This window comes from Carcharodon carcharias, chromosome 20 (genome assembly GCF_017639515.1).
Source record: "Carcharodon carcharias isolate sCarCar2 chromosome 20, sCarCar2.pri, whole genome shotgun sequence".
In the NCBI taxonomy this organism is placed as follows: domain Eukaryota; kingdom Metazoa; phylum Chordata; class Chondrichthyes; order Lamniformes; family Lamnidae; genus Carcharodon; species Carcharodon carcharias.
The window spans coordinates 36,951,802-37,095,980 of NC_054486.1; the positions used below are offsets into that span (position 1 = coordinate 36,951,802).

The 144,179-nt window shown below is 43.5% G+C and overlaps 1 protein-coding gene across 2 annotated transcripts; it reads left to right on the forward strand.

The window, feature by feature from the left end:
• The first annotated feature begins 991 nt into the window (after positions 1 to 991).
• Positions 992 to 110,007, forward strand: zfyve1 (zinc finger, FYVE domain containing 1). 2 transcript variants are annotated; one of them, XM_041215022.1, is made up of 11 exons: positions 994 to 1,747; positions 11,075 to 11,579; positions 31,605 to 31,819; positions 36,724 to 36,830; positions 44,877 to 44,985; positions 49,867 to 49,964; positions 58,869 to 58,986; positions 66,646 to 66,816; positions 74,368 to 74,548; positions 105,377 to 105,487; positions 109,012 to 110,007. In XM_041215022.1, exons 1-11 carry the CDS (start codon positions 1,241 to 1,243, stop codon positions 109,242 to 109,244), a joined length of 2,355 nt encoding a protein of 784 aa, XP_041070956.1. In that variant the 5' UTR covers positions 994 to 1,240; the 3' UTR covers positions 109,245 to 110,007. The 2 variants fall into 2 exon arrangements, with proteins under 2 accessions (XP_041070957.1, XP_041070956.1); XM_041215023.1 differs by lacking the exons at positions 105,377 to 105,487; positions 109,012 to 110,007 and adding an exon at positions 103,851 to 104,637 and having other exon boundaries at positions 992 to 1,747.
• Positions 110,008 to 144,179: the final 34,172 nt, after the last annotated feature.

A 144,179-nucleotide genomic window follows, 5' to 3' on the forward strand; every position in this document is an offset into this window, starting at 1 on the left:
CAGGTAGCAATCCCAAGATTATTACCTTGGAGGTTCTGCTTTTTAATTTAGCTCCTAACTATTCAAATTCTTTCAGGAGAACCTTCTTTCTTTTCTTAGCAATGTCGTTGGTATCAACATGGACGACGACAACTGGATCCCTCCCCTCCCACTCCAAGTTCCTCTCCAGCCCTGAGATGTCCTTAACCCTGGCACTGGGCAGGCAAAACAGCCTTTGGGACTCATGCTCATGGCTGCAGAGAACAATATCTATCCCCTAATTATATTATCCCCTACCACTGTTACATTCCTATTTCCTTGCCCCATTTGAATGGCTCCCTGTACCACGATGCTGTGGTCAGTTCACTCATCCTCCCTGCTGTCCCCTCTCTCATCCACACAGTTTGCAGAAACCTTATAACTGTTGGGCAGTTGCAGGTACCGAGGCTCCTTGAACACTATTCCCTGGGTCTCCATACTTGCTTTACCTGCAGTCACCCTTCTGTCCCTGATCACGGACCAAATTTGAATTACCTAACCTGATGAGTGTGACCGTCTCCTGGAACAAGGTAACTTTCCCCCTCCCCGATGTGGCATAATATCTGTAGCTCAGACTCCAACTCCTTAACTCGGACTCGAGGTCCTACTTGGAGCAGAACCTTTTGGGTGCAGATCAGCCTTAGCCTATATACCTACTGGAACCCTATCAAACAGCCCAGGTGACGAACATTCTCATTTTTCGCCTCCGAGGCGCACAAATTGGAGCTGACAACTCCGGGAACAAGGTAATTTTGCTCATGCGCTCAGCGAATGAGCTGCCAGACGCATCAACGCCGAGTTTACAGAGCCCAGGCGATCAGCCGCGAGTAGCCGAACCCGAGCCCCAGCGATCAGCCGAGAGGAGCCGAACCCGAACACCAGCGATCAGCCGAGAGGAGCCGAACCCGAACACCAGCGATCAGCCGAGAGGAGCCGAACCCGAACACCAGCGATCAGCCGAGAGGAGCCGAACCCGAACCCGAACCCCAGCGATCAGCCGAGAGGAGCCGAACCCGAACTCTTGTCCCACCGATCAGCCCTGAGGAGCCGAACCCGAACTCGAGTCCCAGCGATCAGCCCTGAGGAGCTGAACCCGAACTCGAGTCCCAGCGATCAGCTGAGAGGAGCTGAACCCGAACTCTAATTTTTCGGTGAAGTATCGGTTGGTGTCCTCGGTGAGAAGCGGCAGGCCTGGGACTGAGTGTTCGACTGCTAACAGAGGATGAGCTGCCAGAACTGGGCTGAGAGCCCTGCTGGAGGTTCTGCAGCTGTCTTGGGCTCCACTGCTGAGGGAGGTGGAGTGCTGAGATGTCAGGAGAGTTATGCGTGTAGCGGCTCGGAGGCGGCCTTCGAGTGTGATGAGTGTGGGAGCCTACAGTGTGTCCTCTGTGAGAGGGAACTGCATACACAGCCTCGGCTCCGGGACCATGAGCGGAGCCGCCTGCAGCCCGGACACATCCCATACTGTGACCAGTGCAGCAGCAACCCGAACCCGGGGCCTGGGCCTTCCGTCCGGCACAGGGCCGCCTCCCGCTGCCTGAGCTGTAAGGTTAACTTGTGCACCGAGTGCCAGCGCCGGAACCACTCCAGTAGGCGCAAACACCCTCTGATTAGCTACCCACAGCCCGGGCGCGGAGAGCAGGGAGAGGCCCAAACCCAGCAGCTGGACAATAGGCTGAGCCAAAGTGTCAGGAGCTTCTTGCTGGTGGATGAGAAGGAGCAGATCCAGGTAAGGAAAAGGTTTATAGCGGGTAGAGAAACGAGGCTGTGTCCTGGAGCAAATTCAGATACCCGCGGTCCTTATTGGACAAACAACATCGTGAGAAGGATAAAACGGGGATAACCTGGAATTTACAGACTCAGCAGTCGAGTGTCACTGTTGGGGAAATGTTTAGAGCCATTAACTCGTGACAAAATTTAATTGACGCTTGGAAAAATACAAGTTTAAAGATTAGTTGCAGGCAGATTGCGTTTGGCTAACTTGGTCGAGCTCTTTGAAGTAACAGAGAAAGTTCATGAGGGTAACGCGGTTAATGTGTATATGGACTTTAAGAAGTCATTTTTAAAATTCATTCACGGGATGTGGGTTTCGCTGCTGGGCCAGCATTTATTGCCCATCCCTAGTTGCCCTTAAGAAATTGATGGGGAGCTGCCTTCTTCAACCGCCGCAGATACACCCACAGTGCTGTTAGGGAGTTCCAGGATTTTGACCTAGCCACAGTGAAGGAACGGCGATATGTTTCCAAGTCAGGATGATGAGTGACTTGGAGGGGAACTTCCAGTTGGTGGTGTTCCCATCCATCGGCTGCTCTTGTCCTTCTAGATGGTTGTGGTCGTGGGTTTGGAAGGTGCTGCCTAAGGAGGCTTGGTGTGTCCCTGCAGTGCATTTTGTAGATGGTACACACTGCTGCCACTGTGTGTTGGTGGTGGATGGAGTGAATGTTTGTGGATATGCTGCCAATCAAACGGGCTGCTTTGTCCTGGATAGTGTCAAGCTTCTTGTGTTGTTGGAGTTGCACTCATCCAGACAAGTGGAGAGTATTCCATCACACTCTTGATGTTACTCATCGCAGAATTCCTAGCCTCTGATCTGCTTTTCTAGCTCCAGTATTTATATGGCTAGTCCAGTTCAGTTTTTGGTCAATGGTAACCCCTGGGAGTTTGGTAGTGGGGGATTCAGTGATGGTAATGCCATTGAACGTCAAGGGGCGATGGTTAGATTCTGCTTGTTGGCAATGGTCATTGCCTGGCACTTGTGTGGTGTGAATGTTACTAGCCATTTGTCAGCCCAAGCCTGGATATTGTCCAAGCCTTGCTGCATTTTGACATGGACTGCTTCAGTATCTGATGAGTTGCGAATGGTGCTGAACATTGTGCAATTATCAACAAACACCCCAACTTCTGACCTTATGATGGAAGGAAGGTTATTGATGAAGCAGCTGAAGATGGATGGGCCAAGGACACTACCCTGAGGAACTTCTGCAGTGATGTCCTGGAGCTGAGATGACTGACCTCGACAACCACATCATCTTCCTTGGTATGACTTCATTTTTCCCCCAGATTCCCATTGACTCCAGCGCTGCTAGGGCTCCTTGATGCCACACTCGATCAAATGAGGCCTTGATGTCAAGGGCAATCACTCTCACTTTAACTCTGGAGTTCAGCTCTTTTGTCCATGTTTGAACCAAGGCTTTAATGAGGTCACAAGCTGAGTGACCCTGACGGAACCCAAACTGGGCATCAGTGAACAGGTTATTGTTAAGCAATTGCAACTTGATAGCACTGTTGATGACCCCTTCCATTACTTTACTGATGATCGAGAGTCCACTGATGGGACGGTAATAGGCCAGGTTGGATTTGTCCTGCTTTTTGTGTACAGAACATACCTGGGCAATTTTCCACATAGCCATAAGGATCCTAGTGTTGTAGCTGCACTAGAACAGCTTGGACAGGGGCGCGGCAGGTTCTGGAGCACAGGTCTTCAGTACTATTGCTGGGATATTGTCAGGGCCTGTAGCCTTTGCAGGCCATCCAATGTCTTCAGCCATTTCTTGATAGCACGTGGAGTGAATCGAATTGACTGAAGACTGGCATCTGTGATGCTGGGGATCTCCGGAGGAGGCGGATCATCCACTCGGCATGTCTGGCTGAAGATTGTTACAAATGCTTCAGCATTATCTTTTGCACTGATATGCTGGGCTCCTCTGTCATTAAGGATGGGATATTTGTGGAGCCTCATCCTCCAGTGAGTTGTTTAATTGTCCACCACCATTCACGCCTGGATGCTGCAGGACTGCAAAGCTTAGATCTGATCCTTTGGCTGTGGGATCGCTTAGCCCAGTCTGTCACTTGCTGGTTATGCTGTTTGTAAAAGAACACACAATAGACTTCTTAGCAAAACCCAAACCCATGGGATGAAAGGGAGTATTAGCAGCCTGTGTACAAAATGGACTAAAGGATAGAAAAAAGGCAATGTTGAAACATTATTTTTCAAACTGGCGGGAAGTAAACAATGGTCTTCCCACATATTGGTGTTTGGTACCTCTACTCACTTTGATCTGTATTAATGATCTGGAATAAAAACAGAAAATGCTGGTAAATCTTGGCGGGTCTGGCATCATCTGTGGAGAGAGAAACAGAGTTAACGTTTCAAGTCGTTATGACTCTTCTTCAGAGCTAAACACCTGATTTAAATTAATGATCTGGACTTTGATGTAGGTGGCATAATTTCAAAGTTTGTAGATGGTACAAAACTCAGATGTAGTAAACAATGAGGAGGATGGCAACAGACATTACGAGAATGTAACTCTTTTGAGTCAAACTAAATAAACTAAATTAACAAATCAGGGGTCAAATTAAAAGGCAGCCCCTTAAAGGGAAACTGCAAAAACAAAAGACAAAGCTGAAAGGAAACTTGCAACCATTAATCCAAAATATGATCAAAGGGGTCAATAAACCGTACCCGCGGTGCCTACTGAACACGGAAGGCCTTGACAGTGCCAGTGTGCTCCCTCTCTAAGAATACCTGGCCGTGAGCATAGCCGTGGAAGAGTGGCTGACAGTCGGGCCGCACGACCCCCTCAATCGCCCACTGCCTGGACCTGTTAATGGCAAACTTGGCCAGGCCCAGGAGCAGGTTCATGAAGAGGTGCTCCTCCCTCCCTGCCCCCTCCGCACTGGGTGCCCTTAGATCAGGAGTGTGGAACTGAAGTGCAAACAAAATAACAGTAAAACGTTCTTCAAGTAACTAAAAAGGGGGTGCAGCCTACAACAACCTACATAAACGTGCTCCACGGACTCCACAAGGCTACATAATTAGGAGGATGTAGATGCACTGAAATAGACAGACACCTTCCAAACCCACGACCACTAGCATCTAGAAGGACAAGGGCAGCAGATACATGGGAACACCACCACCTGGAAGTCCCTCACTCACCATCCTGACTTGGAAATATATTGCTGTTCCTTCACTGTCGCTGGGTCAAAATCCTGGAGCTGCATCCCTAACAGCACTGTGGGTGCACTTGCACCATATGGACTGCAGCGGTTCAAGAAGGCAGCTCACCATCACCTTCTCAAGGGCAAATAGGGATGGGCAATAAATGCTGGCCCACAGAAAAAATAAAAATAAAAGCGAAGCCCACAGACCATGAATCAATTAAAGAAAACATGGCAGATGAATTTTAAGAGAGAGAGGTGTGAAGTGATTCACTTTGGTGTAAAGAATGAGGAGAGGCAATATAAACTAAATGTTACAATTTTAAAGGGTCTGCAGGAACAGAGAGACGTGGGGGTATATGCACAAAAATCTTTGAATGTGACCATTCAACTGTCTTTCGTAGGCAGAGTTTCAGGCTGTTACATCTTGCTGTGGGGGGAGAAAATTACTTCCTCAAACCCCATCTCCCCACCTCTTGCCAAAAACTTTAAATCTTTGTCCCTTAGTCCTTGTACCATCAGCTAATGAAAACAGCTTTCCTAAAGCTGTCATAATCTGTGCACCTCCATTAAACCTCTCTTCAATCTCATTTGCTCCAAGAAGAATTTCTTATAAGCTAAAGTCTTCATCCCTGAAGCTATTCTGGCAAAGGCCCTCCGCACACTCTCAAGACCTTCACACCTGGTGGCCAGAACTGGTTGCAGTACTCTGATTTTCTCCTGTGGGTAGTTTTCTACCAAATTGCTTTAAATTATTTTTAAAAAGTTTGCCCACTTCTCCACTCTTTGAAGCCCAAGATCCCACGTGGTTTGCAAATTAATTCTCTCTAGTTATTTCACAAAATAAGAGCTCATGGTGTTGGGAGTAATATATTATAACATGGATAGGGGATTGGCTAATTATAAGGAAACAGTTGAGATAAATAGGTCATTTTCAGGTTGACAAATTTTAGCTAGCGTAATGCCAGAGGTATCAATGCTGAGGCCTCAGCTTTTTACAATCTATATAAAATAATTTGGATTAAGGGACCAAGTGTATTGTAGCCATGTTTGCCGATTATACAAAGATAGGTAGGAAGGCAAGTTGCGAGGAGAATACAAAGAGTCTGCACAGTGATATAGGTTAGACGCATGAGCAAAAGATTTGGCAGATGGCGTACAACATGGGAAAATGTGAGGTTGTCAAACTTGGTAGCAGAATGTTCATTCTGCAGTCTTTCTCCATTTAAATGATAAAGCACAAAGAAAAATACAGCACAGGAACAGGCCCTCCAAGCCTTCGCCGATCATATTGCCTGTCAAACTAAAACACTTTGCACTTCCGGGGTCCGTATCCCTCTATTCCATCCTATTCATGTGTTTGTCAAGCTGCCTCTTAAACACCACTATTGCACCTGCTTCCACCACCTCCTCTGGCAGCGAATTCCAGACACTTACTACCCTCTGCGTAAAAAAACTTGCCCCGCACATCTCTAAAGTTTTCTCCTCTCACTACAATACAGATGAATCTGGGTGTCTTTGTACATGAATCACAAAAAGTTAACATGTAATACAGCAAGTAATTGGGAAAATGAATGGAATGATTGCCTTTATTGAAAGGGGGATGTGGTATAAAAGCTCTTGCTACAACTGTACAGGGCATTGGTGAGACCACACCTAGAGTCTGTCATAAGTTTTGGTCTCAATTAAGGAGGCATTGGAGGCAATTCAGAGACGGTTCACTAGGTTGACATCTACGATGAAGGGGTTATCTTGTGAGGAAACATTGAGCAGCCTGGGCCCATACTCAATTGATTATAGAAAAAATGAGAGGTGATCTTACTGATAAACCTGAGGGGGCTTTGACAGGTTATATGATGAGACCATCTTCTAAATCTAGCACAAAGGAAGATGGTCGTGGTTGTGGAGGTCAAACATCTCAGTCCCAGGATATCACTGCAGGAGTTCTTCAGGGTAGTATCCTGGGCGCAATCATCTTCAGCTGATTGCACAATGTGCAACACCATTTGCGACTTCTCATACTGAAGCAGTCTAAGCCCATATGTAGCAAGACCTGGCCTTGGGCTGATAAATGGCAAGTAACATTCGTGCCATGTAAGTGCCAGGCAATGAGCGTCGCCAATAAGAGAGAATCTAACCATCTCCCCATGACATTCACTGACGTTACCATCACTGAATTCCCCACTCTCAGCACCCTGGGAGTTACCATTGACCAGAAACTGAACTGGACCAGCCATGTTAATACTGTGGCTACAAGAGAGCAGGTCAGAGGCTGGGAATTCTGCAGAGTAACTTGTCTCCTGACTCCCCAAAGCCTGTCCACCATCTACAAGGCACAGGTCAGGAGTATTCCCTCCATTTGCTTGGATGCGTGCAGCTCCAACAATACTCGAAGCTCAACACCATCCAGGACAAAGTAGCCCACTTGATTGGCACCCCACCTACTACCTTCAACATTCACTCCCTCTACCACCGATGCACAGTGGGGGGTAGCTGTATGTACTTTCTACAAGATACACTGCAGCAACTCACCAACTCCTTTGGCAGCACTTTCCAAACCCGTGACCTCTACAACCCGGCAGGACAAGGGCAGCAGATGAATGGGAAGATCAGCACCTGCAAATCCCCCTCCCAGCTACACACCATCCTGACTTGGAGCTGCTACATTGCACTGTCACTGGGTGAAAATCCTGGAATTCTCCCCCCCCCCACCCACCACTCACACCACAAACATTGTAGCGGTTCAATAAGGCACCACACCATCATGTTCTCAAGGGCAATTAGGGATGGGCAATAAATGTGGGCCTAGCTATTGACGCCCACATCCTCTCAAAGACTGAAAAAAAAATGTTTCTTCTCTTGGGCGACTCTATAACTAGGAGGTCTAATTTCAAAATAAAGGGTCTCCCATTTAAGAATGGTAGAGGTTGCATCATTGAATTTATTCAAGGCCTAGTGAGACAGATTTTTAATCAACAAGGGGGTCGAGGGTTATTGGGGCCAGGCAGGAAAGTGGAATTAAGGCCTCAGCCAGATCAGCCATGACCTTTTGAATGGTGGAGCAGGGTTCAAAGGTCCAAATAGCTTACTCCTGCTCCTATTTCTGTGTGCAGGAGTTCGCCACCACAATGACATGGTAGTTTCAGAAGCTCCAAAGCAGATGACAACCCTGCAAACAAGGTGTCAGCAGAGTTCATCCTGCACCATTGGCAAGGGACAGCTTTGTGTGTGGCACTTGTGCCAGACTTTGCTTTTCCAGAATCTTTTCCATCAAAAGAAGTGCAGCAGATGATGTCATTTGACTTCACCAAAGTTCTTTGAGACTGAATTCCCATCATTTCTCTCAGATGGAAGGATACCAACTCACATATGTAATATATCCTTCCACTTTCAAAGATCTATGCACGTGAACTCCCAGATCCCCCTGTACCTGCACACTTTAAAATTGTACCAATAAGTGTATATTGCTTTTCCCTACCTTCTTTGCAAGAGATGCATCACCTCACACTTCTTACTGAATTCCATTGTCCACCCATTCTACTAGCCTAACTGTGTCCTGTTGCTGTTGATTTGTATCATCCTCAGTATCTACCACACCTCAAATTGTCGACAAGACATTTGGACTATTGGCAAGCATATTCTCGAGTGCTGCCCAAGTGATCTCCAAATCAGTGTCTCCAAGACAAAGGTGTTTCAGCTGGCAACAGCTACATGCTATGAAGCCCGTTACCATTGATGGCGCCAGTCTCAAGACACGTGCCTTAGTAGTGTGATCTTTGGGGGTGCCATTATTGGTGAAAATATCCATGCACACTTCCAGAAAACAAGTTCTGCCCATGGCTGACTCCGTGTTTTTGTCTGAAAGCAGCATGGTATTAAGATGAAGACTAACATTAAACTCTGCCAGGTCTTTGTCCTTAGCACCCTATTTTATGGCATAAAACCCTGGGTCTGCTCCCGGTGCCACATCAGAACTCTGGAACGCTTCTACCAAAGACACGTGAGAGTGAGAGCATGGGGGAGATAGTGAGGGGGGGCGGTTGCTGGTGAGTGACAGAGTTGGGGGAGGGAGCGAGAGAGTGCTGGGGGAGTGTGTGAGTGGGGGTGGGGGAGTGAGGGAGTGTGAGTGAGCATGGGGGGAAGGAGTGTGAATCTGCCTTGCGACCAGATTCAGGTTTCTCACTCATGACTGTATACCAACATTTTCACATGCACTTACTCACAGTGGGTGAGGGTGAATGAATGAACACCCTGAGAAAGGAAGTGAGCCAGACACATGCACTCTGACCCTCTCAAACTTTGGTCATTTTTATGAATTACTCTTTTTTAAAATTAACAATTTATTGCTATGACATTGCTGTTCATTAGCTCAGCAATTGTTTCTTTCCCTAAAACCTTAACTTTTTCTTTCAAATTCAGTTTATTGTTGTTACCTTTCTGATATTTGCCCATCAGCCATTTGAGTGAGAAAAATATGTACATGTGGCCCCCCAAGCGAAAAGGTTGGACAAATTTGATATAGACAATATCCACTGCAATCCCTATGTCATACTTCTCTGTAACTTCATCAAAAAAATTCATTTAGATTAGTCAAATACAGTCTACCTTTTACACATCTGTGCTGGCTTCTCCTTAATTAACTCAAACCTCTCCAAGTATCTGTGGATTTTTCCCCCGATTATTGTTTCTAAAATCTTACCACCACTAATTTATTTTAGCTGTGTGGCCTGCAGTTACGAGGAATATTCTAACACTCTTTTTTGAATGAGTTTGTACATTTGCCAATCCCCTTGGACTTCCCATTTATCTGGGGAAACTTGGAATATTATGGCAAGCCCATCTGCTATCCCCATTCCCACTTCTTTAGCAATCTGGGATGCAAGTCATCCAAGCGACATATCCTCTCTCAGCATAGCTTTTCCTATATATTCATTTTTCACTCCATTCATTGTCTCTACTATCTCCACTTCTATTGATAATTTGTCAGCATTCTCTTCCTTAGTAAACATAGACGGAAATAATGATCAAGAATTCTAGCCTTGCTTTGTATTTCTGAACTCAAATCACCCTCTTTGCTCCTAATAGGCCCCACCCTGCCTCTTCCTACCCGCTTACTATTTATATGCCGGTAGAAGATTTTTGAGCTCCTTTTTAGCTGCCATTTTATTCTCATTGTCTCTCTTTGCTAGTCTTATTTTCATCTTCACTTCCCCCCTTGACCAAAATATTTCTCGAGTTTTTGTGAAGGTCTGGAACTCTCTCCCTGAAAGAGCAACAGAGTCAAAAAACCCTCATCACATTTATAAAAAAAGACTTAGATATACCCTTGAGGGCTATGGACCAAGAGCTGGCAAGTGAAATTATGCTGGATAGCTCTTATTTGGTATACACAGACACAATAGACTGAATGTGCTGTAAACTTTCTAGGTTTCTCTTCAATAAGGCTATTTAAAAAAAAACAAAGCACAAGTAAATTTCTAAAGGAATAGAATCCAAGAGCAGAGAAGTTCTGCTTAGTTAGATCACACTTTGGAGTGCTGTACACAGATCTGCTTTCACTGTACTAGGTTTACTTGTGCTTGACAGCAAAATCAGCAGTTACATTTATCTCGAAGGTTAGTATTTGAGTATCTCATATACATCCAGAGTAAAAAGAAAATGAAAGTTCAAATAAATGAAGGATCTGTTTCTGTTGGGATTTGGTCTGATGTTATAAAGTGGGGTTGTCGTTTGATGTTCTTCTCACCATCGCCCTTACCCCACCTTCCCAATGTACCAGTAAATTTTTGCTCTCAGCTCTGTTACTGTTGGAGAGGAAGGCTCGGTGGTGACCAAGTGCTTGCTGCTGTTGTGCTCCTTGGAACTTGTTCTTAGTAGCATCAATGGAGGATTGGTATTGGGTTGATTGATGCCATGTGGCCGGTGTAAATGTGGATGAAAGATGGCTGAGGGGGTAATTTGTTATTTTCCGAAAAAAAGGTACTGTTTTGTTCCAGACATTAAGCTGCTCAGTCTGAAATGCATTTTTTGTATTATTTTCTCATTCATATAAGAAATCTTGTGATTTTAGTTGAATTTTTCCTGGTAATTGCAGTTTGTCAAATGTTTTATTTATTAGGTGACTGATGAAGAAGAATTTATTCAGAAACTTGATTGCAAAGCAGATGAAAACCTCAAGGTTATATCGATCTTTGGCAACACAGGTGACGGTAAATCTCATACCCTTAACCATACTTTCTTCAATGGGCGTGAAGTTTTCAAGACCTCTCCAGCTCAGGAGTCATGCACTGTTGGAGTGTGGGCAGCCTATGATCCTGTTCATCATATTGTTGTCATAGATACTGAAGGTTTGCTGGGAGCGACTGTCAACCTAAGTCAAAGAACAAGATTGCTACTTAAAGTACTTGCTATATCTGATATAGTTATTTACAGAACTCATGCAGACAGATTACACAATGACCTCTTTAAGTTTCTCGGCGATGCATCTGAAGCCTACCTTAAACACTTCACAAAAGAGCTGAAAGCTACCACTGCAAGATGTGGATTGGATGTTCCGTTATCCACTCTGGGACCATCAGTCATAATCTTCCATGAGACTGTGCATACTAAATTATTGGGATCTGGTAAGCTGTACACAATTTTTTTTGTTATTTAAATCTGGATATTCAAGTGCATCACTTAACTAGATTTCATTTTTCTCCCCCTGAAATGAAGTTGGTAGGTATTTGAAACTTGTCAAATAGTTTGGCTCAGATAGTATTTAAGCAACGATGCATAGGTAGCAGAGTGTTTCGACCATAAATTCTTCCTGTCCAACCCCTGGTATTTTTGTATTATCCTGTGCTTTGTGCACTTTCTATCCTAAAAAAGAAATTGATCAAATGAGACTCTGTGATTAATGCTAAATGTTGGGCAATTTTTAACTTCAATGAAGACGTTTAATGGAAGAGAAGTTCAAATTTGAAGTTTTATGATCATAGATTTTCTCTTCCCAATTTCCTGGTCACCATTCCTGTGCTAAAGAAAAATTGACTAGTCAATTTCACAATTATCAATAGCCCCTTACTGTGCTCTATTGTTTGCATTTGAATCTAGATGATGAACATTGGTTAACCACAGGGGGTGCCTTACGACTGGGTCAAAGTCTTTGTCTTCTTGCAGCTTCAATTTCTTCTGGTTTACTAATTCCATGCTACACTGGTCTGACTCTCCATTTTCTTTTCTCTGTAAATCTGTATTCTAATAAAAATGCAATGTGGAAAATAGGGTGCAAGTCCCAGAGATGACTACCTGAGTTTGATCAAGAGCAGTATCTCAGTGATTAACAAGAAGGACATGATCAAGTTGTGATGTTCACCCCAAGAGGACCCATCAATAAGATCTGCAATCTAGATGGCTTTTGCCAGTAACCATCAAGGAGTGTAGTATACCCATTTGACTGAAAACAAATGTGTCAAGTAGTGACAAAATATTTTATTCAGGAGGACTAAAACTTCAATAATAACAGGACATTGCTACTGGAGTTGGTGGGAGGAGTGTTCTCAACCCAACCACCTTGAGCTGATTCTTCAATGGCCTTTTCTTGAGTGTAAGGTCTGGTGTGTTTAGTTCCAATAGTGGAACAAACCATATTGGCTTACAAGAGGAGATGACAGATAGTCAGAATATTTACATCAGTTAAGTGCCAGGAAATTATCGCCTCCAATGGAAAAGGGTTCAGTCATCTCCACATAAGTTTCCATGGTACCACACTAAGTTTACAGATTGGAAGTTACCAGTAGCTTAACTGGATCAGCCATATCAATCCATGTTGCTACAAGATAGGTACAGAGGTTGCGCACTCTAATATTAGAGTGTATGACTTCCTAATGCTGCAGACACCCTCACCACCATCGACAGATAGTCACGTGTGTGATGGAACACATTCACCTGAGTGGGTTTTTAAAATTCATTCATGGGATGTGAACATCGCTGGCAAGACCAGCATTTGTTGCTCGTCCCGAATTGCCCTAGAGAAGGTGGTGGTGAACCACTGCAGTTATCTGGTGTAGGCACATCTACAGTGCTGTTAGGAGGGGAGATCCAGGATTTTGGCTCAGTGACAGTGAAGTAATTGATATAGGGTTCCTTGATGCCATACTTGGTCAGATGCTACCTTGATGTCAAGGGCAATCACTCTCCCCTCATAGCTGCAACTGCAAAAATTCTCAAGATAAACTCAACAGTATCTAGGATAGAGCAGTCCACTTGTTCCAGTGGTCCTGCCACTGCACCCCTCCGTCAGTGTGTAGTCCCTATAGTATGTACTACCCACAAGATGTACTTCTACTGCATGACTTCTACCACTGAGGACATAAGATCATAAAAACACCATCACTTTCAAGTTTCAGTCCAACACCACTCTGAAATGGACACTAAGTACCATTCCTTTGTACTCACTCAGTCAAAATGCTACAATGTCCAATCTAGTAGTGTTGTGGGAGTATCGTTAGCACATGCAGTGGTTCACAAATCATATTGGTCAATCACCTTTCCGTGCTACTCCCAAAAATACTTGTTACTTATCTGGAGGCAAAGAAGATTGGAAAGATGGATCCTGGAAGAGCATAGTTTTCTTATTCGGTCCCAATTTATAATAGTTTTTTGGAAGCTATTGACAAAATCTCAATGCTCATCTGAAGCCCATGCACCAAGTGTTCTGTTGGTATATTGAAGCAGTGCTTCAGGTCATGGGGTGCAGGTCATGGGGTACATGAAGATACATAGATGTTTGTTTCTACTGGTGCTATCAATTCACCTATCTTGTTATGAATTCTGCATGCATTCAGGTAAAGAACTTTTAATTCTGTGTTTTTATCATTTTCCATTACTCTGGCCTTATCTGCTAGTGCAATCTTCTGTTTGTACGCTCTGTTCCTTCCTGTCACACTCATTACCTCTGTTACTCCCCTGTATTATTGCCTTGTCCTTTCTCTTGAACTTTCCCAAATCTCCCCTTACGTGAACACTTCCACCCCCCCCCCCCCCGACACCCCTGAACTATTTGGTTTAAAGTCCACTCTTAAACGTCAAGCTCTACGATTCACCAGGAGGTTCAGATGAAGACCGTCCCAACAGTACAGTTCCCTCTTTCCCCAGTACCCCATGAATTGAAACCCATTTTTCCCAAAGCAGCTTTTCAGCCACATATTCAAATCCCTGATCTTAACTGATGCTGCTGCCTGTAGCTACTCCTGCCAGGAGATAGGCTGTCATGGTATGCCATGCTGGCCTGTCCTGCGCCATCCTCACTCATCCTCTGTAGCTTGTTTGCAACCACTCTGTGACATCCATCAACCAACTATGCCAAGGTCAACTAACTCCTCTTCCTGCTGCCCTTCACTTTGCCCTCAAGAAGTGATCTCTGTGGCTTTTCAGCTCTGATCAAATGTCCGAAATACTGATAGTTTATTTTCTGAATGTCACTTTTTTGAGTTCTTTTTGCTCTTGCAATTTCATGCGCCTTTTCTTGAGGTCTGTATATGGAATTTTAAGCAGATGCCTCAGCATCCACATTGCAAAGGCCTCTGTTTTCTTCCACAGATCTTTACTGTATTCCAGAGAATTAACGTTTGTGGTTCTGCTCTCCCATTTGGCCTCTAGCTGCTTGTACTCGCTCAGCGGGCTCGAGGGGCCGATCCAACACTATCAAAAAATATGTTTAACTGGCCATTTATCTTGTCTCTGTGTACATACATAAAGTCCTTTTGAGAAGTTTCTGAAAATTATGCTAAGGGTTTATACAAATGAAACTTTTTTAGTTGGACTGTGCACTGAGAATTATGTATGTGATTCAGGCATGTGTGTGGTTACAGCCTCCTCCTGCACCAGATGCTTTTGGACATAATAGCCTAAAGTTTACTTCTGTGGGAGCAACCTGGAATTTAGACACAAAAATGCACTGAAACACATTCCTCATTTTGCTGTTACCAAGTTATATCCAAGGAACCTCCTAATCTTGTTAGAATACACCAAATGTAAAATAGGCATAAATCAGCGTAAACAATTGGATTCCAAACCCATGTTATTTATTTCTTATGAGAATTTAACTTTCAACTCATTCAATTATGATTCAGGCACAACAATTCATTCAAAGAAACAGAAAATCCAAGCAGGTCTCTGAGGTGATTTTTTAAAAAACACTCAAAACAGCAAGAAAACTTCTGAATTACCTTCTTTCCTGCTGTGCCTAAAAATCTATGGCAATGTGAAGAAATCCTCTGAATAAGTATAGCTGGAGGATACTCTTATTCAAGAGTTCTGGGTGTGGAAAGAGATTTGTTTAGGTGGGGAGGTTAATGGTAAATTTTAAAAGAACACATGGATATATTCTAGTTACGCATGTAATTCATGCCAAAATTGCACAATATTTTTAAGTCACTTACTTGGTTTGCTGTCAGAATACATGTGTCTCTGGGTATAAATGTCGAGAAAAGCATGACTTATAAAGTGCATGCCTGATTTCTCTGTCTCAGCAATATGACTTGTTGTACCATACCTTTGCCCCCCTTCTCTGGCATCGCCACCCCACCCCCCCCAAACCTTCCCTCTGGCTCGCTCTTGCTCACTCGCTCTCTGCCTATCTCGCTGTCATGAAAGTATAATCATTCTCATAATATTACTGTAATCTATTGTAAAAGTAGGCTAATAGTGGGTTTTGGATAGTTTGTGTGTGAGTGGGATTTAATTGAAATGGAGGTAGCTAATCTGGAGGCTTTTGATTCATCAGAAGAAGCTAGGTTTGAAATGATAAATATGTAAACATGGCTGAAATTTTAGAAGGTGAAGTAAGGAGAATTTGCATTTTTAGGTAAATCAAGGTGGCTTGAATTTCTAAGAAATGGTAGGATGTTACACCTAGCCAGAGAAGCTAGGCCAAGCAGTGTGTTTATTTTTCCCAAAGGTTACTGATCATATGAGCATCATGAAAAGATTTGTATCATGAGAAATGTAAAGTCCCAAAGACATATGGGAACAGTGGAACTTGCATTAAAAGAGAGAAACATGTATAAAGGAGAAGGGAGTATGTGTTAGGGAAGAAGACAATGTAAGATCTACCAGAGGTGTGAAAAGCCTCCAGTAGTTGTGCATTAAGCTGCTGAAGACAGAAACCGAAGCTGGGAAAAGCCACTTTGAATTCTACTGTTAGGGTATTGTGGTGATTTGTCCGGATCTGTTTGCTTTTTTACTGTTGCTTTAACAGGGTTGTAACAGGAAGCCAGATTAATTAGAGGTTTTGGGAGTTATTATGGTAGCAATTTGTACACCGATGTATGTACTACCTTACCTGGGTCGAGTTCTGGTCATAAACCAGCTGATTACTGCCGTGCCACCGGCTGTCACTTTGACCCCTCCCCCGGACTTTGTCACAAAAATCCAGAGAATGCTCATCGACGACTTCTTGGACAAAAGACTGCACTGGGTCACGGCTGAGGTTCTGAGTTAGGGACCGCTTAGGGAGGGCGGTCAGGCGCTGGTGTGCCTGTGCATCCAGGTGGCGACTTTCCACCTTCTGGTCCTGCAGTGATACCTTTATGTTGAGCTCCCTCCGAGATGGTGTGCCCTGGCGACGTATTTCTTCCGCTAGGTGCACAGCCTGAATTATGATGTGCAGCTCCTGTTCATACACCTAAGGGGCCTTCGTGGCTCCTTGCAGTCATTGCCCGTCTTTTACCAGCACCTGATCAAAGTCTGGAACATGGTTGCCTCGCAATGCAGCTCTCCGCCATCAGGAGTAGCCGCTATTGCCAGAGAGCCGCTGTTCAGGAATCCGCCCCTCTGTCCACTTCAGTGGCTGGTGGAGAGGAGGGCTGTGGCTGCCAGGGTGACCAGGATTGGGGACATGCTGGGTGGTGGAGGAGTGGGCTGGATGCTTCTGCAGGAGTTGATGTATTGCGCTTCCGTGGCTGTCTGGCTCGCGGCTGATGCCATTCAAGACCTGAGGACAGTTGTGCTCGGCCCCGACGTCATACTGGGCCTTGAGGTGGCGCAGGTGCGCGGTGGTCTTGCATCTGAGTGTACCCCTGTTCGGACACAATTCCACATTGGCCCCAAGCTCCGAACCCTCCCTCGGGAGCCGGTGCCCTGCAACCTGAGTCGCCTCACAGAAATGCCCTCTATGTCCTTTAGCATGGCGCGGAGGGGTTTCCTGTATGCTGCTGCCGCACACCCTTCACTTCCTTGCTCTCGCCCGCTGCCCGGACACACCCTGGCGTGCCTTGTTGCCATCCAGTGATGGAGGTCCTCGTTGGGGGGCCCTCTATGGAGCTGTCCTCCTGCTTTCCATCGGGGGCCTGGGGTGGAGGGTGTTGCACATTGCAGTGCTGTACAACTGCAAGATATGCCAGCTCACGGACTCCCAAGATACCTGTGACTTTGCGGTCTTGTGGAGTCCGTGGTGCACGTATACATAGGGTGTTGTAGGTTGCACTCCCATTTCACTTATTTAAAGAACCTTTTAATGACGTTTTGTTTGCACTTCAGCCCCACGCTCCTGATCTACGGATACCCGGTGCGGAGGAGGACCAGGGGGAGGAAGACCTCCTCGTGAACCTGGCCAAGTTAGCCATTAACATGTCCAAGCAGCGGATGATTGTGGGAGTCGGCCGACCTGACTGTCTGCCTCTCTTCCGCGGCTACATTTGTGGCTGGGTTTCCCTGGGGAGGGAGCATGCAATGTCTGCTGGCACCGTCGAGGCCTTCCGTGCCCGGTGGGCACCGCGGGGACTTGGTTGTTTTATTGACCCCTTTAATCACATTTTGATTTGATGTTTGTAAGTTTCCTTTAAATTTTGTCTTTGGTTTTGCAGTTCCTAATTTAGGGGCTCTGTTTATCTTGTCCTTCATTTTGTTAATTTAGTTTAATTGGTTGACTCTGAAAGAGTTATGTATGTGCTTTAAAACTTCTCTTTTGTTAATAAATGTTTAATTTAGTTTTGCAAACAATCTCTAGAGTCTTGGTGGCCTTATCACTACTGGATTTAGGGTACGCATCTCGAAATAAAATGCAAATTGCAAAATGGTCATGACCGCATGTTAAGTTTCCCTCGTGGATTTAATCCACCTGGCACACATCATCTGCTGCGTCATAATGCTCGCTCTCAGCCTGCCTGCTTGCCAGGCTCGCTCTCGGCCTGCCTGCCTGCTTGCCAGGCTTGCTCTCGGCCGGCCTGCCTGTCATGCTCTCCGATGCGCAGGCGCTTTCTCTCTATCTCTACCTCTCTCATTTTCTATTTGTCTCTGCGTCTCTCTCTCTCTGCGTCTCGCTCTCTCTCTCTCTGCGTCTCGCTCTCTCTCTCTCTGCGTCTCTCTCTCTCTCTCTCTCTGCGTCTCTCCCTCTCTCTCTCTCTCTGCATCTCTCTCTCTCTCCCTCTGCGTCGCTCTCTCTCTCTCTCTCTCTGCGTCTCTCTCTCTGCGTCTCTCTCTCTCTCTGCGTCTCTCTCTCTCTCTGCGTCTCTCTCTCTCTCTGTCTCTGCGTTTCTCTTTCTGCATCTCTCTTCTGCATCTCTTTCTCTCTGCGTCTCTCTTTCTGCATCTCTCTCTTTCTGTGTCTCTCTCTCTCTATGTCTCTCTTTCTGCGTCTCTCTCTCTCTCTGCATCTCTCTCTCTCAGCGTCTCTCTCTCTCTCTCTGCGTTTCTCTCTGCGTTTCTCTCTGCGTTTCTCTCTCTGCGTTTCTCTCTGCGTTTCTCTCTGCGTTTCTCTCTGCGTTTCTCTCTCTGCGTTTCTCTCTCTGCGTTTCTCTCTCTGCGTTTCTCTCTCTGCGTTTCTCTCTCTGCGTTTCTCTCTCTGCGTTTCTCTCTCTGCGTTTCTCTCTCTGCGTTTCTCTCTCTGCGTTTCTCTCTCTCTGCGTTTCTCTCTCTCTGCGTTTCTCTCTCTCTGCGTCTCTCTCTCTCTGCGTCTCTCTCTCTCTGCGTCTCTCTCTCTCTGCGTCTCTCTCTCTCTGCGTCTCTCTCTCTCTGCGTCTCTCTCTCTCTGCGTCTCTCTCTCTCTGCGTCTCTCTCTCTCTGCGTTTCTCTCTCTCTGCGTTTCTCTTTCTCTGCGTTTCTCTCTCTCTGCGTTTCTCTCTCTCTGCGTTTCTCTCTGCGTTTCTCTCTCTCTGCGTCTCTCTCTCTCTGCGTCTCTCTCTCTCTGCGTCTCTGTGTGTCTCTCTCTCTCTCTCTCTGTGTCTCTCTCTCTCTGTGTCTCTCTCTCTCTCTGCGTCTCTCTCTGCGTCTCTCTGTATCTCTCTCTCTCTGCATCTCTCTCTCTCCCTCTCTGCGTCTCTCCCTCTCTGCGTCTCTCCCTCTCTGCGTCTCTCTCCCTCTCTGCGTCTCTCTCCCTCTCTGCGTCTCTCTCCCTCTCTGCGTCTCCCTCCCTCTCTGCGTCTCCCTCCCTCTCTGCGTCTCCCTCCCTCTCTGCGTCTCTCTCTCTCTCTCTGCATCTCTCTCTCTCTCTCTCTCTGCGTCACTCTCCCTCTGCGCCTCTCTCTCTTCCTGCGCCTCTCTCTCTTCCTGCGCCTCTCTCTCTTCCTGCGCCTCTCTCTCTTCCTGCGCCTCTCTCTCTTCCTGCGCCTCTCTCTCTTCCTGCGCCTCTCTCTCTTCCTGCGCCTCTCTCTCTCTGCGTCTCTCTCTCTCTGCGTCTCTCTCTCGCTGCGTCTCTCTCTGCGTCTCTCTCTCTCTGCGTCTCTCTCTCTCTGCGTCTCTCTCTCTCTGCGTCTCTCTCTCTCTGCGTCTCTCTCTCTCTGCGTCTCTCTCTCTGCGTCTTTCTCTCTCTCTGCGTCTTTCTCTCTCTCTGCGTCTTTCTCTCTCTCTGCGTCTTTCTCTCTCTGCATCTTTCTCTCTCTCTGTGTCTTTATCTCTCTCTGCTTCTCTCTCTCTCTGCGTCTCTCTCTCTGCGTCTTTCTCTCTCTCTGCGTCTTTCTCTCTCTCTGCGTCTTTCTCTCTCTGCATCTTTCTCTCTCTCTGCGTCTTTATCTCTCTCTGCTTCTCTCTCTCTCTGCGGCTCTCTCTCTCTGCGTCTCTCTCTCTGCGTCTCTCTCTCTGCGTCTCTCTCTCTGCGTCTCTCTCTCTGCGTCTCTCTCTCTGCGTCTCTTTCTCTCTCTCTCTATCTGCGTCTCTCTCTCTCTGCGTCTCTCTCTCTCTGCGTCTCTCTCTCTCTGCGTCTCTCTCTCTCTGCGTCTCTCTCTCTCTGCGTCTCTCTCTCTGCGTCCCTCTCTCTCTCTGCGTCTCTCTCTCTCTCTGCGTCTCTCTCTCTCTCTGCGTCTTTCTCTCTCTCTGCGTCTTTCTCTCTCTCTGCGTCTTTTTCTCTCTCTGCTTCTCTCTCTCTCTGTGGCTCTCTCTCTCTGCGTTCGTCTCTTTCTCTCTCTCTGCGTTCGTCTCTTTCTCTCTCTCTGCGTTCGTCTCTTTCTCTCTCTCTGCGTCTCTCTCTCTCTCTGCGTCTCTCTCTGCGTCTCTCTCTCTCTCTGCGTCTCTCTCTCTCTCTGCGTCTCTCTCTCTCTGCGTCTCTCTCTCTCTCTCTCTCTCTGCGTCTCTCTCTCTCTGCGTCTCTCTCTCTCGCTGCATCTCTCTCTCTGCGTCTCTCTCTCTCTCTACATCTCTCTCTCTCTGTGTCTCTCTCTGCGTCTCTCTCTCTCTCTGCGTCTCTCTCTCTCTCTGCGTCTCTCTCTCTGTGCGTCTCTCTCTCTGTGCGTCTCTCTCTCTGTGCGTCTCTCTCTCTGTGCGTCTCTCTCTCTGTGCGTCTCTCTCTCTGTGCGTCTCTCTCTCTGTGCGTCTCCCTCTCTGTGCGTCTCCCTCTCTGTGCGTCTCCCTCTCTGTGCGTCTCCCTCTCTGTGCGTCTCCCTCTCTGTGCGTCTCCCTCTCTGTGCGTCTCCCTCTCTGTGCGTCTCCCTCTCTGTGCGTCTCCCTCTCTGTGCGTCTCCCTCTCTGTGCGTCTCCCTCTCTGTGCGTCTCCCTCTCTGTGCGTCTCCCTCTCTGTGCGTCTCCTCTCTGTGCGTCTCCCTCTCTGTGCGTCTCCCTCTCTGTGCGTCTCCCTCTCTGTGCGTCTCCCTCTCTGTGCGTCTCCCTCTCTGTGCGTCTCCCTCTCTGTGCGTCTCCCTCTCTGTGCGTCTCCCTCTCTGTGCGTCTCCCTCTCTGTGCGTCTCCCTCTCTGTGCGTCTCCCTCTCTGTGCGTCTCCCTCTCTGTGCGTCTCCCTCTCTGTGCGTCTCCCTCTCTGTGCGTCTCCCTCTCTGTGCGTCTCCCTCTCTGTGCGTCTCCCTCTCTGTGCGTCTCCCTCTCTGTGCGTCTCCCTCTCTGTGCGTCTCCCTCTCTGTGCGTCTCCCTCTCTGTGCGTCTCCCTCTCTGTGCGTCTCCCTCTCTGTGCGTCTCCCTCTCTGTGCGTCTCCCTCTCTGTGCGTCTCCCTCTCTGTGCGTCTCCCTCTCTGTGCGTCTCCCTCTCTGTGCGTCTCCCTCTCTGTGCGTCTCCCTCTCTGTGCGTCTCCCTCTCTGTGCGTCTCCCTCTCTGTGCGTCTCCCTCTCTGTGCGTCTCCCTCTCTGTGCGTCTCCCTCTCTGTGCGTCTCCCTCTCTGTGCGTCTCCCTCTCTGTGCGTCTCCCTCTCTGTGCGTCTCCCTCTCTGTGCGTCTCCCTCTCTGTGCGTCTCCCTCTCTGTGCGTCTCCCTCTCTGTGCGTCTCCCTCTCTGTGCGTCTCCCTCTCTGTGCGTCTCCCTCTCTGTGCGTCTCCCTCTCTGTGCGTCTCCCTCTCTGTGCGTCTCCCTCTCTGTGCGTCTCCCTCTCTGTGCGTCTCCCTCTCTGTGCGTCTCCCTCTCTGTGCGTCTCCCTCTCTGTGCGTCTCCCTCTCTGTGCGTCTCCCTCTCTGTGCGTCTCCCTCTCTGTGCGTCTCCCTCTCTGTGCGTCTCCCTCTCTGTGCGTCTCCCTCTCTGTGCGTCTCCCTCTCTGTGCGTCTCCCTCTCTGTGCGTCTCCCTCTCTGTGCGTCTCCCTCTCTGTGCGTCTCCCTCCCTGTGCGTCTCCCTCCCTGTGCGTCTCCCTCCCTGTGCGTCTCCCTCCCTGTGCGTCTCCCTCCCTGTGCGTCTCCCTCTCTGTGCGTCTCCCTCTCTGTGCGTCTCCCTCTCTGTGCGTCTCCCTCTCTGTGCGTCTCCCTCTCTGTGCGTCTCCCTCTCTGTGCGTCTCCCTCTCTGTGCGTCTCCCTCTCTGTGCGTCTCCCTCTCTGTGCGTCTCCCTCTCTGTGCGTCTCCCTCTCTGTGCGTCTCCCTCTCTGTGCGTCTCCCTCTCTGTGCGTCTCCCTCTCTGTGCGTCTCCCTCTCTGTGCGTCTCCCTCTCTGTGCGTCTCCCTCTCTGTGCGTCTCCCTCTCTGTGCGTCTCCCTCTCTGTGCGTCTCCCTCTCTGTGCGTCTCCCTCTCTGTGCGTCTCCCTCTCTGTGCGTCTCCCTCTCTGTGCGTCTCCCTCTCTGTGCGTCTCCCTCTCTGTGCGTCTCCCTCTCTGTGCGTCTCCCTCTCTGTGCGTCTCCCTCTCTGCGCGTCTCCCTCTCTGCGCGTCTCCCTCTCTGCGCGTCTCCCTCTCTGCGCGTCTCCCTCTCTGCGCGTCTCCCTCTCTGCGCGTCTCCCTCTCTGCGCGTCTCCCTCTCTGCGCGTCTCCCTCTCTGCGCGTCTCCCTCTCTGCGCGTCTCCCTCTCTGCGCGTCTCCCTCTCTGCGCGTCTCCCTCTCTGCGCGTCTCCCTCTCTGCGCGTCTCCCTCTCTGCGCGTCTCCCTCTCTGCGCGTCTCCCTCTCTGCGCGTCTCCCTCTCTGCGCGTCTCCCTCTCTGCGCGTCTCCCTCTCTGCGCGTCTCCCTCTCTGCGCGTCTCCCTCTCTGCGCGTCTCCCTCTCTGCGCGTCTCCCTCTCTGCGCGTCTCCCTCTCTGCGCGTCTCCCTCTCTGCGCGTCTCCCTCTCTGCGCGTCTCCCTCTCTGCGCGTCTCCCTCTCTGCGCGTCTCCCTCTCTGCGCGTCTCCCTCTCTGCGCGTCTCCCTGTCTGCGCGTCTCCCTCTCTGCGCGTCTCCCTCTCTGCGCGTCTCCCTCTCTGCGCGTCTCCCTCTCTGCGCGTCTCCCTCTCTGCGCGTCTCCCTCTCTGCGCGTCTCCCTCTCTGCGCGTCTCTCTCTCTGCGCGTCTCTCTCTCTGCGCGTCTCTCTCTCTGCGCGTCTCTCTCTCTGCGCGTCTCTCTCTCTGCGCGTCTCCCTCTCTGCGCGTCTCTCTCTCTGCGCGTCTCCCTCTCTGCGCGTCTCTCTCTCTGCGCGTCTCTCTCTCTCTGCGCGTCTCTCTCTCTCTGCGTCTCTCTCTCTCTCTGCGTCTCTCTCTCTCTCTGCGTCTCTCTCTCTCTCTCTCTCTGCGTCTCTCTCTCTCTCTGCGTCTCTCTCTCTCTCTGCGTCTCTCTCTCTCTCTGCGTCTCTCTCTCTCTCTCTCTCTGCATCTCTCCCTCCCTGCATCCCCCTTCCCTCTCGCCCTGACCCGCGATACAAAAATAGGTGCATTGGCATGATGTGATGAGGACATAAGGAATTTGCAAGGGGACATAGACGGGTTGAGTGTGTGGGCAAAAACTTGGCAAATGGAGTTTAATGTAGAGAAGTATGAGGTCAGGCAGTTTGGTAGGAAAAATCAATAGGCAGCCTATTATTTAAGTGGAGAGAGACTCCAAAAAGGTGCAGCACAGAGGGATTAGGGTGTTCTTGTGCATGAAACACAAATTGCATGCAGGTGCAGCAAGTAACTAAGAAGGCAAATGGAATTTTGGCCTGTTATTGCTAGGGTGTTGTTGCTTAAAAATAGGGAAGCCTTGTTACAATTGTGCAGGTGAGGCCCCATCTGGAGAACTGTATACAGTTTTGGTCCCCGTATTTAAGAAAGGATATACTGCCATTGGAGGCAGTTCAAAAGAGTTTCACTAGGCTGATGCCTGGGATGAAGGGGTTGACTAATCAGGTTAGGCCTTTTTCATTAGAGTTTAGAAGAATGAGCCATGTTCGTATTGAAACGTAGAAGATTCTGAGGGGACTTGACTGCGTAGATGTTGAGAAGATGTTTCCACTAGTGGGAGAATCTCAAACTGGGGCACATAGTCACAGAATAAGGGGACACTCATTTAAAACTGAGATGGAAAGGAATTTCTTCTCTGAGGATAGTGAATACCTGGAATTCTCTACCTCTAGCCAGTTGTGGTGGCTAGATCACTGAAAATATTTAAAGAGGAGGTAGATAGATTTTTAAAGTATCAGTGAGTTGAGGGCTATGAGGAGCTGCACTAAAGAGGAGTTGAAGGCAGATCAGCCATGATCTTATTGAATAGTGTGGCAGGCTTGAGGGGCCGAATGGCCTACTCCTGCTGCTATTTCTTATGTTCTCTGTATCTCATTCTCTCTCCTATCTCTGTCTCCCTTTCTCTCTCTCTCTTGCTGTGATGTGGCAGGTGATGTGTGCCAGGCCAACCAAATCCACAAGGATAACTTGGCCACACTATCGCAAGGTTTTGCAATTTGTATTTATTACGAGAAGATGTGTGCACTGAATTCAGAAGTAATGAGTCCACTAAGACCTTTTGAGACTTTCAAGAATTAAATTAAAATGCTTATTAACAAACAAAAATATATTTCAAGCACATACCTAAAACTACAATTACTTCATACTATAGCAAATCCTAAAATTCCTAATTAACCTGACTCTAAAATACACACCCTTTTGAGGCAACAGTCCAAAATAGATTTTAAATTTAAACAAAATGCCGGCAAGTTAACACAATATCCACTTAACAGTGGAATTCCAAAAGGCTTTCTCCAACTTTAGTTACTGGACACAGCAAACTTATGCACAAATGGCTGGAGGCTTCCTGAAGGCTGTTTCAGATACACGTGTTAGATCTTACACGCCTTCCACTCCCCAACATAGCCTTTCATTCTCCTTTATATTTGTTTCTCTCTTTTTAATATGTAAATTCCAATGTTCCATATGTCTTTGGAACTTTACCTTTCCCATAATATAAAAAGCTTTCATGTTGCCAATATTGTAAGTAACCTTTGGGAAGAATAAACACACTGCTTAGCCTTGCTTAACTGGCTAATTGTAAACATCGTAACACCCAATTGAAATCTAAAAACCCCTTCACTTCTCCAAAAATGCAAATTCCGTTCACACCTTACATGCTAAGACCCCATCCATGTTTACTCATTAGCATTTCAAGTACATGTCGCCACCTAACCTCTTTTGATAATTTCACGCTTGCAATCTATCTGACTCCAAATGTAATTAAGTCACATAGAACCATTTACACTCAACCATAACCTACTTCACAATAATATTCTGAAAATAATTCCACTTCCGTAACACTGTCCTTCCCCCTCCCTCCCCACCGCTTCCACCCCCCACCTCCCCACCCCCTGCGATAATGAAAACAATTGTGGCGAAGAGGGGATCTGTTCAGGTTGGACGGGCTGCTGCTGAAAAGAGGGGACATGAATTAGAACCATAGAAAAGCTACGTAGCCAGAAGAGGCCATTCAGCCGATTGTATCTGTGCTGGCCAAAAAGAGAAAAAAATTAGGCTGTCATTTTAATCCCACTTCCCAGCACCTGCTCCATAGCTTTGCAAGCACAGTACTTCAGATGCAGATCCAGGGTACCTTTTAAGTGAGTTGAGTGTTTCAGCCTCAACCACCAACTTAGGCAGTGAATTTGCAGACGCCCACCACCCTCTGGGTGAAAAAGCTTTTCCTCATGTCCGTCTAATCCTTCTACCAATCACCTTAAACTTATACCCCGGTAATTAACCTTCAGCTAAAGGAAACAAATCTTTCCTGTCTACCCTACCTAGGCACCTCATAATTTTGTACACCTAAATTAGGTCACCTCTTAGCCCCCTTTGTTCTAAGGAAAACAACCCTAGTCTATCCAAATTTTCCTCATAGCTGCAATTTTCAACCCTGGCTTGTAAATCCCCTCTGCACTCTCTCCAGAGCAATTATGTCATTCCTGTAATATGGTGACCAGAACTTACACAAAATTTGAGCTGTGGCCTAACCAGCATTTTATACAATTCCATCATTACATCCCTGCTTTTGTATTCAATACCTCGCCCAGTAAAGGAAAGCATTCCATATGCTTTCTTAATCACCTTATCCTACCACCTTCAAGGACCTGTGGATAGGCATTCCAATGTCTCTCACTTCCTCAATCCCCCTCAATAACTTCCTGTTTATTGAGTATTCCCTTGCCTTTTTTTCTGTCCCCAAATGCATTACCTCACACTTTTCTGGATTGAATTCCATTTGCCACTTAGCCACCCACTCAACCAAACCATTGATATCATTTCTGGAGTTGACAGCTATCCTCATCACAATCAACTACATGGCCAGTTTTTGTGTCATCTGCAAATTTCCCAATCATGCCCCCCACATTTAAGCCTAAATCATTAATATATACAACAAACAGCAAACCTCAGGAAACTGTTTTCCATTCACAGAAAACATCCATCGACCATGACCCTTGTCACTGAGCCAATTTTGGATCCAACTTGCCACCTTCCTCTGTATTCCATGGGGATCTCACTTTTTGACCAGTCTGTCATGTGGGAACTTGTCAAATGCCTGACTGAAATCCATGTAGACAACATCCACTGCACTACCCTCATCAACCCTCCTTGTTACTTCCTCAAAAAGTTCTATTAAGTTAGTAAGACCCAATCTTCCCCTAACAAAACCATACTGACAATCCCTAATCAATACGTGCCTTTCTAAGTGACAGTTTATCCTGTGTCTCAGATTTGATTCCTAAATTTGTCCACAACTGAAGTCAGACTGACTGGCCTATAATTTTTTGGTCTATCCCTCACACCCTTATTAAATAATGGTACAAAATTGGCAGACCTCCAATCCTCTGGGACCGCGCCTGTATCTAGTGAGGATTAGAAAATGATCCTCAGAATGTCTGTTATTTCCTCACTGGCTCCCTTCAACAACCTGGGGTACAATCCATCTGACCCTGGTGATTTATCCACACTCAAGGATGCCAGTCCCTCTAGTACTCCCTCTCTCACTATGATTATTGTATCTAATATTTCACACTCCTCTTCTTTAACTAGAACGTCTGCATCATTCCTCTCCTTAGTGAAGACAGAGACATAGTACTCATTCCCCCTTTAATCTTTCTACCAATCACCTTAAATCTACGCCCCCTGGTAATTGACCTTCAGCTAGGGGAAACAAGTCTTTCCTGTCTACCCCATCTAAGTCCCTCATAATTTTGTACTCCTCAGTTAGGTCTCCCTTCCTTCAGTCTCCTCTATTCAAAGGAAAACAATTCTAGCCAATCTAATCTTTCCTCATAGCTGCATTTTCAAGCCCTGGAAACATTCTTGTAAATTTCTTCTGTACTGTCTCCTGAGCAATTATGTTCTTCCTGTAATGTGGTAACCAGAATTGTACACAAAACTCCAGCTGTGACCTAACCAGCGTTTTATACAGTTCCATCATTACATCCCTGCTTTTGTATTCAATACATCCAATAAAGGAAAGCATTCCATATGTTTTCTTTACCACATTATCCACCTGCCCTATCAACTTCAGGGACCTGTGGACATGCACTCTAAGGTGTCTCATTTCCTCAACTCCTCTCAATATCCTCTTGTTTATTGATTCTTGCTTTGTTTCCCCTCTCTAAATGCGTTACCTCGCACTTCTCTGGATTGAATTCCGTCTGCCACTTTTCCACCCACTCAACCAAACTGTTGATATAATTCTGGAGATGACAACTATCCTCTTCACTATCTACTACACAGCCAATTTTTGTGTCATCTGCAAATTTCCCAATCATGTCTCTCACATTTAAGTACAAATCATTAATATCTACAACAGTCAGCAAGGGCCTCAACACTGAACCCTGTGGAATGCAACTGGAAACCACTTTCCATTCGCAAAAATATCCATCAACAATTACCCCTTGTTTCCTTTCACTGAGGCAATTTTAGATCCAACTCATCATCTTCCCCTGTATCCCATGGGACCTCACTTTTCTGACCAGTCTACCACGTGGGACCTTGTCATATGCCTTATTGAAATCTATGTAGACAACAACCACTGCACTACTCTCATCAATCATCCTTGTTACTTTCTCAAAAAATTCATTTAAGTTAACAAGATGCAATCTTCCCCTAACAAAACCATGCTGACTATTCCTGACCAATCTGTGCCTTTCTAAATGATAGTTTATCCTGTGTCTCAGAGTTGATTCCAATAATATGCCCAACACTGAAGTCAGACGGGCCCGCCTACAATTTTCTGGCCTATCCCTCACACCCTTTTTAAATAATGGCACAATGTTCGCAAACCTCTTACCTTCTGGTACCTTGCCTGTTTCTAGTGAGGATTGGAAAATGATCCTCAAAGCATCTACTATTTCCTCCCTGGCATCCTTTAACAGCCTGGGTTGTAATCCATCTGACCCTTCAAGGATGCCAGTCCCTTCAATACTTCCTCTCTCGTTATGCTTATTGTATCTAATATTTCACGCTTATCCTCTTTCAATGGAATATCTGCATCATCCCTCTCCTTAGTGAAGACAGAGGCAAAGTACTCATTGAGCACCCTGCTCACATCTTCTGAATCAAACCACAAGTGACCATGCATATCCCTGATAGGCCCTGTCCTTTCTTAGTCATTCTGTTGCTCTTAATGTACTGGTAAAACATCTTTGGATTTTCTTTGATTTTACTTGCCAAAATTTTTTGTATCTTCTCTTTGTTTCCTAATTTCCTTTTTTACCTCACCTCTGTACTTCTTGTACTCTAGGCTTTCTGCAGTCTTAAGTTTTTAGTGACTGCCATAAGCTTTCTTCTTCTGCTTTATCCTACCCTGTATACTTCTGAATAACCAGGGGGCTCTAGATTTGGCAGTACCACCCTTTTTCTTTGTGCGCACACGTCTACTGTACCCGTAGAATCTCACTTTTGAATGCCTTCCACTGATTTGACACTCTTTTTCCTTCTAGTAGCTGTGTCCAGTCCACTTTCACCACTTCACCTCTCAGATTTGTAAAATGTGTCTTTCCCCATTTTAGAACTTTTACTCCTGTGCTATCTTTGTCCTTTTCCATAATGATGCTAAACCTAACTATTATGGTAACTATCTCCAAAATGGACCCCACCCCCCGCTCTCTGCTACTTCATCCAGCTTCATTTCTTGAGACTAAATATAGAATTGTGCTCCTTCTTGTTGGGCTTGTTACATGCTGGCCAAATAAGTTCTCTTGAATGCAGTTCAAAAATTTTCTGCCCTCTGTGACCTTCACACTGTTTGTATCCCAGTTGACATTAGCTAAGTCTCCAACTATTACTGCCCTATTGTTTTTGCAGTCAGAAATTTATGTACATATTTGCTCTTCTAACTCTCTCCCACTGTTTGGGTGTCTATAGCACACTCCTGGCAGTGTGGCTGCCCCTTTTTAAAAATTTTTGAGTTTAGCTCGTATGGCTTCATTTGATGCTTTATTCAGTATTTCATCCTCCTCACAGCTATAATTGATTCTTCAACCTATAATGCTACCAACCCCACCTTTTTTATCCCCTTCTCTATCCTGCCTGAAAACTATATAACAAGGGCTGTTGCACTGCCACTTTTGCCTCTTTTTAAGCCAAGTTTTTGTTATAGCGATGATATCATGCTACCATGTGTCTGTGCTGTGCACTTTTTAACCTGTGCTGCTTCTGTCTTTCAGAGTCACACTGACATCTCCTGTTTCCTGTTCTGAATTTGCCCTCAGGTTCCCATCCCCTTGCCAATCTATTTTAACCCCACCCCCTAACAGCACTAGCAAATCTCCCTGCGAGGATAGCTGTCCTAGTCAAGCTCAGGTGTATACTGTCTGGCTTTTACAGATCCCCAGAACTGGTTCCAGTGCCTCAGAAATTCAATGCCCTCCCTCGTACACCAGCTTTCCAGCCTCGTGTTTAACCGTTCAATTCTCCTATTTCTTTACTCACTTGCACGTGGGACTAGATGTAGCCCTGAGATTATTGCTTTAGAGATCCTGCTTTTCAATCTCCTTCCTAGCTCCCTGAAATCTGCTTGCAGTACCTCATTCCCTCTCCTATCTAAGTCATTGGTACCAACATGGAGCACTACCTCTGGCTGATCACCCTCCCCAGAAAAATGTCTTGCAGGCATTCAGTTTCACCCTTGACCCTAGGGAGGCAACATACCATCCTGGAATCATGTTTACAGCCACAGAAATGCCTGTCTGTTCCCCTAACTAAGAAATCCCCTGTTACTACTGCTTTTCCTTTCTTCTTCCTCCCCTCCTGTACAGCAGAGCTGCTTGTGGTACCACAAACTTTGCTCTGCTTGCAACCCTCCAAGGAACCAACGCCCACATCAGTATCCAAAGCGGAAAACTGATTGGCGAGCGAGACCCTAGAGGACTCCTGCACTTCCTGCCTCGTTCTCTTGGACTGCCTGGCGGTTACCCCTTTCTGCTTCTAGACTCCTAAGCTGCTGTGTGACCCTCTCTGAACATGCTATCCACATAGCTCTCAGCCCCGGGGATGTGCCACAGTAATTCCAGCCGCCGCTTGAGCTCTGAAAACTGGAGCTCAAGTTTCTGCAGCTGGTGACACTTCTTGCACATGAGGTCATGTAGGACGCCAGTAGCATCCACATACTACAGGACACGCATTTCACATGACTGAACTGCCCTGCCATGGCTTCAATTTACTTCCCTTATGTTAACTTTACTTTGGTTTACTTATACAACTTTATTTTACTAGGTCTTGACTTAGATTCACTTGCCTATTGTTGTGTTTCTTACTTAAATCTCAGTAGCCCCTTCTTTTGAAGCAGGTATGTTTTCCTAATTTTCAGCTACTTGAAAATCTTCCCTAACAGCAGTTTCTCACTGACCAGTGAACTTGTCTTTTTCCTGTGATGTCACTGTTGGATGTTTTTAAACTCAGCACCCTTATGCAGCTTTTCAACTCCTGATCTCCTGGAGGCTGAGAAAAAGAAAGAAAAGAGCAAGAAAGAAAAAGCACCTCCCCCCCTCCTCACCAAATTCCCTTATTCATCAAACTGGCACTGAATTCCCTTACTTGCCAAACTCTCAGTAATTCTACTATGTACTAGCTTCAGTCTGACCTAGACCTCGGCCACCTACCAGTAGAGCAGCAGTAACTGTGTGAAAAGTTAGTGGAAATTTAGAACCTGTTCTCCCAAATTCTCTGGGTGCTGGGTCAGTTTCTGTTTTCTGTTTGTCATATTACAAATAGGAGTGTTGGAAGTCCATAAAGTTGCACTTTGTGGAATTGCAGTGCGTAACACCACATTTGAACCTCGGATTTATTTCTTTGGAAAGCATTCTCAGTGCAATATCTCGTCATTGTTTCTTGTTAAGGTTTAGGGACTGATTCTGATAACCTAATGTTTAGGAGTAAAATAAAGGTATTGTGAACTCTCTCTGATCTAAACTTCAGCTACTCACAATTAGTGCAATGTGATTGCACTTTTGGTATCATCTCCTGACTTATTGTACTGTTTGTTAATCTGTAAGGAGGTTAAATGCATGGTGACAACCCACAAATGTATTAAAAGCATTAAAGTAGTTTATTCTCTCTCAACGTTACTGCAGATAGACCTTCAGAGATACCAGAAAAACTGTTACAGGAGAGATTTCGTAAGCTAGGCCGGTTTCCAGAGGCCTTCTGTTCCATTCAATACAAAGGGACCAGAACATATAATCCTCCAACGGACTTTTCCGGACTGTTGCGGACCATCGAACAACAGTTGAACAATAACACAACTCGATCACCCAGACCTCCAGCAATCATTTTCAAGGCTCTGAAAGTAAGACATTTAAAATCCTATTTAATTTGGGAGGCTCAGCAGCACCTGCTATCAAAACTAGTGCAAGATTTCAGTCAAATTGGTCACTTTAGATTAGCTGTTCTCATTTGGGAGTTCATTTTACTTGTAGAAATGGAATGTCTATCTGCATTTCTAAGCCTGCCAATCTTTTTATTAATGGGTTGGAATGGAGCATGGGATATGCTGGGATGGGGCCAAAGGGAGTTGCAAGATGCAGAATAAAAACAGCCCATCACATCACAATTACATTAGTAGTCCAGTATTATAACTGCTATGCTACTGTACCTGGTTTACATAAATTGTTTGGACAGTGCCACGAAAAGAATGTTAATTTAATTTGCTGCTAACTGGTGGAAACTTGGCTCAGATGATCAGCCATGATCTCATTGAATGGCGGCCAGACTCAATGGGCCGAATGGCCTACTTCTGTTCCTATGTCTCATGTTCTTATGGTCTCATGACAGCTCCCTTGCCTTTGAGTGAGTGGGTTGAAGTCCCACTATGGAGTTGAGTACCTAACATTTCAGCACAGTCTGTCCCTGTGTCAAGCTGCCCTTTTGAGCAGTCAAGCATGACATCCACAGGACATCGCTGGGGTCTTTCCTTACATAGGCAAATCGAGTCCAGTTATTCACAATATATATTAATGATTTAGATGAGGGAATTAAATGTAATATCTCCAAATTTGCAGATGACACAAAGCTGGTGGGAGGGTGAGCTGTGAGGAGGATGTAGAGGTGCTTCAGTGTGATTTGGACAAGCTGAGTGAGTGGGCAAATGCATGGCAGATGCAGTATAATGTGGATAAATGTGGGGTTATCCATTTTGGTAGCAAAAACAGGAAGGCAGATTATTATCTGAATGGCTACAAATTGAGAGAGGGGAATGTGCAACGAGATCTGGGTGTCCTTGTACACCAATCGCTGAAGGTAAGCATGCAGGTGCAGCAGGCGGTAAAGAAGGTAAATAGTATGTTGGCCTTCATAGCCAGAGGATTTGAGTACAGGAACAGAGGTGTCTTGCTGCAATTGTACAGGGCCTTGGTGAGACCACACCTTGAATATTGTGTGCAGTTTTGGTCTCCTTATCTGAGGAAGGATGTACTTGTTTTAGAGGGATTGCAGTGAAGGTTTACCAGACTGATTCCTGGGATGGCGAGACTGACAGATGAGGAGAGATTGAGTCGATTAGGATTATATTCGCTGGAGTTCAGAAGAATGAGGGGGGATCTCATAGAAACCTATAAAATTCTAACAGGACTAGACAGGATAGATGCAGGAAGGATGTTCTGGATGGTGGGGGAGTCCAGAACCAGGGGTCACAGTCTGAGGATATAGGGTAGACCATTTAGGACTGAGATGAGGAGAAATTTCTTCACCCAGAGAATTGTGAGCCTGTGGAATTCGTTACCACAGAAAGTAGTTGAGACCAAAACATTGTATGTTTTCAAGAATGAGTTGGATATAGCTCTTGGGGCGAAAGGGATCAAAGGGTATGGGGAGAAAGCGGGAACAGGCTATTGAGTTGGATGATCAGCTATGATCATAATGAATGGCGGAGCAGGCTCGAAGGGCCGAATGGCCTACTCCTGCTCCTAGTTTCTATGTTTCTATGAGTCTCATGATGTCATTAAGCTCTAATTTGCAATTTTAGCTGAAGGCCTGGGAGGGGAATGATGTCTTCATTTTCAGGGAAACCTGTTATGATTCAGATCATGGGCCAGAAGAAGCTCTTCCCAAACTACCCTCAGCTTTGATAAAATAATATAACTACAAAAATTCTATGTCCGTATTATAGACTTATTCAAAAAGGAAAGGATAGTCACAGTTACACCTGTACACCTTTCAACAAAGCACATGTTTACAAAATCTGCACAAAACCAAAATGGCCTAATAAACTGCGGACCTGTACTGCCCTTGGGCTTGTGCTGTGTTGAGAAAGTAGTTACAACAAATAGAACATTCAAGTTTCATTCACTGCTTTGTTGGTGTTGAATAATTGCCAGAAAATGTGGTTGGTGATGATACTTTAATGTCTTGATAGAAAGGAAAAGCTCCCTATCCCGGATTGCCTCCTGACCACCCCCACTCCCCAAAACTAACTACTGCTCCCCACAGGTTTCCGTCTGAGGCCTCCTGACACTCACTGGCCTGTTATTGAATTAGCTGCATATTGTTGGGCTTTGGGAAGAGTTATTTAAACAGTGCCTTGCCATTATGGTTGGCAGGGCCTCCATGTCCCTGGCTTGTCATAAGAACATAAGAAATAGGAGCAGGAGTAGGAGTAGCTTGCTGTGCCACTTTTAAAATAATGGCTGATCTGATTGTGGCCTTAACGTCCTTACCTGCCCCCCATAGCCCTTAACTCCCTTTTTATTTATTCTTTCATGGGGTGTGGGCGGCACTGGCTAAGCTAGCATTTATTGCTTATCCCCAATTGTCCTTGAGAAGATGGTCGTGATCTCCCTTCTTGTACTGCTGCAGGCCATGTGGTGTATGTACATCCACAGTGGTGTAAGGAAAAGAGTTCCAGGATTTTGACCCAACAACAGTATCAAGCTGCCTTTGTCAATCATAAATCTGTCTAACCTAGTCTTGAATATATTCAATAACCCAACCTCCACTGCACTTAATGGAAAAGAATGCCAAAAACTTTGAGAGAAGGAATTCTTCATCTCCGTGCTCTGTAGTTCTAGATTCCCCCACTAGAAGGGGGAATTCTGCCCCTTCAGAATCTTATGTTTCAATAAGATCATCTCTCATTCTTCTAAACTCCAATGAGCATAGGCCCACCTGCTCAACCTTTCCTTGTAAAACAACTCCTTCATCCTAGGAATCAGCCTAGTGAACATTTTCTGAACTGCTTCCAATGCAAGTATGCTCCTTAAGTAAGGAGACCAAAACTGTACAGAGTACTCCAGGTGTGTCTCACCAATGCACTGAACAGTTGCAGCAAAACTTCCCTATTTTAATATTCCACCCTCCCCCCTGCAGTAAAGGCCAGCATTCCATTTGCCTTCCTAATTACTTGCTGCACCTGCATGCTTACTTTTTGTGATTAATGTACAAGGGTATACAGATTTCTCTGTAATGTAGCATTCTGTAGTCTCTCTGTAATGTAATAATCATCTTTTCTTTTCTTCCTGTCCAAGTGGGTAACTTTACATTTTTCCACATTATACCCCGTTCGCCAAATTTTTGCCCACTCACTTAACCTATTTATTTCCCTTTGCAGAATCTCTCTATCCTCCTCACAGCCCCTACCTATCTTTGTATCATATGCAAATTTGGATACAATACAGGTTGGTGCCTTTATCCAAGTCATTAATGTAGATTGTGAATAGCCAAGTCCCCAACACTGATCTCTGTGGCATTCCATTAGCTAGCTACCTAACCTGAAAATAACCCACTTATCGCGATTCTTTGTTTCCTGTTAGTTAGTCAGTCCACTATACTTGCTGGTGTATCACCTACAACGCTACCAGCTTTTAGCTTGTGTAATAACTTTCTGTGGGGGGGGGGGACCTTATTCAAATACACCATATTTACTGGTTTCCCTTTATCCATCCTGCTCATTACATCCTCAAAGAACTCTAATAAATTTGTCAAACATGATTTACCTGTCATAAAACCATTTTGACTTTGCCTGATTGTATTGTAATTTTCTATATGTTCTACTACTACCTCTTTTATAATAGGTTCTAGCATTTTCCCAATGACAGATGTTAGGCTAGCTGGCCTATAGGTTTCTGGTTTCTGTCTCCCTCCTGTCTTTAATAGTGCTGTTGCGGTTTTCCAACTTTCCAGAATTCAGGGAATTTTGGAAGGTTACAATTACTGCATCCACTGTCTCTGTAGCCACTTTCTTTAAGACCTTGGGTGCAGGCCAACAGATCCAGGTGTACCTTTTGCCACTGAGCTTGCACACACTTTGTGACCAAAATAATGTCCTGGTCAACAAAAATGGTTTGATTATTTAAGAGCAAAATACTGTGGATGCTGGAAATATGAAGCAAAAACAAAAATTGCTGGAAAAATTCAGCAGGTCTGACAGAAGCAGAGTCATACAGACTCGAAAGGTTAACTCTGTCTTTCTCTCCACAGATGCTGTCAGACCTGAGTTTTTCCAGCAATTTTTGTTTTTGGTTTTGGTTTGGTTATTTATTTGTTTATTTGTGGGACTTTGTGTGCTAAATTGTTTCACATTCCCTGACGTAACTACAGTAAAACTTTTGAAAGTGTATCAAAAATGAATTTGTTGTCAATTAGAATCAATCAAGGATATAGGTTAATGGAGCAGGTGAAATAATGGCAAACACAGTTTAGTATAGAGAAATGTGAAATAACACATTTTGTGAACAAGAACAGTGGAAAAATATTTTCCTTTTCAGCTGGAAGAACATATAATCAATGCATTGATCGATAATAGGTTTTCAGGATTTTATACATCAGGACATTGAATGTGAAAGCAATGAAATGCTGCTGAATCCAGTGTCCGTTTGTTTGTGAAGTGCTTTGTAACGCTTTGAGGAAGTGAACAGCATTGTCTAAGGCATTTGCAATTCAGGCGAACCCAATTAAATAAAGGATGTGAGAGAGCAATGGCAAAGGATACATTCAGATCCTATGGATTACCATCAGGAATGGGAGTTTACTGTTTTAAATAAAAATTCAAAAACTGGGGCTGTTTTTCAGTAGATCCAAAAAGTTTAAAACAAAATGGTCTGATAAAGGTTTACAAAATTACGGAAGGTTTCAATAGGGTAAATAATGGAAATTACTTCCACTGGTTCATGAATAGTAACAAAGGTCAGTATTTTTATACATCTTTCTTAGAGGGAAGAAAACCCTGCTGGAATGTTATGTTTACAAAATCTTTTTTAGGCTTTGAGTGAACGTTTTAGTGGAGAAATTGCAGATGACCAAATGGCTCACAGTTGCTTCTTCCCTGATGAATATTTCACTTGCTCCTGCACATGTCTCAGCTGTGGGTAAGCGATTATGAATATTTTTAATAATGTGGTGGTAAATTTAGCGAAATGTGGTGGTAATTGAGGTTCAGTAGGAGAGGAAGAACTGGTTTTTGGCAATGCACTTATGGGCCAGGACTTCGCCCTCTCCGGGCAGGCTGGGTGGGGACGGTCGGGAAGCCGTCTGCCACCTGCAATTGGGGCCGGACCGTGATTTCATGCTGGCGGGCCAGTTAAGGCCTGCCCAGTGTGAAACACGTGCGGCAGTGCTCACGCTGCTTGTGTGGTGGGGTGGGGGAGGGCAAGAGCGCAAGTTCACGCGTGATTGCTGGAAAAGCTCCCTGAGGCACAGAGCTGCCTCAGGGAGATAAAAACATGAAAAATTAAAAATAAAGATTTTTAAAATGTTATAAAACATGTCCTCTCATATGATTCTGTCACATAAGCAGGGACATGTTATTAATAAAATGTTAAAATTTTAATTTGTTTTTATTTACTGTTGTAAACCTCATCCTGCCTGTGGATGAGGTTTCCTAAAAAATGCTAAGGTCGCTTGGCCTTTTTGCCTGCCCGCCGACCATAAGGTTGGATGGGCAGCGAAAAATTTCTTTCAATTATAACTTTAATGGCCTTAACAGGCCTTTTAATTGTTGGCGAGTGCGGTGCCGGTTCCAGCGCGCGCCCGCCGACCGAAATATTATGCTCGCCCAACATCATCGTGCATCATTTTGCGCTCGGTCGGATCGGGCACGTGCCCAACTGCAAGCGTTATATTCTGGCCATGGTGAACCTAGAATTGTGGCCATGAACAGCAATGGAAGCTTAGTCTAATTAACCTTTAATTATAATGGGTGAATTGGTTGGAGGGGTAAGTTATCATGTTAGCATCCTATTGATTACTAACCCTAATCACTCTGATTTAATAAAAGGTTAACTCATTATTTAAATCTACAAATTCCCTTTAACATGTTAGAATGGTCATATATTAAATTTATTGTGACTGGGCTGAGGATTAAACCAGCACAAGCTTCAACAGTGGCAAGTGTAAAAGTATAACTGAGTTTTTAAAAAATCCACTATTGCAGGAACTCCCTTTCTCAGTTGGTGTGGCAGCATCTGTGGAGAAAGAAACAGAGATAATGTTTCAAATCTTTTGATGACTTTTCATCCTTTTTTTGAACTTGGATGCAGCTCTTCAGTGAGCATAGCAAACCAAAAGACAGAAATAAAAGCAGAAAATGCTGGGAAACTTTCAGCAGGTTTGGCAGCACCTGTGAAGGAAGAAACAGGGTTAACATTTCAGATTGATGACTCTTTTTCAGAACTGGAGAAAATTTAAGATGTAATAGTTTTTAAGAAAGGCAGGGAAAGAATGTTAGGGGAGAGAATAACATAACAGAAGGTCTGGAGTATGGTTGAGGGAAGGAGAGAATAAATGGAAAAAGGGATGCTGGTGCAAGGCAATGGGGTGGTAATGGGACAAATAAGAAACAAAAGATTTGTCTAGAGGAGATGAAAATGGGAAAACCAATCGTCACCAACTGTTGCCATCCAAAAGAAAAGAAATTAAAAGAAAAAATGAGCCCAGGGATTGTAAAATGTCGAGGTGAAAGACGAGGTACTGTTCTTTGAGCTTATGTCCAGTTCACTGGGGAAGTGGTCGACCAATGTCAGAGTGGTAGTATTAAAAAAAATTAGTGGAGAATTAAAATGATGAGTGACTGAAAACTCAGCGTCCCTCAGATGTTTTGCAAAGAGGTCACCCAGTTTGCATTTGGTTTCCCCAGAATAGAGGAGACTGCATTGAGCAATGAATACAGTCTGTGAAATTGGAAGAAGCAAAGTAAATTGCTGTTTCACTTGGAAAGAATGTTTGACACCTTGGACAGTGAAAAGGGATGAGGTAAAAGGACAGATGTTGCATTGCCTGTGTATGCCTGGAAGGGGGACAAGGTGTTGGGAGTGACTGAGAAGTGGACCAGGGTGTTGAAGTGGGGAAAAGGGGAAGGGAGGGAGCATGTGTTTGGAGGTGGCATCACACTGGAACTGGCAGAAATGGCTGAGAATGATTTGATGAATGAGGAGGCTGTTGGGATGGAAGGTGAGGACAGGGGGAGTCCTATTGTGTTTCTAAGGGTATGGGGAATGGAGTGAAAGCATAACTGCAGGAAATGGAACAAACATGGTTGAGGGCCCATCAACCAAGCCGGAGGTAGATCAGTTGAGGGAAAAGGAAGACATATCAGAAATGCTGGTATGGAAAGTTGCATCCTCAGAACGATGTGACGGTATTATGAATGCGAAGTTTATAAGATTATTAAGGATGTGATAACAGGACAGTTAGAAAATATCAAAGGGATTAGAAAAAGTCAACATGGATTTATGAAAGGGAAATCATGTTTGACAAACCTGGAGTCCTTTGAATACGTAATTATCAGAATAGATAAGGGAGAACTAGTGGACGTGGTGTATTTGGATTTTCAGAAGGCTTTTGATAAAGTCCCATATAAGAAGATTGTGGTACTGATGCTTGCGGTACCCCACTAGTCACAGCTTGCCAACCTGAGAATGATCCTGTGGGGTACTGTATCGAAAGCCTTCTAAAAATCCAAATACACCACATCCAATGGTTCTCCCTTACCTATTCTGCTAGTGACATCCTCAAAAAATCCAACAGGATTGCAAAACATGGCTCCCCTTTCATAAATCCATGTTGACTCTGCCCAGTCTCACCATCATTTTCTAAGTGCCCAATTATCACACCCTTTATAATAGATTCTAGTACTGATGTCAGGCTAACAGGTGTAAGAGGTTATCTTATCTTAAGAGGAAAGATTGAGCAGGTTAGGCCTATACCCATTGGAATTTAGAAGAATGAGAGGTGATCTTATTGAAACATATAAGCTCCTGAGGGGACTTGACAGGGTGGATGCTGAGAGGATGTTTCCACTTGTGGGGGAGTCTAGAACCAGGGGATTAAAGCTAAATATGGCAGATGCTGGAAATCTGAAACAAAAACAGAAAATGCTGGAAAAACTCAGCAAGTTTAACAGCATCCATGGAGAGAGAAACAGAGTTAGTGTATGACTCGTCAGAGCTACCTGAAAAAGAGTGACATGGACTTGAAATGTTAACCCCGTTTTTCTCTTAGAACCAAGGGATGCAGTTTAAAAATTAGGGGGCTCCCATTTAAGACTGAGATAAGGAGAAATTTTTCTGAAGCTCATGAATCTGTGAAATTCTCTTTGCCAGAATGCAGTGGAGACTAGATATCTGAATATGTTCAAGGCTGAGTTGGATAGATTTTTGATCAGCAAGGGAGTTTAGGGTTAAAGGGAGGCAGACAGGAAAGTGAGGTTGAAGCCGCAATCAAATCACCCATGTTTGTATCAAATGGCAGAGTGGGCTTGAGGGGATCCAATTGCCTACTCCTAATTCTCATGTTCGGCTTCTTTTGAAACTGTCCCCTGGTTCTAGATTCCGCCACAAGGGGAAACATCCTCTCAACATTGACCCTGTCAAGCCCCCTCAGAATCTTCAATAAGATCACGTCATTGTTCTGAATTCCATTTTAGTAGAGGCCCAACCTACTCAACCTTACACCCTAAGACAACCCCTTCATTCCAGGAATAAGCTGAGTGAATCTTCTCAACTGCCTCCAATGCAAGTAAGGGGACCAAAACTTTACACGGTACTCTTTGTGTGGTCACCAAAACCCCATACAGTTATAGCAAGACTTCCCTACATTTATACTCAACCCCCTTGTTATAAGACCAACATTCCATTTGTATTAATTACTTGCTGTAGCTGCATGCTAACTTATTGTGACTCATGTACAAGGACACCCAGATCCATCTGTACCGCAGCCTTTAACAGTCACTCTCCATTTAAATAATAATATGTTTTTCTAATCTTCCCACCAAAGGGCCAACCTCACATTTTCACACATACTCCATCTGCCAATTTTTTGCCTGCACACTTGACCTATATATATCTCTTTGTATACTCTGTGTCCCCCTCAAAACTTGCTTTCCTATTTTGTATCATCAGAATATTTGGCTACAATACAGTGAATTCCATCATCCAAGTCATTAATATAGATTGCAAATAATTGAGGCCCCAGCACTGATCCCTGTGGAAATTTGACCCCCACAGCATCAGACATCTTCCTTCCCTTCCACCCCCAGCACAGCAACTCATGTCTCCCCATGCTGCATCTGGGGATTGCAGCCAAAGCCAGGTCCATAGCACCACAGCAGCTGTACAGGGTTGTACAAGGAGGACTGGAAGAGCAACAGGGGTAGGTGATTTAATAGGGAAATAGATGGTTTTTGTTGAACATACTTTTAGAGCTGTATATCTATATTGTTCCACTCCTGAGCTCTGCTGAATAAACGTGAAGACGTGAGTCCAGGAGATGAATGCATGGCTGGAAAGATGGTGGGGATCTTTAGATTCTTGGGACATTGGGACCACCTCTGGGGGTGATGAGACCTGTCCAGGCCGATGGGTTGCACCTAAACAAACCTGGGACTGCATTCCTTGTGGGGTATTTGGGAAGGTTTAAACTAACTTGGCAGGGGTGTGGGAACCAGGAGATAATATCAAAGAGGAATAATAAGGTGCACAGAAATTGGGAGAGGTGATGGCATAGTTTTAAGTTAATAGATGGGGGTCAGACTAAGGGAGAAAGTCATTAAGTTGAAATCAGAGTTAATGTCTGTGAATGCATGTAGTGTGGTAAATAAGATTATTGAGTTAAGTGTGCAGATTGTCAGGTGGGAATATGATGTTGCGTCTATAACAGAGACTAGGCTCAATGAGGGCAGTGCTGGGTGTTAAATATCCCTGAATAAAAGGTGCTCAGGAAAGATAGGAAAGGAAGAAAAGGGGGAGGTGGAAGTATCGATTAAGGAGAGCATTGCAGTGCTGGAGAAAGAAGATGCCCCAGAAGGGTCAAGGACACAATAGATTTGGCTAGAGCTAAGGAACAAAAAATGTGCAGTTACATTTCTCAGTGTAGCCTATAGGCCATCAACTTGTGGGCAGGATGTGGAAGAACAAATTTGCAAGGACATTACAGAGGTACAGAAATTATAGATTTGTTATAATGGGGGCATTTAATTATCCGAATATAGACTGGGATAGTAGTGGTGTAAAGGGCAGAGAGAGCCTGAATTCCTAGAGTGTGTTCGGGAAAATTTTCCACAGGAGCATGTTTCCAGTCCAATGAGAAAGGCAGCACTGCTAGACCTGGTTGTTGGGAATGGATGAGCCACATGGATCAGATGTCATTAGGAGAACATTTAGGGGACTGTGATCATTATATCATAAAATTTAGGCTGACTATGGAAAAAGGCAAAGCACAGTCCATAGGAAGAATAATTAACTGGAGGAAAGCCGACTTCAATCAGGTAAGAACAGATCTGGGTTGAATTAGTTGGAGTCAAAGATTGGCAGGAAAAATGGTAGGTGAACAAGGGGCTACCTTCAAAGACGAGAGAGCTTGGGCATAGGCAAGGTCTATTCCTTGGAACGGGAAGTTCAAAGGGTAGGACAAAGAAATCCAGAGCTCCCTGGATGAAAAAGAGATAGAGATTAATATTAAGAAGAAAAGGTGTGCTTATGACAGATGTCAGGTAGAAAATGCAATTAAGAACCAGGCTGAATGTGGAAAGATCAGAGGGGAAATGAGAAAACAAATAAGAGAGGAAAGGAGAGGGTATGAAAAGAGACTGGCAGCTAACGTAAAAGGGAATCCCAAGTCTTCAATAAGAATATAAATATTAAAAGGGTGGTAAAAGGAGTGGAGCCGATGAGGGACCAAAAAGGGGATTTACATATGGAGACAGAAGGCATAGCTGAAGTATTAAATGAATACAATGCATCTGTCTTCAAGGAAAAAGATGCTACCCTTGCTGTGGTGAAAGAGGAGGCCTTTGAGACACTAGTAGGGTTTAAAATTTACATGGATGAGGTATTGGATAGGCTGTCTGCACTTAAAGTTGATAAGGCAGCAGGACCAGATGAGATTCATCCAAAGGTACTGAGGGAAATGAGTGTGGAAATTGTGGAGGCACTAGCCATAATTTTTTGGTCTTCCTTGGACACAGTGCGGTGCCAGAAGACTGGAGAATTGCAAACATTACCCCCTTGTTCACAAAAGGATGTAAAGATAAACGCAACAACTACTGGCCAGTCTATTTAACCTGGGTGGTGGGGAAACTTTTAGAAACAATAATCTGGACAAAATCAATAGTAACATGGACAGATGCAGGTTAATTAAGTAAAGCCAGCATTGTTTTCTTAAGGAAAAATTATGTTTAACTAACTTGCTGGAGTTTTTTGAACAGGTAACAGAAAGGGTTGATGAGGGAAATGCTGTTTATGTGGTGTAGACGGACTTCCAAAAGGCATTTGGTACAGTGCCACACAACAGACTGGTGAGCAAAGGTCATAGAATAAAAGGGACGGTAACAACATAGATATGAAATTGGATGAGTGACAGGAAACAGAGGAGTATTAATGGCTGGAGGAAGGTTTATAGTGGTGTTCCCCAGGAGTGAGTGTTTGGACCCTTGCTTTTCCTGGTATGTGATAATGACCTAGACCTTGGTTTCCAGGGCACAATTTCAAAGTCTGCAGATGATATGAAACTTGGGAGCATTGTGAACTGAAGAGGATAGCGCAGAGCTTCAAAAGGATGTAGACAAATTGGTGAAATGGGCAGACAAGTGGCAGATGAAGTTCAGTGCGGGAGAAATGTGAAGCGATTCATTTTGTTAGGAAGAACATGAAGAAACAATATAAAATGAAGGGTTAAAACTCTAAATGTGGTGCAGGAGCAAAGGGACCTGAGTGTATATGTGCATAGTCAGGACAAGTTGACAAAGTGGTTAAAAAAGCATACAGTCTCCTAGGCTTTATTAATAGGGGCATAGAGTACAAGAGCAAGGACGTTATGTTGACTTTGTATAAGACACAAATTTGATCTCAGCTGCAATATTGCGTCCAACTCTGGGTGTCACACTTGAGGAAGGATGTGATGGCATTGGAGAAAGATTCAAGAGAATGGTTCCAGGGATGAAGAACTTCAGTTATGAACATAGATCAGAGAAGTTAGCATTGTTTTCCTTGGAGAAAAGAAAGCTGAGAGGAGATTTGATGGAAGTATTCAAAAGCATGAGGAGCCTGGACAGAGTAGTTTGGGAGAAACACTTCTCACTCGTCAGAGGATCGCGAACAAGAGGACACTGATTCAAGGTAATTGACAAAAGAAGCAAAAGTGATATCGGAGAAAACGTTTTCACGCAGTGGGTTGTTAAGGCCTGGAATGCAGCGCCTGCTATGGAAGCAGGATTGATCAAAGCATTCAAAAGGGAATTGCACAGTTATCTGAAAAGGCAGAATGTGCAGGGCTATGGGGAGAAGGCAGGAAAATGGCATGAAGGAAATTGCTCATTCAGAGAGCCAGTTCAGACAGGAAGGGTTGAATGGCCTCCTTCTATGCTGTAACAATTCTGTGATACTGTGATTCTGAGAACAGGGAGAGGCAATATAAATTGTGGTAGAATTCTAAAGGGGGAGCAGGAGCAAAGAGCTCGTGCACAAATTTTTGGCAGGGCAGTTGAAAAAGTGGATGAGAAAGCATATGGGATCCTAGGCTTTATTAATAGGGATTCAAAGTACAAAAGCAAAGAAGTTATAAACCACTTTTATAAAACACTGGTTTAACCTCAAATGCAGTGATGTGTCCAATTCGGGGCATTGCACTGGAGGAAGTATGTGAAGGCTTTAGTAAGAGTTTGGAAAAAATTTATGAGAATGGCTTCAGGGATGAGGGACTTCAGCTATGTGGATGGATTGGAGGAGGTGTTGTTTTACTTGGAGAAGAGAAGGTGGGGAGGAATTTGATAGAGATTTGAAATAAATTAGAAATTGTAACAAAATAGCACTTGCTGTTTCAGAAATAGTACCCCTTTCATTCATTTATCCTGTCAATTTTGGAGCCATTTTAGTGTCTAGATTTGCTGATGTGTTCAGTGTTGTAATGTTGCTGTGATTTAGGATTGGCTGCAAGAACAGTATGAACCATGCAAAGGATGGCGTTCCTCACGAGTCTGAAAGCCGTTGCAGTTACTCACATCAGTATGATAACAGAGTATATACCTGTAAGGTGAGTGCATTTCATATATTGACATCAATTTCAGCTACAGTGATTCTCCTGTAGTTCAAATCTAGCTGACACACTACTGAAGAGTAAAGAGAGTATGTATAGACAGAGCAAGCATTCCACAGTAACAAAACTCTGCATGATCAGCATATTTCATCTATTCTGCTGGAAAATAGATTTGAGTCTTAACAACATACATTTATATAGCACATTAATGCAACAGACCATCTTAACTTTGATGGCAGACCTGAGTAATTTCAGAGAGGCGGCTGAAGGTGTGAGCAAGGTGATAGGCTTTAAGGATATCTATTGGAGGGCCTTTAGGTTTAAGAGAGAGAATTCCAGAGAATGGGGAAAGGTGACTTAAAGCTCTCTTTTCATTGTACAGTAAAGTTTTTGTCTGTAAATTGATTTGCCTCTTTCAGCATGGGTTTTCTGTTAATTCCTTTTCTGAATTATTACAGAACCTATATTTTCAGAGACCCTCAGGTAATGTCAGGTAAAGAGTGGCCGCATTGGCTCATTTATCTTCCTCGTTCTTGATTAGTTAAGAGTTGATAGAAACTTTGGAACTTGAATTTTGTAATCCCTGGCCCTGGAGGCCTGTAAAGTCCATCATTACCTGAGTCAGTGGTGGACTTAGACTGAGCTGCTCTCAGGTGATTTCCTAGCTTGAAATGATCATGTCTTCATTAAAAGCCTGATTATATCTTTGTATAATGTTTCATGGTGTATAAATTTATCGCTAACTTCCACTAATATTCCCCTTCCAACATAACACATTTAGCTAGTGAATGAATATTTAAGAACTCCACTGATTACATGAATATGCAAAGTCATAAATGAAAATCTTGAATTTGGAAGCATTACACTTTTTTGAAGGCCCTTACAAGTTGATAAAAATGAATAACATTTGGTAAGTGTGTATTCTAATTTTGAAAATTAGATTTTACATCTTGCATTAAATTTCAATATACGTAAACAAGTTTTAGAATTAAAAAGCACCAAATCAAATCTTATTTTCTGTATTAATAATCTGTTATTATGATTTGAAGCTTAGGAATGGAATACTCCTTTGTCCCTCCATGTCTGTCTTCAAAGTTTTAAAAGCCTTCTGAAAACCCACCTTTACGACCAAGCTTTCAGTATGCAATCATACCGTCATAGTTATATACAACATAGATAGTCCTCCCTAACACAGTCCCATGGCTTGGCATTCATTCTTTGTTCTGTTTTGTTTATTTATTTTTCTTCCCCACCCCCTCTGTATCAAACTTTGGACATTTTCCAGATTAAAAGCATCATATAATAGTAAGCTTGAATGAGTGCAAGGCTTGTCTATAAAGTAAAAATTTCCTGTACTTTATAATTAAACTGCTCTATGGCTTCTAACCATGTATTCAATTAATGATGTGCAAGCAAATGCTTCAGTCTCTTAGACTGATATGAACAGCATGGAGCCTGGACATAAGCTCATCCCATCAGCTTTAAGAATAATGTGATCCATTTTTGGCACAGATCTGTAACATTTTGCTACGAGCATACTAATCATAGCTGTAGAAAATTAATAGGTTTAGAATGAGGAATTGATGGTGAACTAATTTTAAAGGCACTATTTGTGATTTTGTTTTTCTCCTTGTATTCATTTTTGATGGCTTATGATATTTATTAAATTGTTAGCTTAATAGGTTAGGTAAATGTGATTTCCACCCCTTCCTACCTCTGTAATATTCTCCATATAATATAATACCAATATTTTATAGTTCATATTGCAAGGCTTAAAGCAAAAAGATTTTTATCCTCATGGTTCAAATGGACAGGCTTAGTTTTCGTTGCCATTTAATCTCAAATAAAAGGGAAAAAAAGAAGCTTTTTGCCTTAGTCTACTGCATTCGTTGCTCCCAATGCGGTCTCCTCTACATTGGAGAGACCAAACGTAAACTGGGCGACCCCTTTGCAGAACACCTGCGGTCTGTCCGCAAGAAAGACCCAAATCTCCCTGTCGCTTGCCATTTTAACACTCCACCCTGCTCTCTTGCCCAAATGTCTGTCCTTGGCTTGCTGCATTGTTCCAGTGAAGCCCAACGCAAACTGGAGGAACAGCACCTCATCTTCCGACTAGGCATTTCCGGACTGAATATTGAATTCAACAACTTTAGATCTTGAACTCCCTCCTCCATCCCCACCCCTTTCCGTTTCTTCCCCCTTCCTTTTGTTTTTTCCAATAATTTATATAGATTTTTCTTTTCCCACCTATTTCCATTATTTTTAAATATTTTATGCCCTGCTAGTCTTTCCACCCCACCAGAGCTGTACCTTGAGTGCCCTACCATTCATTCTTAATTAGCACATTCGTTTAGATAATATCACCACCTTCAACACCTCTTTGTTCTTTTGTCTGTGACATCTTTTGATTATCTGCTCCTATCACTGCTTGCTTGTCCCTACAACCACACCACCCGCCCCACTTCTCTCCCCCCCCAACCTTAAACCAGCTTATATTTCATCCCTCTCCTAATATTCACTCAGTTCTGTTGAAGGGTCATGAGGACTCGAAACGTCAACTCTTCTCCGCCGATGCTCCAGACCTGCTGAGTTTTTCCAGGTAATTCTGTTTTTGTTTTGGGTTTCCAGCATCTGCAGTTTTTTGTTTTTAAGCTTTTTTACCTTTGTTGGGCTACAATTCCAAAGGGTGGAGCAACCTACCGCTATCTATCTTTGTTGGTGAGAACAGGTAGTGAGTACCAGCCAGCAATTCCTTGACCATAGAGTTCATGAAATCCAAACCTAATCCTATTTTCATCAATGTTCCAGAAGTATTTTGGTGGTGATTTCTAATTTTTCCCCCTCCAATCTGGAACTGCTGAAGCTATTTGCGGTATAACGGCAAAGATCTGGTTGAGATCAGTTAATGCAGTGCAGAATGAGGATTGAACTTTGCACCATTCTAGGATGATCCTGGAATCCAAAGATAGCCCTGGCTTCTTTTCTGTGCATAAACTTATCATCTTAAACCCTGCCCCCTGTCTTCTCCACCCTCATCTCCAACAGTAGGTGTGAGGAGCTCAGGGACTTATCACTGTAAGTAATGGGAAAAAGCAATGGGACTTGAGGCTGACCAGTGCCCTGGATGGCTTGCATCCTAGAGTCCTAAAAGAAGTGGCTGCTGAGATATTATTATTAATAATATTATTCCATATTCTACTGACCAGCTGCCTCAACCATTTCCCCCTTTTTCCCCTTACCTCACTAGACCAAACTTCCTCTAAAGTTCTCCCCTACCCTCACCTTGAACTTGCATTATTCTTTAGTTTGTCTCCTGTTTCCCCATATGTCTTCTCCAAATGCAATTGTCCATGAAACCAACATTCTGCTCCCTCAGTCCAATTCCCACTAAATTGCTAACCACCCAACTTCCTCTCCAGGTTCCCATGTTAGCTGATATTATTAATGGTTCTCTCTCCTTAAATGACAGCTGTCATCACCTTTCCCCTTAAATAACATCCCTTTACCCCACCAGCCTTGCAAACTAATGCCCTGTCTCCAAACTCATTTTTATTTCTAAAATTGTTTGAATGTTTGTTGCCTTCCAAATCTGCACCTACCTTTTTCCTGAAATCCACATTGGAATTCCTGTAATCAAGTTTTTGTCCTTGTTGCAATACCAAAACCGATCTTAACAAAGTCACAAATGACATCCTATGTGACTGTGGCAAATGTAAATTATCCATCCTTATCCTTCTTGATCTGTCTGCAGCCTTTGACACGTTAGCCACACCATCCTCTTCCAATGTCTCTCCACAGTCATCCAGTTGGGTGGGACTGTTCTCATCTGGTCCCAAATCTTTGCCTCTGATGTCCCCCAAGGATCTATCCTTGGTATTCTCCTATTTCTCATCTACCTGATGCCCTTCAGCGACATTGTTTGAAAATAGAGGTTTTGTTTTCACATGTGCGCTGATGATACCCAACACTACCTCACCACTACTTCTCTCAGCTCTTCCATTGTTGCTAAATTATCAGACTGCTTGCCCAACATTCAGCACTGGATGAACAGACATATCCTCCAATTGAATATTGGGAAGACCACGCTACTGCCTCCATCCCTCTTCCTGCCAGCTGTCTGAGGCATAACCAGATAGTTTTGCAACCTTGATGTCATATTTACACCTCTGTAAATTCACCCTGTCTTAGCACATTTGTTCCTGAAACCCTTCTTCATGTCTTTGTCACCATAAGGCCTGAATATCCCAAAGTGCGCCTGGCCGGCCCCCTATGTTCTACCCTCGTTTTGTAAACCTGAGGCCATTCATATTGTTGCTTGTGTCCTTACTTGCAGCAGGTCCAGTTTACCCATTATCCTTGCGCTCACTGACCTATATTCCCTCTTTCCTGTCTCTGTAATATGCTCCAGTCCTACAACCCCAAGAGATATCTGCGCTCATCTAATTATGATCTCTTGAGCATCCTGATTTCAATTTTAATTGTTCCACCGCTGGTGACTGTGCCTTCAGCTGCCTTGGTCCCAAGCTCTAGAATGTCCTCCCTCATCACCTCCACCTCTCTAATTCTCTCTTTAAGACGTTCCGTAACCTTAAAGCTTATGTGGCTTAGTGTCAAATTTTGCTTCATAGTGCTTCTGAAAAGCACCTTGGAATATTTTACTTTGTTAAAGGCATTATACAAGTTGTTGCTCACTGTTGGTGTCACTGTCAAATTTGACCAAATTTTTCCATTCAGCCATTGGAGCAGCCGAAGTGAAACTGCTGCTTACACTTTTTATTTAACAGTAAAGGATAGTTATGTCAGGTCTAATATCCTTGGCTGGGGAATAGGAGTTGTTTGAAATGGCACAAGCATGTTTAAATTCTGATTTTATTTCAGTCCTGTTATGAGCATGGAAAAGAAGTGATTGTAGTGCCCAAAACGTCTGCTTCCACAGACTCTCCTTGGTTGGGTCTCGCCATATACGCCTGGTCAGGGTGAGTGTCCAACGCCTTAATTACTTAACCACCAAATCGTATGTGCACTGAGACAGGATTAATTAAGAACCTCAAAGTAACTCTAGGAAAGAGTAATCATAACATGGCAGAATTTCATATTCAGTTTGAGAATGAGAAATGTGGGTCGATAACTTTAACCAACTCAGTCTTCATACCCTTGTGAATTTAAGTCGACTAAGAAAATAGGATAACAGGTGAGACAGTGGAGGTGCAGTGGCAGACATTTAAGGAGATACTTAATAACTCTCATCAAAGAGATATTCCATTGAGGAAGAAAGACCCCCCCCTAGAAAGATGCACCATCTATGGCTAACTAAGGAAGTGAAGGGTGATATCAAATTGAAAGAAAAGGTGCGCAATGTTGTGAAGATTAGTGGTAGGGCAGAAGATTGGGAAAGTTTTATAAACCAGTAAAACATGAGAACATGGGAATGTGGTGGCATGGTGGTATTATCACTGTAGTATTCCAGTAACCCAGGGTAATGCCCTGGGGGACCTGGGTTCGAATCCAATGAAATTTGAATTCAATAAAAATCTAGAATTAAAAGTCTGATGATGACCATGAAACCATTGCCAATTGTCATAAAAACCCACCTAGTTCCCTAATATCCTTTCAGGAAGGAAATCTGCTGCCTTCATGTGACTTCAGACCCAGACTCTTAAATGCCCTCTGAACAAGGGCAATTAGGGATGAGCAATAAATGCTGGCCTAGCCAGTGACGCCCACATCCCATGAATGATTAAAAAAAAACTTTTAAAAAAGACAGAAATTCAAGTGCGAAAGAAAAGGAAAAGAGTAGCTAAAGTGAGCATTAGCCCCTTATAGGGTGAGCCAGGGGAATTATTAAAGGGAAATGAGGAAATGGCAGAAGCTTTGTACATCAGAGTATTTTGTACATTGTCACAACAGAAGACACAAAATACCCCCCAAAAATAGTTAAAAATTGAGTGAAAATGGAGGGAGGAACTTAGAACTATCAAGAGAAAAAGTAATGGGACTTGAGGCTGAGAAGTGCCCTGGACCTGATGGCTTGCATCCTAGAGCCCTAAAAGAAGTGGCTGCTGAGATAATGGATGCATTGGTTGCAATCTTCCAAAATTCCTTAGATTCTGATAAGACCCCAGCTGATTGGAAACAGCAAATGTAACACTTCTATGCAAGAAAGGAAAAAGACAGAATGCAGGAAACTATAGGCCAGTTAGCCTAACATTGTCATTGGGAAAATGCTAGAAGCCAGTATGAGAGGTAGTAGCAAAACATTTCAAAAATCATAATACAATCAGAAAGAGTCGATGTGGTTTTGTGAGGGATAAATTGTGTTTGACAATTGTTATGATCCCAGCTGATGTTAACACTGGACAAATCAGATCCCAGAGTGAAACCTGGCTTGGTTTAACTTAGCAAACACATGAGTTCCCTAAACTCAATTCCCCAGCAGGCTTGTAAGATTTCTTCTTAGAGAGATTAGGCCTACTGTCTGCACTCTCTGGCATACATGTATTAACTGACCTCTCTTCAGTGTTTCCCTGTCTCTGTCCCTGGACCCCTGTTGCTAGGCAACGGTACAGTTTTTTTCTGACTTTTTTTTAACTTCACTAAACTACCAACTTCTTGGTAACCCATCTCTTCACATCAAGAATTGTCAAACCTCATTAAAAATGCATGTATACAAACAAGGCCCTAGATTTCCTGGTAGCCACTCACAGAAACCTCTAAATGAACTAAAACTAGACGACTGGCTAATTAACAGGAAACAGGGTAGAATTTTCCATGCCCGCTGGCATTGGGCATTCGGCACCTTGAACGGACAATATGGTGAGAAGGCCAGCAATCGGTTTCATGGTGTTGTTTGCAATCGTCTGCTCAGCCCATTGATGGTGGACCACATTTCCTGCCATGGGACATTGAGAACCTCATTGTATTACACCTGTGTCTCACTATAAGGCCAGCCCGTCGGAATCATTCCACCCTCCCACCCCGGTTTGTCCGCCCACGCCAGTGGGGAAACACATCGGTGCAGAACACATCTTGACGAGTGTGATGTGCAGAGGTGGGACTTACCGCCAGAGCCTTGCTCACATCGCAGACATCCGAGGAGCAGAAGATGCTGGAGCCAATAGCAATGGCACACTGGAGGAATATCCATGGCATGCTGGGTGGATTCTCATGTGTCATGGCTATGTCGCAGTGCAGCCCACAGAATTTGGAAAGTCACCATTAAGAGTCTGCCCATAACGGATGATGGTTGAGAGGGTGGAGAGGAAGGTCCAGCTGTGTTTGGGACAGGAAGATGTATTGGGCGGTGGGAAGTGAAAGTCCAGGATCGTTGGAAGTCAGGAAGCAAAGGTGTTAGGCTGAGGTTGGGGGGGTGAACAAAGGTGTCGGGGGAGGAGGGGGGAAGGGGGGAGAAGATGGAAACTGGAGAGGTAGGTATAAGGGGGAGTGAAAGACGTAAGGAAAGGAGTTCAGAGGAGGGGAAGGAGTCCAGGGGAGGAAGGAGTGCTGAAGTGTTTTGTCATTTACTAACAATTTAGAAAACAAGCACCCACACACCCCTATCTGCTCCCTGTGTAAAACCGGAAGGGGCCCTTATTCTTTTTCTACACCAGAGGGCAATACATACAGGACTTGGCACACTCTAATGGCAGGTTTTTTATATAGCACTTATTTTTAACTAAAATGTCCTTTTACAAAAAAGCATAAACAAAAACATCACAAGTGTGGAGAGGAGAGGGAGTGCAGGGGAAGGATAGGGGTGTGGAGAGTGGAGGAAGGAATGTGGAGAGGGGAAGGAGCCAGGCTGGAGGAAGGAGTCAGTTTGGAGGAAGGGCCAAGGGTGGCGGAAGGAGTCGGGAGGGGGAAGGACTAGGAGGTGGGGGGTGAGTCTGGGGTCGGGGGGGCAAAGGATTTCAATGGCAGGAGTCAATGCTTTTGTGAGACAGTGCTTGCACAAGACTCTGAAAGGTCCTGCCACACAGACACTTCTCCCTCTAGATTCACTCGTTAGCCAGCTGCTCCTTCTGCGGTGACAGAGGACGAGGTTGAGGGGCTCACAAACAAAGGGGACTCGGAGAGCAAGGGCAACCTCTGAGATTACTGAGTGGATGATCCAGGGATGTCCAGCTGCTGCTCCCCCTCCCTTCAGGTTCCCAGGGACCCCGGCCTGACTCCTTGAGGGGAAGGAGCACCAGGAGGGCAGGTCGAGGTGCCCTGTTTCCCTCTTGCGTTGCCACTGCAAGAGCTCAGCTATGGCTCCCGCAATCAAGTGCAGGCCCACACACATCTCTGTGTTCTGCTGGACCAGGGTCTCCACGACGCCTGCCATCCTCCCCATGGAGACCTCCATATATGCACATGTGGGCACCACTTTATCAGAGAGCAGGCTGACGCACTCTTCCGACTCGCAGGCCACTCTGTTAAGAGCTTTCAGCACCTCTGCGTGATGTTCTCACGCCTTCTGTCGACTCTCCAAGATGAGTTGGAAGGTCTAATCCGGAGGTTCATCATCTGACTCGGACCTCACAAATGTCTGTTCTCCAGCAGTCATCCAAGTTGGGGAGTGTGGTAAATGGTGTAAAATTTCAAACTTTTGGAGGATTGGCAAACAGTGAGCATACGAATTAGGAGCAGGAATAGGCCATCGGCCCCTCGATACAAATTGTTTTCAACGAGTCCTAGATAGTCTAGCAGAGTGAGCAAACAAGTGACAGATGGAATTTAATATGGAGAAGTGTGAGGTGATGCATTTTGGCGGAAGGGATAAAGAGAGGCAATATAGACTTAATGGCACAGTTCTAAAGAGTGCACAGGAACAGAGGGATCTGAGGTTGCATGTGCACCAATCTTTGAAGGTGGCAGGACATGATTGGGAGCATGGATAGCAAAGTATACGGGATCTTGGCCTTCATAAATAGAGGCATTGAGTACAAAAGCAGGGAAGTTTTGATGATCCCATATAAAGCTCCGGTTCTGGTCACCACACTTTAGAAAAGATGCCTGAGAGCATGTAGAGGAGATTTACCAGAATGGTTTTTGGGATAGGATGATTTAGTTACAAGGCTAGGTTGGAAAGGCTGGGGTTGATCTTCTTGGAACAAAGGAGATTAAGGGACATTTGATAGAGGTGTACAAGATTATGACAGGCTTAGATAAGTTAAACAAGAACAAACTCTTCCCATTAGCTGATGGTACAAGAACTAGGAGACACAGATTTAAGATTTTGCAGGGGGAGTATGAGGAAGAATTTTTTACACAGTGAGTGTAATCACCTGGAATTGCTGCACATGAGAATGGCGGAAGCAGAAAGAACCAATTATTTCAAAATGAAATTGGATGGCCACTTGAAGGCAATAAACTTGCAGGGCTATGGGAATTGCGCAGGGTAATGAGACTAATTGGATTGCTCTGTGGGGAGCTGGCATGGACCACCTTTTGTGCTGTTCAATGAAAGCAGAAATACAATTCAATGTACAATGCAAGACACCAACAAAATATTGTTGAAGAACAATATTTGATTGACTGTAAACAGAAATGCACTACAGACATTCCCAAACTGCAGTACAAGCACCCTGGGGGTACATGAGACATCTCTGGAGGGTGTGTGACGGAACTGTGCAAAGATGGATTCCCTTGAACATCCTCTCCACTTGTGCTTTCACTCTCTCATGCTTTTCTAGATTTCAAACTACATCATGGCGTGTTCCAAAATATTTTTCCCTTTAAGTCCTTGAATTGAATGAAAAGTCTCATTTAAATCACCTCATTCTAATTGCAACACAAATTCAGTGATTTATTCTTTCCTGTGTTGTTTGATGTAGTAGAACTGCATTTATCTGGTAAAGCATGCTTCCTGAAGGAAGTGAGACATTTTGCTTTCATCCCTTTACCTTAAAATAATAAAGGAATAGTGTAGATAACAATAGGAATGTGTCTGATGTGATCAAATGATCAGGCCACCATGTGAGTTGCAGCTTTTAAATGAAATTATGGCAGTTATAAAAGCCAACAATAATTATAGGGCAGTTTCTGCAAGCTCGTACCACCAAAATATAGGTAGTTTCATTAAAAGTAAAGTTAGTTTGCCGTCTTTATTGACCTTTGTTCATAAATTAACAAGCAGGCTTATCTTGAAGAGAAAATGTTTTATTATGCATGCACGGCACTTCAGGGATGAAGTGACTTTAGATAGGTTGGAATTTGCCGAAACAGCTGTGAAAATCTTGCACCACAGGATCAATGTTATGACAAAACAGCTTGCTTCCTGAAGAGTGCCCTCTATAATATTCACCACAGTTACTGTGTGGAATTTTATTTTTTTGGAGTTGGGTGGGGTGGTGGTGGAGTGGGGGAATGATGTGGTTACGCAGTGTTGACTTGTGAAGTCTCAATCAAAATAACATTGTTTGATGCAGTAGAACTTCACATATTAGAGCTAGGCCAGGGCATGTTCTGACCATTGGTTTTGGTTAATCAAAATACAGATCAACAAAGAAAACACGCACAACCAATCCTGCTATTGTATTTTTTTTACGTGATGCTGACATCTCTTACGAGATAAGGCAGGGGAGTAGGACTAGGAAGCATGCTCTTTCAGAGAGTCAGTGCAGACTTGATAGGCCAAATAGCCTCCTCCTGCACTGTAAAGATTCTGTGACTTCTTTGACTAGATTCTATCTCCCACATTCCATCATGGTGCATTCTTGGGCTTCCACGGCTTTTTGTCCATTTGAAGATCTTGAATTGAACGAATTTAAGTCTCATTTAATAAAATAAGGAATTTCAGTTTGATTAATTATAACTCAATGTATGGAAATGTGTTCCTTTGACCAGTAACCACTATATTAAGTGTTGGCATTCCATATTTCAAAGCATTTTGATTGCCAATCCATGTTTGAATAAAGTAAAGAATTGGTACTATTTAACATCAAAGAACAGGATAGATTGATTCAGCCAATAATCCAAAAAAAAAACCAGCACCTGCAGACTGTCTGCTGAAACCTTTGGGGACTAAAGTGGTTCCCATCAGCAGCGCATCCACTGTCAAAGAGAATAATGAGAAAATCTTATTCTTTATTTCATCAGGAATGTTGTAATTTTTTGCAGATTAGCATTACAGATGGGATTCCATTTTCCAAAATATCAATTTTATAAATACAACAATTGAGCAAACACTGAAGTCTGTGCGAGGTAGAAATTGTCAAATTACAGTAATGAAGTATAAAGAATGAGTTCAGTGCTTTTTCAGCGTTTTTGAGAAAGCTTGGTTCAAAACAAGTTCAATTTAAAAACACACAATTTGCTGCTGTGCCCAGCACAATTGATAATCCTGGTTGATTTTCCCCTCCTTTGCCTGGAGCACTATGGACACTACAACAGCCTGAAATCAACTGATCCAGCAGAAAATCTTGCGAGAACTCTCTGAAGATCCTGATGTACAAAAAACTCAGTTAAGGTTGGTGTAACATCATCATCATTCTCTGGGGCTGCAATTGAAGTAACTCAGTTGTCATGGAAGCTTTGAAGAGACTCGGTGAACGTTCACTCTCTCACGTGGGCCTTGTCTGTAGCTCCAGACAGAGAGAACTAGTGAGTCATTAAAGCCTGCAACCCGTAGCAGGTCCTGATGGGGACTGGGGATAATTAGGAGACTGGGGTCGCAGTTGATGCCTGGGGAAATTGATGTCTTGTTGGTTTTGCAGATAATTAGTTTTTATTGTAGGGCTAGGGACTTTATTTTGTGTTATATCTACTCAGATGTAACTGAAAAGTGGACAGATGGCAAAAAGCAAGCAGTGTTAAAAAGAACGCACTAATTGTTAGTGATGAAAAACAAACAACATTTACCATGTTAATACTAGTTCACTTGCTGAAATCGCTGGTGAGAATACAACTACTGACCAAGCATGAGTCTGAGCCAGTGAAGTGAAACCTTGACATCATTTACAAGACAGGACCTATATTAAAGAGATGTAAATATGAGAAAATGTACATTGAAATGGGATTCACTTGGACTGGAGCCACGGAATACCCTCAGCCACGATGCGTGTTATGTGGTGAAGCCCTTTGTAATAATGAGCTGAAACAATCTCTTCTACACAGACACTTGGAAACAAACCTTAACACAAGGACAAACGATCAAACTTTTTCAAGTGGACTCGGACATTGGGAAATGGACATAATGAGCAAGAGAGTTTTGCCGTTCTGTTTCTGATGACAATTTTAAGGCCCTTGAAGCCTCATGGTTAGTTACAGAGTTGTGAAGTCAGAATAAACTCACCATAGGGGACCTAATGCTACCTGTGGCTGCGGACCTGGTAAGCACTACGCTTCGATAAAAGACCTTTTAAAAATAAACTCAGTTTGTGCAATTATCAAGCAGCATAATGTTACATCGAATTAATGACATGGCCAATGATCTCCCAACTCAGCTAGTGAACCACGTCATTAGGAGCGAATAGTTTATTTTGCAGCTGGACGAATCCTAGACAAAGCAGACTCGACTCACCTTTTGGTACATATGCGGTATAGTATGAAGGTGCAATACATGAGCATGTTTTATTTTGTCAGACACTGCATGCCATATTAACAGCTAAGGTTTTCCATCTAACAGCTTTATAAATAAACATGATACCATCTAGTCATCTGCACCAATGGAACAAAGTCAATAACTGGTGGGACACAGTGGAGTAGTAACACATATTGGAGCAATCATTCGCAATTGTAGTGCAGAAGCACCTGTTTCCAAAAATATGCTTGCTAACTTGGAGGAGATCCTTACAATGCTGCGAAGGCAGTAAACGTCATAGAAGTTCCACTTTTGAGCAGAAAATATTTTGGAATTCAGTGCGTTGAGTTGTGAAGAGAGTACATCACTCCATTGCTCCACATGGAGGTTCAATGGCTGTCACGTGACAAGGTTGTAGTACATTTCTTTGAATTCCATTCTGAGGTCAATTTATCTTTACAGACCACTAATACCCACTCTTTCACTGCCTGCATAACATGGCCTGGCTCTCACGGCTGGGCTACTAGTTAGATATATTCTCTCACCTGAATGAGCTACACCTAGGACTTCAAGGGCTAAGGGCAACCATCTTCAATACCCAGGTCAAAATTGAGCAAATGATGGTCATGCTGGCATTCTGAGCTTGCTTTGTGGAGGAATACAACATTGAAATTATCCCAAATGCAAATGAATTCCTGACAATTAATTAATTACAGTTGCTGGACAATGTTAAAGGTGACATCAAGCAACATCTCACTGAACTGGTGAGACAATTAGGTTTTGTGCATTTCCCTTTGAGGGAAAATAACCCATAGAGTCTGTGAACATTTCTCAATTTTTTTCTGCAGTATCTATGCTGTAAGGGAGCAAGAGAATTTCCTGGATGTCTCAACTGATAGATTCAAGATTGAGTTACAGCAAAAACAGTTGGCAGGGATTGCCAAACTGTCAGACAGGGCCATTGCGGTTTAGATGCTGTTTGCTGTAACTTAACTGTGTACCTTTTCCTCATTCTATGGAATGAAATCAAAGTATCATTTGTGACTGTGTAGACAAAATCTTATGACTTAAACTACCATACCAAACATTATGTGCCTATGCTGGAACAAACAACCTCATCTGTCACAAAAAAGGCAAGCGGTATTTTTAAGCCATTGTTTTAAATTGTACATGTGTATTATTGCATAATGCTTTGGTATTAAATGAGTTAAAATATCAAACCTGATATTGCTGGTGTAAGCAGGCAGCTAGTAGACCTGGAAGTGGGTGCAATCAGTGTAATTTGGGAACTAATGATCTGCAGGAAGAATAGAAAAGTACACACGTTATTTAATGCTGAATGTATTGATTTGGTTGAAAAACTTGTTACATCTTGCAGGTATGTGATTGAGTGTCCAAATTGTGGGATCATTTATCGTAGTCGGCAATATTGGTTTGGAAACCAGGATCCGGTGGACACTGTGGTGAGAACAGAAATTGAACACGTTTGGCCTGGAGTGAGTAATGCAAATTCCATTTCTCATATAGATATTATGTGATTACCCAACCCTTTGTTATCCAGACATTATTAGCAGAACAAGAGTAGTAAAATGTGAGCAGTTTTCAACACGGAATCACACAGTGCAGAAGAGGCCCTTCAGCCCATCGAGTCTGCACCGACACATGAGGATCTGTATGGGTAGAGCTGAGAAACACTAACGGGCAAAAAACGTTAGTGGGCGTTGGATATCGACCCCCAAGCTGTAGTGGTGATGTTGGGAATGGCATTAAACAGGAAATTAGAGACGCATGTAATAAAGGAACATCTGTAATTATGGGTGACTTTAATATGCATATAGATTGGGCAAATCAAATTAGTAACAATGACGTAGAGGAGAAATTCCTGGAGTGTATACGGAATGTTTTTCTGGACCAATACATTGAGGAACCGACAAGAGAATAGGCCATCCTCGACTGGGTGTTGTGTAACGAGAAAGGAATAATTGGCAATCTAGTTTTGCAAGGCCCCTTGCAGATGAGCGACCATAATATGATAGAATTCTTCATCAAGATGGAGAGTGAAGTAGTTGATTCTAAGACTTGAGTCTTGAATCTTAATAAAGGAAACTATGATGGTATGAGGTGCGAGTTAGCTATGATGGATTGGGAAACATTACTTAAAGGGATGACGGTGTATAGGCAATGGCAAACATTCAAAGAGCGCATGGGTGAACTGCAACAATTGTTTATTCCTGTCTGGTGCAAAAGTAAAACAGGTAAGGTGTCCAAACCATGGCTTACAATGGAAATTAGAGATAGTTTTAGATGCAAGGAAGAGGCATCCAAATTGGCCAGAAAAAACAACAGACCTGAGGATTGGGAGCAGTTTAGAATTCAGCAAAGGATGACCAAGGGATTGATTAAGAAGGGGAAAATAGAGTCCGAGAGTAAGCTTGCGGGGAACATAAAAACTGACTGTAAAAGTTATCATAGGTAGGTAGAAAAAGATTGGTGAAAACAAATGTAGGTCCCTTACAGTCTGAAACAGGGGAATTTATAATGGGGAACAAAAAAATGGCTGACCAACTAAATACATACTTTGGTTCTGTCTTCACAAAGGAGGACACTAATAATATACCAGAAATGTTGGGGAACACAGGGTTTAGTGAGATGGAGGAACTGAAAGAAATCAGTATTAGTAGGGAAATGGTGTTGGAGAAATTGATGGGATTGAAGGCCGATAAATCCCTGGGGCCAGATAATTTACATCCCAGAGTACTTAAGGAAGTGGCCCTAGAAATAGTGGATGCATTGGTGGTCATCTTCCGAGATTCTATAGACTCTGGAACAGTTCCTACAGATTGGAGGGTAGCTAATGTAACCCCACTATTTAAAAAGAGAGGCAGAGAGAAAATGGAATTGTAGACCAGTCAGCCTGACATCAGTAGTGGGGAAAATTCTTGAGTCCATTATAAAAGATTTAATAGTTGAGCACGTGGAAAACAGTGGCAGAATCGGACGGAGTCAACATGGATATACGAAAGGGAAATCATGCTTGACAAATCTACTGGAATTTTTCGAGGATGTAACTAGTAGGGTTGATGAGGGGGAGCCAGTGGATGTGGTTTATTTGGACTTTCAGAAAGCTTTCGACAAAGTCCCACATGAGAGATTGGCGTGTAAAATTAAAGCGCATGGGATTGGGGGTAGTGTATTGAGGTGCTTAGAAAACTGGTTGGCAGACAAGAAACAAAGAGTAGGAATAAACGGGTCTTTTTCTGAATTGCAGGCAGTGACTAGTGGGATACCATAGGAATCGGTGCTGGGACCCCAGTTAGTCACAATATATATTAATGTTAGGAGAGGGAATTAAATGTAATTTCTCCAAATTTGCAGATGACACAAAGCTGGGTGGGAGGGTGAGCTATGAGGAGGATGCAGAGAAGCTTCAGTGTGCTTTGGACAAGCTGAGTGAGTGGGCAAATGCATGGCATATAATGTGGATAAATATGAGGTTATCCATTTTGGTAGCAAAAACAGGAAGGCAGATTATTATCAGAATGGCTATAAATTGAGAGAGGGGAATGTGCAACGAGACCTGGGTGTCCTTGTACAGCAGTCACTGAAGGTAAGCATGCAGGTGCAACAGGCAGTAAAGAACGCAAATGGTATGTTGGCCTTCATAGCCAGAGGATTCAAGTACAGGAACAGAGATGTCTTGCTGCAATTGTACAGGGCTTTGGTGAGACGACACCTGGAATATTGTGTGCAGTTTTGGTCTCCTTATCTGAGGAAGGATGTACTTGCTATAGAGGGAGTGCAATGAAGGTTTACCTGACTGATTCCTGGGATGGCGGGACTGACATATGAGGAAAGATTGAGTCGGTTAGGATTATATTCGCTGGAGTTCAGAAGAATGAGGGGATCTCATAGAAACCTATAAAATTCTAACTGGACTAGACAGAGTAGATGCAGGAAGGATGTTCCCGATGGTGGGGGAGTCCAGAACCAGGGGTCACAGTCTGAGGATGTGGGGGACCATTTAGGACTGAGATGAGGAGAAATTTCTTCACCCAGAGAGTGGTGAGCCTGTGGAATTCGTTACCACAGAAAGTAGTTGAGACCAAAACATTGTATGCTTTCAAGAATGAGTTAGATATAGTTCTTGGGGCGAAAGGGATCAAGGGGTATGGGGAGAAAGCGGGAGCAGGCTATTGAGTTGGATGATCAGCCGTGATCATAATGAATGGCGAAGCAAGCTCGAAGGGCCGAATGGCCTACTCTTGCTCCTTGCTTCTATGTTAAACACCTGACCTACCCACCTAATCCCATTTACCAGCACATGGCCCATAGCCTTGAATGTTATGATGTGCCTATTGCTCATCCAGGTACTTTTTAAAGGATGTGAGGCAACCGCCTCCACCACCCTCCCAGGCAGTGCATTCCAGACCATCACCACCCTCTGGGTAAAAAAGTTTTTCCTCACATCCACCCTAAACCTCCTGCCCCTCACCTTGAACTTATGTCCCCTCGTGACTGACCCTTCAACAAAGGGGAACAGCTGCTTCCTATCTACCCTGTCCATGCCTCTCATAGTCTTGTACACCTCGATCAGGTCGCCCCTCAGTCTTCTCTGCTCCAACTTGGGTTGTTTATCCAAGTCTATCCAACCTCTCTTCATAACTTAAATGTTTCATCCCAGGCGACATCCTGGTGAATCTCCTCTGCACCCCCTCCAGTGCTATCACATCCTTCCTATAACTGGTGATCAGAACTGCACACAGTATTCCAGCTGTGGCCTCACCAATGTTCTATACGACTCCAAGATGATCTCCCTACTTTTGTAATCTATGCCTCAATTGATAAAGGCAAGTATCTCATTTGCCTTTTTCACCACCCCTCCGCCTTCAGAGATCTATGGACACACACGCCGAGGCCCTTTTGTTCTTCAGAACCTCCTAGCGTCATGCCATTCATTGAATACTTGCTTGTCAAATTACTCCTTCCGCACTTTTCAAGGTTAAATTCCATCTGCCACTTATCTGCTCTTTGGTCCATCCCGTCTATATCTTCCTGTAGCCCAAGACACTCAACCTCACTGTTAACCACCCGGCCAATCTTTGTGTCATCCACAAACTTACTAATCCTACCCCCCAGATAGTCATCTAAGTCATTTATATAAATGATGAATAATAGGGGAACCAGCACAGATCCCTGTGGTACGCCACTGGACACTGGCTTCTAGTCACTAAAGCATCCTTCTGTCATCACCCTCTGTCTCCCACAACTAAGCCAATTTTGAATCCACCTTATCAAATTACTCTGTATCCCATGTGCCTTTGTCTTCTTTATAAGTCTCCCATGTGGGACCTTGTCAAAGGCTTTGCTGAAATCCATATAAACTACATCAACTGCACTACCATATTCTATATACCTGGTCACCTCTTCAAAAAATTCAATCAAATTTGTTAGGCATGACCTCCCTCTGACAAAGCCATGCTGACTATCCCTGATCAAACCTTGCCTCTCCAAGTGGAGATAGATTCTCTCCTTCAGAATTTTCTCCAATAGTTTCCCTACCACTGACGTGAGACTCACTGGCCTGCAGTTCCCTGGCTTATCTCTACAACTCTTTTTAACTAGCAGAACCACATTAGCTGTTATCCAGTCCTCTGGTACCTCCCCCGTGGCCAGAGAGGAATTAAAAATTTGGGTCAGAGCCCCTGCAATCCCCTCCCTTGCCTCCCTCAGCAGCCTGGGACACAAACCATCTGGACCTGGAGAGTTGTCCACTTTTAAGCCTGCCAATACCTCCAATACATTGTCACTCCCTATATCAATTTGCTCAAGAAGTCTTGCAGTCTCTCTCCCCGAGTTCGATACTTTCATCCTCATTTTCTTGGGTGAAGACAAATGTGAAGTTTTTGTTCAACACTCTACCGATGTCTTCTGGCTCCACCCATAGATCCCTTGGTCCCTAATGGGCTCTACTCTTTCCCTGGTTATCCTCTTCCCATTGATATACTTATAGAATATCTTGGGATTTTCCCTACTTTTACGAGCCAGAGCTTTCTCATATCCCCTATTTGCTCTCCTTATTGCTTTTTTAAGCTCCACCCTGCCCTTTCTGCACTCCACTAATGCCTCCGCTGATGTGCTCCCCTTGTACCTGCTAAAAGCCTCTCTTTTCCTTCTCATTGTATCCTGAATATCTTCGGTCATCCATGGTTCTCTGGGCTTGTTACTCCTTCCTATCACCCTAGAGGGAACATGTTGAGCCTGTATAAAAGCAAAAAACTGCGGATGCTGGAAATCCAAAACAAAAACAAAAATACCTGGAAAAACTCAGCAGGTCTGGCAGCATCTGTGGAGAGGAACACAGTTGAGCCTGTACCCTCCCCATTTCCTTTTTGAACAACCCCCACTGCTCTTCTGTAGATTTCTCCACAAGTAGCTGTTCCCAGTTGACCTTGGCCAGATCCTGTCTTATTTTACTAAAATCCGCTCTCCCCCAATCCAAGACATTTTTTTGCAACTTGCCTATACAGTGAACTCTATTATAGAGCTGGAGCATCGAGGGGAAGCCTTTTTTCAACCATTTTACGGCACTAGCTGCCATCTGGACTAAAGAGCTGAAATTGGTTATGTGAGAGTGGCTGCCCTTGACATTGAGGCAGCATTTCACCGAGTGTAGCATAAATGAGCCTTAGCAAAACTGGAGTCAATGGAAATCAGGGCAAACTGTTCACTGGTTGGTGTCGCACCTGGCACAGAAGAAGATGGTTGTGGTTGTTAGAGGTCAATCTTAGAGGTTGTTAGAGGTCACTCAATCTCTCCTCACTAATCTTTGCCACATTGTACGTTTTCTCTTTCAATTTGACACTGTCCTTAACTTCCTAGGTTGACCATGGTTGGTTTATCCCCTTCCTTGAATCCTTCTCCCTCACTGGGATATATCTTTGTTGAGAGTCATAAACTGTTTTCTTAAAAGTCTGCCATTGTTCAACAACCGTCTTTCCTGCTAAACTGCTTCCCCAGTCCACTTCAGCCAACTTTGCCCTCATTCCATTATAATAGGCCTTATTTAAGTGTATCACTCTCAAACTGAATGCTAAATTCTACTATATTATAGTCACTGTTTCCTAGGGGATCTTTTACTCTGAGATCATTTATTAAACCTGCCTCATTACACATTACCAGATCCAAAATAGCCTGATCCCTGGTTGGATTCACACAACATATTATCCTAAGAAACTGTCTGAATACACTCTATGAATTCTTGCTCGTGTCAACCTCTGCCAATTTAATTTTCCCAATCTACATGAAGATTAAAGTCACCCATGATTAATGTACTGGCTTTTTTACATGCCATCATTATCTCCTGATTTATTCTCTATACTGTCAGGGAGGCCTATAGACTACTGCCACCAGTGTCTTCTTCCCTTGTTATTTTTTAACCTCCACCCATATGGATTCTGCATCTTCCAATCCAAGATCCTTTCTTCCTATCGTACGTATTCCATCTCAAACTAACAAAGCTACCCCACCACCCTTTCCTTCCTGTTTGTCCTTTCGAGAAGTCACATAGCCCTGAATATTTAGTTGCCAGCTTTGATCTCCTTGTAACCATGTCTCTGTAATGGCTATAAGATCATACCCATTAACTCTATTTGTGCCATTAATTATTTTGTTCCAAATACTATGTGCATTTAAGTAAAGGGCCATTAATTTTGCCTTTTTAAAAATTTTTCCCCCTTTGACCCTATTTGCTGCTGGGTTTTTTTATGTTCGCACACTCTTTCCCTTCCTGTCACACTCTGTATATCATTATCTAAATAGCTGCCCTGCAACCCTGCCAAACCTTTTTGCTTTGTAAGTCTACCTATCCTCTTCCCAGAACCGCCCCCCCCACTCCCGCTCTATTTAGTTTAAAGCCCTCTCTACAGCCCTAGTTATCCAGTTATCCAGTTTTCCTTAACTCAGACCCGTAGTTCCTCGAGCTACAAACACTTGGTACAGATGTGTTTGTTCTGGATTACCTTGGTGTCCAGCAGCTCCCACATGCTGCAGCGTCCTGCCATCGCTATTGTATTTTATTCATTTTTAAAAATTAATTACTCTAGTATCTTCACTCATTACACTTTATTGTAATTTTTTTTTATCCATACCTGTATCGATGTTATACTTAACAAGCTAGCTTTAAGAAAAAGAGAAAAAAAAGGTGAGATCTAAACACAAACTAAAGATCTTACTTTTACTTTAAAGACTAGAAATACTCACCAATCCTACTCAGCAATCAGCTGCCCTCTGCACTCTTTTCTTTCTCGCACTCTTTAATGGTCTCACACTCCTGTCGCACTCGCTCCCTGTAAGTGATCACGCTGCTTCTCTCTCATTCTCCCGCTGTAAATGGCCCCGCTGTTTCACTCTCTCTTTCTCGCTGTAAACGACCCCACTGTTTCTCTCACACTCTAAGAAACCAGTATGTTACACCAAGTGTTTCTCCTCTCTGCATTTTTCTGTTTTTAAGCCATGCCCATAATGCCATCACAATCTCTGACAGAATCCTGTTTGGTTATCTCACAGATTGTTTGAAACGTAGGTCTCTCATAACTTGCAGTGCTGGAACTAAAGAATCCTTTTATTTGTTCCCTTTACTCTTAAAGTGTGTGATGTGAAAGGTATTTAAAATTAGGAATTCCAGAAACAGATCTAGTTGCAGTCAAGAGCACAGCACCTAGAGCTAAAAAGAATGCCAATGTTGCTGTGGTATTGAGTGATTAAAGCACAGATGTTTATTTGCTTTAATGCTGAAACAAATCTTCAGTCTGGGGTGGTTTGAAATGATAAAAGGCATAATCTTTTCTTGGATTTCTCTGTAATACACCAAATTCTGAAACTGACTGTGTTCTGTTGGTGATACGGATGATTCTGCTTCTAAGTCTGGTCACAAAATGAATTGCTGAGGAGCAAGAGAGTAAAAGCAGTAGGCTGATTGACTCCAACTTTACTCCTTTCTTTGGAGTTGAGAGGGGAAACTGACTGCTGCTGGCATCATCTTGAAATACCACAGCTTATTCTGGGAAGTGATGGAGGATTGCAAGCATAAACCTGCCCTGTAATTTTATTAATATTTCACAAATAATGCTCAGTAAAATGACACCTCTCTTTTTCAGAGTGATGGATTTCTAAAGGACAATAATAATGCTGCGCAACGATTGCTGGATGGCATGAATTTGATGGCACAGTCAGTTTCAGAATTTGGTGCAAAACCAACCAAAGCCGTGACAGACTGGCTAACAGACCGGATTGCACCAGCCTATTGGAGACCAAACTCTCAGATTATCGTAAGTGTCAAGTCATCTCTCTTAGGATTTTCTACTGTAGCTCTACCCTTCCCTTCTATTGCACAACATTCCTGACATCTGAACAGGTGACTGTACTGTAGCTCTACCTTTCTATTCTCGAGTCATATGGGTTATTTATGGCACCGAAGTAGGCTATTTGACTCACTGAGTTTACATCCACTCTCCATTAGGATGGAAAGTGAAGTAGTCCAATCTGAAACTAGGGTCCTAAACTTAACAAAGGAAACTACGAAAATATGAGGTGTAAGTTGGCTAAGATAAATTGGGGATAAACCAAGGCTAATATTTAAGGAACAAATATATGCAGTGCAACAGTTATACATTCCTTTCTGGTGCAAGAACACAACAGGAAAAGTAGCCATCCTTGGCTAACAAAAGAAATTAAGGATAGTATTAGATCCAAAGAGTCATATAAAATTGCTGGAAAAAATAGCAAGCCTGAGGATTGGAGCAGTTTAGAATTCAGCAAAGGAGGACCAAGAGACTGATTATGAGGGGAAAAATAAAGTATGAGAATAAATTTGCAAGGAACATAAAAGCAGCCTGTAAAAGCTTCCATGAGTATGTAAAAAGAAAAAGATTAGTGAAGACAAATGTTGGTCCCTTACAGTCTAAAATGGGAGAATTTATAATAGAAAGCAAGATAATTGAACATTAAACAACTACTTTAGTTCTATCTTCATGGAGGAACACACAAATAACTTCCCAGAAATATTAGGGAACCAAGGTTCTAGTAAGAAAGAGGAATTGAAGGAAATTAGTATTACTAAAGCAATAATGCTGGAGAAATTAATGGAACTGAAAGGCGACAAATCCCTAGGGCCTGATAATCTTCATCCCAGGGTACTAAAGGAGCTGGCCATGGAAATAGTGATTGCGTTGGTTGTCATCTTCCAAAATTCTGTAGATTCTGGAACAGTCCCGACGTATTGGAGGGTGGCAAATGTAACCCCAATATTTCAAAAAGGAGAGAGAGAGGGAGTGAAAAAGAAATTACAGAGCAGTTAGCCTAACCTCAGTAATAGGGAAAGTGCTAGAGTCTATTTTATAAAGGATGTGATAACAGGACACCTAGAAAATATCAGCGGGATTGGACAAAGTCAATATGGATTTATGAAAGGGAAATCATGTTTGACAAATCTACTGGAGTTCTTTGAGGACGTAACTAGCAGAATAGATAACGGACAATTAGTAGACTTGATGTATTTTCAGAAAGTTTTTGATTAAGTCCCACAAAAAATGCTAGTGTGTAAAATTAAAGCACTTGGTATTAGGGGTAATATATTGGCATGGATTATGAATTGGTTAGCAGACAAGAAATAAATGGGTCTTCTTTGGAATGGCAGGCGGGGTGACTGCAGGGATCAGTGTTGGGCCCTAGCTATTCACAATATATATCAATGATTTCGATAAGGGAACCAAATGGAATATTTCTAAGGTTGCTGACGACACAAAACTTGGTGGGAATGCAAGCAATGAGGAGGGTGTTAAAAGGCTTCAAGGCAATTTAGACAGGTTGAGTGAGTGGGAAAATTCATGGCAGATGCATATAACATGGATAAGTGTGAATTTATCCACTTCGGTAGGAAAAACAGAATGACAGTATTATTTAAATGGTGATAGATCTGGAAATGTTGATATATAAATTGACCTGGGTGTCCTTGTACACCAATCACTGAAAGCAAGCATGGAGGTGCAGCAGGCAGTTAAGAAGACAAATGGTATGTTGGCCTTCATTGCGAGAGGACTTGGGTACAGGAGCATCGATGTCCTACTGCAGCAGACCACACCTGGAGCATTGTGTACAATTTTGGTCTCCTTACCTAGGAAAGGATATCGTTGCCATACAGGGAGTACAACAAAGGTTCACCGGAGTGATTCCTGGATGCAGGATTGTTGTATGAGGAAAGATTGGGCCGACTAGGTCTGTATTCACTGGAGTTTAGAAGAATGAGAGGAGATCTAGTTGAACCATAGAAAATTCTGACAGGGATGGACAGACTGGAGGCAGGGATGATATTTCCTCTGGCTGGGGAGTCTAGAACAAGGGGTCACAGTCTCAGGATACAGGGTAGGCCATTTAGGACTGAGATGAGGAGAAACGTCTTCACTCTGAGGGTGGTGAACCTATGGAATTCTCTACCACAGAAGGCTGTGGAGGCCTTTAAGAAGGAAATAGTTTTCTGGACTCTAAGGGCATCAAGGGGTATGGGGAGAACGCAGGAGTATGGCGTTGAGATAGAGGATCAGCCATGGTCATATTGAATGGTGGATCAAAGAGCCGAATGACCTACTCCTACTCCTAGTTTCTAAGTTTCTCCGTGGAGATATCCAGTCAGTCCTATTGCCCTGCAACTATCACCAGAGCCCTGCAAGTTTTTTTCCTTCAAGTGGCCATTCAATGTTCTTTTGAAATCCTTGATTATCTCTGCTTCCAACATCCTCATGGGCAGTGAGTTCCACATGCTGCGTAAAGAAGTTCTTCCTCATATTACCCCTGTATTTCTTAGCCAAAACCTTACATCTATGTCCTCTATTCCTTGTATCATCAAGGGACAATCTTGGATTTGCATGGCATCTCCCCAGAGGTCTGCTTCGTATCGGAAACTCCATCTGAGGAATGGGAGGCCAATTTGACCATCTCGTGACAGGGGAAATGCTTCAATAATTTGACGAGTATGGGGAGAGGTCAGTGTATGAACTGGTGCCTCATGTTCTTCTGTTCCTACTCTTTCACGCCAGCCATGTTTCACTCCAGCAAAGCCATGGATGAGTGCTGCTCTTATACCATTATACCCTGTTTATGATATCCCTGGAGGATGGATTGAAGGTATTTTGTGATAGGGAACGAGGGTAAATCAAGATTTCCCATTTTTCTTTCAGTGCTAACAGTGGATGGGAGCACCAATCAAGGTTATCATCTTGTTTAAGAAGAATTTTGGTACAGGAACGTTTTCACAGAATCACAGTGCAGAAGAGGCCCTTCGGCCCATCGAATCTGCACCGACACATGAGAAACACCTGACCTACCTACCTAATCCCATTTACCAGCACATGGCCCATATCCTTGAATGTTATGATGTGCCAAGTGCTCATCCAGGTACTTTTTAAAGGATGTGAGGCAACCTGCCTTTACCACCCTCCCTGGCACTGCATTCCAGACCGTCACCACCCTCTGGATAAGAAAGTTTTTCCTCACATCCCCCCTAAACCTCCTGCCCCTCACCTTGAACTTATGCCCTCTTGTGACTGACCCTTCAACTAAGGGGAACAGTTGCTCCCTATCCACCCTGACAATGCCCCTCATAATCTTGTACACCTCGATCAGGTTGCCCCTCAGTCTTCTCTGCTCCAATAAAAACAACCCAAGTCTATCCAACCTCTCTTCATAAATTAAATGTTTCATCCCAAGCAACATCCTGGTGAATCTCCTCTGCACCCCCTCCAGTGTAATCACATTCTTCCTATATGGAATTAGGTTTGGTAATTGGAACACTATTGGTTGGGTTAGGAATCCTGCTCCTGCTCAGTAACAAGCAACCACTTCTGCATGAATGTTGAGATGAGAATGGGATTGGCTGCTGCACCCTATGGGTCAGTCGAATATTTATATATGTAAAGACAGATGGGAAGTTCTGTTATTGTGAGTTTATCTTGGGATTCGTTGGCTTCTTATTCGAGAGATCATCTTGCTGGAGGCAATGGTCATTTATTCAAAAACATTTATTTCCATGTTAACTATTTACAAAGGTTAAATAAGAGCAAGGCATAGCTGGAGCCACTCTGAGATGCTTCAAAATCATCTCCTCTCAGTGAGTGGTGTCACTGTGACGTAATTACTGAGCATGTGTGTAAGGAGCTATCATTAGAGTTAGCCCTCTACTTTACATTCTCCTCCCACCTGCCCCCGACCCCACTGAGTAATTATCCCCAAACTTAAGAAGGCATATGGGACACTTGCCTTTATTAGTCGAGGCAAAAAAAAAGAAGAGCAAGGAGGCTATACTGGAACTGTATAAAATGCTAGTTAGGCCACAGCTAGAGTATTGTGTGCAGTTCTGGGATCCGCATTATAGGAGGGATGTGATTGCACTAGAGAGAGTGCAGAGGAGATTTACCAGGGTGTTTCCTGGGCTGGAGAGTTTTAGTTATGAGGAGAGATTGGATAGACTGGGGTTATTTTCCCTGGAGCAGAGGAGATTGAGGGAAGACATGATTGAGGTGTATAAAATTATGAGGGTCATAGATAGGGTAGACAGGAAGGAACTTTTCCCCTTGGTGGAGGAATTAATAGCCAGGAGCATAGATTTAAAGTAAGGGGCAGGAGGTTTAGAGGGGATGTGAGGAAGAATTTTTTCACCCAGAGGGTGGTGGGAATCTGGAACTCACTGCCTGAAAGGGTGGTAGAGGCAGAAACCCTCATAACATTTAAGAAGTATTTGGATGTGCATTTGCAATGCCATGGCATCAAGGCTATGGGCCTAGTGCTGAAAATGGGATTAGAATAGTTAGGTACTTGTTTGACCGGCGCAGACTCAATGGGCCTCTGTGCTGTAGACCTCTATGACTATAAACTATTATACATACCCTCAAAGTCTCTTACGCCGGTGGTCTCAGTCTCTGACTGTATTCTCGGCTCTCTTTGAGCACATATAGGATGTATTTTCTCCAGAATCTTACCGACCTCTTCAGACAGAGATTTCTGCTTCTGGTCTGCAAAGTAAAGGCAATTAACAGAGATTTTCCTTTTCTTTTTTCTTACCCTTCTTGGTTCTTTGGGGAAATGTTGGACTGCTGGCTGCTCTTGAATAGTGAAGCTCATTCAGCTCTTGTGAAGATTTGTACAGCTGTAGAGGGTCTGCGAACTACTATTGCTGCAACAAAGTATTCTGTAATGCCTCATTCATTAATGAACCAGATGGATGGAGAGAGGGATGATGAATATTCCAAAGAAAAAATGATGATTCTCCTACTAATAATGTGGGAATTTCCTTTTCTGTAGGTAGTGGTTCAGATGCACACACTCTTCACTGTTCCTCAGCAGACCTGAACATCTTTGGAACCTCGAAGAGAAACAAAAGATCTACATTGTCCTCCTCAGTCTATGAAGGCCTGATTCACAGCATTCTGAGTCAATTTGAGTTTTTTGAATGGAGGTTCCTTTAACAGATCTCTCCTTCTGTCTTGTAAACACAGATTTCTTGTAATGGCAGACTGCTTTAAAATTGCCTAATTTTAACTAATTCAAATAATCTTTCCACATGTAGAACATGTAGCACCTTCCTTAGTTTACATACTTTAATCAAGTCTTCTTGTGTTGAGGTGAGGGGAGGAAATTGGAGGCAGGTGGAAAATAGCACAGATTTTCCAAATAGAAATTGATGCACCTAGAAGCAGAATGAGAGTGAAAGCTGCTGTGAGATGAAGGCAAGCCATAAGCTATGGTTACAGAAGAGTAATGTAATCACTGGCTTTCCATCCTGAGGTGCCTGATACTTTATTATGTGGGTAAGCAGAAATCTCAGCCCCAGTTTAAAAATTCATCACATTTGGGAATGCTTAAAGCCAATTTAAAGCACAGGAAAATTATGTTTGCTGATTTAAATGAAGCTGAGAATGTAGAGAGGATAAATCATTGGTACAGTTGTAATTGATAAGTTTATTGGTAATTGATTCATTTTTAAAAGTTGTAAAACATATTTTACACCAGTCAAATGCTTGTATGATATTGAAGTGTTGTTATGGGCCTGCTTTTTTGTAAACAACTTCCAGGACCTCGAGTGTAATTAATGACTACTCTTGTAGCTTATAACAGTTGATGGAACCGGGTTTCCCTTTAGATAAAGCCAGGTTGCTGATGACATTTGTGGAACTTGTCAGATGACCTGTGCTAGACGGATCAAATCCACAAGGGAAACTTGATCACGCGGTCACAACTGTTTTGCAATTTGTATTTTATTTCAAGATGCATGCCCTGAATTCAGAAGTAGTAAGACTGCCACAACTTCAGAAGTTTTTAGAAAACTAAATTAAATATTTATTAACAAAAGAAAAGATTTCAAGCACATACATGGGTCTATAACTTACAACTATAATAACTCTTAAAACCCCTAATTAATCTGGCTTCCAGTTACACCCCTGTTAAGACAACGGTAAAAACAAATAGATTTAAACTGACACAATACCCTGGGCAGTGGAATTCAAAGTGAGTTTCCTCAGCTTTGGTTCCTGTGAACAACAGCTTGATGCGCAGAGGGCTAGATGCCTTTCACACTTGTGTTAAATCTTAAAATGCCTTCCCCCTCTGATACATAGCCTCACCTCCTTTAGACATGTTTCTCCCTTTTTAATGCAAATTCCATTGTCCAGTTATGTCTTTGGAACTTTACACCTCTCATAGTACAAGTATTTTCATAGTACTAATTTTATCAGTAACCTTTGGGAAAAATGAACACTGTTTGGCTTGGCTTCTTATGGCTAGGTGTAACATCTTACCATCTTTTTGAAATTCAAACGAACCTCATTTATTTAAAAGTGCAAATGTACCTCACGTATCACATTCTAAAACTTCAGCCATGTTTATGTATTTAGCATTTCAAACTTAGCTTCTTTTTGATGACTCAAAACCACCAGACCTGCTGTGGTCCAATTCAATTAAATCCTACACACACATACTCACAGAGAAATTACTATTAACCTACCTTTGCAATAAATCTCAATAATATTACTAGAATTATTATATTTTCATGACAAACTAACAGCTTTTAATGATTTCAGCATTGGTTGTATGCTATAATAAAAAGGCATACTTCACTTTGCCTGCATTTTGGAATCTACCTTTAGATGGGCGGAATATTGTTGGTGAACAAGCTGGAATGGAGCTAGCTATGCGCACCTGCCTCAACACCTTCAAATTAACCTTTGATGTTAGAACCAGTAGCTGGTGTGTTCTGCTCTGCATCTGCTGGTTGTTGATATCCTAGGGCAGGCCTCGGTTTATTCTGAGAATTGAAGATGTTAGGGTTCACTGTCCGGAGCAGCTCCTTAATCCTTCCCTGTCATTTTTCCCTTGATCTTTTGGTCTGCTGACAGCAATTGAGTGAAGTGCACTTCCTGTGTAGAACAAGAATAAGGTTTGAGATTGAATTGGTATTGCATGATTTAACATGTGTCGTTTGCAACGTTATACCTGTTGGTAGGCTGGACTTATCTTCAATGTAGGTGAAGGATGTTTTCCTTTCGAAACATGACAATTGTCCTAATTGGTCCTCTGCTTCTCATCATACTTTTACCTGTCCATTCAATGAATATTTTATTTATTTCAAATACTAAATATGACAAAGTACAAACCTCCAAATTCTGCATGGCTGTCTTTAATGAAGGAAAGATATAAAGCTACTCCAGTCTCCCAGGTACTGATGTTAGAAAGCTGTAATGTTGTAAAATAAGCTACACTGTGCAATAAAAGACAAATGCCACCCTGTCTAGTAGTGGAAAAAGGTTTTAATGGGTATTATATTTATTTCACAGAACTGTCATAAGTGCAATAAACCCTTTGAAGACCAGGAAACAAAGCACCACTGTAGAGCCTGTGGTGAAGGCTTCTGTGATCGTTGCTCATCAAAATCCAAGCCTGTTCCAGAACGTGGTTGGGGTTCAGTTCCTGTCCGAGTGTGTGATGAGTGCTACGAAGATGCAGAAATCAGAGCAGGTAAAACTATTCTATGCACCATCCTCCTCCTCTCTACAATGCTGCCAGCACTACCACCCAGCTCCATCTCATTCTGACCCACAGTTTTATTTGGTAAAGCTCCTGTGAAGCACTGTGAGACACTTTACTATGTTAAGGGTGCGATATCAATCTAAGTTGTGTTGTCCTTATTTAAAATCTCTGCTGGTTTCAGGCAAAGTCAAGACTTCTAGCAAATTCTATAAGCTATTTGTGCCTGGTTACGGCCAGGTAATCTTGGCAATGAGATTTTGAGTGCAAATGACTATATATAATTAAGAGAGACAGTTACTAGATGGAGATAGGCCTGTTTTACAAAATAATTATGTTGCTTATTTTGATTTTAATATCTACTATCTATCACAGAATGTTTACAGTGCAGATGAAGACCATTCATCCCATTGTGTCTGCACTGGTTCTCTGAATGAGCAATTTACTTAGTGCCATTCTCCACCTTCTCCCCATAACCCTTTTCAAATAACAATGTAATTCCCGTTCGAATGCTTCAATCGAACCAGCCTCCACCGCACTCATGGGAAGTGCATTTCAGACTTTAACCACTCACTGTGTGAAAAAGCTTTTTCTCTTATTGCATTTGCTTCTTGTGCAAATTACCGTGAATCTGTGTCCTTTCATTCTTGATCCTTTCACGTGTGCAAACAGTTTCTCCCCATCTACTCTGTCCAGACCCCTCATGATTTTGAATACTTCTATCAACTCCCCTCTCAGCCCTAACTTCTCTAATTATCTTCATAACTCAAGTCTCTCATCCCTGGAAATATTCTTGTGAATCTTTTCTGCACTATCTCCAATGCTTTCACATCTTTCCTAAAGTGCGGCACCTAGAACTGGACCCAATACTCCAGCTGAGGCCAAACTACTAGCGTCTTACACAAGACCAATATAACCTCCTTTATCTTGTACTCTCTGCCCCTATTAATAAAGCCTAGGATACTGTATGCTTTTTTTAACTACTCTCTCAACCTGTCCTGCCACCTTCAATGATTTATGAACATAGGTCCCTCTGCTTCTGCACCCCCTTTAGACTTGTACCCTTTATTTTATATCGTCTCTATATGTTCTTCCTACCAAAATGAATCACTTCACATTTGTCTGCATTGAACTTCATCTGCTACTTGTCTGCCCATTCCACCAACTTGTCTATGTCCTTTTGGATACAATCCTCCTCACAGTTAACAATCCTTCCAAGTTTCAAACTATCTGCAAGCTTTGAAATTGTGCCCTGTACACCAAGGTCGAGGTCATTAATGTATAATCAGGATAAACAAGGGTCCCAACACTGATGCCTGGGGAACTCCACTACAAAATCTTCCTCCAGCTCAAAAAACATCCAATAACCACTACTGTTTCCTGTCACTCAGCCAATTTAATATCCATGTTGCTACTTACCCTTTTATTTCATGAGCTATAACTTTGCTCACAAGTCCATCATGCAGTTCTGTACTAAATGCCTTTTGGAAGTCCATGTATACCAGATCAACAGCCATCAACCCTTGCTGTCACCTCTTCAAAAATATTCCAACAAGTTAGTTAAACTCAATTTTCCCTTTAGAATTCCATGCTGGTGTTCCTTAACTAACCCGCACTTGTCCACGTGACAGTTAATTTTCTCCTGAATTATTGTTTCTAGAAATTTCCCCACCACCGGAGTTAAAGTGACTGGCAGTAGCTGCTGGGCTTATCTTGATACCTTTTTTTGAACAGGGGTGTAGCGTTTGCAATTCTCCAGTCTGCTTCGGGCAAATATTGTTAACATCAATGCACCTTTCATAAGTGGTGTAACATGGGAACAGGAGTAGGTGAGGCAGTGACGTAATGGTATTGTCACTAGAATAGTACTCCAGAGACCCAAGGTAATGTTCTGGTGACTTGTGTTCAAATCCCACCATGGCAGATGGTGGAATTCAATAAAAATAAAACAAATTCAATAAAAAACCTCATTCTGATTACACCTTAGCTGATGAATCAGTACTCCTCCATGTTGAACACTACTTTGAGGAAGCACTGAGGGTGGCAAAGGCACGGAATGTACTCTGGGGGAACCTTGAATTAAAAGTCTAATGATGACCATGAAACCATGTTGATTGTCGTAAAAACCTATTTGCTTCACTAATGTGGTTGGCTCTTAACTGCCATCTGAAATGGCCTAGCAAGCCACTCAGTTGTATCAAACCGCTAAAAACAAGTCAACAAAGAATGAAACTGGATGGACCACTGACAGGACAGACACAGCAGAGGTGGCAGTTGGGAGGGAATTACCCTGGGAGTCCTCAGCATCAACTCTGGACGCCATTAAGTCTCGTGGCATCAAGTCAAACATGGGGCAGGTAACCTTCTGCTGATTACCCCTCAGCTGATGAATCAGTACTCCTCCATGCTGAACACCAACTTGGAGGAAACATTGAGGGTGGCAAAGGTGCAGAATGTACTCTGGGAGGACCTCAATCACCAAGAGTGTCTCAATAGCACCATTACTTACTGAGCTGGTCGAATCCTAAAGGATGACAATATCATTAGGAGTGACCAGGAGATGAAACCCCGTCTTCATACTGATGATGCCCTGCATTGTGTTGTGTGGCACTCCCACCTTGCTAAATGGGATAGATTTCGAATGGATCTAGCAACTCAACACTGAGCAACCATGAGGCACTGTGGGCAATCAGCAGCAGTACTCAACCAAAACCTGTAACCTCATTGCCTGGCATATCCCCCACCCTACCATTACCAGCAAGCCAGGGGATCAACCCTGGCACAATGAAGAGTGCAGGAGGGCATGCCAGGAGCAGCACCAGGCATACCTAAAAATACCTGGCGAAGCTACAACACTACTTGTGTATCAAACAGCGTACGCAGCAAGCGATAGACAAAGCTAAGTGATTCCACAGCCAACACATCAGATCTAAGCTCTTCAGTCCTGCCACATCCAGCCATGAATGGTGGTGGACAATTAAACAGCTCACTGGAGGAGGAGGGTCCACAAATATCCTCATCCTTACTGATGGGGGAGCCCAGCAAATCAGTGTAAAAGATAAAGCTAAAGCATTTGCTACAATCTTCAGCCAAAAATGCTGAACGGATAATCCATTTTGGCTCCTCCAGAGGTCCCCAGCATCACAAGATGCCAGTCTTCAGCCAATTCCATTCAGTCCAGGTGATATCAAAAAATCAGCTATAGGCACTGGATACTACAAAGGCTGTGGGCCCTGACAATATTCCGGCAATAGTACTGAAGACTTGTGCTCCAGAACATGCCGCACCCCAAGCCAAGCTGTTCCAGCACAGCTACAACACTGGCATCTACCCGGCTATGTGGAAAGTTGCCCAGGTATGTCCTGTACACAAAAAGCAGGACAAATCCAACCAGCCAATTACTGCCCCATCAGTCTACTCTCAGTCATCAGTAAATTAATGGAAGGAGTCATCAACAGTGGTATTAAGTGGCACTTGCTTAGTGATAATCTGCTCACTGATGTTCAGTTTGGGTTCTGGCTGAGTCACACAACTCCTGACCTCATTATAGCCATGGTTCAAACATGGACAAAAGAGCTGAACTCCAGAGATGAGGTGAGAGTGACTGCCTTTGGCATCAAGGCAGCATTTGACCAAGTGTGGCATCAGGGAGCCTTAGCAAAACTGGAGCCAATGATAATCTGGGGGAAAAGTCTCCATTAGTTGGAGTCATAACTAGTACAAAGGAAGATGGTTGTGGCTGTTGGAGGTCAATCATCTCAGTTCCAGGACATAACTGCAGGAGTTCCTCAGGGTAGTGTCCTAGGCACAACCATCTTCAGCTGCTTCATCAATGACCTTCCTTCCATCATAAGGTCAGAAGTGGGGATGTTTGCTGATGTTTGCACAATGTTCAGCACCATTCGTGACTCCTCAGATACTGAAGCAGTCCATGTCCAAATGCAGCAAGACCTGGACAATATCCAGGCTTTGGGGTGACGAGTAACATTCGCACCATACAGGTGCCAAGCAATGACCATCTCCAGCAAGAGAGAATCTAACCAACGCCCCTTGGCATTCAATGGCATTACCATAACTGAATACTCACTATCAACATCCTGGGGGTTATCTTTGACCAGAAACTAAACTGGACTAGCCATTTAAATACTGTGGCTACAAGAGCAGGTCAGAGACTAGGAATCCTGCAATGAGTAACTCACTTCCTGACTCCCCAAAGCCTGTCCACCCTCTCCAATGTACAGGTCAAGAGTGTGATGGAATACTCTCCACTTACCTGGATGAGTGCAGCTCCAGCAACATTCCAGAAGCTTGACACCATCCAGGACAAAGAAGCCTGCTTGATTGGCACCCTATCCACAAACATTCACTCCCTCCACCACCAATGCACAGTGGCAGCAGTGTGTACCATCGACAAGATTCACTGCAGGAACTCACTAAGGCTGCTATCATTTGGAAGGACAAGGGCAGCAGACACATGGGAGCCCACCTGGAAGTTCCCCTCCAAGTCCCTCACCATCCTGACTTGGAAAAATATCACCATTCCTTCACTGTCGCGGTGTAAAATCCTGGAACACTCTCTCTAACGGCACTGTTGGTGTACCTACATCACATGGACTGCAGCGGTTCAAAAATGCATTTCACCACCATCTTCTCAAGGGCAGTTAGGGATGGACAATAAATACTGGCCTAGCCAGTGACATCCACATCCCATGAATGAATTTTTAAAACGGCCGTTTAGTCGTCGAGCCTATTCTGCCATTTGGTACGATCAACCTAACAACTTTGCCTTGTATTCCTTAAATTTTTGATATCTTAAGTTGTTATCAATCTCCAGATTTAGGATTAACAATTGATCCAGCATCAATTGTGCCTAGGAAAGAGAGTTTGAAATGTCTACCAACCTTTATGGAAACAAATGTTTCCTAATTTCACTCCTTAAAGGTCTGTCTTTAATTTTTACACCATGACCCCACCCCCACCCCTCCAGTCTTAAGACACTCCAACTAGTGGAAATCTGTACTCCACCTGTTCCCTTTAATATCTTGAAACTTCAATCAAATCAGCCCTTTACCTTCTACATTCCAGGGAATGCAACCCTCATTTGTGTAATCTCTCCTTGGAGAGTAATTTAAGAGCAATTTAACTCTTGCAATCTTGGTATCATTCTGGTAAGTCTACGTTACACTTCCTCCAAGGCCAATATACCCTTCCATAAGGGTAAGCTCAGAGCTGCTCACAGTACTCCAGATGTGATCTAACTAGGGCTTTGTATAACTGTAGCATAACTTCTACCCTTTTGTATTCTGATCCTCTAGGTATAAAGGCCAGCATTCCATTAACCTTTTTAATTATTTCTGTGCCTGTTCATGAGATTTTTTTCATGTTCATCGTGTATCTGGAGCCTCAAGTCTCTTTGAGCCTCCACTGTTGCTAGTTTTTTTTAAAGTTAGTGAGTATCATGTGCCATCCTTTTTTGTTTCAAATTGGATGAACTTATATATGCATACATTGAAACCAGTTTGCCACAGTTCTGCCATTCACTTAATCTATCAATATCTCTATTATAATTTTATGCTTCCATTTGTACTGTTTAGAATGCCGCCTATTTTTGTGTCCTCAGCAAATTTGGATATGTGGCTTTCTATTCCATCATCTAAGTCATTAATAAATACTGAGAGTAATTGAGACCCCAACACAGATCTTCGCAGGGTACCACTTACTAGTTAGTTTGCATCTTACTAGTTAGAGTCCAGGTCCCCATTATCTCTAGTTTGTTTACTATCACTCAGCAAATTTCCTAACCAGGTCAATAAGTTGTCTTCAATTTCATGAACTTCTACCCTTTACAAATCCATGCTGGCTGAAAATGTTTAAAGTCACTTTATCTTCAATAAAGGCTTCAGTAATTTCTTGGCAACAGACATTAGGATAACTGGTCTAGAATTCCCTGGTTTCCCTCTCATCTTTTTTTAAATGGTGGAGTGACAGAACCATTCCTTTAAGATTGAAAAATCATCTGAGTAGTGAGAACTGAGAAAGATTATGGTGAGGCCAACTGCAATGATCTCACCTACTTAGTTTTCAAACCTGGGATGAAAACTATCTGGTGCTTGGGAAAAAATAGTCACTCTTCAGTGCCATTATGTTCATCATCACTGTTATTTTTCTTATGTTAATTTTGTGGAGTCGTTGTTCCTGTTCAGTATTAATTTTGTTGGGATACTGATGCAAACTAATTATTCCGCATATCCACCATTTCATTATTTTCATGGTCAGTATGATTGCTATTGGTTTTTGAAGGGCCACCCTCTTAACCCTAAATTAAATGTAAATTGTTTGTGTTCATTTTAATATCCTTTGCAGGTTTCTTTTTGTAGCTCTCACTATCTGTTTGTTCTTTGTATCATCCATTTGCCTGGATCTGTTGTTATTTGCATCTTTGTATACTCTTTCTTTTAGTTTTAGGTTGTCTCTTAGCTCTTTAGTTGTACATGGCTGGTTTTTTTGGTAAGTAGAGCTCTTGCCCCAAGGGACTACTTCGTGTTGTTCTTGCTGAAAATTTTGCATCAAGCAGGAAAGGCAACTAGAAAATAATCTACATGCTGGTGATGCTGTAGTGATGTGACACAGAAGTTGCTTCATCATCTTTGTATTTACATTTAAATTGTCAAGGTTAATTTTTGTACATATCAGGATTTGGCTCCTTCAGAAGAATATGGACTGATAGGACCACCTTACTTTATGATGAAACCAAGCCCATGGAGAAGGTGCAGAAGAGTTTTGTTGAAACACGGGAAAACTTAATTATGAGAGGAAACTCAGCGTTTATTAGATCTCCTGAAACTATTCTATAAAAATGTAACTGCAGCGGTGCAAGAGGCGGTTCACCTCCACCTTCTCAAGGGTAATTAGGGATGGGCAACGAATGCTGGCTTTACCAGCGATGAAATGACATTTTTTTAAAAAACTTTCATTTGAAAGGAATGGATTAATCAAGGAGAGCCAGGATAGTTTTGTTAAAGGCAGTATATTATTTAAATGGAGAGAGATTGCAGAACTCTGCACTTCAGAGGGCATCCTGTTACATGAATCACAAAAAGCTGTTTTGCAGGTACAGCAAGTGACTAGGAAGGCAAGTAGAATGTTGGGTTTATTGCAAGAGAAATCGAGCATAAAAGTGGGGATGTTTTGTTGCAGTTGGTGAGACCACATCTGGAGTACTGTGTATAGTTTTGGTCTCCTTACTTAAGAAAGGATCTTATTGCATTAGAAGCAGTTCAGAGAAGATTCAACTATTTCTGGAATCAAGGGGTTATCTTATGAGGAAAGGTTGAACAGGTTGGCACTATATCCAGTGGAGTTTGGTAGAATGAGAAGTGATCTGACTGAAGCATGTAGGATCCCAAGGAGACTTGACAAGCTGGATCCTGAGAGGATGTTTCCCCTTGGGTAAAGAGACTAGAATTAGAGGACACAGTTTATGGAGGATGGAGACGAGAATATTTTTCTCTCAGAGGGTCATTAGTCTATGAAATTCTCTTCCCCAGCGAGCAGTGGAGGCAGGGTCATTGAATATTTTTAAGTTTGAGTTAGACAGATTATTGATTAACAAGGGAGTCAAAGATTATAGGGGGCAGACAGGAAAGTAAAGTTGAGGCCACAATCAACCATGATCTTATCAAATGGAAGACCAGGCTTGAGAGGCCGAGTGGCCTACTCCTGCTCCTAATTTTTATGTTTGTAAATAATGTCTGACTAATTTGATTCAATTTTTTGAGGCATCAGAGAAGGCTGATCAAGATGATGCAATAGATACTGCATATATGGCATTTCAGAAAATATGTGGCAAGGTGCCGCAGAGGAATATTATTAAGCAGATGGAAGCCCATGGAATTAAAGAGAAAGTGGTGGTATGGTTGCAAAATTGACTCGATGACAGAAAGCAATGGGCGGTGGTGGATGGATGGTTTCAGACTGGGATGTCATTTGTGGTGGCGTTCCTCAAGGGTGTTTTTATTCCTTCATGGGATGTGTGTCACTGGCAAGGCCAGCATTCAGTGCCCATCCCCAAATGCCCTTGAGCAGAGGGTGGTGAGCCTCTTGAACAGCTGCAGTCCATGTGGTGTAGGTGCAACTGCAGTGCTGCGAGGGAGAATTTCCAGGATTTTGACCAAGACACAGTGAAGAAACAGTGAAATATTTCCAAGTCAGGAAAGTGCGAGACTTGGAGGGGAACTTGCAGATGGTAGTATACCCTGTGTTTGCTGTCTTTGTCCTCCCTGATGGTAAAGGTCATGGGTTGGAAGGTGTTGTCTAAGGAGCTTTGGCGAATGCCGGAGTGCATCTTGTAAATGCTTAAGGTGATGGATGTGATGCCAGTCAAACAGCAGCTTTGTCCTGGATAGTGTTGAGCATTTTGTGTATCGTTGGAGCTGCACTCACTTTGGCAAGTGGGGGGTATTCCATCATACTCCTGACGTGTGTCTTGTAGATCATAGACAAGCTTTGGAGGCCTTGGGAGGTAAAAGTCCATGACCTGTTCCTTGAGGTTGACAGTGTTTACATGATGGACCCAGTACATTTCTGGTCAATGATGACCCCCAGCGTATTGATGGCAGGTGATTCCATGATGGTAATGCTGTTGAATATTAAGAATTGGTTAAATACTCTCTTGTTGGAGATGGTCATTACCTGGCACGAATGTTACTTGCACAGGTCTGATGTTGCCCAGGTCTTGCTGTATGCAGGCATGGATTATGAGGAATTGTGAATGATACTGATCATTGTGCAATCGTCAGTGAACATCCCCAATTCTGACCTTATGTTGGAAGGAAGGTAGTTGATGAAGCTGCTGAAGATGGCTAGGTCTAGAACACTGCCCTGAGGAACTCCTGTAGCTGAGATGATGGGCCTCAAACAATCATCGTCCTTTGTGCCAGTCTCACTAGGTCTCCCTGATGAGGTCTTGATCACTCTCACCTCAGTTCCTTTATCCATATTTGGACCAAGTCTGCAATGAGGTCTGGAGCCTAGGGAGGGGAAGCATTCTCTCAGCATTTATCTTGTTCAGTCCCCTCAAAATCATAGAATCATTTACAGCACAAAAGAAGATAATTTGGCCCATCGAATCCACCTTATGTGTATCAATAATATTGTCTTTCATTCTTCTGAACTTCAATAAGTATAGGCCCAACCTGCTCAACCTTTTTTGAACCGCCTCCAAAACATGTATAAGAAGAAAATATAAGAAGTTAAATGAGGAGACCAAAACTCTATTCAGTACTTTAGCTGTGGTCTCACCAAAACCCAATACAGTTGTATAAGAGCACCCAGATCTCTCTGTGCTGCTGCATTCTGTAGTCTTTCTCCGTGTAAATATTTTGCTTTCCTATTCTTTCTACCAAAGTAGATAACCTCACATTTTGCCACATTATGCACCATTTGCCAAATTTTACTTGCTAATTTTTGCTGACTCACCTAACCTATCTAACCCTAAGCAGACTCAGTATGCTCCTCACAGCTTGCTTCCCTATCAATCTTTGTATCATCAGCAAATTTGATTACAATAAACTCTGGTCTTCATCCAAGTCATCATTATAGATTGTAAATAATGGAGGCTTTCCTGTTCGCCAATTTGCTATCCACATTAATATATTACCCCCAGAACCATAAGCTGTTATCTTTTATGTGGCACCTTATCCACTGGCATTTGCAAATCCAAATACAGTGCATTTACTGGTTTCTTTATCCACCCTGCTTCTTACAACTGAAAGAATGTTAATACATTTGTCAAACATGATTTCTCTTCCATAAAACCATGTGGACTCAGCTACATTGTATTCGTGCTCCTCCCCCTTGTACCAAGAGATCAGTTGTCATGGTATATCATGTTCATCTGCGTCACTCTGACATCCATCGTAGCTTGTCTGCAACTGCTCTATGACATCTGTCATCCAACTAGGAAGCCCCTCTTTCTGTTGTCATCCACTTTTCCTTCTTGGAGTATCTGTTCAGCTCTGATCAAATGGCCAAAATACTGACCTTTTCTGTTCTGAATGTCATTTTTTAGCGTTCTTTTTGCTGCTGCAATTTCAAGCACCTCTTCATTTGTCTGATATGGAATTTTAAGCATACATCTTAGCAACCACATTTCAAAGATCTCTATTTGCTTCCACAGATATTTATTTATTGCAGATGGATTGCATTAAGGTTTTCTAAATGTCCTCCCACTAATTCCTTTATAATGGATTCCAGTAATTTCACAATGACAGATGTTAGGCTAAATGGCCTTAGGTTCCTGCTTTTTATCTCCTCTCACCCTTTCATGGTTAGGGGTTTAACATTTGCTGTTTTCCAATCTGATGGAACCTTTCCGCAATATAGAGAATTTTGGAATGAACCCTCTATGCAGCCACCTTTTTTAGGATCCTAGAATGTAGGCCATCAAGTTCAGGGGATTTAACAGCTTTTAATCCCAAGTACTTTTTCACTATTGATAGTGATTCATTTAATTTTTCCCTTCCTTCTGCCCTTTGATCTTCTACTATTCTTGGGATGCTTTTTGTGCCCTCTACCGTGAACACAGGTACAAAATACTTGTTCAAAGCCTCTTGTCCTTTTTTTTTGTTTCCTATTATTAATTTCCCAATCTAACCCTCTAAGGAACCAACGTTTACTTTAGCTACTCTCTTCCTTCTTATATTTTTGTAGCAGCTCTTACTCCATTTTTATATTTTCTGCTAGTTTACTCTCGTATTCGAATTTCTCCCTCTTTATTATTTTTCTAGTCACCTTGTGCTAATTTCTAAAATGTTCCAAATCTCCTGGCCTTTCACTAATCTTTGCAGTATTTGCCATTTCTTTCAATTTTGTACCAAGCTTAACTTCCTTAGTTAACCACGGATGTTTCATCCTTCTTGTAGAGTCTTCTTGCTCAATGCAGTGTAACTTGGTTGAGAGTTATGAAATATCTCCTTAAATGTCTGCCACTGCTTCTGTACCATCCAGTTCATTGTAGCCAATTGTGTCTACATACCTTTGTAATTGCTTTTGTTTAAGACACTAGTTTCAGACTAAGTTTCTCACCCCCAAACTGAATGTGGAATTCTATCTTATGATCACTCAGCCCAACAGGATCTTTTGCTGTGAGATAATTAACTAATCCTGTTTTGTTACACATTGTCAGGCATAAAATAGCCTGCTTCCTGGATGATTTCAGAGAGTACTGTTCAAAGAACCTGTCCTGAATACACAGTATGAACCATTCTTCATAGCTACCTTTATCAGTTTGACCTGTCCAATCTTTGCGAGGATTAAAATTGCCCACAATTATTGCAGCACCTTTCTGCCAAGGCCCAATATTTCTTGACTTCTACACTGTCCAACAGATCACAGATTACTATTCAGGGGCCTTTAACCTACTCCCACCAGTGACTTCTTTCGCTTGTAATTTCTTATCTCCACCCTAACTAATTCTACATCTCGATCTTCTGAACCAAGATCATTTTTCATCACTGCACTGATCTCATCTCATCTATTAAAAAATTCTTCCTGTACTTTTGAAATACCCTTGAATATTCAGTTCCCAGCTTTGGCTAACTTACAACCATGTCTCCATAATGGCTATCATATCATACCTATTTATTTATTTTTGTGCCATAAATTCAAATGTCTTGTTATGAATGCTGCATACATTCAAATAAAGGGCTTTTAGTTCTGTCTTTTTACTATTTTCCCCAACTCTGACCCTATTTTCTGGTGCACTCTTATGTTTGTATTTGTCCCTTGCTGTCACACTGGCTATTGCTACCCATATGGCTACCCTGCCTTATCCTTTCTGTTTAACTTTCTAAATTTCACTTCACTTGAATCCAGCCCCCTTCCCACTCATCACCACTATTTAGTTTCAACCCTGTCTGCAGTCCTAGTTACTCGATCCTTCAGGACATTAGTCGAGTGTGGTTCAAATGAAACCCATTTCAATGGAACAGCATTCTTCTACTGGTGAAAGTGCCTCATGAATTGGGACTCATTTCCCCCGCATTAATCTTTGAACTGTGCATTCAACTCTCTGATCTTACTTACCCTGTGCCAATTTACATGTGGCTCAGATAGTAATCTGAAGATTATTACCTTTGCGGTTCTGCTTTTTAATTTAGCTGTTAGCTTCTCATGAGAACTTTTTTCTTAGTCCTGCCTATGTCATTGGTACATACGAGAACCATGACATCTGGATCTTTCCCGCATTCCAAGTTCCCCTCCAGCAATGAGGAGATGTCCTTTACCTGGCACCGGGCAAGCAACAATGCCTTTGTGACTCGTGCTCCTAGCTGCAGAGAAGAGTCTCGATCCCCCTAACCATGCTATCCCTTATTACTAGTACATTCTTTTTAACTCCCCCCCACAACCTGAATGACTCCCTATTCCATGATGCTGGTCAGTTTGCTCATCCTCCCGGCAGTCCCTGCCCTTGTCAAACAGACTGCTAGAACCTTGAACCTTTTGGACAAGCGCAAGGTCTGAGGCTCCCCCACTGCTACTTTCTGGATCTCAATACCTAGCTTACTTGTCACATCCACCCAACTCTCACCATGAAACAAACCTGAAGTACTTAACCTAAGGGATGTGACTGCCTCCTGGAACAAAGTTTCCACATATCTCTCTCAGTCCCTGATGTATTTCAGGTGTCCGAAGCTCAGACTCCAGCTCATCATTTCTGAGCTGATGTTCTTCAAGCTGCAGACTCTCGACTTCCGGCGTGATTGCCTTCCAGTTCCCACATCCTACAGTTTAATATATCACCTGCCTTGCCTTTTCTATTGTATGTTATTTAATTAGGGTTTCAAGTTCAGAAATATCATTCAATGATTATTTGGAGTTATGTTAAGTAGCCATAAATTTAATAAAGTACTTGTAGGACCAGGGATATGATTTATATTGCTGCCCTAAATTAGAGAAAAGTACTTAAAACTCACCAACTAATCACCAAAATCATGCTCGAACTCTATAAACATAGAAACTGGGAGCAGGAGTAGGCCATTCGGCCCTTTGAGCCTGCTCCGCCATTCATTATGATCATAGCTGATCATCCAACTCAATAGCCTGTTCCCGCTTTCTCCCCATATCCTTTGATCCCAAGATCTATATCCAACTAATTCTTGAAAACATACAATATTTTGGCATCAACTACTTTCTGTGGGAGAGAATTCCACAGGCTCACCACTCTCTGGGTGAAAAAATTTCTTCTCATCTCAGTCCTAAACCCCGCATCTTCAGTCTGTGACCCCTGGTTCTGGACTCCCCCACCATCGGGAACATCCTTCCTGCATCGACCCTATCTAGTCCTGTTAGAATTTTATAGGTTTCTATGAGATCCCCCCTCATTCTTCTGAACTCCAGCGAATATAATCCTAACCAACTCAATCTCTCCTCATATGTCTGTCCCGCCATCCCAGGAATCAGTCGGGTAAACCTTCGCTGCACTCCCTCTATAGCAAGCACATCCTTCCTCAGATAAGAAGACCAAAGGTGCACACAGTATTCCAGGTGTGGTCTCACCAAGGCCCTGTACAATTGCAGCAAGATATCCCTGCTCCTTTACTCGAATCCTCTCGCTATGAAGGCCAACACACCATTTGCCTCCTTTACCACCTGCTGCACCTGCATGCTTACCTTCAGCAACTGGTAACGAGGAGACCCAGCTCTCGTTGCACATTCCCCTCTCTCAATTTGTAGCCATTCCGATAATAATCTGCCTTCCTGTTTTTGCTACCAAAATGGATAACCTCACATTTATCCACATTATACTGCATTTGCCCACTCACTCAGCTTGTCCAAATCACACTGAAGCATCTCTGCACCCTCCTCACAGCTCACCCTCCCACCCAGCTTTGTGTCATCTACAAATTTGGAGATATTACATTTAGGTCCCTCATCTAAATTATTAATATATATAGTGAACAGCTGGGGTCCCAGCAATAATCCCTGCAGTACCCCACTAGTCACTGCCTGCCATTCAGAAAAAGACCTGTTTATTCCTAATAAAAACAAAAAAACTGCAGATGCTGGAAATCCAAAACAAAAACAGAATTACCTGGAAACTCTCAGCAGGTCTGGCAGCATCGGCGGAGAAGAAAAGAGTTGACGTTTCGAGTCCTCATGAACCTTCGACAGAACTTGAGTTCGAGTCCAAGAAAGAGTTGAAATATAAGCTGGTTTAAGGTGTGTGGGGGGGGCGGAGAGAGAGAGAGAGAGAGAGAGAAGTGGAGGGGGTTGGTGTGGTTGTAGGGACAAACAAGCTGTGATAGAAGCAGATCATCAAAAGATGTCAACAACAATAGAACAAAAGAACACATAGATGTTAAAGTTCTGTTTGTGGATTTTGGGTAGGAGATAGAAGCGGGCCGTCCGAGGTTGGGTGACTATCAGGTTGGAAGCTGTGGGAGGAAGATCCCCGGAGGAGATGAGGTCAGTGACAGTCCTGGAAACAATGGCTTGATGTTCAGTGGTGGGGTCATGGTCCAGGGAGAGGTAGGAGGAACTGTCTGCGAGTTGACACTCAGCCTCCGCGAGGTAGAGGTCAGTGCGCCAGACAGCAACAGCACCACCCTTGTCAGCGGGTTTGATGACAATGTCAGGGTTGGACCTGAGAGAATGGAGTGCAGTAAGTTCAGAGAGAGACAGGTTAGAATGGGTGAGAGGAGCAGCGAAATTGAGATGACTAATGTCGCGCCGACTGTTCTCAATGAAAAGATCAAGAGAAGGTAAGAATCCAGAGGGAGGAGTCTAGGTGGAGGGAGAATATTGGAGATGGGTGAAAGGATCCGTTGAACTGGGAGAGGACTCCTGCCCAAAGAAGTGAGCCCGGAGACGAAGACGGCGGAAGAAGAGTTCAGCATCATGCCGAGCCCGAAATTCATTGAGGTGAGGGCGTAAGGGTATGAAACTAAGTCCTTTGCTGAGCACTGAACGTTCAGCTTCGGACAGGGGAAGGTCAGGGGGTATAGTGAATACCCGGCTGGGGTTGGGATTGGAAGATGGGGTGGGGACGGAGGGACGGGCAGGGCTGGAGGGTCCTAGATGGGTGTTGGTGTTGATGAGTCGTTGGAGCTTGCGTTCCTTAGCACTTGAGAGAAAGAGAAAATGCTTCTTGTTGAGGCGTCAGATGAGCCGAAGAATAAAATGAAACTGGGGGCACGCGCAGCTTTGCAAAAGGGTACGGCGGTGCTGCTGGAGGGAGAGGTCGAGTGTGTTCATATAGCAGCGCATGGCATTGAGTGTGGATTTCAGAATGTGACGGGAACAGCAGTCCGAGAAACGTTTTATGTCCCGGAGATACCTGTAATCCTGGGTGGGTTCGAAACATGAGGGGTGGAATTTCAGTTGAAATCCACGTGGGGTGAGTCGGAGACGGAAACAGTCACTGAGAAAGGAGATATGGCTGTGAAAGCGGGTTTTAGTAAACACCTTGTCAGGAGGGAAATGGAAAGCAATGAATGTGAGCAAGGCAAAAGAGAGGTACGGAAATCTTGTCGCAGAAAAGAACAGAACTTCTTCAAGGAGGTAGGCATTTCTTGAAGAGCAGTGGCAGTCAATTAAACACAGAGATAAAAACAAAAAAACTGTGGATGCTGGAAATCCAAAACAAAAACAGAATTACCTGGAAAAACTCAGCAGGTCTGGCAGCATCGGCGGAGAAGAAAAGAGTTGACATTTCGAGTCCTCATGACCCTTCGACAGAACTTGAGTTCGAGTCCAAGAAAGAGTTGAAATATAAGCTGGTTTAAGGTGTGTGGGGGGGGGGGCGGAGAGAGAGAGAGAGAGAGAAGTGGAGGGGGTTGGTGTGGTTGTAGGGACAAACAAGCAGTGATAGAAGCAGATCATCAAAAGATGTCAACAACAATAGAACAAAAGAACGCATAGGTGTTAAAGTTGGTGATATTATCTAAACGAATGTGCTGATTAAGAATGGATGGTAGTGCACTCATGGTATAGCTCTAGTGGGGGTGGGGAGAGCATAAAAGATTTTAAAATATTTAAAAATAATGGAAATAGGTGGGAAAAGAAAAATCTATATAATTTATTGGAAAAAAAAAGGAAGGGGGTGGGGATGGGGGAGGGAGCTCAAGACCTAAAGTTGTTGAATTCAATATTCAGTCCGGAAGGCTGTAAAGTGCCTAGTCGGAAGATGAGGTGTTGTTCCTCCAGTTTGCGTTGGGCTTCACTGGAACAATGCAGCAGGCCAAGGACAGACATGTGGGCAGGAGAGCAGGGTGGAGTGTTAAAATGGCAAGCGACAGGGAGGTTTGGGTCATTCTTGCCAACAGACCGCAGGTGTTCTGCAAAGCAGTCGCCCAGTTTACGTTTGGTCTCTCCAGTGTAGAGGAGACCACTCCTTTCTCAGTGACTGTCTCCGTATCCGACTTACCCCACGTGGATTTCAACTGAAATTCCACCCCTCATGTTTCGAACCCACCCAGGATTACAGGTATCTCCGGGACATAAAACATTTCTCGGACTGCTGTTCCCGTCACATTTTGAAATCCACACTCGATGCTATGCGCCGCCATATGAACACACTCGACCTCTCCCTCCAGCAGCACCGCCGTACCCTTTTTCAAAGCTGCGCGTGCCCCCAGTTTCATTTTATTCTTCGGCTCATCCGACGCCTCAACAAGAAACTTTTTCTCTTTCTCTCAAGTGCTAAGGAACGCAAGCTCCAACAACTCATCGACACCAACACCCATCTAGGACCCTCCAGCCCTGCCCGTCCCTCCGTCCCACCCCATCTTCCAATCCCAACCCCAGCCGTGTATTCACTATACCCCCTGACCTTCCCCTCTCCAATGCTGAATGTTCAGTGCTCAGCAAAGGACTTAGTTTCATACCCTTACGCCCTCACCTCAATGAATTTCGGGCTCGGCATGATGCTGAACTCTCCTTCTGCCGTCTTCGTCTCCGGGCTCACTTTTTTGGGCAGGAGTCCTCTCCCAGTTCGACGGATCCTTTTACCCATCTCCAATATTCTCCCTCCACCTGGACCCCTCCCTCTGGATTCTTACCTTCTCTTGATCTTTTCATTGAGAACAGTCGGCGCGACATTAGTCGTCTCAATTTCTCTGCTCCTCTCACCCATTCTAACCTGTCTCTCTCTGAACTTACTGCACTCCATTCTCTCAGGTCCAACCCTGACATTGTCATCAAACCTGCTGACAAGGGTGGTGCTGTTGTTGTCTGGTGCACTGACCTCTACCTCGTGGAGGCTGAGCGTCAACTCGCAGACAGTTCCTCCTACCTCTCCCTGGACCATGACCCCACCACTGAACACCAAGCCGTTGTTTCCAGGACTGTCACTGACCTCATCTCCTCTAGAGATCTTCCTCCCACAGCTTCCAACCTGATAGTCGCCCAACCTCGGACGGCCCGCTTCTATCTCCTACCCAAAATCCAGAAACAGAACTGCCCCGGTAGACCGATTGTCTCAGCTTGCTCCTGCCCCACAGAACTCATTTCTCGTTATCTTGACTCCCTTCTCTCTCCCCTTGTCCAGTCCCTTCCCACCGACATCCGTGATTCCCCTGACACCTTACGTCACATCAACAATTTCCAGTTCCCTGGCCCCAACCGCTTCCTCTTCACCATGGATGTCCAATCCCTCTACACCTCCATCCCCCACCAGGATGGTCTGAGGGCCCTTAGCTTCTTCCTCGAACAGAGGCCCAAACAATCCCCATCCACCACTACTCTCCTCCGTCTGGCTGAACTTGTTCTCACGCTGAACAATTTCTCCTTCAACTCCTCTCACTTCCTCCAAATAAAAGGTGTGGCTATGGGTACCCGCATGGGCCCCAGCTATGCCTGTCTCTTTATGGGGTATGTGGAACATTCCTTGTTCCAGTCCTACTCCGGCACCCTTCCACAACTCTTTCTCCGGTACATCGATGATTACTTCGGTGCTGCTTCATGCTCTCGTCGGGACTTGGAAAAATTTATTAATTTCGCTTCCAATCTCCACCCCTCCATCATTTTCACGTGGTCCATCTCTGACACTTCCCTTCCCTTCCTTGACCTCTCTGTCTCAATCTCTGGTGATAGACTGTCCACCAATATCCATTACAAACCCACCGACTCCCACAGCTTCCTCGACTACAGCTCCTCACACCCCGCTACCTGTAAGGACTCCATCCCATTCTCTCAGTTCCTTCGCCTCCATCGCATCTGTTCCGATGATGCTACCTTCAAAAACAGCTCCTCTGACATGTCATCCTTCTTCCTTAACCGAGGTTTTCCACCCACGGTCGTTGACAGGGCCCTCAACCGTGTCCGGCCCATCTCCCGCGCATCCGCCCTCACGCCTTCTCCTCCCTCCCAGAAACATGATAGGGTCCCCCTTGTCCTCACTTATCACCCCACCAGCCTCCGCATTCAAAGGATCATCCTCCGCCATTTCCGCCAACTCCAGCATGATGCCACCACCAAACATATCTTCCCTTCACCCCCCTATCGGCATTCCGTAGGGATCGCTCCCTCTGGGACACGCTGGTCCACTCCTCCATCACCCCATACTCCTCAACCCCCTCCTATGGCACCACCCCATGCCCACGCAAAAGATGCAACACCTGCCCCTTCACTTCCTCTCTCCTCACCGTCCAAGAGCCCAAACACTCCTTTCAAGTGAAGCAGCATTTCACTTGAATTCCCCCCAACTTAGTCTACTGCATTCGTTGCTCCCAATGTGGTCTCCTCTACATTGGAGAGACCAAACGTAAACTGGGCGACCGCTTTGCAGAACACCTGCGGTCTGACCGCAAGAATGACCCTAACCTCCCTGTCGCTTGCCATTTTAACACTCCACCCTGCTCTCTTGCCCACATGTCTGTCCTTGGCTTGCTGCATTGTTCCAGTGAAGCCCAACGCAAACTGGAGGAACAACACCTCATCTTCCGACTAGGCACTTTACAGCCTTCCAGACTGAATATTGAATTCAACAACTTTAGGTCTTGAGCTTCCTCCCCCATCCCCATCCCCTTTCTGTTTCCCCCTTCCTTTTTTTTCCAATAAATTATATAGATTTTTCTTTTCCCACCTATTTCCATTATTTTTAAATATTTTAAAATCTTTTATGCTCTCCCCACCCCCACTAGAGCTATACCTTGAGTGCCCTACCATCCATTCTTAATTAGCACATTCGTTTAGATAATATCACCAACTTTAACACCTATGTGTTCTTTTGTACTATTGTTGTTGACATCTTTTGATGATCTGCTTCTGTCACTGCTTGTTTGTCCCTACAACCACACCAACCCCCTCCACTTCTCTCTCTCTCTCTCTCCGCAACCCCCCCCACACACCTTAAACCAGCTTATATTTCAACTCTTTCTTGGACTCGAACTCAAGTTCTGTCGAAGGGTCATGAGGACTCGAAACGTCAACTCTTCTCTTCTCCGCCGATGCTGCCAGACCTGCTGAGTTTTTCCAGGTAATTCTGTTTTTGTCCTGTTTATTCCTACTCTGTTTCCTGCTTGCTAACCAGTTTTCTATCCACCTCAATACATTACCCCCAATCCCATGTGCTTTAATTTTACACGCCAGTCTCTTATGTGGGACTTTGTCGAAAGCTTTCTGAAAGTCCAAATAAACCACATCCACTGGCTCCCCCTCATTAACTCTACTAGTTACATACTGGAAAAATTCCAGTAGATTTGTCAAGCATGATTTCCCTTTCATAAATCTATGCTGACTCTGTCTGATTCTGCCACTGTTTTCCAAGTGCTCAGCTATTAAACCTTTTGTAATGGACTCTAGAATTTTCCCCACTACTGATGTCAGGCTGACTGGTCTACAATTCTCTGTTTTCTCTTACCTCCCTTTTTAAATAGTGGGGTTACATTAGCTACCCTCCAATCTGAGGGAACTGTTCCAGAGTCTGTAGAATCTCGGAAGATGACCACCATTGCATCCACTATTTCTAGGGCCACTTCCTTAAGTACTCTGGGATGTAGATTATCAGGCCCTGGGGATTTATTGGCCTTCAATCCCATCAAGTTCCCCAACGCCATTTCCCTACTAATACTGATTTCTTCCAGTTCATCCCTCTTGCTAAACCCTGTGTTCCCCAACATTTCTGGTATATTATAGAGTCCTCCTTTGTGAAGACAGAACCAAAGTATGTATTTAGTTCGTCAGCCATTTCTTTGTTCCCCATTATAAATTCCCCTGTTTCTGACTGTAAGACATTTGTCTTCACCAATCTTTTTCTCTTCACGTACCCATAGAAACTTTTACAGTCAGTTTTTATGTTCGCCGCAAGCTTACTCTCGTACTCTATTTTCCCCTTCTTAATCAATCCCTTGGTCCTCCTTTGCTGAATTCGAAACTGCTCCCAATCCTCAGGTCTGTTGTTTTTTCTGGCCAACTTGTATGCCTCTTACTTGGATCTAATACTATCTCTAATTTCCCTAGTAAGCCACGGTTTGGCCACCTTTCCTGTTTTACTTTTGCAGCAGTAAAATCACTGGTTAAGTCTTAGCTAGAGAATTGTCTACAGTTCTGGGACCACACCTCAAGAAAGATGTCAGGGCTTTAGAAAGGGTACAGAGGACATTTGCCAGGTGATACCAGAGATGAAGGATTTCAGTTATATGGGGAGGTTGGAAAAAATTGTACTGTTTTTCTTGGAACAGCAAAGGTTAATAGGTGACCTAATAGAGGCTTTCAAGATAAGAGGTTTTGATAGAGTAAATAGAGAAAATCTAATCTCACTCTTGAGTCAGTCAATACCTGGAGTCTATAGGCTCAAATTCATTGGAAAAAGATCTGGACGGAGATGCAGAGAAATTTTTCACTCAGTTGTCAGAATCTGGAAATACTGAAAATGTGGTGGAAGCTGACTCTATAAATAATTTTGGAAAATAATTGTATAGGTACATGAGACTGGGCAACTTAAAAAAGGTCATGGACAAACAGTGGGGATATGATGCTAAGTGCAACTGCTCTTTGAAAGACAAAAACAAGATACTGTGGATGCTAGAAATCTTTAATAAAAACAGAAATTACTGGAAATACTCAACACCCTCAGCCTCTGGGAGAGAGAAACAGTATTAACGTTCCAGATCAGCGACCTTTCATCAGAACAGGGAAAGGTTTGAATAGAAATGTAATAGGTTTGAAATAAGCAAAAATAGGAGGCTGGAAAAGGAGCAAATGAGAAGGTCTGTGATGGGGTTGCAGATAGGTGATTACGTGAGATAAGAGTTAACAGTGCAAGGCCAAAGATACTGGAAATGGGACAAGAAGCAAAAGATATGTCCAGAGGAGGTGTGAATGGTAGAATGATGACAACTGTTTTCTGAGAGTGAAAACAAGTGAAAAATTAGAGTAAAGGTGAAACAAAGAAAAAGGAAGCAAAATGGCGACAATGATTATGATCGCAAATTGTTGAACTCTGTATTGAGTCTAGATGTAAAATGCCTAATTAAACGTGCCTCAATGTAGGCTGAAGGAGCAGTTCCTCATCTTTCATTAAGGCATGCTACAGCCTTCCAGAATCGTTATTGAGTTCAGCAATTTCAGACCATAACCTCTGCCCTCATGTTGTTTCCTTTTTCCTCGCAGGTTTTGGTTTTACTCTTTTATTCCTTTCTCATTTTTGGCAGCTGTTCATCATTCTACCATTCATACTTCCCCCAGACACATCATTTTGTTTCTTTACTTGTCCCTTTACCACTGCCTTTGGCCTTGCACCACCAACTTATTTGTTATTTAATCTCTCCTCCTCCTATCCTATCACAGATCTACCCCTTTGTTCTTTTTACATCCTTACCCATTTCACTTGCTTAACCCGGAGAAGTTCTGATGAAAGCTCATGGATCTGAAACTTTAATTTTATTTCTCTTAACAGATGCTGACAGACCTGATTAGTATTTCCAGCATTTTCTGTTTTTATGCTCTTTCACAGAGCCAGCACAAGCATAATTAGCTAAAGGGCCAGGGACATTGACAGGCCAGGGGAAGGTAAGTGTCTAAGATAGGTAGTAAGGATTTAGGGGTTGGGGGTGTCCTGAGGTCGAGGGGGCGGTTGGGGGTGTCCAAAGGTTGGCGGGGGGATGGGGGGTGTCCCGAAGTTGGGGACGGGAGGGATGTCTTGAGCTCTGATTTGGGGAGGGTGTCTCGGGGTTGGGGGTAGTGCGTCGAGGTTGGGGTCGGGGGGGGTGTGCCTCGAGGTCGGGGTCAGGGGGGTGGTGCCTCGAGGTCGGGGAGGGTGTCTCGAGGTTGGGGGGTGGTGCCTCGGGGTCGGGGGATGGTGCCTCGAGGTCGGGGTCAGTTGGGGTGGTGCCTCAAGGTCGGGGTCAGGGGGGCTGGTGCCTCGAGGTTGCTGGGGGTTGTCTCGAGGTCGGAGAGATGGTGCCTTGGGGTCGGGGAGGGTGTCTCAAGGTCGGGGTTGGGGAGGGGGTGCCTCAAGGTTGGTGGGTGTGTCCCGAGGTTGGTGGGGCTGTGGTCCAGAGGTCAAGTGGGGGGCAGGGTCTGGCGGTCAATGGGGGGGAGGGTCTGGCGGTCAGTGGGAGGTAGTTTCTGGAGGCCAGTTGGGGCGGGGGTTCCTGTGTTCGGGTGGGGGTCCGTGGGGAGGTTGGGGGCTCCGAGGTCGGGGTCTGAGGTTGATGGGGTGGGGAAGGTGGGGTTGTCGAAGGTCAGGGGGTTGGTCGCTGTCTGTGGTCAGGGGGAGGTGGGCTTGTCGGAGGTCATGGGGGTTGCTGGGGCTGTGGGAAGGCCCATGGGGTCTTTCTGTGTCATTACAACAGTTCCCAGAAGTTAGAAGAGGTTTTAATTCTTCTAATTTTTTCTGGACATCTGTTGGTATAAACCCAGCAGAACCATCAAAGTTTGCGATTTAAATTGCATTTTCGGATGCTTCCAAGCGCAGTATAATTGTCCAGATGAAGTTAGCATGTCTGGGCAATTGCCGTGCAAACCCTAGCCTGGTGGGAACTTGCCAGAAGGATTCCCCAGCACGTCTTTGGGATACCCCCCAAATCCGACAGAGGGGAGTGCTGAAGTTGCGGGCCATTGTTTCTGTGTGGGGGGAAGGTGGGGTTGTTGGAGTGGTAAGGGGGGCAGGGGGGAAGGCTGGAGGGAGGGTAAAAACAGCTAAAATCATTCTGATCTCTGTACATTTTCTTGTTATTTCTTCAGAGGGGCTGATGTGTAGAGAATGAGCGGCATTGTCCATGCCAGCTGGCATCAGACATGATCGACAGCGTGAATGGACAATGTGGTGAGAAGGCAAAGCTGTAATTTTCTTGAGGTCAGAGCGGGCAGCGCACCTGGCCCTGGAAAAGGAGCTCACTGTGGGCCTTGGAGGCCACCGCCCAGAGGATCATAATTACCAATGTCCCACCCTTTGTCCCCAGTGAGCTCCTCCTCCCCCATCTCCATTAACCGGGAGAGGTTAGGTCAGTGGTTGCACCGATCCCACTCAGCCTCAAGGATGCGGCTGTCCATCACTTATACTCCTTCCGGCACCAGGTTTTCATCCACCTGGCCCAGGAGGAGTGCATAGACGGTGGGGGGGTGTACTGTGGAATATGAGGGGGCCGCCTACAGAGTCTTCTGGACTGTGGCTGGCTTGCGGTGCCATGCCTGCAAGAAGGTGGGGCATATCTGTAAGAACTGCCCCGCCTCCAAGGCCACCAGCACCATCCAGGCGGCCGAGGCTGGCACCGTCACCACTCTATCTTCCTCCCTGCAAGGGGAGGTGCTGCCGACAGCCACCACCATCTTGGCTGCCGGCGAGGCTGGGGGAAGAGACCCTGTGCCAAAAGAAGGCGTGTTGGTAGACCTGCCACCTGGAGGCGGATCCCCAGACCCCCCAACCCACCCTGATCACCAGACACCTGAAAACACCGGCTCGGGTTAAAACATCATCCGGCCCCAGCGACGTGCGCTCCCCAGCCCGGCAGCGATGGGGCGCGTGAGCCCGAGCCAGTGGTCATCCTAAAAAGGATAGACTCACCAAAACCCCAGAGGGCAGAGCGTCCGGAGGGGCTGGACGAGGCAGCGGGAGCCTCGCAGATGGAGGTCTCCCCAGCCCCCTGCCTACCCCGGAAGAGATGCCACCCCTTGGAGGGGGAGGACCTCGCGACTTGTGAGGTCAGATGTGTCCCCTCCCCCAGTGATAAGGTGGTGGCATCTCCACCCTTGTTGCAGTCCCCTGAGCAGCCCGTCGGGGGTCGGTGAGGGTATCGCCCTTGTGGTGGTGCCCCACCCCAGCCCACCTTGTACTCCCGAGATGCTATCTGGCCTGCCAGGGGACTGCAGCAGTCCCTTCATGGCCTCAACTACTGGGTCATCGGGCGGCACTGGCAAGGAAGACCTCCCAGCTCCCTCCCAACCTTTAGCGCTGGGCCCCTCAGTCCTAGGTCCAGAGATTTTGCCAGACTCGCTGGGCGCCCAGTGCCTGAAGGGGAGCGGGGCCCTGAGCATCCACCACCCTTTGGCCCATATCCCCAAGAGGAGACCACAGACGACCCCTCTGGCCTTGATCCTGGGGGTAGGATCGAGGTTGAGCTGGTGCCGACTGGCAGCTTCTCAATGTGGGGGAGGAGTTGGAAGCTGGAGGCGATGACCTGGAGGAGAATGGGGTTTCAGTGGTGAGTGCCGGGGATGACTTAGAGTCGTTGTTGGGTAAGGTGGTGGATCCTCTGGCGCGCCCCCCCATCAATTCTCCCCTCATCCCTTTACGGGAGCTCCAGGATTTTTTAGTAAGTAATTGTAGACAAGGTCCAGTCAGCTCTGGACCTGTGGTATTCTTTTCATCCTGTGTTCTGGTCTGCCCGCAAAGCCGAAAAGCCCCTGGGCTGGACTGGAATGCTAAGAGGAGGGTCCACACGTTTCTCGCTGGGCTCCTGAAGGAGAGGAAGGTTAAAATAGTCCTCTCTTTCTTACACTAGGCACAGTGATGGTAGCACATACTTCTGACAATGAAGACTACCATAGCTAGCTTCAACATCAATGGCAGCAGGGGGACACAGCGCAGGTTTCAGAACCTCTCGGACCTCAGGTGGGAAGTATGCGTTGTGCTTCCTGCAGGAAACCCATGTCACTCCGGGAGACAAAGCCACGTGGCTCCTGGAATGGTGAGGGGGGATCTACATGAGTCACCTAGCCTCCAATTCTGGCGGGGTGGTTATCTTGTTGGTCCTGCATTTTCAGCCGGAGAGCTTGGGGGTCAAGAAGCCGGTGCCAGGCCAATTGCTGCACCTTACTGTGCACCTAGGGGGCGCAGCACTTCACTGTGTGAATGTGTACGTTCCCCTGGGCGCGCAGCAGCAAGCGAGCTTCTTTGATGAAGCGTCCACTCATCTTGGCTCCATCGACGCGGGCAATGCAACATCCTCAGAGGGATTTCAGCTGTACCCTCGAGGCCTGGGACCGTTTCAGTGCCAGGCACCACTTGCTAGGTGTGAGTAAGTTACGGGACCTGGTTGGGTCCTTCGACTTGGCGGATGTCTGGCGACATCTCCATCCTGACTCCAGTTTTCACTTTCATGTTGCCTGGAGTCAAAGCATCCAGACTTGACTGCCTTTAAATTTCCAAGGCATACGTGTCCTGCGTTCCGTCGGCTTCTATACAGCAGGTGCCGTGCACGGACCACCGTCTGGTGTGGGCGGAACTTGTTCCACTCTGCCCTGGGACGGGGTCCACGTACTGGCACTTTAACAACCTGCTGCTGGAGGACGAGCGGTTCTGGGACTCGTTCCATCATTGAGGCTGCGGTGGGACATGGGCAAGGTCCACATCTTCTGTCAGGAGTACACAAGAGGGTTGACAAAGAGATGAAAATCCAGGGTTGAGGAGTTGGAGAAGGAGATGCTCAACCTGGAGGCATGTCTCCACAGTCCGATGCGGACCCGGCCCTGCGGCTGGTGTACAAAGAGAAGAAGGGCGCGCTGCGGGACCTGCAACTCGTCGGGTCCCATGTCGCATACGTGAAGTCACCGAATCCAGTTCCTCAAGGACCTGGACCACGGCTCCCCCTCCTACTCGCTGGAAAAAAGGCAGGGGATCCATCAGCAGCTCCTTACTCTGCTGGCCGATGACGGATCCCTTATCTCAGATCCGGAGGGCATCAGAGCTATTGCCAAATCCTACTACACTGCCCTGTTCTCTCCGGATCTGTACAGCAAGGATGTTTGCAAAGTTTTGTGGGAGGACCTGCCACCAGAAAGCTTGACTCTCCTATAAGTCTGGGGGAGCTGAGCGGCGCCCTTGACAGCCTCTCCAGGGGCAAGTCCCCGGGGCTGGTTGGGCTGACCATAGAGTTCTTCAGGGCATTCTGGGATGTCCTGGGGGACAGTATCACTATCGGAGAGGTGCCCCTCTTATGGCACAGGGCGGTCATTGACCTGCTGTTCAAGAGGGGGGATCTCTGCCAACTTACGAATTGGCACCCAGTCACACTCCTCAGCACGGATTACAAAATCTTTGCCAGGGCGATGTCTTCTCGCCTTGGCACCATGCTGGACCACATGATCCACCTTGACCAGTCCTACACTGTCCCGGGCTGCACTTTTTTTGATAACATTCATCTGGTCCAGGACATCATCCACTTTTCCCAGAGGGCTGGCCTTCCTATCTCTTGTCTAGGAGAAGGCATTCGACAGGGTGGATCACGAATATTTATTCAGGAATCTGCATTGTGTTCAGGACGCATTTCGTTGCCCGGATCCGACTTCTGTACACTGCCACAGAGTGTCTAGTTAAGGTTAACGGGTCCCTGACGGCGCCCCTTCGCTTTCAGACAGGAGTACATCAGGGCTGCCCTCTGTCTGGTCAATTGTATTCTATCTGCGTAAAGCCTTTCTTGCACCTCTTGTCGGGATTGGTCCTGCGCGGCCGGGCATTGGGGTGGTCCTCTCAGCTTACGCTGATGATGTGCTCCTCATGTTCACTGACCTGGCTGACTTGTGGAGGAAGCGCGAGTGCCAGGGCATCTACTCTGACATGTCCTCTGCCGGGATCAACTGGGGCAAGTGTTCTGGACTCCTGGTTGGTCAGTGGCAGATGGATCCCCTACCGGAGGAGCTCAGGCCTTTCACCTGGAGCAGGACCAGCCTCTTCTACCTGAGGGTCCATCTCTGCCCTGCTGAGAAATCCTGGCCCGCGAATTGGCAGGAGTTGGAGGTCAAAGTCACCATTTGCCTGCGGTGCTGGACAGGACTGCTTCGAGTGCTGTCTTACCGGGGTTGAATTCTGGTCATAAACCAGCTGATTGCCGCCATGCTGAAATCCAGAGATCCACACCAGCAGCCAGTTTGTCCTCTGCCCCCACACCAGCAGCCAGCCTTATCTCCCCCTGCCCCTCCCTCCCTTCTCCCCACCTTCCCCCTTTGGCATGAAGAATAGAAAAGCAGAGTATTATTTAGATAGGGAGAGACTGCAAAATGCTGCAATACAGAGAGACCTCGGTGTCCTTGAACATGACTCACAAAAAGTCAGCATGCAGGTACAGCAAGTAATTAAGTAGGCAAACTGTTTGTGGGCCTTTATTGCGAGGAGGTCTTGCTACATCTATACAGGGTATTGATGAAACCACACTTACAAGTACCGTGTGCCGTTTTGGCCACTTTACTTAAGGAAGGACTTCCTTGCATTGGGGTCAGTTCAGAGAAGATTCACTATGCTGATTCCTAGGATGACGGGGTTGGCTAGTGGTGAAGGTGGAGGAGGTTAGATTTATAACAAAAACAAAAATACCTGGAAAAACTCAGCAGGTCTGGCAGCATCTGCGGAGAGGAACATAGTTAATGTTTCGAGTCAGAATGACCCTTCAACAGAACTAAGTAAAAATAGAAGAGAGGTGAAATATAAGCTAGTTTAAGGGGGTGGGACAGGTTGAGCTGGATAGAGGGCCACTTCTCCCAACCCCCCTTAAACCAGCTTATATTTCACCTCTCTTCTATTTTTACTTAGTTCTGTTGAAGGGTCATTCGGACTCGAAACGTTAACTGTGCTCCTCTCGGCAGATGCTGCCAGACCTACTGAGTTTTTCCAGGTATTTTTGTTTTTGTTTTGGATTTCCAGCATCCACAGTTTTTTGCTTTTATCTTGAGGTTAGATTTATACTCATTTGAGTTTAGAAGCATGAGAAGTGATCTTATTGAAACATAAGATTCTGAGGGGGCTTGACAGGGTAGATGTTGAGAGGATGTTTCCCCTTGTGGGCAATCTAGAACTAGGGTTTCAAAATAAGCAATCTCCCATTAAAGACAGATGAGGAGGAATTCCTTCTCTTGTAGTGTTTGAAATTCACATGAGTAGTGGAGGCTGGACCATTGAATATATTCAAGTTAAACAGATTTTGATTGACAAGAAGAGAGTCAAGGGTTATGGGAGACAGGGTAGGAATGTGGAGTTGAGGCCACATCAGATCAGCCTGATCTTATTGACTGGTGGAGCAGGCTCGAGGGGCTGAATGGCTTACTGCCGCTCCTATTTCTTATCATCATATGAATTTCAGAGGAAGTGGATTATTGCTGCCCTTGAAGAAAATGAGCTTGGTTTTGTGGAAAACTAACTCATTTGGAATTCCAAATGTATTTATGGTGTGAAGGGAGGAATTATGGATAAGGGTGGTTTACCAAAGGGTCTGATTGGCCAATATGCATCATAATTAGCTAAGATGCTGTGACAGATGCTCCAGTTACTCAGTTTGAGGTATTTGTTTCCATTGTTGTCTCATATATTTTCAGTTGTTAGCCTTTTGGATTAAGACTTTAAACAAGTGATTTTAATCTCTCTGGTCCTGTTTTATAGTAATGGGAAAATGAAATGCCTTTGATAGGTGCCCTTGCAATCGTATGCCATCAAATTACTTGTTGTGAATGGCCCATTAACATTTGTAAATGGAACTCCGTGAAACATGTATTTGCAAGAGTCAAGCAAAATGTTTGTTTAAAAGCTCTCAATTGCAATTGTTAATTAGTTTCTATGTATTTAAATCTTCCAATGTTTTTCATAGTAATCCTTAATCTAATCTACGATTTCAATCTGGATGTTCCAAAGGTGCATCTAATCTTAAATTTGTGTTTCTCATCTGATCTGGCTCTGACTCTAACTTGTGAAACATCAAAAGACTTAAATACTTATATTTGCATCAAACATCAAGTCCCAGAACTCTCTGGTTATTCTAAAACTGCGATAGCAAAGACACATTACAAACAGAGACTGGAAAATTTATAATGGGGAATAAGGAAATGACAGAGAAACTAAACAAATACTTTGTATCTGTCTTCACAGTGGAAAATACAAAACACCATCCAGAAGTACGATGGAACTAAGGGACTAGCAACATTGAAGAACTGAAAGAAATTAGTATTAGTAAAAAAAAGTTTGTGCTGGAAAAACTAATGGGACTGAAAGTTGATATGGATTTATGAAAGGGAAATCGTGTTTGACAAATCCGTTGGAGCTTTGTGAGGATGTAGCTAGCAGGATAGATAACAGGGAACCAGTGGTGTTTTTGGATTTTCAGGAGGCTTTTGATAAGATCTCACACAAAAAGCTATTAAACAAAATTAGAGCACATGGGATTGGGGTAAATATACTGGGATGGATTTATGGATTGGTTAATGGGCAGCAAACAGAGAACCAATGGGTCATTCACAGGTTAGCAGGCTATAACTCGTGGAGTATCACAAGAATCAGTGCCTGAGTCTAAGCTGTTCACAACCCATGTCAATGATTTGGATGTGGGGACCAAATGCAATATTTTTAAGTTTGCTAATGACACAAAACTAGGTGGGAATGCGAGTTGTGAGGATACAAAGAGGCTTCACAGGAATTTAGACATTCTAAATGAGTGGGCAGGAAAATGGCAGATGGAATATAATGTTGAAAAATATGAAATTATCAACTTTGTTAGGAAATACAGAAATGCTGAGTATTTATTAAATAGTGGGAGAGTGGGAATTGTTGAAGTCTAAAGGGACCTGGGTGTCTTTGTTCATGAGTACTGAAAGATAACATGCAGGTGCAGCAAGCAGTTAGGAAGGCAAATGGCATATTGGTCTTTATTGCAAGAGGATTGGAGTATAGGAGTAAAGATATCTAAAGTTGTATAGAGCCTTGGTGAGACTGCACCTGGAGTATTGTGTACGGTTTAGGTCTCCTTGTCTAAGGAAGGATATACTTGCCATAGAGGGAGTGGAATGGAGGTTCACCAGATTCTTGGGATGGTGGGATTGTCCTATGATAAGAGATTGAGGAGACTGGGCCTGTATTCACTAGAGTTTAGAGGAAGAGCGGTGATCTCATTGAAACATACAATATTCTTACAGGGCTCGACAAGGTAGATGCAGGAAGGATGTTTCCACTGGCTGGGAGTTCTAGAACCAGAGGACATTGTCTCAGAATAAAGGGCAGGCCAGTTAGGACTGAGACGAGAAGGAACTTCTTCACTCGGGGTGGTGAAACTTTGGAATTCTCTACCTCAGAGGGCTGTGGAGGCTCAGTCATTGAGAATGTTCAAGACAGATTTTGGTAGATTTCTAGATATTAAAGAAACCAAGGGATGTGGGAACATGCATTGGGCATTGAAGTAGAACATCTAGTTGAATAGCAGAGCAGGCTCAAGGGGTCAAATGGCCTACACCTCCTATATTCTATGTTCCTATTTTGCCCACTATTGTTTACTCCTTTCCACCCCCTCCCCACCTTGTGGTGAACCCTGCATTGTGCATCACAATTAAAAAGATTAGTATGTTGCTATTGTATATTTAACTTTGATTTTTTTGATAATGTTTTGATTTTAACACTATTTGAAGATGTTGTAGATGAAGAAGGTGATGAAAGCGGAACAATTATAGCACGGAAAGTTGGTGAAGCTGTGCAGAACACCTTCGGAGCAGTGGCTACAGCAATAGATTTTCCATTAGGTAAGAGGTTTATAAAGCAGGGAAAATACTTCAAGGGCATATATTGCTTTCTCCTCTGGAATCCTAAAGCTGATTTCACTACGCATTCTCTATCTGCTGATTTGATCATCCTTGTCCACTGGCCTGGACATAGAACAGCTCCTTGATCTTGCAAAAAAATAACAGCTGCTTAAGCTTGCAAAAAACAGGCACAGCTCCTTGAGCTGACAAAAAAAAAGCTCGAAAACAAACTATACTTCACACCATCATTATTGCATTTGTTCATAGAAACAGAAAATAACACACTGGCCAATTTAACTAAATACACAAGTTTGTGGATAGTCACGCTTTTGGCAGATTGTCTGTGCCTTAGTGGCAATCAACCATTTCCTTATAATCTGCAAGAGTGTGCTAGCCAAGCCACCAAAAACCACTTCAGCATACTGAGTGTTACTATCCGAGCGTCTCCTATGCGCACAGTTTCCACTAATGTTCCAACAAGCAATGGGTGCAGCATGTACTAAGGGTAATTAATGACATTTTTAGCACAGAGCAAGTATTACTTAACAGACATATTTAGATGGAAACAAAAACCTAGATACAGATCAATGATGCCACGTCTGGCTGACCTGGATATTATCCTAATCCATGCCTTTGTCACTACATTTGATTATGCTCCTGGCCATTTAAAACACTGCTACCCATATCGTATCATAGTATCATCTATCCTCTCTGCCTTCAAGCTGACTCCATGCTCCCAGGTACCTTGAATTTAAAATTGTCATCCTTGTGTTTAAATCCCTTAATGATCTCACTCCTCTTTATTTCTGTAAATTCCCTCAGCCCTACAACTTCCTTCCCCCTGCACCTAAACCTCCCACTTATCAGAACTGTCCATTCCTCCAATTCTGGCTTCTTGTACATCTGCTGTCCCTTCACCACCACCACCACCCCCCCTACCCTCCCCCCCCCCACCCCCCACACAGGTGGCTGTGCCATTAGCTGACTAGGCCCCACACACATCAGGAGTGTGATGGAATATGCTTCACTTGCCTGGATGAGTGCAGCTCCAATAGCACTCAAGAAGCTCAACACCATCCAGGACAAAGCAGCCTACTTGATTGGCACCCCGTCCACAAACATTCACTCCCTCCACCACCAACACAGTGGCAGCAGTGTGTACCATCCACAAGATGGACTGCAGCAACTCACCAAGGCTCCTTAGACAGCATTTTACAAACCCACAACCGCTATCATCTGGAAGGATAAGGCCAGCAGACACATTGGAACACCACCATTATCTGCAAGTTCCCCTCCAAGCCACTCACTATCCTGACTTGAAAACATATCACCATTCCTTCACTGTCGCTATGTCAAAATCCTGGAACTCCCTCCTTAACAGCACTGTGGGTGTACCGACACCACATGGACTGCAGCAGTTCAAGAAGACAGCTCACCACCAGCTTCTCGAGGACAATTAGGGATGGGCAATAAATGCTGGCCCAGCCAGCGACGCCCACATCCTGTGAACGAATGAAAAAATAACAAACTCTGGAATTCACTCCCTAAATCCACCCATCTTGTCTTTCAAGATTCTCCTTAAAACCCATCTGTGACCAAGCTTTGACCCCCCCATAAAATACCTTTCTTGGCTCAGCATTCATTTTTCTGAAGTGGTGTGGGACTCTTTGCAACATTAAAGCTATATAGATGTAAGTTATTTCCAGTGCACTTTGAAACTAGTGTTCAGATTTCAATGACCGACAGAAGTCTAAATTTATTTTTCTCCTGCTTTGAAAAAGCTGGTGCTAAACCATTTTTATATCACTGTAAGAGTGTATCCACGTGCACCGATCCATGGTGTCTGGTTTTAAATAGCCATTGGTTAAAATGTATTTGAGTGAACTTTGAAGTAGGGGGGGTGGGTGGTGGGGGGGTGGGTGGTGCCTAGGTGGGCACTGGGGGGGTGGGGTGGTGTTACTGTTTCTTTTTTAGAATCCCTGTAATTTGGTGCTGACTGACAGTGGATAATCTTTTGTGCCAGGTGGTGTCTGATAGCTACTCCAAACACTTAATCAGCTCAGGTAACACACCAGGTCATTTGCTAGTAGATGGCAGTTGTGATCTGTGCAAGCAAATTATAAGATAGATGAGATTTGAGAACTTGGTCTCATCATGAATTGCTTGGTGTACTGAAATTTTCTAGCAGTATTTAACAATTTTGGGAGGCAGGAGGGATTTGCCTTCTATGATCTGGTTATGCTCAGGACACCAGTTTCAAGCTGCTAGACATAAAGGCCAAAGACACTCATCTCATGCAGACTTTTCCAGGGGTTGCCAGCGCTTAACAATCATAACCTAATATAGTCTGTATCAGTTACTAAGAGTTCAAAATCTAATTGGCCATGCATTCAATTACTGCTGATAAACATCAGGCACTTCTGTGTTTTCTTAAAAAAATCAATCACACGAGCAAAACATTGTCCAGAAAATTTGGAATTCTGCATATTATTAGTCATACACCCTGGAGGGCGTGTTCAATGTATAATGTCTTCTGGTGTATTATGACCAATCTTGTACCCTGTGCATGTTCAGAAATGGGTTTCCATATAATATTGATTTTGCAGGGAGATGGTAGCATAGTGGTAATGTCACTTTACTAGTAATTTAGAAGCCCAGGATAATGCTCTGGATGCATGAGTTCAAATCCCCCACGGCAGCTGGTGGAATTTAAATTAAATTAATAAATCTGGAATATAAATCTAGTCTCAGTAATGTTATCCGTGAAAGTATCATCGATTGTCATAAACTCCCATCTGGTTCACTAATGTCCGTTAAGGTAGGAAATCTGCCATCCTTACCTGGCCTGGCCTACTTGTGACTCCAGACCCACAGCAATGTGGTTGACCCTTAACTGTCCTCTGAAATGGCCCAGCAAGCCACTCAGTTGAAGGGCATTTAGGGATGGGCAGCAAATGTTGGCTTAACCAACGACACCCACATCCAATGAAAGAATAAAAAAAAGTGATCATTTAATGTGACGGTCATTTCCAAAAACATTCAAGTTGCCTGTAGGCATCACACTGAAGAGGATCTCTGTGAGGGACACTGGAATTTATCAAATGCATCAGTTGTATGCTTCCAAGAGGGCACTGGATAATGGCTTCTCTGCCTCATTTGATAAGTGCCCAGCCCGATGTGGGACAAGACTTTGCAAACCAGATTCATTTGTTGACATATAACCAGTTGATCTCAGTTGGATGATGACATTACTGTAGTTTCCCTGTGCCTCTGAGCTAAAGAGGAAGAAAGTCAGCCTGGTTGCCTTTGATTAAATGTACATGAAAGTCAGATAGTCTGCTGGACTCTAGCTACCTCGGCATGGGCATGACAATTGGCTGACTGAGTGTGCTGATGAAGGGACATCCAGTTCTTTGAAGAAATGTGTTGGAGGGGGGAACTAAGCAGAAGTGCACTGGATGTAGAAATGAATCTTTTGTGTGTTTTAATTTAGATTGACAACTCATGAATCATGTCTTTGGTAGGTCTAGTGAAAGATGCAGCCAGACCATCATACTGGGTTCCTGACCACGAGATCACTAATTGCTGCTATTGTCGAAAAGAATTTACAACAAAAATGTCCAAGCATCATTGTCGAGCCTGCGGGCAGGGTTTCTGCAATGAATGCTCTCAGGATAGGCGAACAGTCTCTTCACGTGGTTGGGACCATCCTGTACGGGTCTGTATAAACTGTAATAAAAAGCCAGGTGACCTTTGAGTAGCACACTTGAAAAAGAGAATACTGATCTAACATTGAATTTTAATGCAAATTATTCATTTCTTAATTATCAAGTATGCATGATATTTAAAAAGAAGTGGAAATAGAATTGCTGAAATAGTTCTTAACCCTGCCTATTCAAAAACAAACTCCTAAGAGGTATATTTTTTAAAGGTTCTGAACAATAACCAGAGTTCAGTAGGCAGTTGGTAACATCACATTTTTCCCTGTGAAAGGTTGTTTTCTAATTGAACCCATTGTTCATATTCATGATTTTACTCATTGACACTCATCAAAACTGACCTAAATACCTGTATGTGTTGTATGGGGTGTGTGCCAACTGCACTTGTAATTATACACAGATTACAAAAACTGGGTTCTGCTCACATGGAGAATGCCTTAAGTTTACTGTCAAACACTATGGGTATTCATTCGTGTAGTATGATTGTAGCTTTTTAAGTGATATCAATGTAGAAGTGCTCAAGTCGACGTAAACCTACAGTGACACTGACTCAGATTTTTCCCTCCCTCTGTTTCTTTTGGAACCCATTCCTCAGTGATGGGATTTTTTTCTAAATGTGATGTACGTTAGCACCTTTTTGAAAAGTTTCTGTTTATTTAAAAACAAATCGTGTTTTTGTTTATGTCGCCATTGGAATCCAAAATTCACATTACCTTGAGCAAGTGTATAGCTCTGTTTATCATATAATGTAAATTAGTGGTTTGTGAATAATTTATGTAAATAAAATTTTGATGTCCACTACACTGTTTCTCCTGCTTTGCAAATCCTTTCAGTCATTCATATAATGTGTGATTTCACGTGACTCACTGTGGTAGATCAAGCAACAAAATTGGTTGTACAACCTGGATAAAATATATGAATGCGCTATTTATAATTATAAACCAGATTACTGAAATCCACTAATGCAAACATAAACACATTAGACACAAGAACAAAAAGAGGAGGAGCAGGATAAGTCCATACAGACAACAGTTCAATATGGTCAAGGCTGGTCTTGGGCTTCAGCTTCACTTTCCCACCCACTTCCTGTATCCTTTGATTCCCTGAGAGACCAAAAATGTGTCTATCTCAGCCTGAAATATATTTAATGATGGCATATCCACAACCCCCTGGGGTACGGAATTCCAAAGATTCACAGCCCTTTGAGTGAAGAAATTTCTCTTCGTCTCAGTCCTAAATGATTGGCCCCTCATGCTGAAACTGTGCCCTCTTGTTCTAGATTCCCCAGCAAGTATCTGCCTTGTCAAACCCCTTCACAGTCTTGAATGTTTCAGTGAGATCACCTTATTCTTCTAAACTCCAGAGAATATAGACCCAATTTATTTTGGCTGTCATCATAGGGCAACCCTCTCATCCCAGAGACCAACCTAGTGAATGTTCACTGTACTACCACCAATGCAAGTATATCTCTCTTTAAATATGGAGACCAAAATTGCACATAGTATTATCCCAGGTGTTGTCTCACCAAAGCCCCATTACAATTGTAGCAAGACTTACTTATTCTTGTTCTCCAATCCCCCTGCAATAAAGGCCAGCATGCCATTTGATTTCATAATTGCTTGCTTTTTATGTTCTTTGTATAAGTACACCTAAGACTCCATGAACATCAGCATTTACAAGTTTCATGCCATTTTTTTAAAAAAAATCATTTTTTTCTATTCTTAAGACCAATGTGAATAACTCTCACTTTGCCATATTATACTCCATCTGCCACCTTGTTACCCACTCACTTAACCTCATATCTCTTGCAGCCACTTTGTGTACTCCTCACAGCTTGCATTCCCACCTAGCTTTGTATTGTCAGCAAACTTAGATGTGTTACTCTCTGTCTCTTGGTCTAAATCATTAATATAGATTGTAAATGGCTGAGGCCCCAGTCCTGAACCTTGTGGCACTCCACTGGTCACAACCTGCTCACTTGAAAGTACCCTATTTATCTCCACTCGCTGCTTCCTGTCCATTAACCAATCTTCAATGCTAATAGAAAACCCCAATTCCATGAGCTCTTTTCTTGTGTGTGGCACCTTTTGTGTGGCATTGATGCCTTTTGGTAATCCAAATATATTTGCTGGCTCCTCTTTATCTACCCTACTACTAATTATATCCTCAAAAATCTCTAATCGATTTGTCAAATAGGATTTCCTTTTTGTATATGCATGTTGATTTTTTCTAATCATGATGTTTTCCAACCACTGGTATCAGGCTAGCTGGCCTGTAGTTCCCTGTTTTCTCTCCCTCCTAGGGTGTCGGCCTTCAGATCCCAGGGATTTGTCAGATTTTAGTCTCAGAATCAGAGGTCCTTGAGTTTCTCCAGTACATTTTCTCTGCTGATATTAAAATCCTTAATTTTTTTTAACACTTATTAGCCCTTAGGTTACCCTCTATTTCTATTATGTAACTTGTCATCTACTGTAAAGATGGGCACAACATATTTGTTTGATGTCTCTAACATACAGACACAAAGTATTTGTTCAATGTCTCTGCCCAGTTATTCTACATTGGTAATCTGCAATTCTTTTGCAATCAAGATCTGATCCTGTGGGGGTGAGGAGGGAGATGCAAGATGAGAGTGCAGGAAAGAGAGAGAGAATTACCCTCCTTCCGGATATGTCAGTGGGAGGTATGTGGTGGTATATGTGAAGAGAAATCTTTATGCTTCTGTCTGTGGAGGGTTGATGTGGATTTGTGGTGTGTGTGGGAAGAGATATTCTGCTGTGTAGAGCAACTTTGAATATTTCTGCCCTTCTTGACTCCTATCTCACTGGGCAATGGTGGATTGTTACAATTTATGGGTTTCAAAATTTAGTGCAGAATAGATACAATTTGGTGCCTGGGTTTTAATGAATTGAGATATTGGTGTTGATAGAAAAATATTTGACTAATTTCCAAATTAGATTGCTTGATCAATTTAATTGATTATCTGGTGTTCCTTAGCATTTGCAGCAAAGACAGTGTGATTGACTTTTAAAATCTATTATTGTAAGCTGCCTCCTAATATAGATATTACCTCTTCAAAAGCAAACTGAATTGATAGCCGTATCCAGCCAATAGCTGGGACCTCTTGTGTTTCCAATGTGCCGGGAGATTCTTTCCCTGGCACCTTCTTCCCTCCACTTGGTTAGAAAATTAATTCAAGTTGAAATCAAGGGCTTTGAAGTGATTTCATACACTTACACTTGCTTAAACATATAATTACATATTTAAGCTAAGCAACAACATCTATCTGAGTAGAATTTTGCTTCTCATGTTGTATTTTGCTTTGATTTGTTTGTGAACCTTGATCATGGTAACATGGTGACGACTGTGTTGCAGCAGTCGCTTGATCATGCTGATCTTGTAAAACTCCTCAAAATTATTGTGGCCAAACATGAGAAGCTTACTGCTGATTACGAACAATTGAAGGAAGGGCTGATCAGTGTAGAGAACCAACTTGCATGTACAAAAGATGAGATTCCTAATGAAAAATGAGAACTGGGGGTGAGAACACTGGAGTATCAGTCACAGGAAGTAGAACACTTGAATGAGGACTTAATGTTTAAGTGACAAACTTGCAGAGGAAAAATCAACAAAGATAGATCTTCAGTTAAAACTTGATGAACTTTAGGTGTCAGAAGTCTTTAAGTATCGTGGTAAACACCTTGAACAGGAGAAGGAACTACTGGTGCATCAGAGCAGTTGGTTGAATGCAGAATGAGCAATGAAATTCTTGAACTCCAATACAATCTGGAGAACTAAGAGAATGAGATGTGTGATATGGAAGAACAGATCCAGACTTTAAAAGCAGCAGGAACCCAGGCAGTGGACAGCTTACAAAAACCCTGAGAGTATATGAAAGATGTGGTTTGTGAATTGCGTGGAAGACATAAAGTATTAGAAAGAAAACTAGAAGTCCAGCAAGTTGGTTCTCTACACTGACAGCCCTTCCTTCAATTGCTCGTTATTAGCAGTAAGCTTTTCATGTTTGGCTGCAATAATTTTGAGGAGTTTTACAAGATCAGCATGATCAAAGTCCAGGAAGCTGTTGACATTGCTCCGAAAGAATTAAATAAAGCACGTTCAGAATGGGATCAGGGGAAATTAAAAGATCTCAGTGTTCAAAGATCAAATCCAACAAAAAACATAACCCAACATAAAAAGCATCCCAGTAACATCCTTGAAACAGTTAAAAGGGCTTTTGATCAGAGAAGAGTTTTTGGCGCATACAGCCATTTTGACCTTATTGTCTCAAAATGAGAATTTACCATATTTGAGTTCGGAAAATTAGCTTAAAGATGGAGTTACACCTGCAGCTGATGAAAAGGTTAATAATTGGGCTGTGAACATAACTGAAACATTCTTTGCAGAATTAAAGGATGGCTGTAAGAAAAAGGCAGGCTCTGAGTTATGATAATTCTAGGATGTTTCACTCCTGTTAATCTGACTTATCACATGTACTTGCTCTTTTTTTGGTTAAGCCTTTGTAGCTTTAGAATATGATATGTGTAATTGTGAAACAAAATGAAAAGTTTATCTGTACAGTTTGTGATAAGGTTTGTAAGAAGTTTATGATGTTAAGCACTTCTTGTAAAGAAATTGTAATGCCATTAGAAAGAATCTTCACAAGGTAAAGGTGTGATGAAATAACTTACTTTCAAAGTCTCGGACAGGCCTTGGAGTTGCGTGCATATATGAGCTGGGAGCGGGCAGTGCATATGCAATCCAACAGTTAAAGGGCTAAGTCATCCTGACAATTGCCCATGTAAAAATGAAAAAAAAAGAAGCGGTGTGGAAACCCCAATCTCGTGACTGGGAATGGAGTGCCAGACTCGGAAAAGATTCCCAGGCTGGGGACAGAGACAGGGGACAAGGCGAGGTTCCCAGGAAAAAGAAGTAGAGAAAGAGGCTCTAAGCAGAATAAGGGCTGTGACCGGTAGACCTTAAGTGGAGAGGGCTGAGGAGGAGCCTTGGCAATTGAAGGAGACAGCAGAAGGTTGCTGACTCCATGTGGTGGGCCATTTGGGGCGAAGGTAACCCTTTGGAGCAGTAGTGTTCTGCTCAGGGCGTCCAAAGAACTGAAGTTGTGCTTGTGAGTTGGTGTTTGGATACATAATTGGGAATCCAGGGAATGGAATCTCAGGAGATGAGATTGAAACCCTCCAAAGTGAGCCTTTGTTGATGCCATCCAAGTTGGACATACTTTTGGTGAGAATCCCAAGGCAGGATCTTCAAAGAGGAAGATTGGAATCCCTTGTGAGAGAGACAGGGTTTCAACAAGATTGACTCAGTGTTTGCTGATGTCTGGGAAGGTGGGAGGGGTTATTGGGAAATCCTTGGTTGTGTTATGATCCCAGCTGATGTTACGACGGACAAGCCAGATGCCAAGCTGGAATCTGGCTTGATAGATCCTAACTTTTATTTTTTTGTTTAGAAGCATGGAGAGTGGCTACTGAACAAAGTCACAGGAGTCAGCTGATGAACTTTTAACTAAAGAATAAAACCACTATTAAACAAGATGAACTATATTACATTACTCTCTCACCCACAACTACACCGTTACAGATATATACAAATTTGTAAGGATAACACAAGTTACAAAAGCTATCTTATACTCTAATGTTCACAATAAGTCCATGTAAACCAATAGGCAACCTGTAGCCAGGCACACCATATTCTGAAACCAAGTGACAGATGCCATCCCAAACAGATGCAATGGATCTCTCATCAATTCCCCTAAAACGCTTGTTACACCATGAGCCAAATGATCTCAATGAACTCTGTCTTTCACACAAGGGCTTCCAATTTCTACTCTCGAAGAACCTGTTTTGGAATCTTTTCTCTCGGACACCTTCCACAAAAGGTTCCACCCCCAGGTTTTGAACTCCCCCATTCAAGCTTTTCCTCTCATGCACACTCTCTCAGATACTCAGCTGTGCTAACAGAACACCGCTGCTTCACATGCCCATACTAACGGGTCACCAATCTTTGGATCTTCTAGCTTCTCACAATCCTATGTTGCCTCAAGTCTGCTTCCTGCAGCTTTCTCTCTAAATTTGAAGCCTTCTTCTCTGCTCCATGCTTTCACTTCCACTGAACAGGGCCTTGTTCTAGATTCCTGCCTTTGTCCTTTGACTTAACTTAAAGGGCTTCTTGGGGCCTTTTTTCCCTTCTCCCAGTAGACTGCTGACAACTTGGTATCTCCCTTGAGATCCAGAGCTCACTCCACATTCACTGTTGCTTTAACTTTAGAGAAACTCATCTAAGATTCTTAGACTTATTTTCCTAAGCAATCTGCTAGTATGTCCAGCTAGAGAGAGACTTAAACTGCTTCCTCCACCTTAGAGCATAATCACCAACTGAACTCAAACTCTTTCGGTTTCTGTGTCTGTGAGTCCCTCCTTCTGCACCCAAGCTGCTAGGCAACAGCAGTTTTTCTACCTTGTGTTTATTTCAACTTCTCTTCAGGAATCAGAAAACATCATTAGAATGTAGGCATCTTTTAAAGTGAAACCAAAGCTCAAGTTCCCCCCTCTTAACACACAAACCGAAATACAAGTTAAACTTAAAACTATAGCACAAATATAACTTACTTAAACTATCTCTAGTTCCTAACAGTTGCATCTCATTTATTGCACAGTGTGGTGTGTTTGACCAGTTTGCCTGTTAATTTACATGTGCCTCATATTAACCCTGCATATTAGAGTATAAGAGATATTGTAGTGTTTTATCTTTTTGACCTTGTATAGTAAAAGTTTATTTTTGTCTCTTGAAAATGCCTGGAATCTTGTGGCCTTATTCTCATAGCAAGTATCTTGAACCTCAACTTTTGTTAACCTCAACTTTTGGTTTAAAGTAGGCAAAGTTTATGGTCCCTGACTGGATCGTACCAAACATTTGAGGGGCTGGGCCAGGATTATAACACGTTATATGATTGAATTCAACGTAGTGTTTGAAAGAGAGAAACATGAAAACATACTTGCCCAGTTTACTGTGGACAGTATTTCATCACATTGAAGTCAACCTTTCCTTAGTTTATAATTGTAGCAATATGTTAAAATAAGGCAACAGAAAATCAGTGGGAGGTGTTCCAAAATAATTTTTCATTCAGAACCAGAACCAGTTTATACCATGAGGGGCAAGAGCTCTCCTTGCCAAAATGGATGGCAAAAAAAGACAACAAAACATGAAAAGAATACCATACAAAAATGCAAAAAAAGGCATTCCTGGCAAATGAGAAAGATACAAAGAACATGAAAGGGTGAATAAACTTCGCTAGATACAAAAATAGGTATAATAGGAAAAAGAGAGTGGTCAATTGTTATGACACAACAGTTGGTAAAGCTGAGTTATTTAAATTCCCAGAGGGAAACTTTAAACAACTGTCATAACCTATATTTCAATTGGCATGCTGGAGATGCAGCTCTGAATTCAGAAATAAAACCACCAAGCCTCGAGAGGTTTTTTATATAAATTAAATTAAACCTTTATTAATTTAACAAGAAATTAAACACATTCACATGTCTACAAATTACTACCATAATAACTATTAAACAAATCCCCAAATTAGTCGCTCCCAGGTAAATCTTCCCCTAAGGCAACAATAACCCATAGACTTAATCAGACATCAGGCAAAGCACATTTTATAAGTAATGTGAGCCTGTTGAAAACTGACTTTCACCATTATGAAAATAAGGAAATGGATTTGCATTAGTAATTACACTAGAGAAAGAAGTCAGCATACCAGACATCCCAAGGAAACTAGTATTGAATCAGGGATATGCAATCACCAAAGATTAATATAAGCAAAATAACAGTTATGAAGAAAATTCTGACAATAAAGATAAGTACACAGGACCAGACAGTTTCCAATTTCTCTCAGCTTGGGAAACTGCTCTTTTAGATTGGACAATTGCACATCACTTGCTTTTTAAGGAAGGTGAGTAAGGGCAATCCAGAAAATATAGACTAGTTAGCCTAAACTCAATATGAAAGATCCATCCATGGCCTACTAGGGAAGTTAAGGATAGTATGAGATTAAAAGAAGAGGCTGATAATGTTGTAAGGAATAGTAGTAAGCCAGAGGATTGCAAGAGGTTTAAAAACCAGCAAAGGGGGGGCTGAGAAGCTGATAAAAATGGAGAGAGTACCTAAAGTAAACATTGGTCCCTCAGAAGCAGGGGCAGGTGAAATTATCATGGGCAATGAGGAAACAGCAGAGACATGGAACAAATATTTTTGTGTCTGCCTTCACATGTAATGGAAGACAGGAATTAAATACACAAAATAGAGGGTGACCAAGGGGCTAATAAGAGTGAGGAACTTAGAAAATTAATGTCAACAGAACAAAAATATTGGTGAAACTTAAAGGAGTAAAAACTGACAAATCCCCAGGGTCTGATGGCCTTTGTCCTAGCAACCTATAAATAATTGTGGATTCACTGGTTATGATTTTCCCTAGATTCTAGAACAATTCCAGCAGATTGAAAGTTAGCAATTGTAACACCATTATTGAAGAAATGAGGGAGAGAGAAAACAGGAAACTACAGAACAGTTAGCCTGACATCAGTCATTGGGAAGATGCTGGAATCTATTTATCAATCTTAACAATGCATTTGGTAAAAACATGTGATCAAAATCAACATGGTTTTACGAAAGGGAAATTGTGTTTGGCAAATTTATTTGCGTTTTTGAGGATGTATATAGTAGGGGATATAAAGGGGAGTCAGTTAATGCCACACAAAAGGATAATATGCAAGCTATGGACTCATGGAGTTGAGTGTAATATAATACCATAGATGGAAGACTGGTTAATGGACAGGAAGCAGAGACCAGGGATAAGCAGTGCATTTTCAAGTTGGCAGGTTGTAACTAGGGGAGTGCCATGAAGATCAGTGTCGGGGCTCAGCTATTTACAATACAGAGAGAGAAAGAGGAGAAAATCTGTAGGGAAATCAGAGAGGTGTGCAATATTTGGGGATTTTAATTATCTAAATATTAATTGGGACATTGTTAGAGTAAAGAGTTTCAAGGGGGAGTAATTTCTGAAATGTCTTCAGGAGAACTGCCTTAACTAGCATGTTCGCGATCCAACTAGAAATAATGTTGGATCTGATGTGGGGAATGAGGTGGGTCAAGTGGACCAAGTGCCTTTGGAGGACATTTGGGTAAGAGTGATCATCGTATCATAAAGTTTAGACTAGTAATAGAGAAGAGCAGGGAACAAACTAAAGTAAAATGTCCAAATTGGAAGAGGGCTAATTTCAATGGAGTGAGAAGCCAGGATAAAATGGAACCAAAGACTGACAAGAAAAACTAATGGAACAATGGGTGACCTTTAAGGAAGAGATGCTTCAGATACAGACTAGGTACAACAAGGGTAAAAGGTCGGAGGAATCCAAGGCCCCAAGGCTCCTTGGATGACAAGCGAGGGAACGAATATGATGAAATGAGAAAAAGGGTATATGATGCATGTCAGGTGAATTCTTCAAATGAGAACCTGGTCAAATACAATAGGTTGAGAGGGGAACATAGGAGCAGGAGTAGGTCAATTGGTCCCTAAAGTGAAGAGGGAAAAAAGGATGGCAAAGAGAAAATATGAGAATAGAATGGCAGTCAAGATAAAAGAAAATAGTAAGTAGTAAGCGGGTAATAAGAGATGTAGTGAATCCTATTAGGGACAAAGAGGGTGATATATACTGAGAGGTACACAGCAAGGCTAGGATACTTAATGAATACTTTGTATTGGTACTTACTAAGGAAAAGGAATCTGACAAAAGTATTAGAAGAAGCAGAATAATGGATGGTATGAGGCAGAAGGTACTGGAAAGCCTGCTGATGGTTAGAGTGGATAAGTTGCCTAATTCATGTAACTTGCATCCCAGGTAGCCAAAGGAAGTGGGGTGGAGATAGTGAAAATCTTCTAATCTTCCCTAGATATGGGGGAGGCGCCAGTGGATTGGAGAATTTCAAATCTGACCCCCTAATTCAAGAAAGGATGTAAGAACAGTCTTAATAACTACAGTTAGTTTAACATCAGTGGTGGGTAAGATTTTAAAAACAGTAACAGGAAAAAAATACAACAAACACTCGGAGAGGCTTGAGTTAATGAAGGATAACCGGTACGAATTTGTAAGAGGCAGATCGTGCTTGACTAATTTAATTTTTTGATGAAGTGACAGAGAAGGTTGGTGAAGGAAATGCAATGGATGTTAGCTAAATGGATTTTATGAAAGCACATGACAAGTACCACACAAAAGGCTGATTAGCAAAATTATGAACATGGAATAGAGAGTCAATGTCAACTTGGAAAAAAGATTAACTTAAGAACAGAAAAAAAGCAAATTGTGGTAATTGGTTATTTTTCAGAGTTGAGGAGGGTTCCCATGGGTATAAATGACTTGCATACAAAGTAAAATTTCAAAGTGTGCCAATGATGCAAGTAGCAGAATGAGCAGACAAGTAACAGATAGAATATAATAAAGAGAAATGTGAGATGATGCATTTTGGCAGAAGGGATAGGGAGAGGCAATATAAACATAGTTCTAAAGCATATGCAGGGATCTTTAAACATGGTAGGACACACTCAGGGCGGAATTTTCCCATGCCCCACCAGCAGGATCAATGTAAATTCAGCGGGATATCCAAAAATTGTTTACACATCAGCATGAAATGACAGCAGGGTCTTCTGATGCTGCCCTCCAAGGCAGATCAGGAATCCCGCTGGAGGCCGGCGTGAAAGCGATTTGCGTCCTGCTAATGGGACTAAAATGAAGGCCCAAATGGAATCCTCCCCCCCACATCCGATTCTCCGTGAAGCCAGTGCTAAAATACGCCAGTCCAGAACACGTCTGGACCAGCATGGTGTGCAAAAGTCAGGACTTACCTTTAAGACCTCGGTCTGCTTGTGGACATCCGACGAGATGATGATGATGATGGAGGCCTACAGCTATTCTGGAGGAACATATGCATTGCATGGTGGGTGGAGCAGCGTCTACATGGCTCCCCTGTGAAGCAGCTTTTGGAAGTTGGGAGATCTCCATGCAGCAGTTACGACTTTGCTGAGGCTTCAGACCATCTGCCAGGGACTTCCCCTTGGGCTCAAACTTCTTCCAGGGACTTTGCCATGGGCTCAAGCCATCTTCCAGGGACTTCAGCATGGGAGATGGGATCCTCGAGCTGTGGGATGGAGGGCAGCAGGAGGTACTGATACATGGCAAAGGGGTGGGTGGGAAATGTCTGGGTCTGAAGAAGGAGGGGGCAGTGTCCAGGTGAATATGCTCACAGGGAGGGGCGGTGGAGTCAATTGTTGAGTCCGAGGAGCGAACTCAAGGTGGATGTGAGGGTTGCAGAGGGAGCCAGTAAGGTGGGAGGGTGAGAGTTTGACGGAGTCGGATGAAGGGGCGGCAACAGTTGTTAGTGGGGACATGGAGATAGACACGGACATGGGGGATGGGCAGGAGGACGTCAGGGAGGTCAATGTGAGCAGTGGTGGGATGCTCTTGAAGGAAGGAAGCATGCACATTCTGGAAGGAAAAAGATTTGGCTGGAGAGTGACAGTGAGGAGGTCAAAGGTGATGTCGGGGAGGGGGTCAATGGCGATGGGGGATATGAGTGACTGGGGGAGAGGAAATGGTGGGGGAGCACATGAAGTAAGTGACAAGAACCATGCTGGTCAAATCAAAAGTCAGCAGAGCTTCATGTTGAGTGGGTACAGGTGCTGCATGGGAGTTGAGTCAGTGTGTGGGTGGAGATGCAGGTCATCTCAGCTGGACAACAGGAAGGGGACTGCAGCAGGCAGCACTTGCCTGGGACCAGTGAGATGAGTTTTATGGATGAAAGCTTTGTATGCGTGGGAGAGTGCATGCACAAGGCTCTAAAAGGCCCTGCCACAGACCCTTTTCCCTCCAGATTCACTTGTGGGGTCGCCTGCGTGCAGGAGAACTTCTTGGGAGAGTGGGGGTGGGGGGGGGGGGGGGGGCATTACAAAGCCTTTAGAAGGACACTGAAAGAAAACATTCTGCAGTGAAAATGAATATATATCAGCAGATGGTTAATTTGTAACAATTATTGTGTTCATCTGTGCAACCAGTTGTGATCAAAATTTCTTTATTTTTCTAGGTCTACCACTTCTTCTAAGCACTGCCCTGACATCTGCAGCATGGGTGACTCATTTGCCCTGTTACCTTTGATGACTTCGCCGGTTGTCCTCTGGAGATCCGAGGCAAGGAGAGCCCTAACTACCTTTGGCTGTCCTCCTGTGGGCCGGCTGCTCCCTCTGTAGTGACAGAGGACGAGGTTTAAGGGTCACATGTAGACGGGGTTCAGAGGGCACGGGCAACCTCTGAGGATCCTGACTGGATGACCCAGGAGTATCCAGCTGCCGCTCCTCCTCCCTTTGAGTGCCCGAGGATCCCAGCCTCATTCATTGAGGGGAAGGAGTACCTGGAGGGAGGTCAAGGTGCCCTGTCCCCCTCTCGCGTTGCCACTGCAGGAACTCGTCCATGGCTGCCGCGATGGAGTGCAGGTGTGTGTGCATCTCTGGCAGAAACTAGGCATTCCTAGCACAAAGAAAGATGATTGTTGGAGGTCAATCATCTCAGTTCCAGGACACCACTGCAGGAGTTCCTCAGGGCAGTGTCCTAGGACTATGCAGTTGCCACTGGTACGCTGGTCTCTTTGTGGTTTATGCGACTATCTGATGAGACTTACCCCAGATGAGCAAATAATGTTCTTCATCTCCTTCTGGCATTGTATGGTGGACCTCTTCTTCACCCCCTGGGCACTTAGAGCAATGGCCACCTGTGCCCATGCAGGGTCAATCTCCTTGCTCGGCCTCCTTCCATCAGCTGGAGAAAGTATATACCTTCAGACCTCCACATCATCCAGGAGGAAGTGCAGGGAGGTGTCACTAAACTTAGGCACTGGTCCCTCAGCTCCCCTTCCAGACATCCCAGTGTTGGTGTGCATTGCAGATGCCCAGACGCCTTTTAAAAAAGGCACCCAGATATGATGGTGAGACATGTGCCATCCAGCCTGCCTGCCATGGAAGATTCGCAAAACCCTTAGCTGCATAATTAATGTGGAGCGTGGAGCGGGTGGTCCCACTTCTGGGGCATTCTAGAACAAGAGGCCATAGTTTTAGGCTAAGGGGTGGTAGATTTAAATCAGAGATGAGGAGGAATTACTTTTCAAAGGGTCGTGAATCTGTGGAATTCACTACCTCAGAGTGCAGTGGATGTCGGGACGCTGAATAGATTTAAGGAGGAGATAGACAGATTTTTAACTGGTAACAGATTGAAAGGTTATGGGGAGAGGGCGGGAAATTAGAGTTGATGCTGAAATGAGATCTACCATGATCGTAATGAATGGCAAGGCAGACTCAAGGGGCTAAATTGCCTACTCCAGCTCCTAGTTTTTATGTTCTTATGTCCTTATTAATGACTGCAGGGACGGAAGATACTGCGGGATGTCCTGTCATGCTCTGCTGCAGGCATTACTCTGCATCCCAGACACAGGAATTAGTCCCAGATGGGAGAATTCTAACCCTGAGAGTAGTTAGTAAAACATTTGGAATCTTGTGTTTCATAAATAGATAAATTAATACAAAAGCAGGAAGGTTGTGCTGAACCATTATAAAATTCTGGTTAGACTTCAACTAAAGTATTGTGTCCAGTTCTGGTCACCAGAATTTAGGAAGGACATGAGAGGAAATTTACCAAAATGGTTCCAGGAATTGGCAATCTTAGCTACAAGGTTAGGTTGGAGATGCTGGGTTTGTTCCCCTTGGAGCAAAGGAAATTGAAGAGCGATTTGATAGAAGTGTACAAGTTTATGACAGTCCTGGATAAGAAAGACAAGGAAAAACTGTTCCTATTTACTGATATACAAGGACTAGGGAACACAGATTTAAGTTTTTGGCAAGAGGTGCAGGGGGAATGTGAAAAAGAACTTCACAAAACAAATGGTAATGATCTAGAACTCGCTGCTGACAAGGGTGGTGAAAGCAGAAAAGATTGTTGATTTCGAAAGGAAATTGGATGGGCACTTGAAGGAAATAAACTTGCAAGGCTTTGGGGTAAGAGTGGGGAATGGAATTGATTGCATTGGAGGCTGTACAACAAATGTTCACTAGATTGATATAAAAGTGAAATACTGTGAATGTTGGAAATCTGAAATAAAAAGAGTGCTGGAAAAATGGAGAAACAGAATTAATGTTTTGAATCGAATGTGACCTCCTTGAAACTGATTCACTAGATTAATTCATGGGGTGAGAGGGTTGTTCTATCATGAAAGGCTGAGCAAATTGGGCTGATACTCTCTGGAGTTTAGAAGAATGAGGTGAGAATAAGATGTTGGTAGCAAACCGATTAATGGACATGTCTGTTATCCACAGTTGTAGTCTCCCTTCTATGATTCTTTGCAATTTCTCTAGTCTGTTCTAAAATCCAATTTTTATTCTCAGTTCTCCAGTTTTTCCCTTACTTATATTCATCTTGTGGATATTCCTGCTATTTTCCTAACCCTTCAATTTCCCAACACAAATTCCTTTTATTTTGTTTCATTCCATCTAACCAATTACTGTAGCGCTAAATTATATCCCAATTATCGTGTAATCAGTTTCTCTCGGAGTCTGTGAGTAGAATTTTCCCCCCGTTGGGGGGGTTGTGCAGGGGCAGGGGCAGACCTGAGTTGGTTGCACACCCGCTGAACTGAAAATTTAGGTGACATGCAGTGACTCCCAACTTCACCCCATATCATTTTATGCCTAAGATTCTCCCCTATGTGTCAATGCCTTGATGATCTAAAAATTTCTTCTACTATACTGACCACCTTAACCAAGTCACGTTGTTGTCCAGTAATTGAACTTGTTCAAGATCCATTCTTCAGTGCAGTCCACCTTGCATTTTCACGTTAGTCACTTCACACGTTTGTGAAGGACACTTGTCCAACCACAAATGTACACTTGCATCAGTATCCCAATATCATGCCTTTCTTTCTGAGCTTTGGGTGATCTTACCAACAGATCAAGGTATAGATATGTGGAAGGAAGGGTTTTTGTAGTAGGGTGTTTGTTTTCCTCCCCCTTCATGGTCCCAAAGCCTTGGGTGAAGCCCAGACTATCAAATCCCGTTTTCTTTTTAAAAAATCATAGAAGAGGACACAAAACTTCACCAAGAGAAAATCCTTAAATTCCTAGTCTAATCTACTTTTCTGACTTACACTAAAAAATACATGGATATCTATTACACCTGTAATGATTTACCCCAATTTGTTGCAGGACAAGATTTTACTCTTATATAAAGGCAAAATGCTGCGGATGCTGGAAATCTGAAACAAAAACAAAAAATGCTGGAAAAATTCAGCAAGTCTGACAGTATCTGGGGAGTCTTCTTCAAGTACAGACTCGAAACGTTAACCCTGTCTTTCTCTCTAAAGATTTTACTCTTCCCTTATCTATTCATTGTTCTTGATCATTCTTTCTTTCTCTAGCTCATGAGTAGCACAAATTTTACATCATTTTCTTCTAAAATCTCGGTTTCCATTCCATAACCTCAGATAACTACTGATGGTGAAAAATTCTATGATCCATTGCAGTGTCATTGATTCTTCCCAGATTTAACACTAGCTCCACACCTGCAGATCATTTCACTCAATAACACTCATTCTTTAACTGTGCTGTTAATGCCTAAGTTATTGGCATACAATTAAAGCAATAGATTAATTATATTTGCCTGTTCTTTACCTTAGATAATATTTTACTATTTACAGATAACTAAATTATACAATTTTTAAATTTAAATTATCTCTAATTCAAAAGATGGTATTATTGGCTGACAGTATGTTCAATTTATTTCTCTTCAAATAAAAGGTTCTTTCTTGATACACAGAAACCACCCAGACCATCTTTACATTAGTTTTTTTTTATTGAAAATGAGAATTTATTGATCTTAAACTTCAGGTGAATTTCCCTTTGAGTGCTTGAAATAGCAACTCATTTTAATTTGCTTTATCAATTTCTATTTCAGAAAAACTATGTCCAGGCTTAGTGGTTTTAAAATCAAGAGATAAGAATGCCTTATTTAACTAATTACAAGCACTTTGCCTTGAAAGATAAAAAATGTTATGAATGAGTTAAAATCAACTCCTTTATAAAAAGGCAAAGCCTTCAGTCCTAATTGTCACCATGCTGTGACATGTTTTTAAATTCTTGAAGCTGCTGGAGTTGGTTGCTGAATGTGACCACACAAGACAATAAGAACTAGGAACAGGAATAGACCATTCGGCCCCTCGAACCTGCTCCGTCATTCAATAATATCATGGCTGATCTTTTTGAGTTTCAATTTCCACATTCCCATCTACCCCTGATATCCTTTGATTCCCTTGCTGGACAAGAATCTATCTACCCCAAGCCTTAAAAATATTCAATGACCCTGTCTCCACCGCCTTCTGAGGCAGAGAGTTCCAAGTCACAAAACCCTCTGAGAGAAAAAGTTTCTCCTTACCTCTTTCCTAAAAGGGTGACCCTTAATTTTAAAACAGTGCCCCCTAGTTCTGGATGCACCCAGAAAAGGAAACATCCTTTCGAGGTCCACCTTGTCAAGGCCATTCAGGATCTTGTATACTTCAATCAAATCACCCCTCACTCTTCTAAACTCCAGTGGAAACAAGCCCTGTCTGTCTAACCTTTCCTCGTAAGACAACCCACTCATTCCAGGTATCAATCTAGTAAACCTCCTCTGAACTACCCCCAATGCATTTACATCCTTCCTTAAATAAGGAGACCAAACCTGCACATAGTATTTCAGGTGCAGTCTCACCAATGCCCTGTATAAGTGAAGCATAACATCCTTACTTTTATAAAAACAAAAAAACTGCGGATGCTGGAAATCCAAAACAAAAACAGAATTACCTGGAAAAACTCAGCAGGTCTGGCAGCATCTGCGGAGAAGAAAAGAGTAGACGTTTCGAGTCCTCATGACCCTTCGACAGAACTTGAGTTCGAGTCCAAGAAAGAGTTGAAATATAAGCTGGTTTAAGGTGTGGGGGGGCGGTGGGTGGAGGGAGAGAGAGAGAGAGAGAGAGAGAAGTGGAGGGGGTTGGTGTGGTTGTAGGGACAAACAAGCAGTGATAGAAGCAGATCATCATAGGATGTCACAAACAACAGGACAAAAGAACACATAGGTGTTAAAGTTGGTGATATTATCTAAACGAATGTGCTAATTAAGAATGGATGGTAGGGCACTCAAGGTATAGCTCTAGTGGGGGTGGGGAGAGCATAAAAGATTTAAAAATATTTAAAAATAATGGAGATAGGTGGGAAAAGAAAAATCTATATAATTTATTGGAAAAAAACAAAAGGAAGGGGGAAACAGAAAGGGGGTGGGGATGGAGGGGGGAGCTCAAGACCTAAAGTTGTTGAATTCAATATTCAGTCCGGAAGGCTGTAAAGTGCCTAGTCGGAAGATGAGGTGTTGTTCCTCCAGTTTGCGTTGGGCTTCACTGGAACAATGCAGCAGGCCAAGGACAGACATGTGGGCAAGAGAGCAGGGTGGAGTGTTAAAATGGCAAGCGACAGGGAGGTTTGGGTCATTCTTGCGGACAGACCGCAGGTGTTCTGCAAAGCAGTCGCCCAATTTACGTTTGGTCTCTCCAATGTAGAGGAGACCACCTTACTTTTATGTTCAATCCCTCTCATAGTAAAGGGTAGTATTCCATTAGCCTTCTTGATTACTTGCTGTACCTGCATACTTACTTTTTGAGACTCATTCATTCATTTAGACATACCTGTAAATTCAGAAACTTAGGGTAAAATCTTACCTATGTCTGATGGGAGTGGACAGGAGCAGGCTGGGAGCCAATCGCGGCCCATGATCAGCTGCACGCTGCCATTGTACGCATACACACGAAAGAGGGAAGCAATCTCCGAGGCATGGAGCTGCCTCAGGGAGATTAAGTACATAATATAAGTTTTTAAATAATAAAGTAAAAAATTATTTGAACATGTCCCAGTGTCACATGAGCTGGGACATATTTGTGAAGTCAAGAAAAATGTATTCATTTATTTTATATAAGCTTCACGAAATCTCATCTTACCCAAGGATGAGGTTTCCTGAAAAACGCAAAGGCTGCTTGGGCTCTTCATCTGCCTGCCAACCTTAAGGTTGGACTGGCAACATGGTTAACAACCTTAATTGCTTTTTTAATGGCCTTAATAGGCCATCGACAGTTTGGCTGGCGTGTGTCCGCCAAACGAAATATCGAAATGATGCGCAATGACGTTGGACACACGCCCGACATCATTGCGCATCATTTTATGCATCGGCGTGTTGGGCCCGCCCCCACATGCCGGCAGCAATATGCTGCCCTTAAAGTTTCATAATATCCAATATATATAAATTTTTATTCAGGAAACTAAATAGTGTGATGAGTTAAGCTGCTAGTGGGAAGGGTTAACTCTCTACTAGTTTTGAAAAGGGATGGAGTAAAAGTTCTCAAATGGACATAATGATGTCACCACCTCTCTTATTTTTTTAAAACCAAGGACAAAGGGCTAAAGGACAAAGGATTTAAACCAGTGTTTCTTTAAACAAAAGAGAATCCTTAGAAAACCACAGGTCTTTTCCTTAAAGAAACAAAAACTTTAAACTGCTTTTCCAAATTCCGAATGTTTAGATTTTCTTCCCCCAATTCTCCTTTTTTTGCCCCAATTCTCCTTTATTCTTTTTGGCAATTTGAGCTCAAACCACCTGGGACTATTTCAGTCTCAAACTGTTTTATACCTATATATTATGTATATATATATAGCTTTCTCAGATTTTCATTCAACACTATCCAATCTTAGAAATTTCCCTACTTCTTTATGTCAGGAACAAAATTCCCAAATGTACATTGTAATATACTCTAGAATCGTCATTCTGACTAGCAACAAGGACTTGAGGTTGAATAATTTAAAGCATTTGCTTTATTTAAGTTACACTTCTGCTTTAATCAAGCTCACAAATCTCATTTTTCATAACTTAAAGTGCCGAGAACCACTATTGCAAAATCACAATTTCAGAAAGGAAAATAATTAAAACTTGAAACACTAAAAATCATTTACGTAAATGCTTTTACAATCCTAATATGAAGTTTCCTCATACTGTACACACTTTCCACAACATTCATCTTTGCTTTCATTCAATCTTCCCAACTTGAAACTTAAGTCAAAAAAAGAATAGCATGTACTTTTATAAGAAAGAAAACAACGGAAACAAATTATATCTTTGGTCTGGATTTTACTTTCTTCAGATGCCTTTCAATCAACTATAATTAAAATTAAAGCAAAAGTGAATTCTCACAAGAAAACTTTTAACATCCTTACTCCAAACAAAAAGTTTAAACCTGTGGTCTTTCACAGCCATAGAGGAAGGTCGGGGGAGGGCTGTTCTTAAAGCGACATAATACTACAGCCTCACAATCCTCTAATCAATAAAAGAATCAGGATTTTCCATTTCGTCATAACAACTTATTTTAAATACAACTGTATATGCCCATTAAATAAATTCAAAAAAAGCTTAAAACCTGATCTCTCATAACAAATAGTGGGGTCATCAAGATTTCCACTTAGAGGAACAATAAAAGTGACATAGAGCTCAGATTTTCTCTGCCCGAGTGTCATTTGCTATCTCCCTTACAGCTAGCCCCCCGCGTCCCCCAGCAGAACAAAACAAGTGCTCTAACAACTTAAAATACCCATTCTCATTCAGAATTAACTCTACTATCACTCTCTTCAGGCTCTGGACAGCCGGACACTTTCTTTTTGATTATGACACATTTTGCAGACCAGCCTTGCTAACCTCAAATTCCCACCTTGTTGTGCACAAAAAACAGCTGCATAACGTTGTAGAGTGATGGATACCATTCAGTAAGTCTTAATAAAGTCTTCATTATCTTAAGTAGGTGCACTGTATGTATTTATTAACTATAAGAACTATATACATGTAAACAGTAAAGGTTTCAAGCTAGGAGCTGTCTCCGTGCTTGCTTGTGCACAGGGCTCTGTCCAACATTAGACTGACCCCTATGTGCGGGTCATGTGTTCTCTTACATCGCTGTGTGGGTGGTATTGTACTCAGTCCCACATTAACCAGAACCTTATAGTACACCTCCCCTAGGTCTTTATCCAATATATTTCAAGTTGTTCTGGCTTACCCCGTGTATTTGCATCATTATGAATGTAGTATCAGGGTGTTCAGCAGAGTAAGGATTAATGTGGGACTGGAGAACAGTATTGCCCATAGTATGATGTGAGTCACATGATCTACTACAGTCTGGAAGGAGCCATCATGGAGACAGCACCTGTGCATGGCAGTACCTTGAATATGTATATAATTAGGGGCTACCAATAAATGGTTCATGTTTAACCATACAAGCCTCCAGACCACATAATGAGACACCAAACAACCTTACAACATGGTGACAGTGAAGGATGGACCCCAAAGTCCCAGAGAAGCTGGAGAAAGTACTCAAAGCAGGAATAACTAAGGAAACTGAAGCCTGACCTGAGATAAGTGAGCCTAAATTGAAGACACAGTTGGAGATCGCCTAAAAAGAAGCTCCATAGAAGATTTGGAGGCTGAAGGACTCCACCAGAGCACATAGAAGCTTATTGACAGACCTCATCGAACACAGGATCAAGGGACCTAGCAGATCACAGAAGGCTGAGCAAAATTCAAAAAAATGAAAAAGGGTTGAAAAGCAGAAGAATACACTGTGCAGATGAAAATAAGAACCTGAGTGAATGCAGAGTCAAAAGGCAAAGCCAAATCATAAGAATGGTGAGCAAAATACAGTAAAAAAAAAGCTGAAATTAACTTTTAAAATAGGCAGCAATCAGGATTAGCACATTAGAATGCAGCTGCAAGAAAGCTGCAGCAATTGGACCACAGCTGATACCATAACACATCATGGTGGCTGAAGGAAAAAATGTTTTATAAAAATAACAGGCAGAGTTTTAAAAAAATCACCTTCCAGTTGATTCCCAGGCTTTTGGGCGGGGTGTGGAGTGGTGGAGAAAGTGGTGTAGCAGACCTAAACAACTTGTTTTGATGTTTCCTAGAGAATCGATTAGTTTGGAAAAATGGCTCATTGTTGCCTGCTGAAACCTGACAAAGCAAAGGAAGATCAAAGAAAAAATAAACAGCAGCTGCAGAGCCATTTTGCAGGGAAAATTTTTAAAGAGGTACTCACCTGTTATAAAAAAAACAGCCATGGATAGTAAATTAAAGTACCAGACCAATTTAGGCTAAGGCAAGGGCCAAATCAGACTCAAAATTAGGAGTCATGGAGAAGAAAAGTAAATCAGGATTAAGCAAGAAATCAGAAAAAATACAGGTTAATACATTTTGATACTTGTTTGGTGTATTTGTGGATGAAGTAATCCTAAGACAAGGTATAGATGAATCTTCAGCTACATTTGGTGAGATCTTAAAAGCCTTTGACCAGCATTTTAAACTCTTATGTTGTGGAGAACACAGAGCTTAAAATAACACCTCCAATAAAGCACCGAAGGTGCAATGAGACCCCAGGCTGAGGGAGACAACATCTAAGCAAATCACAACATGGTCTGTGACGAACCCCAAAAGGAAAAAAAGGAAAAGAGAAACATCTTTTAAACTGAGATCAGGCCCTCGGAGTTTAGGAACTACAGTTCCCAACCGGGCCTCCATGGCTTCTGCACATACACAGGCCCTGCAATGGCCACACATCTTCAGGCCAGTAAACGGATCTGCATACACACACAGTTTGTTTCTTTTAGTTATTTTAGTTGGAAATTGGTTCACCGTGCCTGTGCAGAAGAAGCAGAAGTGAAACAGTGTGAAAATAAGGTCAGGTAACCTTCTATATCTCCACTGAGAAGTGCTACTCTGGATAAAGTGTCCAGAGGAGCAAGGATGGGAGGGAGCTGCACGGATCAGCCCTCAAAGCAAAGAACAAAGTCCCAAAACTAGGGAGTGGGACAGAAGGAGGTCCCTGGAAGACAATTAAGTCAAGGAACAAGGACAGGAATCAGAAACAGGTCCTATTAAGTGAAGTTAAAAGGAGCAAAGGAAAAAATTCTGAATTCAACAGTCAGAGCTGCAGGGATCAGACTTGAGAGAAGCCAGAAGATTCGAGGAGACAGCCAAAGATTGATGACTCCTTACTACAGGATTTTGGAGCAGTGGTGTTCTATTGGCACGGCTGAAATCCTAGAGAGTGCATGTGGAAGGTGAAGTTTGAATGCATAAAGAGGTCCAGGGGAAGGAACATCAGAAGAAGAGCTTGAAACCCTGGAGGTGGATCCTTGTTGAAGACATCTGAGAGAGAGTGTGGTTTGGGAGAGAATTCCAAGGCTAGTTCTTCGAGCATGGAGATTGGAAACCCTCGTGAGAAAGACCGAGTTTCAGTGAGACTGGTTGGCTCCTAGCGTGACAAGTGTCTGCAGGTGGGGAGGTGGGGTGCAGTGTTGATGAGAGATCTGTAGAATCTGCCTTGGAGGCATCTGTCACTGGATTTTGGAGTGTGGTGTGTCCAACCACTGTTTGCCTATTTGTTTACAAGTACTGCGTATTTACCGCGAATATTAGAATAAAACAGATATTGTAAATTGTGTTATCTTTACGAATTTGTATGTATTTGTAAGAGGTATAATTGGGGTGAAGGAGTAGTGTAAATTGATTCATTTCTTTTATTCATTCATGGGATGTGGGCTTTGCTGGCTGGGCCATGTGATGTAGGTACACCCACAGTGCTGTTAGAAGGGAATTCCAGGATTTTGACCCAGTGACTGTGAAGGAACAGCAATATATTTCCAAGTCAGGATGGTGAGTGACTCGGAGGGGAACTTCCAGGTGGTGGTGTTCCCATTTATCTGCTGCCCTTGTCCTTCTAGGTGGTAGTGGTCGTGGGTTTGGAAGGTGCTTTCTAAGGAACCTTGGTGAATTCCTGCAGTGCATCTTGTAGATAGCACACACTGCTGCTGTGTTGGTGGTGGAGAGAGTGAATGTCAGTGGATGTGGTGCCAACCAAGCCAGTTGCTTTGTCCTGGACGGTATCCAGCTTCTTCAGTGTTATAGGAGCTGCACTCATCCAGGCAAGTGGGGAGCATTCCATCACACTCCTGACTTGTGTCTTGTAGATGGTGGACAGTCTTTGGGGAGTCAGGAGGCGAGTTACTCGTTACACGATTCCTAGCCTCTGACCGGCTCCTGTAGCCACAGTATATATATGGCCAGTCCAGTTCAGTTTCTGGTCAATGGTAACCCCCAGGATGTTGATAGTGGGGGATTCAGTGATGGCAATGCCATTGAACATCATGGGGCGATGGTTGGATGCTTCCTTGTTGGAGATGGTCATTGCCTGACACTTGTGTGGTGTGAATGTTACTTGCCACTTGTCAGCCTAAGCCTGGATATTGTCCAGGTCTTGCTGCAGTTGGACATGGACTGCATCAATATCTGAAGAGTCACAGATGGTGCTGAAAATTGTGCAATCATCAGCGAACATCCCCACTTCTGACCTCATGATGGAAGAAAGGTCATTGATGAAGCAGCTGAAGATTGTTGGGCAACTCGAAGGGGTAAAAATGAATCAAATGGAGACAACCACGTGCAGGAGTCACAGAGTACTACAGTTTCAATGCCAAACCAACAAAGTCAACCCAAAACTGAGACAACCATTCTTCCAAATGTGATGAGAGTGAGATCTGGAAGAACCGTCAAACCTCCAGACTGTCTGAGTTTAAAAAGTCAGAAACTTGAGGGGGGTATAAAGGGTAGCAAGTAGAAAGAAGATTGTATTGTAAATATATTTGGGTAAGAACTTGGGGCAGGGGGTAATGTAGTATAAGGGTGTTCAGCAGAGTAAGGCCTAGTGTGGGACTGGAGAACAGTACTGCCCACATTATGGTGTAGAAAGACACATGATGGTAGATTGTGTGTGGTAGAGTCTGGAAGGAGTCAGCGTGGACACAGTGCCCATGCATGGCTGTACCTTGTATAATGTTATGGGTTACCAATAATGCTTTATGTTTAACATTACAACTCTCCAGACCTCTTAGTGAGGCGTCAAATAACCTTACAACAATTACTACTGCATCTCCCCCTTTCAAATCTCTGAATTCATAGGTTCAAGTGGTCTTATGGCCCTTCCATATCTCATTTGCACTACTGTTGAAGGAGTGGTAGGCTGGGTTGTTGCAGGTAAACTTTGTTGATTTGGGGGTTGTTCTGGCATCTGGATATCCTTTTAGCCTCTTTTTCCATTCCTTGGTATTGAACCACTCTTCATCAATTCAGCAGTTGTGGTGATAGGTGGTTGTTGTTCCATCCCGTTTTTTGCAGGGAGGACAAACATTGTGCTTGTCTCCATGTTGTTTTATCCTCCTCTTTCTTTGTCGTGTGGGTTGTCATGATGTCTTCTGTGATGGAAGATGGCCATTGCTGTTATGAGGATGTGGTTTTTATAGTAAGCTCGCCTTTGGCTGTCTGTGTGCTGTCAGCAATGGATGGCTGCTACTTGGCCCCAGCACTGTCTGCTGCCCTATCTTGCTGGCTGGGAGTTGCATCGTTTGCTTTGTGGTTGCAGTGTTGACCTCATCAACAGTCATTGGAGCCGGAGGTTGAGGCTCTTTTGGTTGTTGGTTGCTCTCTTGTCTACCCTCCACAGGAGGCATCATGGTGACCGCCTGACTAATGAGGGTTTTCCAGCACCTGTAGTGAAAGTGGACAACCCTGCTCTGCAAAGAGAGAAGACAACTGAGGGCTGAAATCCCAGCCAAGATACTCTTCCTTGTTTGAATTTTCAGGAACTTATAAATGTATAATTTACAACCTCTTGACCTCTTCTGCCATTTTGAGGAGATTCAGGGCTACACAGGCATCTCTGTATGAGAGAAAAAGACCAGTTACAGATGAAGTACATCAGCAGTGGTTCCAGAATCATACCTATGAGTGGAAGTGGGATTCCTCTGGGCCCATAGAGTAGTTCAAAACCAGAGGTCTCTCAACTACAGTTCTTTGTCCAATAGGACCGTGACTCTGGCTCCTATGTCCATTTCAAAGTTTATGAGATGGCCATTAACCAAAATGCCTGCATTCCAATACAAAGGTCCTGGATCTTTGACCTCACAGAAGAAGCACAGCTGAGTGCCCTCTTGTGCTCTCAACCTCATGAATCATCTTTGGGTTTTCTGTACATTTAGATGTTTTGGCCTTGCACAGTTTGCCAAAGTGTCCAATCCAGCTCTGTTGAAAGTATTGGGCTGAAATTGCAAGACAGTTGATCTCGCCTGCTTTGTTCCATGGCACCGGTATGATCGCTCTACTGCTCAGTTAGAGTATTGCTTCCCTTGGCCTGGAGTGTCCCTGTTCCTCTGCTGTTTAACTAACTGGACTGTGAGGTTTTCCTTTGTACAGCAGTTTACATTCTCCTCTTCAGATGGACCTGTGCTGTAGAGTTCAGACTGCCTAACAATCTGGATAGCTTTCTTGAGGGTTAGTTTGTCCTTCTCTTGCAGCATGTCTGAGATTGCATTGTCTGCTACTCCTACAATTGTTCTATCCCTGATAAATTCAGATTTTAGGTCTCTGTATTCACAACCTTCCACCATCCTGTACAGATCATTAATGAATGAGTCAAGAGGTTCTCCTGGCTGCTGGACACACTCGCTAAGTTTAGCTCTTTTGTTACTTCTTAGGTTAAAAGAAACATTAAATGATTTTTATACTTCTTCAAATTTAACAAATGATTCTTTAATTCCTTCTCCAGCAATAATGTCACCCGGTATCAGGCCTACCATAGAACCATAGAAAGGTTATGGTGCAGAAAGAGGCCATTCAGCCCATCATGTCTATGCCAGCTAGAAAAAGATGAAAAGAAACTAGCCACTCTTTTTAATCCCATTTTCCAGCACCTGGTCTGTAGCCTCGCAGGTTACAGCACTTCAGATGCAGATCCAGGTACCTTTTAAATGAGTCGAGGGTTTCAGCCTCAACCGCCAACTTAGGCAGTGAATTCCAAACACCCACCACCCTCTGGGTGAAAAGGCTTTTCCTCATGTCCCCTCTAATCCTTCTACTAATCACCTTAAATCTATGCCCCTTGGTAATTGACCCCTCAGCTAGGGGAAACAAGCCTTTCCTGTCTACCCTATCTAGGCCCCTCATAATTTTGTACACCTCAATTAGGTCACCTCTCAGCCTCCTCTGTTCTAAGGAAAACAATCATAGTCTTTCCAATCTCTTCTCATAGCTGCAATATAACTGCAAGTGCGTTAACTTGTTGAGCTTCTGTCTGTATATCTGGGCTGAAGCAATCATGAATCTAAGGAATCTTTTTTTCCAAAGTCCCCAGTTACATTTTGATCTGGCCCTCAGGTAAGTCCAAATTAATCTGGAAGATTGGGTTTCTGATCCATGGTTAAAAATTTGGAAGTGTATATTCAGCTGCAAGAAGTTGCTGAAATTCAAGATGGCGCCACCATTTGTTTACCCGCACGTGCCAAGTTTGGCAGGCTTCTGCTGTAATGGCACTCGTGCTCAGTCTTGGAAAAAGTTTTAATCAATGATTGTTTGTACCAACTAGCTGCAGACTTTTCTGGTTCAGTGCTGTACTTTAGGGTCATGAAAGCATTGAACCCTGGCCTTTGCTAGTCTTAAAGCTGATTCTTTGGTCACGATTCTTCCAAATTAAATAATTCATTTATATTTTTTCTCCTTGGAGCAAGTTCAGACACTGGCTCGTTGATCAGGTTTTTCCAACTGAGTTTTTAAGTGGCAATTTCTGACTACTGGGACAGCATTTTCCGGTCGGCGAGCGGGGGCGGACCAGCTTGCTGATATGTAAAATGATGCGGGGTGACATTGGGCATGCGCCCTGTGTCATTTAGATTCGGCTGCGTGCCTGCCGACCTGTCAATGGCCTATTAAGGCCATTAAAAGTGTAGTTAAAATGATTAATGGACCTGCCCGTCCAACCTTAAGGTTGGCAGGCAGGCGTAGAGCCTAGGCGGCCTTCTAAAAAAACATGGAACCTCATCCACGGGTAGGATGAGATTTCATGAGGGATTTAAAATGTTCGGAAAATTTTTAAATAAAAGCAATGGACATGTCCCAGTTCATGTGGCGACACTGTGGCACTACAGGAGGGGACATGTCAGGAAATTTTTTTTTATCTTAAATAAATTTTTACAAGCTCAACCGATTTTCCTGAGGCAGCACTTTGCCTTAGGGAGATCTGTGTGATCTTCCGTGCAGAGACCTGCTCAGGGAATCCCTCCCCCCCCCCCCCCGCCCACACAGGGAGCGCATGGCACTTCCAGGTGGACGTCACGTTGGGCAGGCCTTAATTGGCCTGCCCACATAAAATGGTGGCATGCCCCCAATCAGGGGCTCCAATTGGGAACCCACCCACTTGCGCCCACTCCCACATAATCCCCCCTGACAAGGGGGGAAGTAATACCCCTGAAATATTTAAGATGTTTTTCAGGACTTGCTGTAACTTTGAATTTAAAAGTTTTAGCTCACTACTGCTGACTCTGCAATCTGTGGGTATTCAAACAGAATCCCCATGCAAACTTGTGGTGCCCTCAGCTGCACAGTGGAAGTATTTTCTTCTGCCCTCTGCTTCCAATTTTGCTATGGAGCTTTTCTCAGGCCCTCTGTGTCTTCACTTCAAATACTTTCAGCCAGGTCAGAATGTTGCTCCTTTAACTTATCAGCTTTTGAATTTCTGCTCCAACTTCTCTGAGCTTCTGGGTTTTTCCGAGAGCTGCCACCATGTTGTACGGCATTGGATACTGTTCTGTAGGTCTAATTGAAATCTTCGTAGTCTTAAGTAGGTTAACTGTATTAACTACAAGAACCTGTAAAAGATTCAAGTTAGGAGCTGTCTTCATACCTGCTTGTAAATGCAGTTCTGTCCAATACTAGATTGACCCCTAGGTGCAGGTCATGCATTCTCACTGTGTGGGCAGTGCTGTACTCAGTTCCAGGTGAACCGTATATATGACAGACTTATACTGCACATAACTGATCAGTTTAAACCCATGGTTGACCTTTAACATTTAATTCATTACTCTATCCTGAAAGCCCTAATGACTGAATTACTCTATTCTGAATGTCTGAATGTCAAAATGCCCCCGAAAAGAAATCTCACCTCAGAGTCAAAACACGTAGTATATTAACTCAGTAATACCATGACATCATCAACATTATACATTCTATCCAATTTTTCCGTTTTTTCTCTTTTCCTCTACTGCAATCTGAATTTTTATCTCGGAATTTAAGTGACATCTATTCACTGGCTCAGCAGATGGGTAGCCGGTGCTCTCCCTTCCCTTAATCTAAAAGTTGATCAGACTAGTTAGACCAAGGTTCACTCAATTTGACAATCAGTCATTCAGCATTCAGTTTTAGCCTTTCTCAATGTTTGGCCCCACATCGATGCCATGGAAAGTTGTTTGAGGGTTTTCAGGTATAAAAACCTTTTAATTAAAATACCAAAGTTCCATTCTTAATTTGTAACAATCCATTATAACAGTCCTCATTTGTGCCCGACCTAACAAGGTACAAATAACCAGTATTCATGAGTTAAGTAGAGTTTCTTAATATTAGATTAAGTTAGATATACTTAACAGAAAGCTGTGAAGGAGTGTGGAAGTTTCTTATCCCTCAATGTCCTAGGTTTCCTTAAGCACTGGCAAAGTCTTTCTTCTGTCTCTGAAATGATGTTGAAGTGTACCTCAGAAGAATTACACCATAGAAGCAATGATGAAACTGTGCCAATGAATAGTCTTGAGTTTTCAACTTTTATCCTTAATTCTAACTGTTTCTGATTTCTTATTAGGAAATAATTCAAATTAACCCTTTTCCTTGGTTAAGGGTGAGGGTCACCTGGTGTCACCTCCTGTCCCTTTAAGGTCATTAGGTTATCAAGAAGAACAGTAATTCTCATAGAACTGGATTCCTGCAGCTGGACTTCTGAGTAATAATAGTTTGGAAGTCTCAGCTCACCTTATTTTGGCATTTGTTTTGTTGCTTCCCTGTCCAGATAATTGCTTCAGCTGTTGGAAATGCAAAGAGGTGATTCTGAACCAGTTTTGATCACTTAAGTGATTCAGAGAGGAACTTGTGTAGGCAGTATTAGTATTGTGATGGACTGGGCATTACAACTCTGTGTGCCAGTTTGAATGGACCAGTAGATCATTGTCTGATTTTTTTTTTGTATGATTGCAGCATTTGGGTGAAGTAGAGCCAGCACATTCCTTTTTCTGCTCCCCAACAATATGGTCAGATGTTTAAGCTAGAAAGGAGGAGGTAAGTGAGATTTTCCTGTAAAATCATGACATTTTTGGTATAACTAACACACCTATATATCTTGTCTTTGTTCTGATGAAGGGACTTTTGTCTGATACTGCAGGAGCAATGCCCTCCTTTGTTTGAGTTGAGCTGATAGCTGGCTGAGTTGTTTTGTTGGTCTGGAGGATGTAGGCGTGAGTGGTAAATTTTTTGGCAGACTAGTGATTTACATCAAGAAGCCATCTACAAATAATATTGCACTATTTCTATATAATTCCACTGGCCTGAATTCCTTGGAAGTAGGAACTCCTTAAGGCTGCAGCTAGGAATTTTGTGGTTAGGAAAAATGGCAGATAGCGGCTAGGTAGTGGGGAAGCGTGACAGCAGAGGAATACAGGTAAACTTGTTCCTTGCTGAAAAAAGAGACATGTCAAAGCTTTTCATCTTACACTCATCAGGACACTTTGCAGGAATATCAATATAATGGGAAAACAACAATTTATACTGTATGTGAAGAGAGTGGTGATTTGTTCACATACAGTATAAATTGTTGTTTTCCCATTATATTGATATTTCTGCAAAGTGTTCTGATAAGTGCAAAATGAAAAGCTTTGATGTGTCTCTTTTTTCAGCAATATTCAAGTTCTGTACTACCAAACAATTGTTTGTAAACTTGTTTGATTGCTTGGAGGGGTAGTGCAGTTGAAGTATAGAATCATATCATGATATAGCTCAGAAAGAGGCCATTCAGCCAATTGTGCTTGTAAATAACTATCCAGTTAGTGCCACATCATTAACTTCCCCATAGCCCTCCATATTTTTCCCCTTCAATTATTTATCTGATTTCCTGTAAAAGTTGCTATTGAATCTGCTTCCACTACTGTTTAAATTAATTATGAATGAATTACTAACCATTAATTCCTGCATTGAATTTTCAATCAATTTCTGAAAGAGTATCCCAAGACCATCTGTTGCAGCATAGGCAACAATAAGCTCCATGGTTGAATGCCATTTCTGCAAACTTAGCACCAAGCAGCTTTCAAAATAAATGGGAACAGCAGGTGAATGCACATCCGAAATGCCTCCCTGAAAATGTAAAAGACCTTTCTTGAATTTGTCACCCCCATTCCGAACTTCAGTGGATATTTGGTTCCTCCACATTGAATTGAATGAATGAAGGAGCAGCAGGTGCAAAAAAAAACTTTAATTTAAATGGAGAAGCACAGTTTTGTACTTGCATAAAGCATGGCTCCCCCCATGACTCTGATGAATTTAAGGAGCAGACCGCAGAGAGCTGAAAAACCACGTTCACTTAAACAGAGGAGCAGCAGCGAGTGGGCATTAGAGATAAGAACCTGTGAGGAGCTACTGCTCCAATCACAGATTCTGTCTCTAATGATGCTGCTTCAGCTTCTCCAATGACAGGCTCATTCCCTCCCTCACTTGCTGTTCCTCTAAAGGCAGAAGCTACGCTGAGAGGAGTAACAAGAGCAAGATGTAGGGAACCTATCATTGGAAGAACAGTTCCTTTTCCCTCCTTTTCCATTTGTCCATCGTGTATCGCATTGAGCAAGACTAACCCATCCTCAACTGCAGGCAGACACTATTGAATTAGCTTTATTTACACCTTCCCAACAGAGACAGCAGCAGAGAGGGCAATATTACAAAATTTTCAGATCCTGCAATGTACTACATTCCCTCCCTACTAAAAAAGACTTGTACATTAAAATGTAAAATGGTACATATACATAATTTTCCAGAGTGCAATATCACTAAAACCTGAAATAATACCTGAAATTTAACAGTTGGGTTGCCTCTTTGTTTTTACTGTAATAACAACTAAAACATATATATAACCAAAAATTATATGCAACAAATTGTTTTCCTTAACACCAGTATGTATTTAACAAAAAGTATTAATTGCAAGAAATAAAGACATTTTTTTCTTTGACCTTCCAATGTATGTTCAATTAACCTACTGGTTTCTTTCTCCACTTCCATTAGCTTGACTCTGCTGTCTCGTCATACAAGACTGTGTCAAGTCCAAACTTTGACTTTGACCACCAATTCCACTTAGTGATTGGGACTGTGACATTGATTGATTTGTTATAATCAAAAGACCCTGACTCACTTCGCTCTACTAATGTATTCTGTAAAGCCTGCAAACCTTCAGTTTCTTTTTGACTTACACTTTCTTTAAAATATTCATATTGGGAGGAATTTGGATGATAGAGGTTTCTCCTGTTCTCCCTTTGTCAGATTTTCTTTCAAGCAAATGATATACATTACACTAATAGTCTCTCCCCAATCTTCACTAGATATGTGAATGTACCTAGTCTCTTTACAACAACTCCAATCATATACTTATCACCTTGGTGGTTTTTCACCATGACCTGCTGACCAGCACTGAACACTTGAAGTTTCATGTCTGGTGTAACATGAATCATTTTCACTTTGTCTTGCTTTTCTATTATTGTACTATTGACATCAAACTCAGGCAAACTAAATTTCATCCAAGGAGCATGTTCAAACATGAACTTGTAAGGAGAGCAACCTGTTATAGACTGTGGCATTATTCTGTACCAGAGCAGAAAATTGTCTAGCCTGTGTCAAAGAGAAACATAAAAATTACTGCCTAGCTTGTCGCGCAGAAAATACATAAGAACATAAGAAATAGGAGGAGTAGGTCATTCAGCCCCTCAAGCCTGCCCCGCCAGTCTATAAGATCATGGCTGATTTGCCTCGGGCCTCAACTCCTCTTTCGTGCCAGCTCCTCATAGCCTTCAACTCCCCAATATTTCAAAAATCTATCTACTTCCTCTTTAAATACTTTCAGTGATCTAGCCTCCACAACTCTTTCCAGACATTCACTACCCTCTGAGAGAAGAAATTCCTTCGCACCTCAGTTTTAAGTGAGTGTCCCCTTATTCTGTAACTATGTCCCTAGTTCGAGATCCCCCCCCACTAGTGGAAACATATTCTCAACATCTACCCTGTCAAGCCCCCTCAGAACCTTGTACTATTCAATAAGATCACACCTCATTCTTCTAAACTCTAATGAATAAAGGCCAACCTGTTTAGCCATTCTTGATCAGTCAACCCCTTCATCCCAGAAATCAGCCTAATGAATCTGTTTTGAACTGCCTCCAATGCCAAAATATCCTTTCTTAAATACAGGGACCAAAATTGTACACAGTACTCTAGGTGCAGCCTCACCAACACCCTGTGCAGTTGTAACAAAACTTCCCTATTTTTAAACTCCAACCCCCTAGCAATACGGGGCAAAATTCCATTTGCCGTCTTAATTCTTGCTGCACCTGCATGCTAATGTTTTGTGTTTCATGCACAAGAACACCCAGATCCCTCTGTGCTGCACTTTTTTGGAGTCTCTCTCCATTTAAATAATAGTCTGCCTTTTGATTCTTCTTACCAAAGTGCATGACCTCATACTTACCTACATTAAACTCCATCTGCCAAGTTTTTGCCCACTCACCCAACCCATCTATATCCCCTTGCAGATTTCTTATGTCCTCATCACAACATGCCCTCCCACCTATTTTTGTATCATCAGCAAATTTGGCTACATTACACTCTGCCCCCTCCTCCAAGCCATTAATATAGGTAGTAAATAATTGAGGCCCTAGGACTGATCCTTGTGACACTCCACTAGTTACGTATTTCCAATTTGAAAAAGACCCATTAATCCTGACTCTGTCTTCTATGTGTTAACCAATCCTCAATCCATGCGGATACATTACCCCCAATACCATGAGCTCCTATCTTGTGCAATAACCTTCTATGTGGCACCTTATCAAATGGCTTCTGGAAATCCAAATACACTACATCTACTGGTTCCCCTTCATCAACTCTGCTTGTCATATCCTCAAAGAACTCTAGCAAATTTCTCAACCATGATTTCCCTTTGACAAAACCATGTTGATTATGTTCGATTGCATTAAGCTTTTCTAAATGTCCTGCTATTTCTTCCTTAATAATGGACTCTAGCAACTTCCCAATGACAGATGTTAGGCTGACTGGCCTATAGTTTCCTGCTTTTTGTCTCCTTTCCTTCTTGAACAGGGGGCGTCACATTAGCGGTTTTCTAATCCACTGGGACCCTCCCGGAATCCAGAGTTCTGGAATATTTTGACCAATGCTTCCACTATCCTTGCAGCCACTTTCTTTAAAACCCTTGGATGCAGGCCATCAGGTCCTGGTGACCTGTCTGCCTTTAGTCCCATTAGTATGTCAAATACTTAATCCCTCATGGTAGAGACTGTTACAAGATCTTTCCTCACATTAGCTCCTTGCTTATCTGATATCTTTGGGATGTTTATAGTGTCCTCCACCATGAAGCCTGATGCAAAGTATTGGTTTAAATTATCTGCCATTTCCCTGTTCCTCGTTATCAATTCTCCAACTGCATTGTCCAAGGGTCCCACGCCCACTTCTGCAAAGATCGCTTCACAATCTGTACACTTCTTTCTGAAGCACCATTTGATGCTGGGTGATATGGTGATATTAGACTCTATTTTTCCTCAGAAATATTTCAAACTCTTCTGATGTAAACTGTTGACCATTATCTGACACTAACACCTCTGGCAACTTATAAATTGCAAACCAACTTCTCAAAACCTCAATGGTTTTGGCACTTGTGGTATTCAGCATAGACTCAACATTTATCCACTTGCTACCGGCTTTGGCCAAAACAAGGCACACTTTTCCATTACACTTCAAAGTAACCGACATGTGCTGCATTCCATGAACTTCACACTATTAACACAAATTTGGTTGTCTACATGAAGATTAAAGGCCCCCATGATTTTCTCGTGTTTGGCCATGGAAGAAAGACACCTTGGTCAGATCATTTCTCATACTGAGACATACTTAACAACTTTTCACCACTCTTCAATATATCCATCGACTTATGGATACTACGGATACTGCTTTCATATGGACTAACCCTGTGAGTTCCTGATGAAGTTCCTCTAACTTCTCTATAAACTTTGGTAGAATAATGACTGTTAAACTCCATCGGAGATTGTCTTAATCTATACTCAATTCATTTCTACATATGAAATACTTCTGCAATTTCTGAGCATCACAGTCTAGGTCAGTCATTCAATACATAATTGAGCACTTTACTGAGCATCACATCCTTGCAAGTTTTTTCACTAATTTCTCTTGCAGACATTGGTATGTCATTTGCATATATAAACTAATTCACAGGTATAACTCACCAGTGGATAGAAATGTATCAATCTTCATGGGAAATCTTGAAAGAACATCTGTATTTGCATAAGGTGCTGACTTACAGTATTTAATTTTGTACTGATAGCTAATTTTATCATTTTGTCCTCCTTGCACAAAGACCACACCTCCTCAATGACAGACGTACTCTTACTGATCCCAACTGTAAATAACATAGCCCAGTTCAACCATATATTCTTAAGCCAATTCCTTTCCTGTTTCCTCCTACTACTACCAATGACAAGCAATAGGCTATATCATCATATTCCACCCTAACACTAACTTCATCTAATACTGGAGTATGGTTATTGGAATAACTAGTCAGTTTCACATCAGCTTGCTTAGGGGAATGTGACTCAGGGACTTATT

Excerpts from the sequence above, each read along its gene's own strand:
- zfyve1 (XM_041215022.1), top strand. The coding sequence starts at position 1,241 with ATGAGCTGCCAGAACTGGGCTGAGAGCCCTGCTGGAGGTTCTGCAGCT. Across the intron at positions 44,986-49,866 it reads ACAGAGTATATACCTGTAAG|TCCTGTTATGAGCATGGAAA; the intron begins GTGAGTGCATTT and ends ATTTTATTTCAG. Across the intron at positions 74,549-105,376 it reads AGATGCAGAAATCAGAGCAG|ATGTTGTAGATGAAGAAGGT; the intron begins GTAAAACTATTC and ends CACTATTTGAAG.